Source organism: Callorhinus ursinus, unplaced genomic scaffold (assembly GCF_003265705.2).
Source record: "Callorhinus ursinus isolate GAN/ISIS: 27379988/994484 unplaced genomic scaffold, GSC_fseal_2.0 scaffold61, whole genome shotgun sequence".
Classification (NCBI taxonomy): domain Eukaryota; kingdom Metazoa; phylum Chordata; class Mammalia; order Carnivora; family Otariidae; genus Callorhinus; species Callorhinus ursinus.
Genome location: NW_027397123.1, coordinates 1,520,849 through 1,643,073, shown reverse-complemented (window position 1 = coordinate 1,643,073; position 122,225 = coordinate 1,520,849). Strand labels below are relative to the sequence as shown.

Below are 122,225 nucleotides of genomic sequence, written 5' to 3'. Positions count from 1 at the left end.
AGAGACACAGCAAGAGAGGGAACATAAGCAGGGAGAGTGGGAGAGGGAGAAGCAGGCCTCCCACCGAGCAGGGAGCCCGATGCGGGGCTCGAACCCAGGACCCTGGGATCATGACCTGAGCCAAAGGCAGATGCTTAACAACTGAGCCACCCAGGTGCCCCCAAACTTTAGGTTTTCATACAGTGTCCTTTCATGCTTCCCATGCAGAAGTCATGCTGACTCACTTCTGCCAACACGTGTCCCGTTTGTCTCATGGGTTGGGAGGCCCCGTAGTCCACTCGCTCCTGGCTGATGGACACCGTCGGACCTGTGGCCCCCGCTTGGCTGGCCAGTGGCGTCTCACCGCCATGCTTTTTCAGGGTGTGGGGCTGCTGTTGCAGTCCAGGCAGCCAACTCCTGCCACGCCACTGTGGCCCTCGAAACTAAACTGCCCGTTTGGGACCTTCTGGACCATTTACAGGCTAACAGTGGTGCTTTTGTTGGAAAGACTGCCCAGCAATGGGCCAATAGCCAAAGTATTCAATGGCCATTTCACAGCCTTTGTCATCCTCAGGCTGTCCATATCACTCAGAGGTGGGATGGATTTTTAAAAAAAAATCACCTCAACAAAGACCTGTCACCATCCCCTCCTGCTCCACACACTTCAGTAAGGAGTTTGTTCACTGACTGTGGCTGTCCCTAGAAAAGGGTTACTTCTGGGCCATCTCCTGGGGAAAGATCAGGTCAAAGGGATTGGGAGCTACATAGTCTATTTTGAAACTTGGAATTCTTTTCTCTTCATTTCTGCATATGATGCATCTTTCTTCCCTCTAGCGTCAAGCCCAGGCCTACCTGATTGGTGCACCTTCTGGGTGGCCGGCCGACCAGAGGGGGGCCTTGGGGATGTAGTAAATCCTCAGCTGGAGCGCCCTGTGCCCCAGCATTCTGCGTGGGAAGGAATGAGCCACAGTGTCTCCCCATTGCGCATGAGGGTTGCTTTGGGGCCTTGTAATTGTTGGTAATGACACCAGAGAGCTGCAGGTCAGTCTGAAGTCCCTGGTGTGGGTCCTAATGGGTGAGAGACTAGTCTTCGACTGCATCCTGGCTGGCTGAAGTATGTCCGCTCCTTCACGGCTGGAAAGCTCCAGGACCCTGGACGGCAGGTTGGCCTATCTGCAGGACTCGCTGCTGCTTGGAATCCTGTTCACAGGTCGCTTTAATTAAACACTGTGTGAGAGAAACGGAATGAATTCGCTCTCAGGCTGTTAGATTAATCAGAGTGGCCTATTCGTGTGAAAATTCACCAGGAGGCAGGAGGTGTGGATTGTTGGCAGAGACGGGTCTCCAGCGGGGGTCTGTGTCACGCTGCTACAAGGATTCCTGGGCATGCCGAGAATGTGTGACCCTGACGGCTGTTTACCTGGGCCGTTTCTCAGGTTGGGCCTGCAGCGAGCACCTTGAGGGACGAGGGAATGGCTCCCTCCAGGACAAAGAGACTTGCCCGCTACTTACCGGCAAGTGGCAGGTTCCCCAGCTCACGGGGCGAAGAAAACCAAATGCTGATGCTCCCGGTGCTTGCTGCGAGTAATAAGTCTTTTTGTCTCTGACCCAGGAACCTCCAGGCCTCTGCCAGCATTTTGAAAACAGTTACCGGCTAACTTGTTAGCTTACAAATAGAGTGAAAGCAAATCCCGGACACAACAGTCAGCTGGGTGGTGGCCAAGCTTGGCTTTCCACAGCCAGGCTGTCTGCCCCTTGGCCCATCCCAAAGGGTGGTCCGTCAAGATGTTCTTAGTGTTCCAGAATGTCCAGGGCCAGGGCAGCATTTTGGTCTTGTGGGAAAGGAAACTGAGTCCCTACGTACTGTGTGCTTCAAAGTCACCCATCTCCTAGGATGTGGTTAAGCTCAAAGAAAACATTCCAGTCCAGGGATTATGATGTTTATGGGACCAGGGCACTCCGTTCATGTGTAAACTTCAGGAAAGAGACGAAAGCAGGCCTTGCACAAGTTGCTTTTCCAGGAAGCCATGTCAGGCCTCAGATGTGTAGGAGCGCCGCATCCTGTGGAGGACCGTGTCCCAGTGGCCCACTGCTCGGTCCTACCCTACCTTGGCTTCCCTGGCCACTCGGCATCCAGCAATCTCTTCCTAAATTGCAGGGACTCAGTACAAACTTCAGGGTCAGGGTGAGCCTCCAAAGAGTCCGCTGGTGGAGTGCTAGAGAAAGGGGAAGCTGAGCTAGTAGTGAAGGGCAGCATCACAGGCCAGTTGGGAACACAAGTCCCTTTTTCCTACAAAGAAGGCATTGCTTATACCCTTAGGACCGAGTCATGTTAGGCAGAAATAAGGAGGAAACAAGCAGAGGAGGACAGAGCTGTTAGAGGTCAGGGGTGGGCTGGGCCTGGGGAGGGATGTAAGCTACCGTCCCGGCCCCTAGTAGCTGGCTCGGGGAGTACTGAGGGCAGGGGCTCTTTCCCGAAGAGCAGAAGGCTGGACGTGTTCATCTTATGCCCTCACACATGCTTTTCATCAAGCATTTGGGTTCACCTTCCCAGCTTTAACCTGGCCTCCATTTGTAAGTCTTCTGGGTTAGAGCAAGGGAATGAGGGTATATTCACTGCCACCAAGAGGGAGTAGTGACCGACAGGCTCCCATGTCCATTTTCCCTTCCTTGCAGTAAAGAAGTCCCCAGGTTTTCGCTGGGCATGCGGCCGCCCAGCTCGGAGCTGTATTCTCCTAGCCTCCCCTGCTGCTAGATGTGACCGTGTGTCTGACCTGGCCAGAGGGACAGGTGCTGCTTCCAGGTGCAGTCCTTAAAAGGAATTGGTGTGCCCTCTCCTCGCCCTTTCCCTTTCCGCAAATCCGATGGTGGAGGCCACCTTCCCTCTATGTTCAGGACAACACCCGGGAAGGATGCAGAGCAACCAGTTAGGAGCAACCCCAAAATTTCCCTGGGTGACTTTAGGGGAGAAAAAAGTGGAGCTATCTTGTTAAGGCTCTTTCTGGTCTCTGTGAAAGTGGCCACATCCTAACTGTGATACAGGAGTGAATAGAGGGGAATTTGGAGGATCAGGCCGCGCTCTTCCCCGGGCCCATTCACCACCCCCACAATCTTAGCCAAGTAGTAAAGAGCTACTTCCTCTTGGGTCTGGAAGGCATCTCACTACCGATCTGCAACCTACTAGCTCAGTGTCCTTGGGCGCGAAACCATCTTTTTGAGGCTCAACTCCCTCATATACAACATGGGATCTTAACTGCCAGGTTCACAAGTAAGCATATGAGATCGTGTTCGTGAATAATAAAAACTTACATTTGCTGAGCATCTATTTACCTTGTGCCAGGCAGGCTCCAGACACAACTGTCACTTTATGAGGTAAGTCTTCCACTTTATAGAGGACAAAACTGCAGTGCAGGCTGGTTGACTTATTTACCCACAGAGCAGTAAGAGGTAGAGTGAGGATTCACCTGCGAGCAGACTGACCTCCACAACCCAAACTCTTAGCCACTCTGTGCTTGCTCTAACCTGACGTTACATTAGCAGAGGGCCTGGCACCAGGTCACCTCACTAACTCACCAGATGATAGTGAGCACCAAATTCTGAGTCACACTGTTCTGGGTGCTGAGCAAAGCAGATGAGGTCCCTAACCCTCATGGAATTTGTTTTGCTTGGAAAAACATTTTTCTCACATCCTGCATCCACTTGTGGGTAAAGCCACAATCATCATTCGCCACCTCTTCTTACTCGGAGTAAAGATCAAAAGTCTTTGATGTACAAATCCTCCACCCCTCCACCCCTCCCATCCTTCCTCCTGTCTCCCTCCATTCTCACTGCCACTCTGAAGTTCTTGCAGTTCTTCATCACTCAGGTACATTCTTGCCTCAGGACCTTTGCACTTGGTATTCCCACTGCCTAGAACACTTCCTCCATGTGTTTGCATGGTTTATCTCCTCATCTTCAGATTTTTTAAAGAGAATTTTTTTTTTTTAAAGACTGTATTTATTTGAGAGAGAGAGCACAAGGGGAGAGCGGCAGAGCTGGAGAGGGAGAAGCGGACTCCCTGCTGAACAGGGAGCCTGATGTGGGGCCGGATCCCAGGACCCTGGGATCACGACCCAAGTCGAAGGCAGTCGCTTAACCAACTGAGCCACCCCGGCGCCCCTCATCTTCAGATCTTTATTCAAAAAAGACTTGCGTGAAGCTTTCCCTGGTAACTCTTACCTAAAATCCAACCTCTCCCCAACATACCATGTAGTTATTACCTAGCCCCCTTTCTTGCTCTCTCTCTTCTTAGCACATACTTTTTAAAACCAGCTTTTATTGAGGCATAAGTTACATAAAAGCCATTTAAAACATACACTTCAGGGGTTTCTAATCTAAAAAGATTTATTTTTAGAGAGATGGGGGAGGGGCAAAGGGACAGGGAGAGAGAATTTTTTTTTAATTTTTTTTAGATTTTATTTATTTATTAGAGAGAGAGAATGAGAGAGAGAGAGCACGAGAGGGAAGAGGGTCAGAGGGAGAAGCAGACTCCCCGCCGAGCAGGGAGCCCAATGTGGGACTCGATCCCGGGACTCCAGGACCATGACCTGAGCCGAAGGCAGTGGCTTAACCGACTGAGCCACCCAGGCGCCTGGGAGGGAGAATCTTAAGCAGACTCCTTGCTGAGCGTGGAGCCCAACACGGGGCTCGGTCCCACCACACAGAGGTCACAACCTGAGCCGAAAACAAGGGTAGGATACTTAACTGCACTACCCAGGCGCCCCAGTTCTTAATAATTTTTACCAGGTGGTACAATTTTCAGCATAAATCAGTTCGCACGTGTTTTCATCCCCCACAATTAGATCTCGTGCTCATTTACGGTTAATCCCCATTCCCCACACAGCTCCCAGCACCCCCTAGCCTGCTGTCTCAATAACTCTTCTCTGAGCACTTGATATGAACGCTGTCCTACAGCATGCAGGCTTTTGGGTCTGGCTTCCTTCACCTAGCAAGGTGTTTTTGAGGTTCGTGCACGATGCAGTAAATGTCCGTTCCTTTGTACGGCAGAGTAACGTCCCGTTATATATTCACATTTTGTCTATCCACTTTACCAACTCACGGGGCATCTTCACTTCCAGTTGTTTTCTAATATTCTGTACATTTTACACCTCGTTTCCCCCACTAGAATGTCAGTCCCGTGAGGCCGGGATTTTGCTGGTTTTGTTAACCTCTGTATGCCCATCACCTGAACTGTGCCGGGCACATAGTAGGTACTCAGCAAATGTAGGCCGAAGGAACTGACGATGAAGATAACTTTTTACTATCTTTAAGGGCTAAGCTGCTCATCAAGCAGGGGAAGGAGGGTTGCCAGGATGGGCTGTGGGGAGCCAGCAGTCAGGGCAGGCACCTCTGAGGAATGCGCTTTGGAGCAGAGACCTGAGGGCACGCGTTCATCACCACCCCCAAGCCCCAGCCACCACTCCTGCCTGCCTGCTTCTGCAAGTGTGGTGGCCCAGCTGCTGGTGGCAGGGCTGGCCGGGGATGGATTTGCAAGGACACTTGGCCACACAGCAAGGGGAGCAGATGGCTCAGCGCCCCCCCCCCCCCCCCAGCAGCCTGACTGGCCCAGCCAGGCATGGGGAGCCCCTTCCCCTGAGCACCCTCCAGGGAGAGCCAGAGGGGCCAGGGCCTTGGACTTGAGCCACACTGAGTGTGAATCCCAGCTCTAGCCATTCATACTACATTGGCCCCTCAGCATCTTACTTGTTTGGTCCCTCAGTGTTCTCATCTTTAAAATAGGGATGATAGCAATACATATCTTCTAATTAAAAAGCCAAACATTATCTTACAAGCACTTAGTCTGTGCCAGGCACAGTTCTAGAAACTAATCCATGACAACAGCCCCATATGGAGGCTGCCACGTACAGATGAAGAAACAGGCATAGAGGCAGAGTGACTTTCCTGAGCTCACCCCACTACTGAGTGGGTCTTCAACTTCAGGAGGCTGATCCCAAGCTCTTCACCCCTTCAGACACTGCTTCTCACGCAGCCGTCCAGGGTTTAAAGCGAGCTAATGTGCGTGAAGACCTTTGGAACAGCGCCTGGCCCGCAGTAAGTACACGGAGTGTTGGCATTATGATGGTGCATAGGGCACGGAGACACCCTCTCATTTCTTCAAAAGCAGGCATCTGACCCTTTTGTGGGAAGCAGATGACAGCTCCAGCCCTCCCCCCAGAAACCTACAGCTGCCCACACAGTGCCCCCTCACTTGCCAAGGCTCACGGGGTGGAAATTTAGCAATCAACTGTCCACCCACCTCATTTCCCAAGAAGAAAAGTTGGGTGGTGCTGGGGAGGGGCTATGAGTCAAGGCTAAGGACTCTGAGCCAGGTTGGGTGGGGCTCCTCCGAAGTCCTTGGGCAGCCGGTTCTCACTGCCCCTCCCCCTGCCCTCGGGGCTCTTGCGGTCCTCCCCACAGACCATCTCTCACCACCATGGAGTTGGACCTGGCCGCAGGTGCGATCCTGGGAAGTGGGGCTCTTGAGGCGCAGGGGACCAGGCTAAAACCCAGAAGCCTCCTCCCAAGGGCGCACGCGCTGCACCTGCACCAACCCACCCAACTTCTCTCCACAGCCCTCGACTCCAAGGAGCCCCAAGGGACAGGCCAGGTGGGAGACCACAAACACAGCCCCCCCAAAGTTCCGGGCGCGTCAGAGGCGGGGGCGGCTGATAAACCGAGGGTAAGTCACCTCAGGACCCCGCGCATCCCTCCCGGTATCGGGTCGGGGGGTGGGGGGTAGGCCTTTGAACCCAAGGCCCCGCCGAGCCTGGGGCTTCCAACTTGCGGGCAGGGGCTGGGTCAGGGGTCCGGGCCTCACTGCCTGCCTCCAACGAGCAGGGCGGCGGTCACCGCAGCTCCTCGGACTCCAGCAGCGACAGCTCCAGCGACTCGGACATGGAAGCAAAGGTAAGAGGCTCCCCGCAAGCAGGCGCCCCAGGTGAGGGGTCAGTCCCGGACAATCGTCTCAGCGGCCGACCCCTCGCTCTCCCCTCCCCTCCGGCCTCGGCCCCACAGCCTCCAGCTGCCGCCTCCGAAGGGCACAAGAGCACGCCGGCCAAGGTCAAGAAGCCGAAGGCGAAAAAGAAGGAGAAGAAAGGGAAGGCGAAGAAGGAGTTTCCTCACTGACGGGCCCGGCCGAGTCTCATTAAACCTTCTTTCGACTCTCTGGTCGCCTTCGGGTCGCGAAGTGGGGCACCGGCCCCGCCCCTCCCCGCCCCGCCCCGCCCATCCCCCTTCTCGGGCCGGGCCTGCCCCCTGCCGGGCGGCCGCACCAAGGACAGGCTGCCCACGCCGTGCCCATCTCGGTTTATTGTTTCCGTAACAGCGACCGCTCTGCGGGGCGGCCGGTGCAGCTGAAGATCTCGGCACCTCGGCCCGGAGGGGGTGGGGGTGGGGTCTCGGGATCGGGGCGGCGGCGGTGTCCCCGCGGGCGGGCGGGCGGAGGGGCGGCGGCAGCCGCGCGGAGCAGCAGCTGGGGGCGTGGGCCGGGCCGCCCTCACCGCACCAGGTGGAAGGTGAGCCAGTACATGAGCAGGGGCTGCGCCGCCGCCACGGCCATGGTCAGGTACATGCGCAGCTGGTTCCGGGCCCCGCGCACCGGGACGCCCTCGGCCGCTGCCTCCGCCAGGATCTTCAGCCGCAGCGTCCGGATCTGGGGCGGGAGGGGGTTCACCCTTGAGTCCCGGGCTGGGCGCGGGTGCCTGGATGTACTTCCAAGCCCTGCCTCTCTCCCTCCTCCGGGGCAGCTAGGCTCGAGTCTCTCTGCTCAAGGGGAGCCTAGGTTCCCCCCACATCTCCTCTAACAGATGGTGAGGACTTGCTCCTCCCCAAGGCTTGGGAGCAAACGTGAGGGTTTGCAAGCTCATGCAGCAGGCGAGGCCCCTGAGTGAGATGAGATGTGGAGCTTCATACCCTGCCTGCGGAGGGTGCCTGGGGAGGGTGGCCTGAGGAGGGTGGCAGGCTCAGCCGGGCCGCTGTCACCCCGCTTATGTGGGCCGGATGACAGTTTTCAACACAAGCCAGAAAGGCTTTTTTTTTTTTTTTTAACTTTTAAATAACATCTATGTCAAAGTATATCTGAGGGTCCGATCTGGCCAACCGGTTTTTGCCCTCTGCTCCTCACATATGCTCACACTGCCTCCGCCCAGGGCCCTGAGGTGCGTTTATCATCATCCCCCTTTTTTACAAAAGGGGAAGCAGGTTTAAAGAGAGGAAGGGATTTGCTGGGGACCCAGAGAAGCTACTTCCAAGGGTACCGAAACTTTTTTCATCCTAACAAATTCTGGCAGGAAAGCCCACCATGGAAGAGTGGAGTGAGGGTGAGAGCCTACCCCAACAGCCCAGCTAGCTCCTTCTCTTCCTTCCGGCCCCAGCTTAGACACCCCCTCTTCCAGGAAGCCCTCCTGACCCCCAGGCTGGGACAGCCACTTTAAGCCTCCTCAGTTCAGCGACGTGGCTCTCGTCTCAACTCCTCCCCTGACATCCTCTGTTTGGATGCCTCCAGGGGACCCCGACTCTGAGGGCTTGTGCCCTCAAGCCTCATCCTCCCCTGAGCCCCAGCTCACCATGAACACAAAGATAGACACGCAGCACCAGCCCAGCACCAGGTAGTAGCCAATCTTCCCAAAGAGCAGGCCCATAAGGACCCCACCAATCATCCTGGGAAGAGAGGGGAAGGCTGGTCTGAGGGAGAGGCCTCGGGGCTGGGGCTGGAGGAGGGGGGAAAGGAATGGGGTACTCACCCAACATATTTGTAGCCCAAGAAGGCCACCAGATCAATAGTGGTGAGGTCAGTGTTGACAGTGACCAGGTAGAGACTGAGCAGGATGGCCAGCACCTCCAAGGTCAGCCAGGCCAACGCAGAGCTTGCCTGCAGCCCGAGGAGGTCTGGGGAGAACCTGCCGGCACCAAGCTGTCACTCCGATGGCCGGCTCACACCCTCCCAGAGCATCCACCTGGGGACACCTGTGTTGGGTGCAGCTAGAGACTCCACAGTGACCAAGATGGATCTGGACCCTGTCCTCATGGAAATCTCATGCCAGGGAAGGCAGACCTGTCCTCAGTGACGGCCCTGAGGGGTCAGGGCTGGGATGAGGGGAGTGCAGGGCAGGGGAGGTGCCTGACCCAGTCGGGAGAAGGTGTCAGAGAGGGCTCTTCAGAGAGGACATCTGAGCTGAGGCCTGAAGGAATAAGGAGCTGACTTGCAAAGAAGGACCACAGCCTCTGCCATATCCCCAGTGCCCCAGTGATGAACGGATTCTCATGACAAGCGTTTTCGATGCCACAAAAGAAAGAGACTGGAGCCTAGGAGCAAGACGTGGGGGGCCTGACCCAGTTGGGGGGTGGGAAGGCTTCCCTGAGTAAGTGACACCAGGGTGGAGACATCACAGGTGAGCAGGTGCTCGGCAGGTGATACAGGGGAGGAACATACTCCTGAGCAAAGGGCACTGGATGTGCAAAGGCCCTGGGGTGGCGGCAGGTGGCACCAAGCCCTCTGGAGGATGGAAAGAGGCCTAGTGTGGCGAAGCAGAGTGAGGAGGAGAGGCAGAGAGAGGCTGCACGGAGGCAGTGTGGTGCGCGAGACTAAGGAGCCAGGGCTGGATCTGGGGACGGGAGAGCTCTGGGCAGCTTCTAGCAGAGTGGACATGGCCAGACCCACATCTCAGATCAGATCTTCCTGGCTGCTGTTGGGAGTCAGGGTGCAGAGGGTATGTGGGCAAGGCAGCTGGTTAGGAGGCAGTGAGGATGGGCCGGATCTGGTGGTGGAGGCGAAGATGAAGGATGGAGTTAGAGTCACCCGCCACAGGTGTGGTGATGGGCTGCACGTGGGTGGAGAGCAAGGGAAGAGGTGAGGGTGACGCTGACCATGACCCCAAGGGCTCTGTCCTGGGCCAACTGGGAGCACGGTGGGGCTGCTCCGAGGCAGGAGATCCAAGAGACCTTCCTGACGGCCCCTCCACCCCCCAAACCTCACCCCACTCTGCCTACTCCAGGCCTCCCTTACCTATCCTGGGTCCCCAGCGCCAGGCCAGCCACCAAGACATAAGTGATGAAAGCCATAGCTGTGGGAGGCAGACACACAGACACTGGTCAGAGGAAGACGGACCATCCTGGGCCACTAGGCACCTAAACCTCTGCCCTAGACGTGCCCCCCCCAGAGGGAGCAGGGGGCGGGGCGGTGACGGGGAGGGGGAGACCTGGAATGTAGAGGTCGGGAGCGTTGATGTCAAAGCGGGGGGCCACCGGTGTGTCCTGCTGGTACTGCACTTCCCAGTCCTGTGGGGAGAGTGAGGGGAGCAGGCGGGACCCCCAGAGTGGGCTTCTCCCGCACTGCTTCCAGGCCCTCTCTTGGGGCAAACCCACCCTCCCCCGGCCCCTGCCCGGCTTCTGACTCACCCTCTATCCCCACCCCTCCACCCGCCCCCCCCACACTTTGCCCCTCCTCAGACAGTGCTCCCCTTTGTGGGCGCAGTGCTGACCTGGTGCAGGTAGGGGAAGAAGAGCAGGCCCAGCTTTTTGCCCACATACATGGTGTCCACGGCAAAGTAGTACTTGAGCTTGGTGACGGGGACGAAGCGGTCAATCTGGGGGGGAGGCAGAGCCCAGGCCTGAAGCCCTGGTCTCACATTCCCCCCCCCCACACACACACCCAGCCACCCCACCCACTCACGTTCTTATCTACCAGCTCCTTGCCCTGGGCTGCCAGGCTGCTCCCGTAGGCCATGGCCATGTTGGACACAGGATCCGCCAGGAAGGCAGCCTGGGGCGAGGCGGAAGGCGCAGGGTAGCCCAGGCCGCCGGGTGCCCGCTGGGCCCCGTAGCCCCGGCTCTGGGCCGAACTCGTGTCATCGAAGAGCTGGTGGGGGTCGGCCATGCCCGGCTGGGACACCGGGGTCCTCCGCTTGGATGCTGCAAGGGGAAGGGGATGGGGAGCCTCGTTCAGGCTGCAGGGCTCTCCTCCCGCTGCAGCGAAGCACTGGTTTGGAGGTCAGATGGGCGCCGAGGCAGGGGCGCGCCCGGCTCTGTCGGCCTGGCATCTCTCCGTCCAATCACCGCAATGATGTCGAGAGCTACAATGTGCTGGGCCTGCTGTGCACAGGATCCCGTCCTGAGCCTTTTACAAACACAGTCTCTGTCAGGCTCTTCATGCTCCCCTCACTGGTTGGCTCCAGCCACGTTGGGCTTCAACGTTCAGCAAACACACCAAGCACATTCCCACCTCAGGGCCTTTGTACTGGCTGTTCTCTGTCCGAATCCTTCCCCTGTCCCACGGCTGCCCCCCCGCCTCGAGGTCTTGGCTCTACGGTACCTTCCCTACCGCTGTCTATCAGCACACAGTCCTCCGCGGCACTCCCCACCCCCGTTCCCTGCCGCACTTATGTCCAGAACTCTGCACCAGCTGACAGACTGGTTGCTTTCTTTATTTTGTTCACTGTCTCCCCACTAAAATGGGAGCCCCCCCAGGTGGGGAGCTTGGTCTTGTTCATGCCTGGATCCCCAGCCCCTGCCAGAGGGCTAGAGTAGGGGGCTGATGAAACTCTGAGAAATGAGGGCCCACCCCATGTTACAGAGGTGGTGACCAAGGGTCGGGACAGGGGAAATGACCTGTGCGCAGGGCTCTAGCCCAGGTGCCTGCTCGATGGTGGGGGGTGGGGGGGGCAGGAAGAGGGGAGCAGGGAGGGAGCTGCTCCAGGGATGGGGGAGAAACAGGGATGCAGGGGAGGGACAGGGCCTGCTGGAGGCGTGCTCAGTGGGGGTAGGGTAAGGACAAGGGAAGAGAAGGGGAATGTGGAAAGGACAGATTGGAGCCCAGCACCCTGGCTCTGGGGCCTCTGCTCCTAACACCACAGCAGACAGTTACCGAGCTCCTCCTGTGTCCCAGGCGCCACTGTGCGCCCAGGGAACGGGAGGCAGGGTCACAAACGGGTGGGGGAGAGGAACCAAATAATCCGCGTCCTGACTCTGTCCGCATCTCACTTCTCTCTTCTGTGGAACAGTTCATGGCCCAAGGCCAAGTGACGTTCATACATTCCTCAGCCCCTGGCCTGTCGATGCCTGTCACCTACTGTAAATGACTAGTCCCTGGACTGTTCCTCTCAGTTATTTGTCGCCTGAAAACAGACCTAGGCGTGCGCAATCCCAAAGGCAGTGGCACTGCCCCGGCCCCCTTAGCCCCAAGGCTCACTTGCCTTTCCCCTCTCCCACTTCTGGGAGCTTTGGTGCAAGCCCTTCCTTCCTCCCTGTTGCCCCCCCCCGTCAGCCCTCGATATTTGGGGTTCTGCCCCCCACTGGCCTCCTAAACGCCCCTCTACAATGCCAGTCTGAGGCCGTTAGCCACTGTCATCCGACTCAAGCAGCATGTGATGCCCCTGTCCCCAATGCCAGCCTCCAGCTCTCTGCTCTCTTGGCTTCGAGACACTGCTCCTACCTCCTCCTCTTTCCAGAGCCCCACAAACAACCTCTTGAGCACCCCTGTGTGTTAGGCTCTGCTGCAGGCGTGGTAGATATAGCAACAATCAAAAAGACAAAAACTCCTGCCTTGGGACGCCTGGCTGGTTCAGTTGGTTAAGCAACTGCCTTCAGCTCAGGTCACAATCCCAGGGTCCTGGGATCAAGTCCCGCATCGGGCTCCCTGCTCAGTGGGGAGTCTGCTTCTCCCCCTCCCTCTGCCTGCCGCTCCCCCTGCTTGTGCTCGCACGGCTCTCTCTCTCTCTCTCTCTCTCTGACAAATAAATAAAACCACCCACCTTAAAAAAAAAAAAAAGACAAAAACTCCTGCCTTTACGGAGCTGACAGTGTCCAATTGGTCCCTCTCCACCCATGATTTTTTTTCAGCTCCCTGAAACATGTGGCCCAATTTCCCACACTTCTGGCTTTGCCTCTCACCTAGAGCAATCTCACCCGCCCACAGCTTTCCCAGCCCTGGGCAGTGGGCCCTGTCTCCAGCTGCCACTTCTCTCCCCACACCCAGGTCTGGCCCGCTCCCGCCGGTGCCCCCACCCCAGTGTCCAAGTCCCTGACTCTCCTTCCTTCGGGCACCCAACCAACTAATTGCCAGTTCTTACCCACTATGTCTCCATGTTTACCCTCCCCTTTCGGACTCTCTGGTCTTGAACCTGACTTTAATGTCCTCCAACCCTTTGTCCAGTCAGCAGCCAGGGTGATCTTTTTTAAATGCACAAGAGAACATTTCCTGGCCCCTGCCTATGATCAGTACCCACAGTGCTGGGAATAAAATCCACAAGGCCCTGCAAGACCCCAGCCCTGCCAACCACCCTCATTCACTACCTCTCTTGGGGCTCACTGCACCCAGTCACACACTGGCCTCTTGGGCCCTGACTCTGCGAAGCTCCTAGTCCACACAGGCTTCTGAACATGCACTGCTATCACTCCGGAACATCTTTCCATCATTAACACCTGCCAGCATAGCACTGAGGCCTCTGCTCAAGAGTTTCCTCCTCAGAGACATTCCTCACCCCTCAGTAGAAAGCACTAGCCCCACCTTGTTCTTTCTCATAATATCCAGTTGTTCCTTTTTCCCTTCTGTGCACTTACCACATTTGCTAGATAGTCACTTGTCCATTTGTTTGTTTGGCACAAGCCTCTCACCACAAATCCCCTTCTCTGAGCAAATTCCTCATCATTAGATGTACCTCTTCCAAGAAGCTTCACCGACACGCCCAGGCTGCGTCACACGCCTAATCCGGGCTGCCACAATCCCTGCGTCCCGGTCCTGATCCCTTCGCCTGTGCTTCCCACATCAGGCCACCATCGCTCTAGACTGCTCCTGTCTTCTGCTCTGTACTGGTAGCTCCCTGAGGACAGGAACGAGGGCGGTAGCCCCAGCATCACCCACCACGGGCCAGCCAGGCACCTTATTAATGGCCGAAGGCAGGAATGAGCACATCAGGCCTCTGAACCTCCCCGGCATCTGGGATTTCTCCCTTTACAGCCCTCACTACTCCCCAGATTTTCTCGCTGACTTGCTTGTTCCGAGTTTAGTGTCTGTCTCACCGCTAAACTCTTGAGTTGTAAGTTACCAAGGACTAGTGCTAGGCTGGTTACTACCAGGTACCCAAATTCCAGCACAGGGCCTGCCTGGCCCAACGGGAGCCGAGGCAGAATACGCTCAATGAATAAATGAGATGCACGCACACTCGCGGAGACGAAGAGGAACTTAGAGATACAAATTAACAGAGACGGGAAAAGGGGGTGAAGAGTGTAAGATATATAGGTTCAAATCTTAAATGAGAGGTAAACACGGCCCTCTCAGCTCACGAAGGGCTCTGAACGCTGTCCTGCGGGGCGTGGGCGACAGCCCGAGGCCACCGAAGGGTGGGGAGAAGGCTGATCGCTAACTGCAAATGAATGAAAGTCCCGTTCTCCTGCACATCACACAATATCCTGCCCAAAGTTGTTTTCTTCCAAAGGAATTTCCTAAAGAGAAGAAGGCTCGACCCCAACGCGCCCCCTACCCGGACCTGGCATCCCAGCGCTGTGCACGCCCCGAAGCTCCAGCTTCCTGACCCCGTGACCTCCGACCCGCAACGACCTCGCCAACTGCCGCGGCGGCCCCGCCACGCCCCCGCCAGCCACCCCCCCCGCCCCCGCCCCGATCTCCTTGACAGGCCACGTACGCCACTTACGCTGCCGGGGCGTCCCCGCCGCCGCCAAGCCTGCCGGGTGCATCCTTCACCGTCGCAGCCACCGCCGCCGCCGCCGCCGCCGCCCCAGCCACGGTTCGAAATGTGCCCGCCCGGCTCCCGTAGGCACGGCCCACCGACGAAGCGACAGCCAATGGGCGTCACGATCGCTCAGGGGCCACGCCCCCCGCGGAGGCCTGTACGAGTTGGCAGTGGGCAAGAGGCGGGGACTGGAGGCCGGTGGCGGAAGGCGAGAGTCAGCACTATTGGGGCAGGAGGGCGGGGCCGAGAACAATGCTAGGAGCAGGCGTTATCGTGCATGATGGGAAATGTAGGCATCGAGTGATGAGACTGATGGGCAATGGAGTTCCCTATAGGCGCTCGATTTGGGTGGCTGAGGGCACTGGGGAGCCAGGGAAGGGTGTGGAGCGGGGGGAAGAGAGATCCGTTTGTGTTCTCGAGGGGGCTAAACGGAGTTGTGCGGACTCTAACGCTTATACAATTTCGGCAGACCTTAGGTATTAAAGTGAATATTTAGAGTGAGAAAAGGACACCCAATAAGTTAGGTAGGAAGAACCAGGTGTCATAAAAATGCTCTTGCGTTGCTTCCTGGCTCGCCCCGTCTGCCGAAACCACTCTGCAACCTCCGGCCACACAGAGCACACACAGGTACACTTGCAAGTGAGGAGCCCTAAAAACGAAGTTTCCTTGGTCTCTCTCTGTCCCTCAGTGTCCCCCTTTCTCTCCCCCTTCTCTGTCCCTCAGTCCCCTCTTCTTATCTCAGGCAAAAATAATGGTAGAAGCGACTTCTGGGCAGTGATAGCACTCCGGAAGGATGTCAGCAAGTGACCCTGTCACTGTGGCTTTCCCTTTCCTCCTCCGAGATGTTGCCTTTTCTAGAGACCTTGAGGACTGTTCTGGTCTCTTAGTTATGAGTCCTGGCTCAGTCGCGGTCCTTTTTTCATGACTGAGGTACCCCTATTCCTCCTCTGCACCCCTGGCTTAGCATCCATCCCTTGGGCTCCACCACCATTTTTTCATCCTCAGCTCTCCCTAAGTTCTTCCGTGAATATATTTTGTAACATTCACAGCATTTTATTAATAAAGCAAGCGTTTTGGCTTCCTGCTGGCCTCATATTTACTCCTTACCAGTTGTGTGACTGGACCCTTTTTCAGCCCTAAATGTTCTCATCTGTTTAATGGGAACCATGTAGGAGAGCTTGAGGATTCGAACAGTGCCGCTGTGTCTACAGGGCCTGACATATTGTAAGCCTTTGATCACTGGCAGCTGCCGTTGCTGTTTGTATTATCAAGTGTCTCTTCCTGTGGGTTGTCAGCCTCAAGTTGGGCTTTGCCCCTAGAACTGTCGCAGCTTCATAAATAGAACCAGCTGGGGTGTGTCTGAGCTGGGCCCCAAGCCCCACTCCTCTGCCATTCTGATGTGGTTGGGATTCCTGGCTGCCCTCCAATGGCCGTTAGAGTGTTGAGTTACCGCTGGAGGGGTATATGGAGAAAAACAGGGAACAGGGAGGACCCCCCCCAAATAGAGGTGTGTACTGTGGTTCTGCTAGGAAGAGAGACCCCGGCTCACTCCTATTCTCCCTTAATGTCTCAGCTCAGACATCGCTTTCCTCAGGAAGCTCTCTTGACCTCCCGAAGCTGGATCAATTATCTCCTCTGCGTTCCTGGGGGCTCCATCCACAGTCCTTTTGGTGTGCCCCATCCCAGCTCCAGTCACTCTGTCTGTGCTTCCCTCATCTCACCCCTGACCCTCTGGGCTGCCACTCTGGGTGTCCCCCCCACCGTCCCCTGTGGCCAAGGTCTAGAACTTGAAGTGCTGGGAGTCCCCCATGGGCTAGGTCTAGAACTGTCTGGGTCACAGCTGTGTCCCCACCAAAGGGCCAGACACAAACTGGGCGCTGAGCAGACACTGGAGCTAAGGATTCCCACTCTGTCCGTGAGGGACAGAGGACACCTGACTCTGTGGTGTCCCTTGTTGTGAATTATTATCATTACTATTTTTATTTAAATTCAAGTTAGTTAACATACAGTGTATTATGAATTTAGGGGTAGAACTTAGTAATTCCCAGTGCTCATTCCATCAAGTGCCCTCCTTAACACCCATCACCCAGTTACCCCATCCCTTCACCCACCTCCCCTCCAGCAACCTTCACTTTGTTCTGTAGAGTTAAGAGTAGTCTCTGAATGATTTTTTTTTTTTTAAAGATGTATTTATTTTAGAAAGAGAGAATGTGTGCGCCTGTGAGTAGGGGGAAGGGCGGGGGGAGAAAGTCTTCAAGCGGACTCCGGCTGAGTGGAGTCCAACCCAGGTGGATCCCACAACCCACGAGATCACTTGAGCGCAAACCAAGAGTCCTGCGCGCCCAACCCACTGAGCCACCCAGGCGCCCCCCTCCTTGTGAATTATACAGGCGTCCCCTCCGGGCGGGAGCAACCCCACTCCAGAACGCAGGACTGGGCGAACGGAGCAAGGACCGGATTTCAGTTTGTCCCCTTGTCCGCCCCCGCCACGCGCCCCGATGCAGTGCACAATCGTCGTGATGGCCCCGGGGAGTTGGGGAGCGACTTCTCGGTCTGCCAGAGGACAAGAGTTCAGATTTTCTCTAACATAGGGAGCCGAGACTCCTGGGAGGACCAGAGGGAAGGAATGGAAGGAATGGAGGAACTCCCCACCCCTTCCATCCTCTTTGGTGTCCCGGGTCCGTGACCGCGGGGCTCCGCCCTCCCCGCACTCAATACCTGGCGCGGGGGCGTGCCTCAGTTTACCGGAGGCGGGGCGTTCGCCCCCTCCCCGCCCCTCCCCCTTCCCCTCTTCCTCTTCGGGGCGCTGGCAGCAGCACCTCGAGCACTGCCGGAACTGAGCTTGGGCTCCGGGCGGCCGGGAGGCGGGGGCCACGTCAGCGGGGCGGCGGGGGCGGTGGAGAGCAGGTCGCGGCGGGCGCCATGCGGCCGGGGGCACTCCTGGCGGGCGCCCTGGCCGCGTACGCCGTCTACCTGGTGCTGGGCGCGCTGCTGGTGGCGCGGCTGGAGCGGCCGCACGAAGCTCGCCTCCGGGCCGAGCTGGAGACGCTGCGCGAGGAGCTGCTGCGGCGCAGCCCGTGCGTGGCCGCCCCCGCCCTGGACGCCTTCGTGGAGCGGGTGCTGGCTGCCGGACGGCTGGGGCGCGCCGCGCTCGCCAACGCTTCGGGGCCCGCCAACGCCTCGGACCCCGCCTGGGACTTTGCCTCGGCGCTCTTCTTCGCCAGCACGCTGGTCACCACCGTGGGTACGTGAGCGCCGCCCCACCTGGGGACCCCGGAGTCATCGCGAAACACTCTTATCCCGGCGGACCGCCCCCCAGGCCGCTCTGGGTCTAGGATCTGCTGGAAAACCCCCAACGAGTACCGGCCCCCCTTTGGGGAACCCCCCCATCCAAGCCCTTCCTCCCAGCAGGAATGCCCCAACCCGGTTCCCTCCGGGACTAGGGCGCCCTCAGAGTACCTTCCAGGGAGCGTTTGGGACCCCATTCCTCTGCCTGAACCCCCTTGGAGACCTGTGCCCGTCCAGTCCCCTCCGGGCCTTAGACTACTTTCAGAGACCTCCCGCGAAGACCTGGGACGCCCCCTCCGGAGACCCTCGCCCCCTCTGGACCCGGACCTCAGGCAGGCAGGGACCTCTGCCCTTCTCTCTGGGCTGAGACCGCCATTCCCTCCAGAAGGTCTCCTGAGTCTCCAGATATGTCCTGCGGGGATGCCCCTTGGGAAGTCCTACCCCCCCCCCCCCCCCCCCCCCCCCGCCTCCTCCTGACCCTGGTGCCCCAGTGAGGACACTGAATCTCCACACTCTCTCAGGGCACCATCACTAAAGACTTTACTGCCAGTACAGATCCCTCAGCAAGGACCTGGGGCCCCGATGGGTGACTTCCACCCCTCTGGACCTAGACCACTGCCCAGCAAGGGCCCCCCATCCTCTTCCAGACCAAGGACCAACCAAGAACCACCCTTCATCCTCATATTCCGAAGCAGGTAGCCCCATACTCCCCAGCACGTAGCCCTGACTGCAGACACAGAACCCCTCCATCTTGACATCTCCCCTGTAATGGGAGCCTTCAAGACAGGAGGTTCCTCCCAAAAGGACCACCCCCATTCCCTCTGAACCTGGGGCTTCCAAGTCAGCAGCTCCCAACGGTGGATGTGTGAGAGGGACCCACCGTGGAGGCAGCTAGAGCACCCTCCAGGAAGGACCACTGATTTTTCTACCAGAAGCCCCTCAGCCGGGACTTCCACCTCTCCAGTCCCAGAACCAGCTCCAGCAAAACTTCTAGCACGTTCCACAAACCAGGGACTTCTCCATGGAGGCCTCTTTGAACCCAAGAACCCCTAGATGAGACTCTCACCACTCTCTGGACCCAGGCACCCCTCAGTAGGAGCCCCAGAACCACCTGGACCTTCTATTAGAAGGGACCCCAGCACCCTCCGCACACACACTGTCGATGAGAGCGGAATCCCGCTTCACACCCCCCACCCCACAGGATGCCAGCCCAGAGACTCTGCTCTCTGCACCCGCTACCCCTGTCGTGAGACCCCCTGCCCACCCTGGATTTCCTACGAATGGGAATCTCCTGGGGCCTGACACCCCTCCTATCTTCTCCAGACCCACAAGTGGGGCCTCCATCTCCACCCCAACACTATTCCCCTTGGCTTTGGACCCGAAATTCTCCCCTCTGTCAAGGACACTCCAGACCCTCAGCACCCTGGAACCCTTCCCAGTACCCACTCGTGACCGCTTTCCACCCTTCACACTCTCAGCCAGGACCAGGGACACCTGCCCCCTCCCATCATCCCTTTAGCATTATCTACCCCCATCACATCCCCTCAAGCATCCGTGGGCTCAGAAGCCCCCTTGCCTGAGGATTCCCCTCCCAATCCCATTCATGCATCCACAAGATGCCCCCCACCCATGCCTGTCTCCTCCTTCCTCGGGACTCAGGACCTCAGCCCCAAACCAGGATCCATTTCGAACCAGGACACTGGCCTCCGATTTCAGATTACTGACTCCCCTTCTCTGAACAACCCCCTCCACCAAGTGGAACTGACCCCTCCCCCAAGCCCAACCCTGAAAGTCCCTTCCTGCTTCAGCGCCCAGACCTGGAAAAATTCCTTTGTCATCATGTTCTGCTGGTCCTCCCACTGCCCTTCCCAAGCCCCCAAACTTCCTCTTCACCTCTACTGGGGATTTGGACTGCGGGAAGAGGCTGGGACCGGCCCCGACTCTTAACTCCCCCTCCTGCCAGAAGTAGCAGGTGGCCACCGAGCTTTCAGTGCCCCATTATGTGGACAGGCAGCAGGGGGCTGGATGCTTCTCGCAGACTCTGTTCTACCCAGCTGGCCCGGCCGGCCCGACCTGCTCCTGGGCTTCAATGGGTCACGTCAGTGTCTCCCTCTGCCTCCTTCCAGATCCTGGCTTCTGAGAAGTCATCCCAGCCAGGACAGGTGCAGAAGCCAAACTCAAGGCAGGCACGTCCTGGGTTTGGCTTTCTGCTCAGCTGCTACTCCTCTGGGCCTCGGAGTCCTCCCTCATCTGGAAACGGAGATCGGAAGAGTCCCCACATCACAATAACAATGAAACCTGTAGAGGACTTAGCGCCTACGGCCTTTAACTTGGTCAGCACACTGGCCTTTCAAGGCAGGAGCCATTCACGGCCCTGTTTTTTCAGCAACAGACACCGAAGCCCAGAGAGGTTGGACCATTTGCCCAAGACCACACAGCTAGGGAGGTGTAGAGGCCTCAGAGTACCGTGCTTTTAACCAGTACCCCATGCTAGGCTTGCACAAAGAAGGGTGATACGCATGTGTAGTGTGGAAGAAAAGTTTATTCTGACGCTTGTTAAAAATGATAAGTTCTTACAGTAGGGGAGAGAGACCGACCTCAACTCCGAATATAGCGAAGGCGGCTGGAGATTTAGAGCCGAGGGTGGCGTGAGGGGTCACTGGATAGAAAGATGACTAAGAGGTGACACCAAGGGGAGGGGGATTCTTACCGTAGTGGCTTAGGACCCCTGCTAAAACTGGGCCTGGTCAAGACAAGAGCGCAGAGGAACCCAACTGACGTTTGGTCAAGGAGGGAGTCCTTGTCGGTGGAAAGTGCTGGTAATAACAGGTTTACGGAGACTGGGTTGTCATTATTGTTGGTGAAGCTGGGAGCCCTGAGTGTATCGAGAGAAGCAGAAACCCAGACGTGATTCAGAGAGACCTCTCCCACAGCGTCCCTGGTTTTGTCATAGGCCCACGTCTTCTGAGGAAGACCTGGGGCCCAGACTCCATCCCGGCAGCCGTGCTGCAGATGAGGCCTTGGTGGAGGGGTTGGCCCACCCGGAACCGGGAACCCGGAGAGGGGAAGTGAGCATTAGAGTCACGCTAACTCTTTCCATGCCGTTGCTCGGTGCTATACCCTGTCCCAACCAGGGAGGGTTACTGCAGTCGTACTTGAGAAAGGGGTTTTCATGAGCCCAGTTGTCAGTACTTGGGGCAAACTGAGGCTCAGAGAGGAGAAGGCACGCAGCCAAGGTCATGCAGGGAATCCATGGCAAAGCCCTGACCGGGACTCAGCTCTTAGAGGTAGTCAGTGAAGGCTCACAGCCTCCGTTCTATGCGAACTCTGTGGTTTTCCGTTTATAAGGTTTTCATGTCGTTTGCAAACCTGTCATTTCAGCTGGGCTGCCGGAGTTTCTCCATCCAAATCCCTGTGATTAATGAGGGCTGGAGCCATAAGTGATAAATCTCACAGAACAGTTGCTTAAATTGATGAAAGTTTATTTCTTGCTCACATTCAAGAGCAAGACCAGAATGGTGCTGCATGGTCAGAGACCCTTTTGCTCCTCTGTGCAATTTCCATTCACAAGGTCACCTCATGGTCCAAGGTGGCTGCTCAAGTCCAGCCTTCATGTTTGTGTTCCAGCCAGCAGGAGGAGGGAGGAAAGAAAGGGGATAGATCCTCATCTTTCTTTTTAGATTTCATTTACTTGAGAGAGAGAGAGAATGAGCGGGGGGAGAGGGGGAGAGGGGCAGAGGAAGAGAGAGAGAAGCAGACTCCCCGCTGAGCAGGGAGCCCAACTTGGGGCTCTATGCGGGGCTCAATCCCAGGACTCCGAGATCATGATCTGAGCTGAAGGCAGATGCCCAACCAACTGAGCCACCCAGGCACCCTGGCATCCTCCTCTTTTTAAGGAAAATTTCTAGAAGTTGCTTGCTTCTATCATGTATAACTCATTGACCAGAAATTATTCCAGAGTCATGCCTAGCTGCAAGGGAGGAGGGAATATCTTTATTCTAGGTATCCAGCAAAACCCAGAGGATTCTTTTTTACCCCAATTTTTAAAAATTGTAGTAACATATACATAACAAAATTTACCATCTTAACCATTTTTGTGTGTACAGTTTAGTGGTATTAAGTACATTCATACTGTTATACAACCATCACCACCATCCATCTCCAGAACTCTTTTCATCTTTCAAAACTGAAACTATAGGGGTGCCTGGCTCATTCGGTGAAGCGTGCGATTCTTTCTCTCAGGGTTGTGAGTTCAAGCTCCACCTTGGGCGTAGAGCTTCCTTAAATAAAGAAAAAAAAAATGGGGCGTCTGGGTGGTTCAGTCGGTTAAGCATCAGACTCTTTTTTTTTTAAAGATTTTATTTATTTATTTGAGAGAGAGAGAGAGAATGAGAGATAGAGAGCACGAGAGGGAAGAGGGTCAGAGGGAGAAGCAGACCCCCTGCTGAGCAGGGAGCCTGATGCGGGCCTGGATCCCGGGACTCCAGGATCATGACCTGAGCCGAAGGCAGTCACTTAACCAACTGAGCCACCCAGGCGCCCAGCATCAGACTCTTGATTTTGGCTCAGGTCATGATCTCAGGGTCATGAGGTCGAGCCCTGTGTCTGGCTCCACTGGGCTTGGAGTCTGCTTGGGATTTTGTCTCTCCCTCTGCCCCTCCTCCCCCCAGTCATGTGTGCACTCTATCTCTAAAAAAAGTGAGAGCGAGAAAGAAAAATCTGAAACTATACCCATCAAACAGTATCTCCCCATTCCCCACTCTCCGCACGCAGCCCCTGATAACCACCATTCTACTTTTCTACTTCCTGTTTCTATTTCTATGAACTTGCCTACTCTAAGTACCTCAGACACGTGGAATCATGCAATATTTGTCTTTCTGTGACTAGCTTGTTTCACTCAGCATAATGCCCTCAGGATTCATGCGTGCTGTAGCATGTGTCAGAATTTGCTTTTTCCGGCTAAATAATATCCCACTATATGTATATCCTGCCTTCGGTTTACCAGTCTTCTGCTGACGGACACTTGGGTGGCTTCCATCTTTTGCCTCTTGTGAACAATGCTACCATGAACATGGGTATCTCTTCAAGCCCTGGCTTCTAGTTCTTTTAAGACCCTCACAGGTGAATGCCTGCTCGTGTGTGCAGTTTCTACATTTTCTTATTGATCACAGGGCTGAACCCGTGGTCATTTTGGCATGACATTTTACTGTCAACATAAACCAGGGCCCTTACCACTCCACTTATATCTCTGACCCTTTGGTTTAATTTATTTGTGGGGGAAAAAAAGGAGAGAGATTTTAAATTACACATTGCCAAAACAGGCCACCCCCGTGTCCCCAACACCTGAACTCCCCTGTATTCTCATTCTGTTTGCAGTGTCCACACCCACACCGACCTTCCCTGCGTTCCTGCAGTCCACCAGGAGCCCAGTGGGGCTTGTCACACCCATTTTAGAGAAAGGGACACGGAGGCTGTGAGCTAAGTGGAGAGCCGGCACCCTTCATTCATTATTTTGACTATCGATCAAGTGCCCACTCTGGGCCAGATGCTGGGGCTACAGCAGTGACCCAAACAGACAGAAGCCTCTCCCATCCTGCAGCTGTACCCTAGTCAGGAGAGGGACACCGACCAAATAAGTAAACCACATGGTTTACCAGAAGGGGTTGAAGTGCTATGAAAACAAACAAACAAAAAAGACAGCTGGGTCAGAGGGTGTAACAATTTAATAAGGGAGTGAGGGAAGTCCCCACTGAAAAACTGACATTTGGGCAGGGAACCAGCCCTGGGGGGAGAGCTTTCCGGGAGGGAAGGAACCGTCCGTGCAAAGGTCCTGAGGTGAGAGCACGCTGCCCTGTTGGATCGCGCAGGGCCTTGTGGGTCATGATGAGGACTTTGAATGGGATGGAGCCACAAAGGGGCTCGAACTGTGGGAGGATCATGACCTTACTCAGGTGTCCGTAGGGTCCCTCTGGCTGTGTGCAGGGGTGAGGCGGGGGGCAGAGTGGAGTGGGGGAAAAGGGAGACCGGTGAGGGAGGAGGCTCCTGCGTTAGATAGGCCCGGGGTGGGGCCGTGGGGCTGGGGTGGGGTGAAGGGAGCGGCTTTAGGAGCTACATGAACTTCAAGCCAACAGGATTCACTGGCAGGCGGAACGCGGGCGTGAGTCACGGATGACAAGGCTCGCGGCCTGCGCGGTGGAGGGACGGAGGTGTCATCCCTGAAGATGAGAGGCTGTGGGACGGGCAGGTTCCAGGGTGCAATTAACTGTCGTTTAGGGTGGCCACAGACACCCCCCCCCGCGCGCCCCAGGGGAGGTGCCAGGCGGCCGCGGCAGGACCTCCCCTTGCTCCTGCAGGCTACGGGTACACAACGCCGCTGACCGATGCAGGCAAGGCCTTTTCCATTGCCTTTGCGCTCCTGGGCGTGCCGGCCACCATGCTGCTGCTGACCTCTGCGGCCCAGCGCCTGTCGCTGCTGCTGACGCACGCTCCCCTCTCCTGGCTGACCTCGCGCTGGGGCTGGGACCTCCGGCGGGCGGCTCGCTGGCACCTGGTGGCCCTGCTGGGCGGCGTCGTGACCGTCTGCTTCCTGGTGCCGGCTGCCGTCTTTGCCCACCTGGAGGAGGCCTGGAGCTTCCTGGATGCCTTCTACTTCTGCTTCATCTCCCTGTCCACCATCGGCCTGGGGGACTATGTGCCCGGAGAGGCCCCCGGCCAGCCCTACCGGGCCCTCTACAAGGTGCTGGTCACAGGTGAGCGGGGTGGTGGCCGGCCGGGGACCAACGGCGGGGCGGGCACAGCCTTGCCCTGGAGGGTCTCGGGGTGTGTGTGTGTCCGAGCTCACCCATCGCCCCTCCACCGTCCTCCGCAGCCTACCTCTTCCTGGGCCTGGTCGTCGTGATGCTCGTGCTGCAGAGTTTCCGCCGCGTGTCTGACCTTCACGGCCTCACGGAGCTCATCCTGTTGCCCAATCCGTGTCCTGCCAGCTTCAGCGAGGCTGACGATGATCGGGTGGACATTGTGGGCCCCCAGCCAGAACCGCACCAGCAGCTTGCCGCTGACTCCCCCCCCGACTACGCCTCCATCCCCAGGTAGCTGGGGCGGGTGCCCTGAGGCCGGCGGGAGCTGGCCTGCCTCTGAGGGGCCCCCGTGACTGGAGCTGCGATCCTGGACCGTCCTCGAGCACAGGCCCGTGTTTGCGGGGTTCGCGAGGCATTGCCACCCGCTGTCCGTCCTTTGTTGTACCTGTCCCAGGCCGTGCCACTGCCCTGTTCTTCCCCCCCCATGCCCCATCTCTCACTCCCCCCACTCTGGGCTCTCTGGCTTTCCCTCTCTCTCTGCGTCTCCTTCTTTCACTGACTCCATCTGCCTTTCCCTCAGCCTCTCCACCCGCCCATTCTAGCAGGCTCTGGGCTCAGAGCTCATTTCCGGCAGCCGGAAATGGGTCACTATACTTTGGGCAAGTGGCTGCCCCTGGCTGGGCTTTGATCTCCTCATCTGTCAAATGGAGAGAATATACTCACTCATCCAAAACTCCCTCCTTGCGCCGGCCTCAGGCTGGGCAGCGCAAGGGACACAGTGGTGGTTGAGGTGGCCCTGGGCCCGGCTCTCGTGGGTTCCCGCTCCAGCGAGGAGGACAGACCTGTCCCCACACAGCAGCAGCCCAGGATAGACAGCACTTTAGGGGAGGAGGCAGAGAGGTCAGTGGTGTGTTCGAGAAAGCACAGGCAGAGGGGGCAGGGCTGAGGTGGAGGGGGCACAGGTGCAGGACTGTGCCCAGTCCAGCCTGCAAGGTCAGGGAGGGCTTCCTGGACGAAGGGACAACAACTCAGGGGAAGAAGGTGGACCTGACTTGTTTTTCTCAAGTGTCTCTAGGGAGCGAGATCCGCATGGAGAGCCCGGGGCATAGGCCTGTGGGACAGAACCCTCTGCAGCAGCCTGGCAGGCAGGAAGCTGAGACAGGACCCAGCCTGGATCCGGATGGCACGGATGGCCCTGTCCTGAGCCGGGACACCATTGTAACAGCTGTCCCCATTTCCCGAGGACTAATTGCATAAGGTACGCTGGACTCTGGAGCCAGCCTGCTTGGGCTTAGATCCTAGCTCAGCTGCGTCCTGCCTCTGTCCTCGGGCAGTCACTTCACCTCTGTGATTCTGAGTTTCGTCATCTGTAAAATGGCCATAATAACAGTAGTTACTTCAAAGATGATGTCACAGAGCCGGCCGTGTTATTCTGCGATGCTTTCTTTGGCCAGGGCCAGGTCCTGTTCTGGGTAGTTTACATAAAAGGAGGATAACATCCTCACCCTTTTTCACAGATGAGGAAACTGGGGCACGAGATCTCAGACACAGAGCTAGGAGGTGACTGGTTTTCTGCTTACTCCCCCCCCCCCCCGATTTGCCTCCTCCCCAGATGGTACGTCAGAAATAGCGCTTGCTGCCACGGGCCCTGTGGAAGTTACAGAAGGGATGGGGCATTTGAGGCGGACCTTGATAACACTGAGGAAGAAAGGGCGCAGGAGGCACTCCAGGCAGAAGGAACTGTGTGTGCCTGGAGGTAGGAAAGCCTGTCGATGTCAGCTTCTGGCAAGGGGTTTATTGTGATTGGAATATTGGGGTGAAGGGGGGAAGGAAGGTGGAGCGGTGGACATGGGTGCATCTTAAGTGTCCTTAAATGACCAGTTGGGGAACTTGGCCTCTTTCTTGAAGGCACCAGAGAGCCATGGAAGGATTTTGAGCAGGAGACGGCTGTGGTCAGGTTTGGGCTTTAGCTGCTGTGTGGAGGTAGACCAGAGGGGGGTCTGTGTGGAGGTAGACCAGAGGGGAGGTAGACCAGAGGCTGGGTGCACAGGGGAGGCTGGTGCAGGAACAGAACAGGAGATGATGGGGCTGGGCAGGGCCGAGGGAACGGAAGAGGGACAGTGGAGGTCATGCTCAGGAGGCCAAGTGGACAGGCCCTGTGTAGGCCTTACACTCTTGGGAGAGACAAGGCTGGGGAAAGGCACAAGGATGGTTGGCTGCCCTTGAGACAGGGACCTGGGAGGAACAAACAGGTCTGAGGGGAGACACTGAGGCTTGTTTGGAACACGGTGGGTGTGAGGGGCTAAAGGGATATCCAGAAGAAGGCGTCAGAAGGTCTCAGGGTGTGGTTGAGGCTGGAGAGAGGAGGGGGAACCAAGGCCACATGAGTAGGTGTGGCAGCCCTGGGTTGGAGGAAGAGAGAACACCAGCCTTGAGAAGTCAGCTTTTTTAAAAATTTAATTTAATTTTATTATGTTATGTTATGTTAATCACCATACATTACATCATTAGTTTTTGATGTAGTGTTCCCTGATTCATTGTTGAGAAGTCAGCTTTAGGGCATTTATATATCTATACAGTAAGGAAACACTTGTGATGAGCACTGGGTGTTATGTGGAAGTGATGAATCACTAAATTCTACTCCTGAAACTAATATTACACTATATGTTAACTGACTAAAATTTAAATAAAAATTTAAATAAAAACTTGAAACATTAAAAAAATAATAAGGAAAGATTTGGGCTGCAAGTAACAAGATCCTGAGTGGCGCTGGCTGAAACAATATGATTGTGTATTGCCCGTCACCCGAGTTGGGGAGAGCTCTGGGCAAGAGACAATCCACAGCTCCAGGAGGGTCTTGTGGCCTGAGGTCCCCAATCTCTTTATTCTGCCACCTTCAGCTGAAGGCTTGGCTCCACATGGGCTCTCCTCATGGCCCCAAAGTGACTGCCACAGGACCAGGCATCACAACCAGACATGATCATTTTCAGTGCGAGAAGGAGGGGGGCATCTCTTCCCATATTGTCTCTTTGGAAGCAAGGAAATCTTTCCCCTTCCTTCCTCCTCCATCTCATTGGGCAAAATTGGCTCACATGTCCATCCTGAACCAATCCTTGGCCAGAGTGATGGAGCCATCATGATTAACTTGGATTCCTCAGAATTCCCCCTGCCACCTGGAATTGAGGCTGAGACTGAGATTTTGGTTTGGAGGCTGGTGAATGTGTGAACAAAACTGGACTTCTATTAGAAAGTCAGGAGAGGGAGAATGGACAGACATTGATTAGCTAAGCAGTTAGGGTCATCATGTAGTTGTGCAGGTCAGGAACTACATAGGGGGATGTCTGGCCGGCAGGGTGGAAACAAACAAGGGCTGAAGTTCAAGGCTGAAAATGACCCAAAGGGGCTTCTTTTTCTAGTTAACATAAAGGCTCCATATGGCAAGCAGTGACCTTTCAACCGGTGTCCTCATACCAGAGAGAAGAGCTTACAAAGGAGACAGAAAAGGAGTTCCATAGAGGAGTAGGAAAACCAAGAGGGTAGGGAGAATCAGTAAGAGATGAGAGAATGTTAAGGAGAATTCACCATTGTCAAATCATGCTAAAAAGCCACACAAGATTGTTTTAATAACAGTGATAAAAAACACTTACATAGGATTTACTATGTGCCAGACACTGTTCCAAGCTCTCGATAGGTAATTTATTTGACCCTCTCAGCAACTCTATTAAGTACCTTTTCTATAGTTTACAGTTGAGGAAAGGCCCAGAGAGGTTAAATAACTTGCCCAAGGTCACAGAGGAGGTGCAGAACTGAGATCTGAGATCTGAGCAAAGTTTTCTTTGGTCACCTTGTCCCACAGAAGCTCAGAAACTGCTGTCTAGCTCTTTGTTAGCCTCCCAGCCTTCCTGGCTCCTCATGGTCAACCTCGCTGGCTGGGGGAGACGGTCGCTCCTCACCTTGCAGGAGGTGCCTGTGTGATCTGGCTTCTGCTCCTCACTGCTCTTTCCAGATTCTTCCGGAAAAAGAAACCAAGCCCTGTTTAATTCATGGTGGTGGGGGCGGGGAGTGAAGGCTAAAAATTCAAAAGGTACAGAAGAGTGTACAGTGGAAAGTCCAGCACTCAGCCTGTGACTGATTTCTCAGGTCTTCCAGGCAAATATCAGCACTATGTGTGTGCATATTTGTGTCATTTATTTTTTCCTTCACTCTGCTCGAGTGCTATCAAGTATGGCAAGGTGGTTACAATCACAGACACTAGAGGCCAAGTCCCTGGGTGTAAGTTTGAACTCTGTCACTCCCAAGCTCTGTGGCTTTGGGCAAGTGACTTCACCTCCCTGTGCCTGAGTTTGCTTATCTGTAAAATGGGTTGATTACAGCACCTACCTCGTGGACTTGTTCGAGAATTTAGCAACTTAACATCTGTAAAACTCTTAGACCAATGTCTGGTACTCAATAAATTGTTGACTGATTATTTCTGTACCTTGCTTTTTAATATTATATAAGATATATGAAGATATACAACTTTTTAAAAAGATTTTTTTATTCATTTGAGGGAGAGAGAGTGGGGGAGCATGACCTGGGGGAGGGTCAGAGGGAGAGGGAGAAGCAGACTCCCAGCTGAGCAGGGAGCCCAACGTGGGGCTCGATCCCAGGACCCTGGGATCGTGATCTGAGCCAAAGACAGACGCTTGACCGACTGAGCCACCCAGGCGCCCCTGGATATATAATTTTTATATACTTTTTCTAGTACTATTCTCATTTCTGCACCTTGCTTTTATCACCACCCGGTAAAATTAGGAGATCATTCCAGAGACACACAAGTAGGTCTCATAACCTTTTTATGCCCGCCATGCCTCTTGTAGGACACACATCCCATAAATTATTTCAGCGTCTCACTAATGGGCACGTGGGTGGTTGCCAGTCTTTTGCTGGTGTAAATGCTGCTGCAAGGTATGCCTTGAACATCAAGATCTAACCGAGAAACCCCCTGCCCCCCCATCCCCGTAGGGCTGAATTCCTGGCGGGGGGGCTGCCATGAGGACACCGAAGTCTCTCTGACTCTGTTCTTGAGTCTAGAAGGGCTCAGGTACATAGCTGGTGAGTTTCTTCCCTCATATGAAGTCACCCCTCCATGGCCTGTGGGGCTGGACCGGGCTGGGAGGGGGGCGGGGGGCATAGACTTCCATCAACCCACTTACATAGAATATCTGCTCTGTGCTGTGTTGGACAGAGTTGGGAACAGTGATGGAGAAAGCTCTAGGCCTTGCCCTCATGGAGCCTGTGATTCAGTGGGAAGCAGTCACAGTCTAGTGTGTTCAGAGGAGGGATGGGACTGGTCATATCTTACAGACAAGACCCCAGGTAAGGAAAGTGGTCAGCCAGTGACAAAGTAGGGAGTAGTGTTCCAAAGGGTGTTACTGCATGGACACAGTGTGGAGGAGAGAGGGAACAATCCTGATCAAGGGTATGCAAGTCCCTCCGTGAGACTGGGCTGTAGACTACACAGGTCTATAGGGAGAAAGGAGATGAGCTGGATAGGAATGGCACCGGGAGGAGATTAGGCAGGACTCTGGGAACCAGCTGGGTATTTCCCTGAGGTCCTGGGGGCTAGCTACACAGAGGGCTTGCTTTAGCGCACTGGTTCTCCAGGTGTGGTCCCCAGACCATCAGTATCCGCATCACCTGAAAACTTGCCAGAAATACAACTTCTCCAGCCCCACCTCAGAGCTACTGAATCAAACTCTGGGCGGTGGAGCCCGACAACGTGTTTAACAAGCTCTTCCGGTGAGTCTAATGCACGCTAAAGTATGAAAATCATGGATTTAGGCTAAAGTCAGCTTTGCAGTTCATCGAAAAGCCATGGTCTGAATCCTTAACTGTGGGGCATCAGAATACAAATGAAAATTATTACTCTATTGAGTATTTCCGCCAGGCATTCTTCACGTGTTATCTTATAGGCTCCCCACAACTCTATGAGATGGTTTGCTTGTGCCCCTGCTGTGTAGAGCAGGGTGTTAAGCCGCAGTCAGATTAATTCCCACAAGGAGACCAAACGTTTTTTAAGAGATTTTTTTAGATAGGGCGCCTGGGTGGCTCAGTTGGTTAAGCGACTGCCTTCGGCTCAGGTCATGATCCTGGAGTCCCGGGATCGAGTCCCACGTCGGGCTCCCTGCTCAGCAGGGAGTCTGCTTCTCCCTCTGGCCCTCTTGCCTCTCGTGCTCTCTATCTCTCATTCTCTCTCTCTCAAATAAATAAATAAAATCTTAAAAAAAAAAAAAGAGATTTTTTTTAGATATAAAAGCCTGATGGCGGCAGAGGACGAGTGAGGGCTTCCAGAACAACCGGTAGGAACTCCCTGAAGACCCTCCAATCACAAACTCTTGTCTCCAGCACCCTCAGCCCGCCAGGCCCCGGGCGCCAGGGTGTCGAGCACCGCTTTCACCACGCCGCCAAGTCGCAGGCGCCGTTTGGGACGAGCGTTACCGTGGAGACGGGCGCGCGGGGCGGACGGGCCTCGGGACAGGCGGAAATCGGTTGTGGAAGTGTGGGCGGCCATTTTGAAACCGGGCAAGAGGGGCGGGACTGGAGCGGCCAAGCGACGGTTGACCGGTTTCAACTAAGTGACTGGTACCGCGGGGCGGGGGAGAAGAGGGAGGTGCCTGGGGCCACCCCAGGGAGGGATGCGGGGGGCGGGGGGCGGAGAGAAGGGGAAGGAGGAGGGGGAGGCGAGAAGGGGAGAAGCAGGAGAGAGGGAGGGGAGTGGAGGGACCGAGCAAAGGAGGGGAGGGGTGGAGAAAGGGCGGGGCGACGAGCAAGTACAGGCTAAGAGAAGAAGCGAGGAGATGAGTAGGGGCGGGGCTATAAGAGGCGGGACGTGGAGCCGGTAGCTGTGCAGGGTATGGAAAAGGGTGGAAAGGGAGAGTGGGACCAAAAGATGTCGCGGTTCGGGGGAAAGGTGAGGACCGAGAAGACGCTGGCCGACAAGATAGCGCCCGCGTGGAACGAGAAAAAGGGGCAGGGAGAGGAGAAGGCGCGGAGCGAGGGGAAGGCCAGTGGCGAGGAGAGATCCCGAGGCAGAGAGAGGGCATCTAAGGAGAATGGGCGTGGTTCTACGAGGGGGCGGGGTGAGGGGCAGGCTCAAGAAGGACCGCTCTCCAAAGACCGGGGGAAAAGGCGAATCGATAAGGGGCGGGTCGAAGAACAGGGACAGCTACAGGAACGGGGGCGGGGCAAGGAAGGGAAGCCGACCCAGGAGCAAGCTCCAGGAGAGAAACAGGGGCGGGGACAGGGAAAGGGGCGGGGCGTAGAGAAAGTCTGGGCCCAGGAACCGGAGAAGGGAGAGGCTAGATACAGGACCCGGTACCAGGGTAGGGCCCGGGTCAGGAGAAAGCGGAGATGCGAAGAGAAGTGGGGGGACGGGGCAAGAGGTGGGGGCGGAGCCAGGTGCAGGTGCAAGTGCAAGTGCACAACCAGAGAGAGTAGCAGGACTGGGGAAAATAGATGCGGCACAGCCAAAGCCAGAAACAGAAACCGAGACCCGGTGAAGAGTAGGGGCGGGATGCAGAGCAGAGGCGGAGCAGAGAACAAGTATGGGGCAAGGTTAAGGGGTGAGGCGAGGAGGCGGGGTGAAACTAGGAGCAGGGGCGTGTCCAGGAGCCAGAGTAGAGGAGGGACCTGGAGTAAAAATAGAGGTGGGATCCAGAATAGGAGCAGGTGCAGCATCTGGGTCAAGGGCGAAATCTGGAGCAGAAGCGGAACCAGGAGCAAGAGCAGGGGCGGGGCCAGAAGCAAGAGCGGGGGCGGGGCCAGGAGCCAGTGCAGAGGCGGGGCCAGGAGCAAGTGCAGGGGCGGGGCCAGGAGCAAGTGCAGGGGCGGGGCCAGGAGCAAGAGTAAGAGCAAGGGTGGGGCCAGAAGTCTGAGTAGAGGTGGGGCCAGGAGCAGGGGCTGGGCGAAGCGCAGGAACTTGGTAGGATCTCGGAAGGTGGCTCTCGGGCGCAGTCTGGCTGGCAGGTGTTGACCCCCTTCTCCAGGTTCGAGTCACGTTGCACGCTGCCCCCCGCGATGTACCCTGCTGGCCCTGCGTGGCCGAAACTCCGAGTCCTGCGGGCGCTGTGGGCACTACTGGCGGTGCTATTGGCATCGTGGAGGCTGTGGGCGATCCAGGATGTCCAGGAGTGCACCTGGCAGGTTGTCCTGAACAAGTTCGAGACGGTAGGCAAAAATGGCATGAGCGACCGCTTCTTCGATCAAGAGCCCCTGGAGACAGTGGACAATGTGTTCAGCCCGCTGGTGGATGTACCCACCGACCAGGGCGAGGTGAGGGGACTGGGGTCAGGTGAATGGGAGAGGTCATAGATCTGCACCCTACTGGGCTCTGGACATTTGCCCAACCTTTTCTTGCAGAAATACCTGAGCTTCCCATACTACCTGAAGATCAACTACTCCTGCAATGGAGAGGTAAGTGAGTGCAGCGGGGGTGAGCTCATTCTGTGTGGCCCTCAGCTTCCCCAATCTCTAACATTTTAATAGTGGTGGCACCACCAGACCTTGGGGACCCTAAGGATTCAAGAGGATTCCCAGTATCCCACCAGGCACATAGTAGGTGCTCAAGTAAGCTTTTTTTTTTGCCATTAAAAAAATCGAGATGGGGTGCCTGGGTGGCGCAGTAGGTTGAGCGTCTGACTCTTGGTTTTGACTTGGTACTGAGACTCGCCTCTGCTCCACTCTCAGGGTAGAGTCGGATTGGGGCTCTCTCTCCCTCTCATCCTCTTCCTCCCCTTTCCCCTCTCTCTTTCTCTCCAAAATAAATAGATAAATCTTTTTAAAAGATTGAGATGTAACTCATATATCATAAAATTCTCCATTTAAAGTGAACAGTTTAATAGTTTTTAGTATATTAACAAAGTTGTGCAACCATTACCACTAATTACAGACCACATTCATCACCCTATAAAGAAACCCAGTACCCCCATCCTTCAGTCTCTGGAGACTACTGATCTACTTTCTGTTCCTATGAATTTACTTATTCAGGACATTTCATATAAATGGAGTTATCCAAGAGGTAATGCCTTTTGTGCCTGGCTTCTTTCACTCAACACATTTTCAAGGCTTGCCTATGCTGTAGCATGTATCAGCGTTTCCCTTTTATTTATTTATTTATCTATCTATCTATCTATCTATTTATTTATTTATTAAGATTTTATTTATTTGACAGAGCAAGAGAGCGAGAGCAGGAACAAAAGCAGGGGGAGTGGGAGAGGGAGAAGCAGGCCTCCTGTGGAGCAGGATGCCCAATGCGGGGCTTGATCCCAGGACCCTGGGATCATGACCTGAGCGAAAGGTAGATGCTTAACAACGGAGCCACCCAGGCGCCCTGAGTGTTTCCCTTTTTTTTTTTTTTAAAGATTTTATTTATTTATTTGAGAGAAAGAGAATGAGAGATAGAGAGCACGAGAGGGAAGAGGGTCAGAGGGAGAAGCAGACTCCCTGCCGAGCTGGGAGCCTGATGCGGGACTCGATCCTGGGATTCCAGGATCATGACCTGAGCCGAAGGCAGTCGCTTAACCAACTGAGCCACCCAGGCGCCTGAGTGTTTCCCTTTTAATGACTGAATAATATTAAATTGTAAGGATGTGCTACATTTCATTTATCCATTCATTAATTGATGGAGATTTGAGTTTTTCCATTTTGTGGGAGTGGCTATTATGGACAATGCTGTTATAAATGTGTGCACAAGTTTTTCTGTGGACATATGTTTTCAGTTCTCTTAGGTAAATGCCTACAAATGGAATTGCTGGGTCTTAATGTTAACTCTGTTTCACTTCCGAGGAACTGCCTGATTGCTCTCCAAAGCAATTGGATCATTTTCCATTCCCATCAGCAATGTATGAGGGATGGTACTAGTTTCTCTGTATCTTCACCAACACTTGTTCATCTTTTGGTTATAGCCAAAAGATGAGGGTGTGAGGTGGTATCTCATTGTGGTTTTGAGTTACATTTCCCTCATGACTCCTGATGTTAAACATATGCTCACTCTTAACTTATTTATCTTCTTTGGAGAAATATCTATCCAAATCCTTTGCCAAATTGGGTTGTCTTTCTATTGTTGCATTGTAAAATTTCCTTATATATTCTGGATACTAGTTGCTTATCAGATGTATGATTTGTAAATATTTTGACACATTCTATGGGTTGTCTTTTCATTTTCTTGATGGTGTCCTTTAAAGCACAAAGGTTTTATGTTTACTGAAGTGTAATTCACAGACCATGAAATAGCACCAATGTTTTTAACCTTGATGAAGTCCAATTTATCAGTTTTTTTCTTTTGTTGCTTCTGCTTTTGGTGTTGTCTAAGAAGGCTGTGCCTGGGTCATGAAGATTGACTTCCATGTTTTCTTCTGAGAGTTTTTTAGTTTTAGCTCTTATGTTTAGGTCTTTGATCCATTTTGAGTTATTTTTTGTGTGTGTGGTGTGAGGTAGGGGTCCAACTTTGCATGTGAATATCCTGTTATCCCATTACCATGTGTATAAATGAATTGTCTTGGCACTCTTGTCAGAAATCAATTGACCAGGCCTCCTGGGTGGCTCAGTCGGTGAAGCATCTGCCTTTGGCTCAGGTCATGATCTTCAGGTCCTGGCTTCGAGCCCACATCAGGCTTCCTGCTCAGCAGGGAGTCTGCTTCTCTCTCTTTCCCTCTGCCCCTCCTTACTGCTCATTCTCTCTCTCTCAAATAAATAAATAAATAAATAAATAAATAAAATCTTAAAAACAACAACAACAACAACAGAAATCAATTGACCATAACTGTAAAGGTTTATTTCTGGGTATAATTCCATTCCATTGCTCTATGTGTCTGCCCATATACCAGTATCACATAGTCTTGATTCCTCTGGATGTAGTAAGTTTTCAAGTCAGGAAGTCTGAGTCCTCCAACTTTGTTGTTCTTTTCCAAGATTGTTTTGGCTCAAGTAAGCTTTTGAGGACCGTAGAATGTTGTAGTCTAGAACTGAAGTTCTGGAGGCAGCAGACCTGGGTTTGAATCTGCCACTGACTAACATTTACTTGGAGGAAGTGTGGCATGATAGTTGATAGTTTGGGCTCTGAAGCTAGGCTGCCTGGGTTCAAATCCCAGCTCTGCTACATAATAACTGTGTGATCTCTGGAAAATTACTTAACGTCTCTGTATCAAAGTTTCCTCATCCTTATCAAGGTTTCAATAGTGATCATACCTGCTTCACAAAATTATTAAACATGTGTGAAGCACTTAGCAAGTGTCTGGTTCATAGAAAGAGCTCGAGTGAGGGGCGCCTGGGTGGCTCAGTCGTTAAGCGTCTGCCTTCGGCTCAGGTCATGATCCCAGGGCCCTGGGATCGAGCCCCGCATTGGGCTCCCTGCTCGGCGGGAAGCCTGCTTCTCCCTCTCCCACTCCCCCTGCTTGTGTTCCCTCTCTCGCTGTGTCTCTCTCTGTCAAATAAATAAATAAAATCTTTAAAAAAAAAAAAAAAAGAAAGAGCTCGAGTGAATGCTAACAACAAGTTTGTAGAGTATGACCCTGAGCAGACAGTTTTACCCCATGAACCTTCTCTCCTCATCTGTAAAAATGTGATAATAATACCTTTATCTGGCCATTCAACACCTACAATGAGTCAGATCTCCCCCCCGCCTTTTTTTTTTTTTTTTACAACATGGGCTATATAATGATTAACAGCATGGCTTTGGCTCAGGTCATGATCTTCTGGTCCTGGGATGGAGCCCCACATCAGGCTTCCTGCTCAGCAGGGCAGGTTTTTCTTATGGATTCAGGCCACCAGGGAAGCAATCAGCAAGTAAATACATAAAATACATAAAATAATTTCTGAAAACTAATCAGTGCAAAGAAGAAAATAAAATATTTTATATATTAGAAAAGAAGGTGTTACAGGATGGTTGGGGAAGGTCTCTGAAGAGGCTTGAGCAGAGACCTGAGTGATGAAAAGGGACGACTGAGGAGGCTGGGGGAAGCACCCCAGGCCACAGGAGAGGCTGGCACAAAGAGCGCAGTGGTCCTGAAGTAGGACAGAGGCTGCTGTGTGTAAGGAGCCATGAGTGAGGGCACAGTGGGAGGAGGCAGGGCAGGGAAGTGACCCCAGGCAGAGCGAGGACTCGGCCCCCGCTCTGAGTGAGCTGGAACCACGAGAAGCTTCTGAGCAAAGGAGCGCCTAATCTGATTCAGGTGTTCCCAGGCTCCTTCCTGCTGGGGGAGGGGGGGCAGGGAGACAGTGAGGAGGCTGTCCGGTGGTCTAGGCAGGAGTTGAGGGTGGACAGGACCAGGGCCACTTTGGCACCAGCGGGAGAGCCCCGCCTCACTGACACCTGCAGCTGTGTGGTTGAAAAACCCAAGGGGCTCCTGGGTGGCTCAGTCTGTTAAGCATCTGACTCTTGATCGCGGCTCAGGTCTTGATCTCAGGGTTGTGAGTTCAAGCCCCCTCTTGGACTCCATGCTGGGCGTGGGGCCTACTTAAAAAAAAAAAGAAAAACCCAGAAGTAGGGCTGGGACAGGTGCTGTTGGCAGGGTTGAAAGAGCCCTGGCTGAGCCGATGAAGGCCTGTGCAAAGGTGGTTGGGCCCATTATTTTTTCTAAAGATTTTATTTATTAATTTGAGACATACACATAAAGGTGTGCGCACGCATACACGCGCCAGTGGGGGGAGGGGCAGAGAGAGAGGGAGATTTCCCACTGAGCAGGGAGCCTGATGTGGAGCTCCATCTGAGGACCCTGACTACGGGATCATGACCTGAGCTGAAGGCAGATGCTCAACCGACTGAGTCAGCCAGGCACCCCTGGTTGAACCCATTAAATCTCTCTCCCTGGTCTCACAGCCTACCCCCCACCCAAGAGGGCTGCTTGAGTGCAGCCTTCTCTTGGAGATGGCTCTAAGCCTTTGCGTATGCTGTTCCGTACACCTGGTACACCCTTCTCCTTCCCTCCTTTCTTCTCAACTGTAAGCCCTGCCTCTCTTTCTCCACCCAGCCAGGACTCTGGAATCTCTGGGAGGCTGTCCCTGGCTATCTCCTCTTGCTGCTTACCTGTTCCTTTCTGTGTAACTGCCCTATCCCACCCTCACCCACAGGCTCCAGCTCCAAAACCTGGCTATCCTCTGACCGGGGGGGTGGGGGGGTGGGAGGGGAAGGGTGGTAGAGAGTCAAATTTCTGCAGAGAGGATGGAAACCTCAAGAGTGGGACTGGGAACCCCTGAAGTGAGGGAAGAGGCTCCTCGTAGCTCTGGGTGCCAGATTCATCCCCACCTGCCCACGTTTGCTTATCCCATGCTATTCCCTGTGCATTCCCTCCACCCAAATCCTGTCTGAAGACCCTGGCTCTGGCCTTACCTCCTCCTGTGACTCCCTCACAGCACCTAGCCCCTCTGCCTGTCTCCTAGCCTGACCTGTCCCCACCCCAACCCCAAACCTAGACCGTGTTCTCTGACCTTCCCGTGGTGGAGAGTCTGTTCTCCCACCTAGTCTAAGAAGATGGGCTCAAGGCAGGGGTACCCAGAGCCTCTCCTAAGTACACACCTGTGGGGCCATCTTGCCCTCAGTCCTCTGAGGCCCAGGTCCGCAAGGGCCACCTGACGGGGCTGAAGCCCGTGGTGCTGGTGACCTTCCAGTCCCCAGTCAACTTCCATCAGTGGAAGATAGAGCAGCTGCAGATCCAGATGGAGGCAGCCCCCTTCCGCAGCAAAGGTGGGCTTGGGGGGCACCTGGAGGGGCCATAGCCTGGCAAGGTTTGTGGGGAGCTTGCTGGGGGCCTTAGCAGAGTCCATGACCTTGAGGGGGAGGCTGACATCCTCAGAGGAGCCCATGGCCTGGCGGGGTTGTGGGAGTTTTGGGGATGCCACAGGGGGGTCTGTGACCTGGAAGGGGGCACAGGGAGGCCTCAGCAGGGTCCGTGGCCTAGATAGGGCCACACAAAGGCCCCAGTGGGGTCCATGGCCTAGAGGGGGCCTGGGGAGGTGCAGGGAGATCCCAGGGGACTGTGGCCTGGAAGGCACCCTTGGGAGGCCCCAGTAACCTCAGTGCCCACTGTCTACCAGCAGAGCAGTGCACTGCAGAGGAGGTGTGTGTCATGAGCTGGTACACTCCCATGCCCATCAAGAATGGCAGCGTGGTCATGCGTGTGGATGTCAGCAGCAATGGCCTGGGGCCCTTCATTCCCAATAAAAGGTGCCCTTTCCCAAGCCTGGGGCAGGGGGTAGACTCTGGGAGGGACTTCCTAATCTCCAGATCCCCCAAGAAGCCAGGAGGAGACCAAAGGGAAGGAAGAGGGTAAGGAGGTGATTGTGAGCTATGGTAGGAGCTCCCGACACTGGAACCCTCGCCTGTGCTTGTCCACACCTCTTCCCAGATTTCAGGTGAACATCAACGGCTTCTTGCAGAGACAGCAAGACAACACACTCCATTTCACTGTGGGAAATGAGGTAAGGGGCCCAGATAGTAGAGAAACATGGTAGAAAACGTGGGTTAAAGACAGTGGGCTGGGGCCCCAATGACTTCCCAGTTAAGTGGCAGGCCCCACTTCCAGAGTGCTCCCCTTGCACCAGGCCCCAGGTGAAGCGCTCCACTAAATGTGCAACCACGTTCAGTCCTCACAATGACCCTGTGAGGGAAGACACTCACACAAACCCATTTTCAGGAGGAGAACACTGAGGCCCCCAAGGGATGGAGCCATTTGCCCCCAGTCTCCCAGCATGCAGCTATGGAACGAGACTTGAAACAATGTCAGCCTGACTCCTGCACCCATAGTCTCCTTTGTCATGGTGCATGCATGCATTCAGCAGGCACTTAACTGAACACACAGTGTGGCCATGAGGTGGCGCCATGGGGGGGGCAGGGGGAATGTTGAGCAGCCCTCCTTCCATCCCCACTTGCCCCCTCCTCCCCCCGCCCCACCAGATCTTCAATCTGATACCCCGGTACTTCATGAATGTCCCATCGAGGGCCCTGTGGCACACTGTGGACCAGGCACCTGTGCTCATCCTGGGTGGCATTCCTGATGAGAAGTCCGTCCTGCTGACAGACACCAGCTTCACCGACTTCTTTCTTGTGGAGGTGAGTGGTGCAGGGCAGGTGGTGGGTGGGCTGGGGTTTCTTGAAGGGTGCTGGGCCTCAGCCTCTAAAATAAGGTGGGGTCTGGGGCTATGGAAAGAGTCCCTAAAGACATAGCAGCCCCCATGAGAGGCAGCCAGCAGGAAGGGAAGATGTAAGACTGCAGCCAGACGCTCTGGCTTCAGAGCCAGGTTCAGCCACTCCTGGCTATGTGACCCTGGGCCAAGTCATTTCACCTACCCGGGCCTCAGATTCCCCATTTGTCCCATCTGGAAAATGCAAATAATCTTTATATTCACCTCATAGAATCATCGTGAGTTTGGTATAAGTTAACATCAGCCAGACACAGAATGAGTACTCGACAAAAACAAAACCACAATGCAGTTGTGATACCCAGCAAAAGTAGCTAGAACCCTTTCATATCATCTAACAGGGCCAGAGTCAGTATTCCCCAATTATCTAAAAATGTCTTAAATCTTTTTTTTTTATTTGGGGGCGCCTAGGTGGCTCAGTCGGTTAAGCATCTGCCATCAGCTCAGGTCATGATCTCAGGGTCCTGGGATTGAGCCCCACATCCAGCTCCTTGCTCAGCAGGGAGCCTGCTTCTCCCTCTTCCCTGCATGTTCTCTCTCTCTTGCTCACTCTCTCTCTCTTTCAAATACATAAATGAAATCTTTTAAAATTTTTTTAAAAATTAAAAGAAATTTTTTTATTTGAATATAGTTGACACAATGTTACATTAGTATCAAATGTACAACATAGTGATTCAGCAAGTTTATACATTGTGTAGCTACCATCTGTCCCCATACAGCACTATTACAGTACCATTGACTGTGTTCCCTGTGCTCTACCTTTTATTCCTGTAACTCATTCATTCCCTGACTGGAAGCCTGTATCTCCCACTCCCCTTCGCCCATTTTGCTCATCCTCCTAACCCTGCCCTCTGGCAACCATCAGTTTGTTCTCTGTATTTATGGATCTGATTCTGCTTTCTGTTTGTTTGTTTGTTTATTCATTTGTTTTTGTTTTTTTTTTAGATTCCACATATAAGTGAAATCATATGGTATTTGTCTTCTTCTGTCCAAACTTATTTCACTTAAAATAACACCCTGTAGGTCCATCCATATTGTCACAAATGGCAAGATCTCATTTTTTATGGCTGAGTAATATTCCATTGCAATATATATACCAATCTTCTTTATCCATTCATCAGTCGATGGACATTTGGGCTGCTTCTATATCTTGGCTATTATGAATAATGCTCAGTAAACATAAGGGTGCGTATATCTTTTCAAATTAGTGTTTTCCTGTTCTTTGGGGAAATACCCAATAGTGAAATTATACTGGATCATATGGTAATTCTACTTTTAATTTTTTGAGGAACCTCCATACTGTTTTCCACACTGGCTGCACCAGTGTGCATTACCACCAACAGTGCATGAGGGGTCCTCTTTTTTTTTTTAAGATTTTATTTTTAAGTAATCTCTACACCCAACATGGGGCTTGAACTCACAACCCCAATATCAAGAGTTGCTTGCTCTACTGACTGAGTGAGCCGGGCACCCCAGAGGGTTCTTTTTTCTCCACATCCTCCCCAACACTTGTTGTTTCTTGTGTTGTTGATTTTAGCCATTCTGACAGTTGTGAGGTGATATCTTCCTGTGGTTTTGATTTGCATTTTCCTGATGATGAGTGATGTTGAGCATCTTCTCATGTGTCTGTTGGCCATTGTATGTCTTCTAAAAATGTCTTTTAAAGTTGGTTTGAATCAGGATCAACACATTGCGTTTAGTTAGGTCTCTTAATACTCTTCTCACCTGTAAGTCTGCTCCCCACTCCACCTCCTTCCCCTCATCTACCACCTTTTCTCAGGCAATTGGAGAAACCAGGCCTTTTGTCCTATAGAATTTAGCTGCTTGCTTCTTCATGGAATTGGTTAACTTGTTCCTCTGACCCTATGTAGTAGTCTGCTCAGGCTGCCATAACAAAATACCACAGACTGTGTGTCTGAAACAAACATGTATCGTCTCACAGTTCTGAGGCTGGAAGTCCAAGATCAAGTTGTCAGGAGGGTGGTTTCTGGGGAGGCCTCTCCTCAGCTTGCAAGTGTCTTCTCAGTTTGTGCCTTTTCTGTGCTCATCTGTGGAGAGAGAGAGATCTCTGGTGTTTCTTCCTCTTCTCATAAGGACACCAGTCCAATAGGATTAGGGACCCATCTTTATGACCTCAGTGGACCTTAATTTTCTCCTTAATGGCAGGGTTAGGGATTCAACATATAAAGTGGGGGTGGGGACACAATTTGGTACATAACACCCCATGGAATTATTGCCTATAAACTGGTACTGAGCTCTAGAAGCTTGATTAAATTTAGATTCTTTTAGTCAAGAATCCTCCATTAATGGTGCTTCCCCACTGTTAGTCTATGATATCGCCAGTGTTAGTGATTGGTCAGTGAGTTCAGAGCGTGTCAGCCTGACAGCCAGTTGTGTCCAAGGTAAAATAGGGTGGTTGGGCCAAACATGAGACCTTTGGGATCTGACTCTGGCCTGGGGAACAGAGATTGATGTGTGCTGTTGAGTATGCTGTGCACTGCCAAACTCTAGGGAGCACACAAAGTCCCAACTGCCTCTGGCTTGGGTCACCTGCCTCCCTGACCCATGTTGGGGAAGTGTGGCCACAAGGTACTACTTCATGGCGAGCAGGGAAGGTGCCCTGGGGGCAGCTGCCTGTGTCCATCCCAAGCAGTTGTCAGAGCAGGTGTCCCTCTTCCCAAGGCAGGATGTGGGGGCTGAAGCCAAGGTGAACCTGCTCACCACTGACTCTGCTCTCCTGCAGTTGAACATTGACAGTTGCTGGGTAGGCTCCTTCTACTGCCCTCAGGCCAGTTTTACTGCCACCATCTATGATGCCATTGCCACCGAGAGCACTCTCTTCATTCGGCAGAACCAGCTTGTCTACTATTTTACGGGCACCTATCTCACCCTCCACGAGAGCAACCGCGGCAGTGGTGAGGGGTCCCTGGCATCTCGGGGAAGGGTTCCTGCCTGTGGGAGCCCCAGGGAGGGCACCCCAGTGAACCTGTCCACTGGAAACGCCCGGGATTGGAATTTCCATGGGTGGGAGGGGTGTGTTAGAGGGACTTTCTGAGGTCCTTGATCATCCCCACCCACCCTAAATGGCCTTCTCCTACCCTCTATATGCTGGGGTAAGGCTTTCCTCTGGACCTATGAACCAGCAGAGGGGAGAGGGAGGCGTGAGAGGGAAGGGGGGGAGAGAGAGATAGAGAGAGAGAGAAAGAGAGAGAGAGAGGCAGGCGCGCATGCGCACACACACGCACACACACACACAGAGTCAGAAAGACAGAGGAAGACAGGCTAAGAGACATGCATAGCAAAGGAGCAGTTTGGGGGGTGGGAGAGAGGTATGGAGAGTCAGAGAGAAAGGCAGAGAAAGTGGGATGAGCAGTTGGAGAGGAAAAGCCTCACCTCACGAAGGTGACTGATCACAGAGGAAAAAGAGACTTTTGATTTAACCTTATCTTTTAAATGATACCCAAACCCTCCTGGTCCTTAGCTCCCCCCCCATAAATGAGAAATTTCATTTTATAGGGTCACAGAAACTTGTATTATAACCTATATTTCATTAAGGCTTATTCCCAACAGCTTCATTTTCGTCCCTTTCTTACTTAGAACATTTCACAGTAGGAGGAACCAAATTAAAATGGACTTAAGTCAAAGAAAGGGTTTAGATAGATGAAAAGCCCAGGAGCAGTTGGTTTCAGGTACAGTTGGATCTAGGCGCTCACTGAAGCTTAGGCCTCTCCTCGTGGCAGCCATGGTGATTCCCCCCTCCATCTAGCATCTATGGACTTTTATCCTCTCAGGGGCCCCAGGGAAGAGCATCTCTTCATTAGTAGTGGCAAGCTGGTACTGTCTCTGATTGGTCTAGCTTGGTCACATGCCCAGCTGAACCCTTTACTCTGACCAGGGGAATACAAGGGTAGGGTTAGCCCAATCTGTACCTCACCGACAGAGTATGAGCAAGGGGAGATTTTCCCAAAGGCAGCTGGGCCCTATGCCAATGGCCCCTCAGACACCACACTGAATAGCCATATGGATGGGGGTCAGGTCCCAGGTCTATAGACCTGGGTCTGAGGTTCCATGCTGGCCCCCACAGGGAGCTGGGTTCGTGTCCTGGCCAATGAGTGCATCAAGAGGCTGTGCCCTGTGCATTTCCATAGCAATGGCTCAGAGTACATCATGGCCCTCACGACTGGCAAGCGGGAAGGCTATGTCCATTTTGGGACCATCACAGGTAAGGACGGGGGCCTCTGGCAGTCCAAGAGACCCCTCTATGGCCTCATGCCTCCAAGAATTCCAGCCTCTGGCCCTCATCCCTCACCAGATGCCTTCAGGAGGTGTCCCAGGCTGGAGGTTGTCCCTGTGAGTAGGGGTGGGTTTTGCATTTGTGGAGTAGGACTTGAGTGTGTTATATATCTTTCATGATCTGTTTGGTTTCAAAGGACAGAAGCCTAATTCAAAAATCATTTAGGCATATTTGTGGACTTGATAAATGAGAAGACCAGAGTCCAACTTCAGGCATGGCCAGATCCAGGGGCCCACTGGTTATATCATTAGGACTCTGTCTATATCTTGGCAAGGTAGTATAGCATAGTAATTATAGCAAAGAGAGAGATTGCTTGAACACACCCAACCCAAGTCACCTGTGGTTTTGGACAGGTGATTTAACCTCTCTTTTTGGTCTCGTTTTCCTCATTTGCAAAATGGGGTTAATGATAATACCAGTACCTGCCTCTTTGGGTTGATATAAAGATTAAGTAAATTGGCATGTGTGAAGGTCTTAGGACAGTGCTAGGGACACAGTGGATGCTCTAAAAGGGTTTTTATTATGAACCCTGAGATTTGGCTTCATTTTCAGGTAGATACTCCTCTCTTGGGGGTTGAAGATGGTCCAGGAAGTTGGGGCTCACATCTCCAACCAGTTTGAGTTACCCCAAAAGAATGAAAGCAGCCTCTTCCATTAGCTCTAGCATGAACCCTGGTTGTACTCTGATTGGCCCATTCTGGGTCAGTGCCTAGACCTGAACAAATTACTGTGACCAGAGAGACCCATAGTGGAAGGCCAGGTGTGAGTGACTGTCAGGTTGGGGGTGAGACTCGTCCCCGGAAGTCCCACAACTAAGGGGGCGGGAGGCACGGGCACCACACCCTTGTCGACTGGAGACCTGGTGTGGTGGGATGCCAGACAGACTGGGAAGGGCCTGAGCATGGACCTGCCTTGCTCCACAGATGGTCGTGTGTCCTTCAAGTTGCTGCCCAAGCAGCGGTCTGTGTGCGAAGGGATACAAGGTACCTAGATCCCAGAGGGGTCTGTGGCAGGCAGGTGGGGGGATCAAGAGTGTGGGAGAGCAGGGAAGGGTGGGAGAGGTCATGGGAAAGAACAGTGGTGTCTTGGGAGGGGTGGAGAGTCACAGGGATAGGTTACAAGAGACATGGAGAGGGGTGAGTCCAGGGCTGCTCTGGACCTCCCTCTTCCTGTCCAGTTGCCAACTGCTCCATAACCTGGGCCGTATTCATTGCTGGTGACTACATATTAATGATGCTGGTGGAGATCCAAGACCCCACCACCAGGAAGTATTTCCAGGTGGTCAGCTACGACTTGGGTAATTGGGATATTGTGGGGGGCTGCATGGGAAGGGGCAGGAGCCCAGATTGTGGACTTCGTGCCTGTCTGCGGGATCTGTGCTCAACAGACAGGGGGAGGGAAATGTTGTTCACATCACTCCTGGGTAAGAGGTAGTGGTAGAGAATGGGCTTGGTGGGATGGAGGAACAGAAGAAAAAATATAATTGGAACAGAGGGGGAATGGGGAGGGAGGGAGATTGGAGAGGTGGGCAGAAGCCAAATCTGGAAGGACCCTGTGGCTCACAATAAGGAGATTTTATTTTATTTTATTTTATTTTAATTTTATTTATTTTAACTGAACAGAGAATAGGGCTGCTATGTACAGTTGTATAGGCTGTGCACTGTACTCTCCAGCCAAGAAGTCAGAGGAGGCAAGTCCTGTGCCCTACCATATTCATATAAAGAAACTCTAAGGGCTAACAGGCCCAAATTCGAGGGTTTTTTGGAGGGCTTGGGGAGCTGGTGACTTGCCCAGTTTCAGGTTTTGAAAGCTCAGAGCCTCAGAAGATTTTGCTGTGTTCTCCCCGGCTGTAGTCAGTGATAACCTGGTCATCGTCTACACCATCCCAGAATTCATCCCTGATGGTAGGAAGGGAAGGCAGAGGGGGTCTCAAAGGTGGATGAGGGCCAGGAGAGGTCCAGATGACCCTTCCCTCACTGCTGTGTCCACTCTGCCTGTGTCCCAGCCAGCTCGAGGCCTGGAGTTTCTGATGATTCTAGGGACAGAGTCTTACACCAACTTCCCAATGGTACCCAAGGGCATGTTCTACAACCCGTATAACAACCTGCTGTTCATCTGGGGCAATTTCCTCCTGCAGAGGTATGGGGCTGGGCCTATTCTGCCCCTCCTGGTCCCATCAGGTGGGGGCCCTTTCTGAAGTCATCAGGTTTTCAGAGCATGCGCAAGTCCAGAAGTTCTCAGGATTGTGATGGGGAAAACACGAGCTGTGGTGGTCAGGGCTGGGATGGGGAAGCTGACGTTTTAAAGTTCTGGGAGGCCTTTCTTAAATGAAACCTGATGTCAGGGCCCAACCTATGTGAAGGGCATTGTCAGGGGGAAAGGTTAGGACACTTTGCACCCCTCAGGAACTTTGGGGCCCCTGAGTCAGCTCCATGGGCTGTTGGCAAAGCGCTCCGTTGGCCAAATGTTCCTGTTGACAGGTGGGCAGGTCACCCAGGCTTCCAGGTATATTCTCACAAGGTTAGCAGAAAGCGGAGTAAATGGGTCTTGGGTCCTGCTAGGCCTGGAGTTGAGGGAAGCTGATATCCTGCAGGAGCCTCACCTGGGTGTCCCTGGCTCCGATCTCTGCCCTTTGCAGCTACAACAATGAAAACTTCATCTACCTGGTGGATTTCCCCAAGGAGCAGTCCATTAAGTACCTGGTCAACTCGTTCCACGGGGACATGGCTATTGTCACAGAGACTGAGGAGGTGGGCTACTCTGCTCCTCTCGCCAAACCCCAGGGGTCTCCCTTCTTCCCCTGTCCCAGGTAAAGGGGTTCAGGGGAGGAGATGCCCTCAGGGATTCCAGAGAAGGGCAGCAGAAGCTCCATTTATAGCTGAGAACCCTGCAACTCAAAGAGAAAGTCATTTTTTCCCCCCAGTCTTTCAGCAGAGTGAAAGACTCAGAGTCATGATCTGATTTCTAGAGGGGACCCTCTTTCATTCCATCATGTGGTTCACTTCATAAACATTGAGCACTTACTGTATACCTGACCCAGTGCTGGGGGTACAGTGGTGACTGAGTCAGCCCTGGACCTTGTCCTCACAGAGTCCCCGTCCGACCACAGTTCAGAGTAGTTGGGGCTGCAGGGAGGAAGACAGTACCTATGGAAGTTCAGAAATGGGGGTGCCGCTGAATTTCCAGTTCAGTCTGGGGGTGTGTATGTGTGTGTGGGTCAGGGAGGGCTTCATAGAGGAGGCCACACGGAGGAGGGGCATCCTCAAGGCTGCAGGAGATCCTCCAGGTTGAGTCTCAGAAGGGACTGAGGTCCAGAGTCAAATGTGTGGTGGGGTGGGTATCCGTGCAGAGATGGGAAACTGAGGCCAGGGGGATGGTGAGACCCTGGAGGGTGCAAAGAGTGAGGAGAAGATAGGGCTCACCCCTGGGAACCCTGGAGGGGTATAACTATTAGGAATGCTTCAGTTTCAAGTAATAGTCACTCAAGCCGGCTGGAACACTGAAGACATTTATCGTAGCAAGTGGGGCCTGGAAGCAGAGGGGTTCGGGCTCTGGGGGGTAGAAATGGCATCACACAGAGAAGGTGTGTGAGCTCACCTGGCCCCGGCTAGAAGTGAGCTCTCAAGCCTCACCCTCAAGGAACAGGGGCCATCATGCTGCGCAGAGGGAGAGGTGGGGTCAGAGGTCCCCATGGCCCTCACACACACACACATCTGGCTGTTGCACCCCCAGATCTGGTACCTCCTGGAGGGCAGCTACCGGATGTACAAACTGTTCCCATCCAAAGCCTGGGAGGTGTACGTCAGCCTACAGGTGATGCACCAGTCCTCTTTCTACACCCCCAGTGAGACCATGGTCACCCTCTTCTACGAAGACCGCAAACTGTACCAGGTGCCAGGTGGGGGGTCATGGGGAGCCGTGGGGGAGCCGCAGGGTGGCTAGCTGACAGCAACTTACCTGGCCCCGCCTCCCCACGGCAGCTGGTGTACCTTATGAACAACAAGCAGGGCCGGCTTGTCAAGAGGCTTGTGCCCGTGGAGCAGCTCCTGATGTACCAGCAGCTCGGCAACCACTACCTCTTGCAGCGGCGGGGGTAGGAAGACCCTGGACCGCAGCAGTAGTCAGGGAGCCCTCCCTGCTGCCCACACAAAGCCCCTATTGCAGGAGGGAGAGCAAGTCATCCCCAATGGCAATCCTCAGGGCTGGGATGGGCCAGCTTAGCGCCCATGGAAGTTCAAAGGAGGGGCCTGACTGAGACTGGGGGAGGCGGGTGCCATCAGGGAGAACTTCAAAGAAGAAGAGGTGCAAGAGCCACTGTGAGCTGAAGGGGGAGGGAGATTTAGCCAGGTGATAAGATGGAGAAGGGGTTCCAGGCAGGGGAAGCCACATGTGCAAAGGCCTTGAGGAGGAAAGGAAATTGGGTGTTCAAGACTGAGAGAAGTGTACAGCGCAGACAGAGTGCAGTGCTGGGGGCAGGGTGGACAAGGTGAGCCTGGTGATCATAGGGAGGAACTTGGACTTCATCTTGAGGGTCCTGGGGAGCCATGATGGGACTAAGAGGAGGGACTGCATGGCCAGATTTTACTGCGCTCAATAATGATCCTTCTGGTCACCTGCCGAAGAGCCTGGGAGGAGCTGGGAGGAGCTGGGAGAGGGGGCGAGGAGAAAAGGGAGGTGGAAGAAGGCTTAAGAAGTTGCGGGGGGGAGGGGCGGGTGTCTAGGATGAGGTCCAGAACTCTGGTCTGAGGGACCCAGGGACGTCCAGGGGGATTTGTCCAGGGGCACCAGGGGCTGAGACTGAGGAGGAAGGTCAGGGCTGGATTAGATTTGGAGATTCAGCAGCGCAGAGGTGGGAGGAAGGCCTGATGAGTAGGGGGGAGGTTCACGGTGCGCCAGGCGCCGAAGAGTCAGCCGCTCTTCCCCCACTGCCGCGGCCCAGGAACCACCTGACGCTCTCCTTCACCAACTTCTGCCCCTTCACCGTGATGCGCCTGCGGGACCTGCCCAACCCGCAGATCTACACGCGCCAGGAGCGCTACCAGGCGCACCCGCCGCGCGTGCTGGAGCCCTCGGGCTTCCACGACGAGAACTCGCTCGCCGTCTACCAGGGCCTCGTCTACTACCTGCTTTGTCTGCACTCCAAATACCACAAGGTGGGCTCCTGGCGGGGGCCCGGTCTGATCTGAGACCGGACTGAGGAGAAAGCAAGGCCCGCGAAGCTGGAACGCAGCGGAGCTGCCTGGGAGAGTCCGAGTCTAAGGGGTTCCCGGGGAGCCGGCAAGCAGAGCTTTGGAGAGATGGCTTTGGGAGGGTGGCTGTTGAGCTGGAAGTAGGGCTGGGGGGTGGGGGGCGGGCCAGGGTCTGGTAGCTTTGGCTTTGGGTTAGGGGCTGGGCATGCCACCTGCCTGGGGCCGTCTCCGCACCACCCCCGCCCCCAGCTCACGGTGCCGGCCGTCCCCCCAGCCATACGCGGACCCGGTGCACGACTCCACCTGGCGCTGGTGGAAGAACAAGAAACTGGACCAGGTGCGTGGACAGGGTTGGGGGTCGGGGGAGAGGCGGCGTCAGGACACCCCTCCCCGTCCCCACCCCGGGTCTGACTCTGCCCCGCATCCCATCCCCCAGGATTACTACTTCTATCTGGCTAGCAACTTGCAGAGCGCAAGTAACGTGTACATTGACATGGCCAGCTACGAGAAGATCTACGACCTCAAGGCCAAGCACGAGCTGCCCGAGCGCATCTTTCTGGACAAGGGCACCAGCTACCGCTTCTCGGTTTTCCTGACGGTCCGCGGGCACTCGTTCCAGTTCCAGCCGGAGCGCGGTCTGTGGGCGAGGCTGGAGTGGAGTCCCCGGGGGCGGGGCGAGGGCTGCGGCCTGGGGCTTGTCGGCCAGTCCTGGGGGCGGGGCACCGCCCCACGCGCGCGGCCTTGACCCCTCCCACCCCTCCCTGTGCTTGTAGTGCTCACCACCATAGAGCTGAGCAGCAAAGTGCAACTCGGCGTGGTGCTGGCCGACCCGGGCTGCATCGAGGCGGTGGTGAAGCAGAAGGTCCTCATTAATCGCAACTCGGTGCTTTTCTGGGTGAGATAAAGCGGGGAGGGGGTGTCGAGGTGGGGGCAGAGCTCCCAGGGCAGGGCACTATTAGAACTGTCCACGGGTCCTCAGGCAGGCCTGTTGACGCCTTCATTTCTGCCCCCAACCCCAGGTTACGCTCAATGATAAAAGGTCTTGCTTTGATCAGGGCCTTAGTGGACATCATCTCATGAAGACCTCCATGTTGGTCAAGGTTCGGTCTAAGACTGGAGGGGAGGGGACACGGGAGGAGGAGAAAGACTGAGCCCACGGGACCCACCATCATCACCTGCTTCTACCCACAGGTGGTGGGCGCGGTCGGGCACTGCTTCCAGAACACACACCAGGGGCCCCGCATGCAAGTATTGGACCTTGGGGTATGGGGCCCTGTGCCAGGAGGGAGGAGATTGGGTTGAGTCTCAACAGGGCTGATTCTGAGTGCTCCCCCTGGGAATCCCACTAGTGCATTCATAATTTCTTCCTTTTGGCTCATTCACCCACACACCCACCCACCCACTCCTTTCATCCTTCGTATTTGCAGAAAGGGCTGCCTTTATGGTTGTGTACGTTGCACCCAGGCTTGTATGTATAATATTTCTCTGCACGGAAGAGTAAGGCATCTGCGACACAGGCCTTTTTGTTCCCAGTTGGCACAAAGGAAGTCATGTGGGCTAACTGGGCCCTTCTTTCACATGTTGCTCTTCATTTGCCTGCTCACATGTGCTTTGTTCACTCCAGTGGGTCCTTAGTTCTTCACTTGCTTACCCATGCAACAGCCCTTTTGTACAGAGGCAGACGCTGAGGCTCAGAGAGGTGCAGACATCTGCTCAGAGTAACCCAAGGAGCTAATAAGTGGTAAAGGAGGGACTTGACCGAGGTGTCTTGTTCTCACCCACTTCCTTGCCCACTCACCAGCAGACAGGCCCTGCTATCCTCCCTCCTGGCTTGGTATAACCCAGGAAAATAAAAATTAAAAAAAAAAAGAAAGGAGAGGGTTGTAATAGCCCCCAACTCATTGTGGGGAGAAGGAGAGCAGGGAGGAGTGGCTGACTCAGCCACTCCAGTAAGTATTTCCTGCTAGCCTTGGTGATATGCATTATTTTCCTTCTAATGATAACCAAAGTTATCAAAGTTAATACCTCATTTTTGACCCAAAGGATCCATTCTAGGAGTCTAATCTGCAACACCCTGTTACAGCAAAATGTTGGAAACAACCTAAATGTCTGTTAATAGGGGAGTGGTTAAATAAATCATGGTACATCCATGCAATGGAAAACTATGCAGTTGTAAAAAAAAAAAAAAAGGGAAAGAAGATCTCCACATACTGATATGGAATAGTTTCCAAAGTGTATTTTATTTTGTTTTTAAGAGCTATTTATTTATTTAAGAGAGAGGGAGGGAGCATGAGCAGGGGGAAGGGGCAGAGAGAGAAACTCAAGCAGACTCCACACTGAGCGTGGAGCCTGATGCAGGGCTCAATCCCATGACCCTGAGATCAGACCTGAGCTGAAACCGAGAGTCGGATGCCAAACTGACTGTACCACTCAGATACCTCCAAAGTGTATTTTATTCTTAAGAGAAAAAACCTGGGTGCAGAACAGTATGTATAAAACATTAGCATGAAGGGGGCTAATTGAGAACATATATTCATGTTGGCTTTTATTTGCATGAAGAAACTAGGAAGATAAGTGCAGAAGTCCTTATAGTGAACTGCTGCTCTGGGCTGGAGGAGAGGCAGGAACAGGAATGGGAATGGGGATGGATGTGAAACTTGTCACAGTGTGTGCCCAGAGGAAAGTGGAGGGAGATGAGATGAAGTAAGGGGGCAGGTCACGTGAGGCCTAGGGGGCCATGGTGCCCCAGGAGCCAAGGAGGGACTCAGGCGTTCACAGGCTGCATGCAGGGGATAGACTGGGGAGAGGGGCAGGAGCAGGAAGACCAGGGAGGAAACAAGGTTGGGCGAGACAAGGCGCGGGGGGGGAGGGCAAGAGAGTTGAGGGGTTTGGGGAGGAGATGGCTCTGTTTTGAAGTCTAGACAACAGGATGTCTAGATGGACTGACTGTGGGTATGAGAGAGAGAGGTTTCCAGGACAAGGCTTTTAGCCTGAACATGGAGGCATGAGGTGCCATTAGCCAAGATGAGTTGTGGATAGACTGAATCTGAGCTGCCCACTGGACCTCCCAGTGCATGAGTGGCTGATAGGTGTCAAATCTTGGGCCCAGGCCTAGCATGGGGAGTGCTTGCTTAATCTGTGGACACCAACCCCTCTCCCCAGTCCCTGTGAAGCCCATGCCACAGTCTTTGCATGTCCCTGTCCCTTTGACAATTGGATGAAACCTTTGGACCCTACCCCCGAAATGGGCCAAAGGCTGTTCATTTTGAAGATGATGTCATGGGACTTCCCTAACCTCTGACCCCCATCCTGAGCTTCACTTCCCTCCTATACCCCAGGTTCCTCCCCAATCTATTATTATTTGAGAATTCAGGCCCAACCTGAGCCCCATGCAGTACACCTACAAGTTGGCTCCCCCATAGGTGTGGGTGATAGTGATGTGTGTCTTTTTCTGGAGGCAGCTGGAGCCAATGTCTCAGTTCCAATTCCAGCTCTACCCACTCCAGGTGGGGCTTTGGGTAATTAACGAATGGCTTGACCTCCCTGTGCCTCACATTCGCCATCTCTGTCATGGGATGTGAATAGTCTCTACCGTACAAGGCTTGTTTTTTTTGAGGATTCAACTTGAGCTTGAAGCACTTAGAACATCAACCCATGCCTTGCACACAGTAAGAACGACATAAATAGTTTGCACTTTTTAGAGTATTGTCTTAATGGTAATAATGGTCGTATGGCAGTGGTGAGGATGAGCCTGGCAGGAAGGGGCGAGGTGTGTGGGAGGAGGGGTGTCTGCCGCGCGCCCCAGTGCAAGGCTTTTCTCCTCCCACCTAGGGCAACTTGATGGTGCCAGTGCTCATCGGCTGCCCCCCAGGCAAGCGGCTGGCCTTCGACATCACCTACACACTAGAGTACAACCGCCTGCAAAACAAGCACTACTTCGACTGTGTGCACATTGACCCCGAGATGCCCTGCTTCCTCTTCCGCGATAGTGCGTGTCCAGTCCCCTTGCCCCATTCCTTCACAGTCCTCTGTCCCCACCACTGGGCCCGCCTTCCCTCACTGCCCGTTCACTTCCTCACTCACCCTCTGCTCTTCCCCTCGGTCTTCTCATCTCTCCTTCCTCCCCTTCTCCACCCTCCACTTCTCGGGCCAAGCTAATTTTTTCTCCTGGCCTCCCTCCCACCCCACAGTCTTCTACCCTTTCTTCTTGATCCAAGACTTGGTGACGGGAGATTCAGGCAGTTTTCAGGGCAGGTAAAGATGTGGCCAAACCAGTGGCTGACGGGAGTTTGGGGGGGGTGGGAATGGATAGGGGAGAGTGTGCGGAGTGGGTGGTAGAGCTGATGCAGGATTCTGGACCCTGAAGCCAGTGCACATGCACCTCTGCACCCGGCAGCTACGTGCTCAAGGTGGTAGGCGGTGGGCCCACAATGGACACCATCAAGGAATACAGCGAGGAGGAGATTTACCGCTTCAACAGCCCCTTGGACAAGTAATGCCTGCAGGACCCTGCCCAAAATCCACCCTCTTTCCTCTGCAGGCCTCTCCTGCTTCCCAGCCACAGACCTCACCCTCGCTGCAAGCACCACTCACCTGGTATCTCAAGGCTCCTAGGATGGCACAAATGCTTGCCCGCCCTTGCTGCCAGGCCCCGCCCTCCTAAGGCTCCCCCTGCCCCGTCCTTCCACTGCTCATACTGCTGGCCTCTCTCTGCACCTGCAGCAGTGCCCTCCCCCCCCGCCTCCCACTGAGGTTACATGGTCCTGCACAGGACTAACAGCCTCATCTGGACCACCAAGAACACAACGACCACCAAGGACTCGGCCTTCAACATCATGACCCATCAGAGTTTGGGCATCGAGTGAGTGCATGGCCTGACTGCGGGTCCCCTTATCCACAGTCTGTCTGGGCTGTTGTCCCTTCTGCCTCTGGGAGACCTCTTTTTTTTTTTTTTTAAAGATTTTATTTATTTATTTGAGAGAGAGAGAATGAAAGATAGAGAGCACGAGAGGGAAGAGGGTCAGAGGGAGAAGCAGACTCCCTGCCGAGCAGGGAGCCTGATGCGGGACTCGATCCCGGGACTCCAGGATCATGACCTGAGCCGAAGGCAGTGGCTTAACCAACTGAGCCACCCAGGCGCCCTCTGGGAGACCTCTTGATCTTCAGGCCAGACTGACTGCCTTCGTGTTCCTCAAATGGGGCTGACTCCTTGTCTGCAGTGCTGGTCCCTCTTATTCTTTCTTCAGGCCTTAGTTCAGATGCCCCTTCATCCAGGGGACTTTTCTCACCGCCCTAAATGGGACCTGGGTTCCCACGTCCTCCTGTGCTTTGCCTCTTCTCACCCTCACCTCTCTGTGCCTCCGCCATCCCAACCTCCCCCCACCCTGGGCTGTCACTGTCTCTTGTCGGTTCTGTCCCCCTTATAGGCCCAGGTCCTGATAGACTAAACATAGTATTTGTTGACTGAGACAGTGAAGGAATTCATTCATTCATTCATGGTAGGCATTTATTGACATTTGAATGGAGGTCCTTGATGAATGAATAAAACAATGGAGGAACAAATTAATGTATAGGGGCTCAATAAATATTTTTGAGTCAGTGAAAGGACGGAAATGATACCATGAGCAAATGAAGGAAGTGAATGAATGAATGGAGCAACCACCTTGTACCTAGTCAGTAGTCAACCTATATTTATTGAATAAATGAATAAAGGAAAGCATAAATGAATGGAGATGTGACTTTGTACCTAGTAGGTACTCAAGGTATATTTGTGGGCTGAAGGAATGAAGGCAGCAAGGAATAAATGAGGAGCTGGCACATGATAGATCTACACTCCATGATCTAGATGATTGCACTGTAATGGAGGAATTGACAGATGGAGATGTTAAGGCAACAGGACGTGAATGAGTAAACAGCCCATCACAGGGTAGGCGTGGAGTCAGGCTTATTGGATGAATGAATGAAGGAGTGAATCAGGGAAGAAGGGACGAGATTACATCTAGTTGGTGCTCACCCAGAGTTTGTGGGCTGGAGGGAGAGATCAGAGGTTGGCACATGCTAGGCATGATTTGTAGCACGTTGCCTGAACTTGGGTCCCCAGGTGGCTGTGTCTGGAGAACTCCCCATGCCATGACACCATTCCCCATACCATCTTCGCCCCCGAATTCTTCTTCAAGGTGTTGGTGAGCAACAGGTGAGCCAGGCATGTAGCCCAGGTAGAGTTGGGGGCTTCCTATGGGGTGCCCGACTCCTCCCCCAATGCTGAACCCCATCCTTCCCCCCAGAGGTGTGGACAAGAGCACATACTGTGACCACCAGCTCATCTTCCTGTTGCATATCCATGGGCTCCCACTCAGTGCCAAGCGGGCCCTCTTAATCCTCATGGTGAGTGGCTGCCGAGGAGCTGCCCTGTTAGGAGAATGGGGCTCTCAGGCTGCCCACCCATGTCTGTTGTGTGGCGTCTGCAGGTGTCATCCAGTGTGTTTATCGGTCTGGTGATCCTCTACATCATCTTCTGCCTCCTGTTGCCTGTTATGGTGAAGGCCTGCAACATCCTCCGCTGGAAGATCAACAACATCCTCACATCAGAATCCTACTGCACCTACACGTCCTCTTCTAGAGTCTTTAGCGGGACGTCTGGGACCAAATCCAGGGGCAGCTCCAGCGTCAGCTCCAGTGTCAGTTCCAAAGTGGCAGAGGGGAACCAGGAGGCCCCTGAGGAAACCTCAAAGAAGCAGTCTATTACCTGAGCCTCTTGCCTGCCCCAACCCCCACCAGCGTGCCCCCTCACTTCCTGAGCCATCTTGGAAAAGCAATTATCACTCTTGTCCCAGGCTTTTTTGTTTTGTTTTGTTTTGCTTCAATATTCACTGCTCCTTCAGACCTAAATCCTTATTTCGGGACCAGCTGTGGGCCCTTGTAAGGGCTCACGTTCAGTTAGTTTGTACCACACGGCCATACAGGTTATTAAAGTCAAAATCCTTCTGTGCTAACTGGTAAATAGCAGCTTCTCTGTGTGCCTAACAACTCCGCCCCTCCCCAGGCTGCCCCCAACCTCCCCTCAGTTCAGCAAGGTCTTCCATGACCCAGGCCCGTCTCTGTGGCCTGCAGTACATTCTGATTGTTCAGTGCCCAGGTTTAGTACCAATCATTAAATATTTTGAATTTCAATACCTATCTAGTGTCTAGCTTAAGGAGGGGACTCTGGAGAGGTTAGGATTTTTGTTTTAGTTGCAAGTAACAAAAATTTCACTTAAATGGCCTACATAGAAATGGTAATTTATGGGCTTTAATTGGGCTTCAGGTACAGTTTGATCCAGAAGTCTTCAATGTCTATAGGGGTCTGGCTCCATTTCTCTGTAGCTTTTCCTGACCTGACCTCCTCTGAGTGTGGTCTCTAACCTCAGGCCAGCCCCCTTCACAGTCTGAGGTCCACATAACTTATTGTCCAGAGAAAGAAGGGGCTAGAGTCGAACATTCCCAAGCAAGTCCTAGCGGTGACTCTGATTGGATGGGGATGGGTCCTGAGCTCACCATTTTACTACTCACAATGCCAGAGGTTTAAGCGAATTGAGCCCACCCCTGGAGCTGAGGAAAGGAAAATGTGCTGTCAAGAAGGGAAAAATCTGAAAGGCAAAAACAAAACAAAATACCCACCCCCTCAACACACAAACACACCTTGTACTCTACCCACTCTCCACCTAATAAGCTCAACACCAGTCCCTCACCAGAGATCTTGGGTGAAGTGACTATGGAGGTTCTGTGACCACTCTCTTCTACTCCCCTACTCTGGGAGTAGAGGCCCAGGGGACACATACTCTGAGGGGACATCAGGGTAGACAGTTGGACCAGCTTGTCCATGATGAGATAGCATAGCTCCAGAGCAGGCAAGGGCGGGCGCTGAGGTCATGTTTTGGAGCTTGGAAATTATCAGAAGAGTACTCAGAGCTGAGAGGCCAAAGGACATGGTTAGATGTAGAAAGGTGCTCCTGAGGAGGACAGCTCAGGACTGGAGGCAGAGATCCCAGGGAGGCAGTAGGCCAGAGATCTGGACAGAAGAGAATGGGGCTAGACCAAAGCCTGCTGTAGGGAGGGGAGGAGGCAGCAGGTGGGAGAGATACTCAGGAGGCCTAGTGAACAGACCATGGGGCTGGAGGGCCATGAGGGGAATGGGAGCAAAGGAGGCATTTAGGAAAAGGTCCAGGGCTGGGGTGCCTGGGTGGGTCAGTTGGTTGAGCATCCAACTCTTGATCTCAGCCCAGGTCTTGATCTCATGGTCATGAGTTTGAACCCTGCATTGGGCTCCATGCTGGGCATGGAGCCTACTTAGAAAAGAAAATGTCCAGGGCTCTGCCGTGAAGACTGAGGGACAAAGAGGCTGTCCCTAAGATGACCAGGAAGAAGGAGAAGGTTTTGGGGACAGACTGAGGCCTTTGGGGTCATGGCAGGTGTGGGAAATCTGAGAGACTTCTGGAGGAGGCCATCCAAGAGGCTGCAGGAATGTCAGATCTGGGCCTCAGGAGGGAGGTCAGGGACGGTCAAGCCATATGGCACAATAATCAGCAGTAAAGACTCATCAACAATATTAACTGCACTGATGCAAATAAGGAAAATGTGATAATATCCTGTTTTGTCCTTAGTCCGTTCAGGCTGCCCCGATCTATCTCTTCTTTATGGAAATAAAAATGAATATAAGAGCTTGTTATGAACAACTGTACAGCAACAAATGGAATAACCTAGATGAAATGAAAAATTTCTAAAAAATATAAAAACTACCAAAACTGACTCAAGAAGAAATAGAAAGGGACACCTGGGTGGTTCAGTTGGTTAAACATCTGCCTTTGGCTCAGGTCATGATCCCAGGGTCCTGGGATTGAGCCCCACATCAGGCTCCCTGCTCAGCGGGAAGCCTGCTTCTCCCTCTCCCTCTGCCGCTCCCCCTGCTTGTGCTCTCTCTCTCTCTCTCTCTGTGTCAAATAAATAAATAAAATCTTTAAAAAAAAGAAAAAAAAACAGATGAAAATCTTGACCTTTGATTTGGCAATGATTTCTTAAGTATGATACTAAAAGTCCACGCAACAAAAGAAAAAGCAGACAAATTGAACCTCATCAAAATCAAAAACTTTTCTTTTTAAAATTTTTTATTGTTATGTTAATCACCATACATTACATCATTAGTTCTCGATGTAGGGTTCCATGATTCATTGTTTGTGCATAACACCCAGTGCTCCACGCAGAATATGCCCTCTTTAATACCCATCACCAGACTAACCCATCCCCCCACCCTCCAAAATTAAAAACTTTTCTGAATCAAAGAGAGTGAAAAGACAACCCATAGAAGGGGAGAAAATATTTGTAAATTGTATGTCTGATAAAGACTAATATCTAGGGGCACCTGGGTGGCTCAGTCGTTAGGCATCTGCCTTTGGCTCAGGTCATGATCCCAGGGTCCTGGGATCGAGCCCCGCATCGGGCTCCCTGCTCCGTGGGAAGCCTGCTTCTCCCTCTCCCACTCCCCCTGCTGTGTTCCCTCTCTCGCTGTGTGTTCCTCTGTCAAATAAATAAAATCTTAAAAAAAAAAAAAAAAGACATATCTAGAGGGATGCCCAGGTGGTTCAGCTGGTTAAGCGTCTCTTGATTTCAGCTCAGGTCATGATCTCAGGGTTGTGAGATCGAGCTCAGTGTCTGGCTCCATGCTCAGAGCAGAGTCTGCTTGAGATTCTCTCTCCCTCTCCCTCTGCCCCTTCCGCTCATGATCTCTTTCTCTCTCAAATAAATAAATATTTTTTAAAAAGACTAATATCTAGAATAAAAAGAACTTCTACAACTCAACAACAAAAATACCACAAACAACCCATTTTAAAAATGAGCAGAAGACTTGAATGGACGTTTCTCTGAAGATATATAAATGGCCAATAGGCACATGAAAAGATATCCAACATCATTAGTTATCAGGGAAATGCATATCAAAACCACAGTGAGAGTTGGGGTACCTGGCTGGCTCAGTGGGTACTCTACCCACATGTGACTCTTGATTTCGGGGTCACAAGTTCAAGCCCCATGTTGGGTGTGGAGCCTACTTAAAAATAAAATCTTAAGGGGCACCTGGGCGGCGCAGTCAGTTGAGTGTATGACTCTTGGTTTTGGCTCAGGTCATGATCTCAGGGTCATGGGATGAAGCCCCCAGTAGGGCTCTGCACTCAGGGTGGTGTCTGCTTGACACTTTCTGTCCTCTCCCTCTGCCCCTCTCTCACCTCTCTGTCTCTCTCTCTAAAATAAATCTTTAAAATAAATAAATAAATATTAAAAAAAACCATAGTGATAGATCTCATCATACCTATTAGGATGTCTATGTTAATTTAAATAACAACAGATAGAACAAGTGTTGGCAACGATGTGGAGAAATTGGAACACGTTATGTTGCTAGTTGGAAAGTAAAATGGTTCAGCTGCGGTGGAAAATAGTTTGCTGGTTCCTCAAAAAGTTAAACATAGAATTACCATATCCAGCATTTCCATTGCTAGGTTTATTACCCAAAAGAATTGAAAACATGTTCTCAAACATGTTTGGTTTTTTTTCCCAAGATTTTATTTATTTATTTGAGAGACACAGTGAGAGAGGGAATACCAGCAGGCAGTGGGAGAGGGAGAAGTAGGCCTCCTGCGGAACAGGGAGCCCGATGTGGGGCTCAATGTGGGGCTCAATCTCAGGATCCTGGGGTCATGACCCCAGCCAAAGGCAGAGGCTTGAGGACTGAGCCACCCAGGGGCCCCAAACATGTTTGCTTTTTAAAAAAATATGTGTAGCACGATTCAGTTTTTGTTTTAAAACTTTTAAAAATAACACTATTAACTAATTGGAATTGAAATAAAAACTTTAAAAAAAACTTTTTAAAGACACAGGTGATTTTACATATCCATTCATTCACTCATTCAACAAATATTCATTGACTGTGTACCACATGCTGGGAATACATAAATAAAGAACACCGATAAATATTCCTGCTTTTGTGGAGCTGACCTTCTAAAGAAGACAGAAGAGTTGGCTTTGAGAAAGGGGGAGATGTTGAATAGGCAGGTGTGATATATACGGAGGAATCAGGAGTGGGGATAAAACAATGGGAATCCTCCGCGTATATGTGGTATTTAAGGCATAAGACTGGATGATTTTTGTAAAGTTTGTGCATATTTTTATAAGCTTGGAGAAAATGTAGAGGATGCACTGACAGACTAGAGAGAAAGACCTCGGTTCAAATCTCAGCGCTTAGTCTCTGGGAAGGTTACGCAGCCTTTCAAAGGCTGTTTATAAAATGGAAATAATGGCACAGCTCCACTACCGCCCCCTCTTGGCTTAAAGAAGCTTCTGTGAAGGTGGAACCTCGAAGACAGAAATGTAGCGTCACGAACGCGGGAGCTGAAGCCATGGCAGCCATATTGGTTACGGGAGGCGGGGAAGCGTTGCGATCACTGCCATTTTCAGTTGGGGCAGGAGGGGACTTCCGGTCACCATCTTGAATGACAGCAGAGGCGGAGCTCTGACTGACATGTTCATTAAGGGCCGGACTCCAAGGGCACCTCCCCGAGAGCGGCTGAACGCGAACCGCGGCGGGCGGAGGTCGGCAGCCGTAGCCGCGCCCCCGGCGTTGGGCTCCACCTCCCGGCCCCACTTCCGCCGGGTGAGCGTCTGTAGGCGACGCTGCCGTAAATCGGGCCGGAGGTTTGCCGCATCACGGAAGATGGCGGCCACGGCGGTGAACGGGGCGCCGGGCACTTCGAACTCGGGCCCTGCGGCGGCCTCGGGTGCAGTCCTGCAGGTCGCAGCCGGCATGTACGAGCAACTTAAGGGCGAATGGAACCGTAAAAGCCCCAATCTTAGCAAGTGCGGTGAAGAGCTGGGCCGTCTCAAGGTAGGGTTCGGCGGGGGCCGCTATGAGGGGTCTGGACCTAGCCGAGTTCCCCGCCACGGGCGACACCAGGACGGGTTGGGGTATCCAGTAGGGTGAAGGATTCGGAACTGCCAAAGTGCGAGCTTAGAGGGGTGAAGAAGAGGTTTGGAACGGATCAAACACGGCCCCACATTGGGGGTGGGGGAGGCAGTGATGGAAATGTTCAGGCACAACTAAGTGAGGGGTTCAAGTTTTGGTATTCGGAGGCCTAGCTGGCTGGAGCGGCAGGATGGCAGTATTGGAGTTTTTCTGATGGTGGGTTCTTGACGAGAGCAAGGGGGAATGAGGACTGGACAGGGTGATGAAAGAAGGCTGAGACGAAGGGTTGTGTGGTTAGACCAGACCCAAGTAAGGGTCTGAGAGATCTGGGACTTAGGGACGCATCTGGGGAGAGGTAGGGCAGCTGAGTTTTGAGGACAGGACTGAATCTAGAAAAAATGTTCTTATAGGAGAGGACCAGAATGGTGCTCAGGGTGCTTCAGACCGAGCGTGTTTGGGAAAGAGTACAAGTATCGTGGGCCGAGCTAAGTCTCTGAATGGGGCATGTCTGATAAGTGATGTGTGGGCTAGACGATGGGGGATGTTAGCTCCCTTCCCTCCCAGGTGTGGATTTGGGGGTGGATGGGAGGTATAGCTGGGCCCAACCCAATGGATTGTGGAAAAGGTCTGCCAAGAACTGAAGGTGCTAGCGTCCCCCCATCCCCTTGATTCCCTTGAGTCAGGCATGGGGGGTGTTTCCTGTTTCCCCAGTGGGGCTATTAATTGTAACATGAGGTCATCCTAAATGGGCACTCAGTGTGCCCAGGCCCTATTCTGAGTGCTTTCTGAGGATTGACTCCTTTAAAACTCACAACAGCCTTGAGTCAGGGATGATGATTAGTTCTGTTTCCTAGGTGAGAAAACTAAGGCTTAGCAAAAGTAAGTAACCTGTACTTGAGGTCCCATCTTTCTTTCCTTCCTTCTCTGCTCTCCTTGTCAGCTGGTTCTGCTGGAGCTCAACTTCTTGCCAACCACAGGGACCAAACTGACCAAACAGCAGCTCATTCTGGCCCGTGAGTGTCTTTGGGGCAGGTGGGAGTGATGGGCTGAGGGTGATTGGAGGAATGGCAGGAGTGGTGGTCAGGAGAGGGACTCAGGCACCTCCTGAGAACCTGCCCTGTCACCCACAGGTGACATTCTGGAGATTGGGGCCCAGTGGAGCATCCTGCGCAAGGACATCCCCTCCTTCGAGCGCTACATGGCCCAGCTCAAATGCTACTACTTCGATTACAAGTGAGGATGGGTTCTGCCCCTGATTGGGTGGGGGCAGGCGGTTATATGGTTGCCTTTTTTTTTTTTTTAATCACTGGTTCTCCAGCCGCTCAGATCATCTTCATTCACCTGGAAACTCCTTGTTTGTCTAGCTCTGTCCCCAGAGCTTCGGGGTGGGGGTGCTGTTGCCCTGGAGGTCCTTATCCTGGGATTGTACTGGGTTCATCCCCCATGGCAGCCAGTAGAATCTTTGTGACACTAAAATTTGACCCAATGTCAATACCCTGATTGGAACCTGTCATGACTCTCCATAGCTCTCAGGCTCTAGACCAGACTTTCCTGCAGCCTCCAATGCTATATCAGCCATGACCCCTCTGACTCTGCCTCCCCTATCCCAGCCCAGTCTCTCCCACTGAACTCCTAAAGTCAGAGGCGTCTTGGTCACGGCTGCATTCCAGTACTGCCTAGCATGAGGCTGGGCCCAGAGCAGGGATTCACTGAATATGTGTTGAATATAAAACTTAATGTTTTTTAACTCAGTAGTGCCTGCATGGATTAATGATTAAGAATTTGACATCAGAAGTCAGACAAACCTGAGTTTTTGTTTTTGTTTTTTTAAAGATTTTTTAATTTATTTTTTGACAGAGAGAGAGAGATAGCGAGAGAGGGAACACAAGCAGGGGGAGTGAGAGAGGGAGAAGCAGGCTCCCCGCGGAGCAGGGAGCCCAATGCGGGGCTCGATCCCAGGACCCTGGGACCATGACCTGAGCCGAAGGCAGACACCCAATGACTGAGCCACCCAGGCGCCCCCAAACCTGAGTGTGAAACTAATTTTGCCACTTCCTGATTATGTGGTCTTGGGCAAATGACTTCACCTCCCTATGCCTCAGTTTCCCTCTTAAAGTAAGGGTGATAACTCTTAATATCATAATCATAGCTAACGCAGAATATTTATTTGAGTCAAGTACTGTTCCGATCACTGTACCTGGGTTAAGTCATTTAATTCACTTAACCCTTATTCACTTGACCTACCTTCTATGAGATGGACGCTGTGGTAGTACTCATTTTACATCTGGGGAAACTGAGGCTGGGTCCCTTTACTGAAGTGAGGTCACCTGCTTGGACCCATATGACTTGTGACTTCTTCATACCTCTCTGGGCTTCAGTTTCATTTGAAAACCCAAGACCCGATACTTCTGCAAGGGGACAGCACAGGGCAGTCATCAGGGAGTGGGGAGTGGAGCCTGGAGTGGGGGGCTCGTAGGTACTTAAGCCCTCCTTACGTTGGTTCTCCCACCCTGGTCCACAGGGAGCAGCTCCCCGAGTCAGCCTACATGCACCAGCTCTTGGGCCTCAACCTCCTCTTCCTGCTCTCTCAGAACCGGGTGGCTGAGTTCCACACAGAGTTGGAGCGGCTGCCTGCCAAAGACATCCAGACCAATGTATACATCAAGCATCCTGTGTCCCTGGAGCAAGTGAGGCTGGGGAAGGGGGTGGGGGGATCTGAAGGGGGTGGTGCAGGTACAGACATTAGGGAAGATTTCCTGGAGGAGTGGGCAGGAGTCACCTTTTAGCCCAGGCACTCATTTGCTCATTTGTCCAACAGCTGTTGAGCCCCAGCCATGTGCCATGTGGTTGGTTTTCAGACTGTACTGCAAACAAAACAGATTAAAATCCAGGATCTGGTGGGCATGACATTCAGATGAGGAAGTAGACAGTAAACTAAAAGATTAATCTGTGTGGTTTGTGGTCTGTCAGAAGTTAAGTGCTATGGAGTAAAACAAAGGTAAGGAGGGTAGAGAGTCGGGGCAGGGGTGAATTTTTTTGTAGGGTGGTCAGGGAAGGCCTTGCTGAAAAGGTGAGATTTGAGAAAGATTGGAAAGAGGTGATGAACCCAACCATGTGGACATCTGGGGGGAAGTGAACTGAGGAGAGGGAGCCGCCAGTCCAAGGTCCCAAGGCAGAAACCTGCCTGGGGTGGCTGAGGGTAAGTAAAGACAACAGTGTTTCTAGAACAAGGTGAGCGTGGTCAGGGAAGAACTTTAGTACTGAAGGTTAGGAAGTAGTCCCTAGAGCTGACGTCTCCTGGGAGGATTTTGCTGTGACGAGAAGATGGGAGAGAGCAGTTACAGCCAGCAGCAAAACTCAAGCAAGGGAGTAGAGGCGTGAGCCCGGGGTGGATCGGCTCTGTCTCCCTCCTGTCTCCCTCCTGTGATCGGAGAATAGATAAGATAATTAGCTATCAGCCCAGAGCAGTTTGGAGAAAGAATGTGCATGAGTGCGTGTATGTGTACACACCAGGGAGGGCTTCCTGGAAGAGAAGGTGCTCAGTCGGCCTGGGGAATGCGTGACTGTACACTAAGGGTGTTCTAGCAGAGGGGATTATGGAGGCACTGGGAACGTGGTGAGGCCTCAGCTGATAGGCCCCTGTGCTACCTGCTCCCCACCCTCTTTTCCTCCCCACCCCTGGCCTCTGCAGTACCTGATGGAGGGCAGCTATAACAAGGTGTTCCTGGCCAAAGGCAACATCCCTGCTGAGAGCTATACCTTCTTCATTGACATCCTGCTTGACACTATCAGGTGTGTGTGTGTGGGGGGGATGGGCAGGGTCCTGTGGGGTTCAGAAAGAGCTTGGACTCTGGAGTCAGACAGCCCTGAGTTGAATCGCATTCTGGCCACTTGAGGTCTGGAGAGGTTGGGCACATCAGTTCTCCTTTTCTATGAACTGGAACTTGTCATGAGATTGTGGAAAACAGGCCACATCTCACTGTGGGCTGCTTATCTGTGTGCGCATACGATCCGGGCTTGGGCTTGGCACCCAGACAGTGCTCAGGAGGCAAGACCCAAGTTGCCTGGCTTAGGAGTGCTCCAGTCCATGAGGCATGTGACCTCACCTCAGGTCTCCTAAACTGTGGAACTCTGTTTCCTCTTCCTTAGAATGGGGCCATTAAGTCCCGCTCAGGGGTTGCTCCATGCACTAGTGACATGACATGGGCAGGTGGGCATGACATTTACACATCCCTTGAAGAATAAAAGGGTCCAGGTGGTGGCAGAGCCAGTTCATGGAGGCAAAGTACCAGACTGAGATGGGTTTCCATTTCTTGGATGGCAAAGCCAAGCTCAGAGTTGTGGTGGAAGTGAAGAGAGGTGGCTTAGTGAGTTTAGGTTATTTTTAAGTGAGAAATATTTGGCTATCTAAAATGAACAGGGAATAATATATAACGAATGTCTGTATACCTGCCACTTGGTCTAAGAGATAAAATACATCAGAAATGGGTGCACGCTCCCTGTCACTAACTTTTCCCTGGAGCTAACTCCTTCATTTTCAGTGACTTGATCCTTTGATGTTTTTCTACTTCATTATTGATCTTGATGCCTCTTAACGGGTGGCAAGGAACCCTCCCAAGATCAGATCTAGAAATGGGGCACAGCATCCTTGTGTGTGTGGGGAGGGGGGCGTCTGTAAAGAGATTCCCTCGTGTGAATCCTAGGCTGGGTTTCAGACAGCCTGAAGTCCTCATGGCTGGGAGTGGGATTCAGAGTTTGAGCCCAGGAGTCTCAGAGATCTGGACCCTGCTGTTGCCCTGGCTTTGCAACTCTGGTCAAGCTCCTCCCCCTCTCCAAGCCTGGATGAAACAGGGCAGGAAGCATGTTCCAGCCGTCAGTGCTGAACTGTCAGAGCTCACACGTGTCAGGCCTGGGAGGACAAGGCCTGAAGAGTTGTCTGTGCTCAGTAATGAGAGCCTTGTCTTTCCTCAGGGATGAGATTGCTGGGTGCATCGAGAAGGCCTATGAGAAAATCCTTTTCACTGAGGCCACCCGGATCCTCTTCTTCAACACACCCAAAAAGATGACCGACTACGCCAAGAAGGTGGCTGGGGCGCAGGGCGAGGGGCTGTGGGGCCAGGGGTGCACTCATAGTAGGATTTTCTGGAGGGACTCTGGAGCAAAACTGCACATGTTTAAATCCAGGTGTGTGACCACAGGCAGGTTGCTGAACTTCTCTGAGCTTCAGTTTCCCGATCTGTAGAATGGGGCTAGAATTTAACATGTGGGATGAGCTCAGCTTAGCATGAGCACCTGGCAGGAGGTGGAGATGGACACTGACGCTCAGTACCTGTTGAGCTCTTGTCCCTAACAGGATTCCTTAGAGTTTTTCTCCGCGAGCCTTTGCCTCATTTGGCCTGGGCTGTTTATGCAGGAGTCGTGCCCTTGGAGACATTGGGGCATGGGGTGTAGGGACCCCGGTAACCAAGGAGGGTCAAGACCAGACTGGAAGAGGTGAAATTGAACTTGAGCTATGGTGACAGCTGACATTTAGTGATCATTTACATGGCCAAACACTTCTCAGCAACTTTAGAGGTGTTGATTCACTGAATTCTCATAGCAGACCCAGAGAGGTGTGTGATAAGAGTCCTTGTCTCAAACACGGAGAAACGGGGGCACAGAGAGGTGAAGTTACTGGTCTAGAGTTGTGTGGGTAGAGTAGGGGTGGCGAGGAACAGGAGCCAGGGCCCACATAGGCACGTGCTGGCTCTGTGGGGTGGTGGGGGGTAGCCTGTGCGATCACCCCACCCATCTGTCACCCTTCCCTTCCTGCAGCGAGGGTGGGTTCTGGGCCTCAACAACTACTACAGCTTTGCCAGCCAGCAGCAGAAGCCAGAAGATACCACCATCCCCTCCACGGAACTGGCCAAGCAGGTCATCGAGTATGCCCGGCAGCTGGAGATGATCGTCTGAGCCTGCCCGGTGCCGGGCTGGGGCCGGGCTTGCCGTATTTAAAGCAGTGGCAGGGCAGGGCTTCCTCCAATAAAGGTGGATTGACATTCTCTCTTCTAGGCCCTTGTCTCCCCGGGTGGAATGGTGGGGAGACAAGTTCCTTATCTCGGGAGAACTTAGAAGTCTGGGGGCCCTTTGGGAGCTGAGATAACCCTCTGTTGGGTCAGCCTCTGTCCAGCGGCCATGGCTGAAGCTGTCCAATGGCAGCGCATCATAGGGGCCCAGTGGCAGGGGAGCCCAGGTTCCAGGTAGAGGGCTTGCAGCCAGCTGTGGACCCACAGGAATGCCAGGCCAAGGCACGAGTTTTTCAGCGAAGGGGGTGACGCGTCACAATTTTTAAAATGTTTGCAATTAAACCAGTTTGTTCAATGACGTGCGAAATGGAACCTGTCTGTGGGCTACCAGTTTGAGACCTCTGTGGAACAATAGGTGTGGGCGCCGGCATGGGCTTGCCCTGTCCCATCCTTCCTGAGCCAGTGCTGTAACTTAGGACCTTCTGAACCACCCCCAGCCTGTGTTTCCTGCCTTGAAGTTCTTGAGAAGGTATTTAAGGCAGAGTCCAAATCTGGCTGAGCCATCTGTGGGATGTGGGATTTTCAACAAAGTCTCCCAGAGTCCGTTTCCACATCTGTATAAAGGGAGTGAGAACTCCTGCTTTCCAAAGGGATTTGTGCTGAACATCTCAGCTTGCAATCAGACTGGCTCAGAAATGGGGTTGATGGTATCAAGGGTAATGAAACTGTCTCAGCCCTGGGCCCATCAGTCCAGGTGCTGGATGCCTGGAACCTCCGTCACTGCTGTTCTGGGTCCAGTCTCCTTAACTGTTTCTAAGATGTGCTTTCATGGAGGCCTCTGCCCTAGCCCATTCCATCCCTTCAACCCTAAGCAAGTGACTGACAGGTAGCTAGACATCTGGATGGTTATTTTATTGTCAAGGAGTGGGAGGCAGAGGGCACTGAGCAGACTGCACTCAGTTGGAATGGGTGGCCTGCAAGTCGTAGTGCTCTAGCCCGGCCACCAGCGAGCCAGCCAGCTTGATGGTGGCAACCCAGGGTGGCTCACTCAGGTGGTTGGTGGGCGTGCTCAGCCTAGAGGGAGGGTAGAATCAGCAGGGCATGGTCAGGTGGCCAAGCCCTTTCCCCTTCTAGGTTTCACTTTGCGCATCTCTATGAGGGGCCATGTATGAGTATCACAAAGGCAGTCTAGGGCAGGGCTGTTTTCACTTAAATTTAGGAAAGGGGGCTAAGGGTTGGTGATAGTGTCTGTGTCCTGTACTCCCCTCTCCCCCACCTGGCCCATCCCTGCTGAACCCCCAAGGAGTCCAGAGCAGAGGGTCTCTCAGTGATTCAGAATCTTTGGGAGCTAAGGTCCTATAAACCCTGGTGACCAGATTTGTGTGTGTGTGTGTGTGTGTAGAGGGAGGGTGTAACTGAAAGGTATGTCCTCTGGGTCTGAGGACTCAGGTATATACTCTGCAGTACAGGGACTGGGACATCAGTGTCCTCTGGCTGCCAAAGTCTTGGGACCCAGAGTCAGGAGAAGTTGCCAAAGGCTGGGAGGGGTCAGGGACTTCTTTGGAGGTATGCATTCATCTCCGCTCCTGTCCCTGAAAAGCTTGAGACATGGTCCTTCTTGGTGCCCTTGGATAGGGTTAAGGCTGTGAATAGGGTCAGTCCCACTGGCACCAGCTTTCCTCCCTGATGACTCCAGAAAGTCACAGGGCCAACAGTCAGCTTGGAGATCTGTATACCAAGAGTCTGGACCAAAGTGTTCCCTGTCCCTGGTCAGGGGTCAGTATGGTGTCAAGTTTTCTCTTAGTCTTGAAGGATTGGAGCTCAGCTGGGTTTGAGATACAGCCAAGGAAGGAGTCAGGGGTCAGCTGGGGTCAGGACTCCAAAGGGCTGAATGGGACTCAATCCCGGAAGGTCGGGTTCAGGACTTCAAGGGGTATACCCTCCCCTCCCCACTCCCTGACGACCTTCCCTCACCAGGCAGACACGTTGCGTGGTAGACGGCGATGACGCGGCTGGTGGCGGCAGTAACACTTGCAGGGACAAGAGTTAAGCACCTGGAAGGGCGGCCAGTGGCGTGTGGTGCCCGTGTTAGCCATTCCCGCTGGAGGCGTCCCGCCGCCACCACCCGCTCCACCACCACTGTCCGTCACGGTAGCTGCAGTACGTTCACGAGGACCATCTCCGGGTGCACCATCCTCACGGGACGCGCCTCGGGCTGCGCGGGAACCCTTGCTCCTGCGCGTGCGGGCCTTGATGGGCGCGGGCGCAGGCAGCATTGGCTCCGCTATGGTGGGAGCCGGGGCCGGGGCCGGGGCCGGGGCCGGGGCCGGGACCGGGGCCGGGGTCGGGACCGGGGCCGGGGTCGGGGCCGGGGCCGGGGTCGGGGCCGGGGCCGGGGCCTGGTCGGCAGCCAAGGCGAGGGGCAGAGTGGGAGCCGGGGCGGGAGCCAGAGGCGCCGCCTCCAAGTGGCCCGGGCGTGGGGTGGGAGGGCGGGCCACGGGCAGCGGCGTTAGCTGGAGCACGGGCGGCTGTGGTGTCGGCGGCGGCGCGGGAGGCGGCGTGGGTGGTGGCGTGGGCGGCGGCGGCGGTGGTGGCACCTCCTGTGGGCCTCCCGGCCCTGGGCTCACAGGCTCGCCATTGGTGGGCGCCGGGAAGATGAACATAGGCGGCGCCAGCAGGGCCGGTGCAGGCCTCCGGGGCCCGGGAGCTGGGTGCGTCTGCCCTGGCGGAGGCGGTGGGGAGCCCCAGGGCCCTGAGAGCGCGGCCGCCCGCCGTCGGGGCACCCCGACACCGCCGCCGGCTCCATTGAAACGGAAGTGGCGTTCGGGGCCGTCGGGAGGGCTCACCCAGTCAAATTTGGGCTTCGAGCCTGGAAAGGTGGTGTACGGTGGCGGCGGAAGGGTCCTGGCGTGGGACACAGGCGCCGAGGGGGGTCCAGAACACCCCTCGCGGTCTCCATCACCGCCTTCTGCTTCCTGAGTCCCCCGAGGGACCTCTCCCGAGGGTCGAGCGGCCCGAGGGGCCAGGGGCCCCTGCTTCAGGACCTCAGCGTAAGAGATGGAACCCGAGGCGGCAGCGAAGAGTTCTCCGCCTCCGCCGCCCCTGAGCGAGGCTTTGGCCGCTAAGGAACTCGAGGCTGCCGGAGGGGCCAAAGTGGGCCCCGACTTGAAGGTGACTTTACACAGCAGACTCAAGCCGGACTCGGAGACCGTAGGCCGGGCCATTTCGCCCTCGCCCGCTTGGGGAGGCGCCCCTCTGCGGGCTCCAACGGCCGTCTGGCCCTCGCTGCCGTACCCGACCTGGCTTTCTGTGGGGGGTCTGGCGGGTGTGGCCAGAGCAGGAATGATTCTGTGGTCCGGGGGCTGCCGGTCGGAAGGTGGCGGTGGTGGCAGCTTCCGCGGCTCCAAGGGCGGCTGAGTAGGGGATGGGGCCCTCGGGATAGAGCTGGGGTCCTCTCCAGTTAGTTGCCGGGGCGGCGGCGGCAGCGGACGGAGGCTCGGAGGATCGCCCTGGCCGCGATGGCTCGCCTCCAGCAGACCGCGGATCCGGGGCACCGGAGTGCCTGTGGGTTTTCGCCACTTAGACGGCGCGGGCAGCAGGGTCCCCACGGGGGGCGGGGGTGGTGTGGAGACCGCGGCCGCAGCCGCCTCCTCTGAAAGGGGCGTCACTGGCGAGGGCAGTTGTAAGGTCAGGGGTAGGGGCGAGGTTGAGGCCTGGGGCTCCGGGGGTACCAGGATTCCCGGGGGCGCGGAGCTGCCAGGGAACCAGACGCCCAGCCCGCGAGCCAGGCGCATGGCTGGGGAGGAGGGGGTCACCTCGGGCTCCACCAGGGACGTCCGGCGGGAGTCAGAGGAGCGGTCCGAGGCTTGCTCTTTTCGGGAGCCCCCGCCCGCGGACGGCTCCGACTGCACGTTCCCCATTTCTGACGGAGGTCGGGGACTGTGGTCAGAAAAAGTTCCGCCAGTCAGTTTGCTAAAACTGTGGGGACTCCAAGAGGCTGGCTGTATTTGGTCCTACCGGTCCACCCCAGACCCGCCCCTGTGTTCCAAGATCCACCCAGGCACCAGTCGCTACCCGCATTCCTGTTACCTGACTCTCGAAGCTCGAGCGTTCTTCCCCATAGCCCCAATCAACTACCGTCATGCCTTCTTCCTCATGGCCCCATTCAGCTGCTGTTCAGACACTTAGGCTCCATTCTCTTAGTGTACTAAGGTTCTGTCCCTGTCCCCTCACCCTACCCCAACTTGTCCCTCAGGGCACATCCCTACACTTTGACCAGGTTCCCGGCCTCTAGGCTCCAAGACGCAGGTCTTGCCCGCTTTCCTGTCAGTCACTCAGGCCACATCACTCATGATGATTGTGCTCAGGAGCCTGCCTGTAAGGCCTGCAAGGAGTTCAAACCTCTCCCAGTCTTCTAACCTGGCTCCGGAGGCCCAGGCCCCGCCCCTGCTCTCTGGTCCCGCCCCCGATTGTCGGTATCGGGCCTCAGCACCCGCCCCAGGTCTGGCCCCGCCTCCGCGGTATTCTTGTCTTGCTAACCCCTTCGTCCTCACCTCTAACCCTCCGACCCCTGTCTCTGTGTCGATCATTTGAGTCTCGCCCTCTTCCCTGGCAGCGTCAGATCTTCAGGCCTCACTACTAAACTTTTCCGGCTCCTGGTCTACCAGCCGTCTTCAACACTCAGGCCTCACCCCTTTCTCCAACTCCGCCCTGGCCCCGCCTTCGCCCAGAGGTTCCCACTCACCGACTCCTCCAACCGACCAAAGTTCAGACCGCGGCCCCCTGGGCCCAGGGCAGGACGGGGAACGGCCGTAGCAGAAAATAACCGAAAAGAACGGGAATGAAGCGGGTGATGGCAAGTGGGCGAGACAGCGAGGGCGGAACCCGAGATCTAGGCCCCGCCCCCGGGCTCGAGGCCCCGCCCTCCGGTGAACCGGCTAAAGGCCGGCCCCTTACGAACCTGGATCTTCCTTTGAAATATTCCGACGTCTTCTTCCCCGCCCCCAGGCCTTGAAGTCCTAGGCCCCACCCCTTTAGAATATTATCCTTAGCTCCTCCCCTTTGTAAGTGCTCCGCCCCTCACCCTTAGTCCCTCCCTCGAAGCTCCGCCCATTACGAACACTGCTACGTAGCTCCTCCCTTTCAGCTCTCTCATGGGCCCCGCCCATAAGACAATTTACTTCTAAACTCCACCCTTTTAAGACCCCACAACATCTCTTCTCAAGGCCCTCTTCTTCCTCGGGCCTGCCTAGAAGGCCCTTCCACCGTGGAGCCGCCCCTTCCATGACGCAAGCGCTTTTCCGCGCCCTCGGCTTCCTCACCGACTCTCCTTCCCAAGGCCCTCCGACCCCGCCCCCTTGCGAAGGCTCCCTTCTCGCCCCACCCCTTTTCGAACCCTATCAGGTACTCAGCTCCTCCCATTTAGAACCCAAAGCGAAGACCCTCACCTCTTTAGAACCCTGAGACCAGGCCATGTCCCGGACCCTTCCCCACATCCTCAGGGATCAATGGCGCGGATGGATGGGAAAGTGGGGGATCCTTTCTGGATCCTGAGAAAATGGGGGCTGGGGGGCTGTTCTCTGGAGCCAGTGACGGGCTCTAGGACCCAGCGGGCAAGTACGCCCGCCTCGCGCTTACCCCTCCCCCAAGTCGCCCCCTCCCCCTCACCCATCTTCCAGGTTCCCCCTCCCTCCCCGGTCGCCCCGGCTCCCGGTGCCCGTCTCTAGCGCCGCCGGAGCCAGCGAGGGAGCCGGAGCGAACAGGAGGAGGAGGAGGAGGAGGAGGCCAAGTCGCCGCCGCTCGGAGCCCGGCCGGAGCCTCCCAGGCAGGTGCCAAGGGGGGCGAGGGGGCGGGGGCTGACAGACCGCCTGTCCCGGTGAGGGGGCGGCCTGGACCGCGCTGCGCCTCCTGCCCACCGGGGCGCCCCCAAGACCGCGGCTGGAAGGACAAGGGGTTGGGGGCTCCTAAACTGCGCGGCAGCCATTTAGGGTACCAGTCTCCATTTGGGGGCCTGGACTTCTCCGAGGACGCCCCATTCATAAAATTCCGAACTGGACCCCCACCATTGAGGAACTCTGGGGACCACTCCCCCAGGGAAACAGATGTGTGGGGAGCATAGGGCATTCAGAAATCCCGGCGTCCCATCCCAGCTAGGCCCTGGGGGACCCCTGCCCTCTTTCTCTGCTTCACCTGTTGTCGGGGGAGGCGGGCGGACAAAGGAAGCAGTATCACGTGACTGCTCATTCACAAAATCCCATCCCATTGAGAAAAGGGGGCTGGGGGCGCTGCGACCGCCCCTTCCCCTCCCGAAGGGCCGGGGAAAACCGGCAGCCTGCAGGTGGGGGAAGGGGCTAGAGCTCGTCGCCTGGGTCCCTAAGGTTGAGACGCCAGGGTTCCCTGCGCTAGGTGGTAGTGAGGGGCTGGACGCTGATCCGGATTACTGGGCGGAGGGCTACGTCCCCTGAGCTGGGGGGCGGGGTAAGATGGTTCTGAAGGATGCTGGGGCGGGGAGGGGGAGGAGGAGGGATCAATTCTCCACCTCCCCTCAATGTCTCCCCCTTGCCTTCCTTCGGCTGGGACCTGAGGGAGCAGGCTTGGTTTTTGTGAATGAAATGCACTCTGGTTGTGTCTCGGTCGCCCGTTTCTGGCTTCTTCTGCCTCCATCTCCCTTTCGGCCTCTCTCTGGCCATTTCTGGTTCTCTCCCTGCTCCCTGCCCATCTCCCGTTGCTGGGTGACTCAGTGAGCTTTGCATCCGGTCTCATTCATAAATCCGGGAAGGTGGGGGGGGGGGGGAAGAGAGCCTGGGTTTCTCACCCAGCCAGTGGCCTGGGCGGCAGAGTGTGGAGGCAGTGTAGGGGGATCTGGAGCTGAGTTGATGGGCTCTAAGAAAATACATATGCGCAGGCACCCAGCTGTGAGGGGGAACGATGGGTGGGGCTGTGGGAATGTGCTGAGGGAAGAGAAGGAGACTGGGTTGATAGGGGAAGAGCCGGAGGGGGAAGGGAGGTGGAAAACCGAGGCTATGGGGGTCAGGATGGGGCCGATGGGGAAAGGGACAAAGGTGGGTATGGAGAGGAAAAGTAGATGTGGAGAAGCTAAGCCTGGGAGAAAAGAGACGGCATGAGGAAGAAAGAAGCCATGCTGGAAGAAGGTGGGCATGGGGCGGGGGGTGGGAAGAAGGCAGGGATGTCAGAGAAAGTGAAAATCGGTGCGTGAGGGGGCAGCGGATCCAGATGTGAGGGACGAAGAGGGGGGGATGAGGGTTGGGGGAACTCTGAATGGGAGAGCAGCCCTGCAGCCCACTGACTGTGTTGCCCCCGCCTCCCCACGCCCTCCAGGTACATGGTTCCGGTCCGAGCCGTGGTGATGGCCCGAGATGACTCCAGTGGGGGCTGGCTGCCTGTGGGGGGCGGGGGCCTCAGCCAGGTGAGCGTTTGTCGGGTCCGAGGGGCCAGGCCCGAGGGGGGGGCCCGCCAGGGGCACTACGTCATCCACGGGGAGCGCCTTCGGGACCAGAAAGTGAGCCACCCTGGGGCGTGGGGGTAGGGTGGGGACGCGGGGGAAGGAAGGGGATGGGGCTGGGAGTGCAGAGATGAGGTCAGGTCATCTCCCAGCCCAGAAGCAACCCCCGGGGCGTGGGATGTAGTTGGAACTGAGTATCTGTCTTTCGGAGAACAACTGGGAGTTTTGAGAATATCTGGGGTTTCGAGCAGGTCCTGTCCACTGCCATTGCCCAATGGGCCATCACAGCAGCCTCCTCCCCGTTCTTGCCCTGCTCCTGCTCCGTCCCCCAACCTCGGTCTGTTCCACAGGGGCCCTGCTAACACCTGACTCAGATCATGTCCTCCCCTCTGCTCAGAACTCTCCTGGGCCTCCATCTTGCTCAGAGATCCTTACCAGGAGGCCCCACACCACTGGCCGCTGTCTGCTCTAAGTATATGGAGGCATTTGGTGGGGGACCATCCGGACGTGTCAAATAGGGTTTACAATCCTATATGTGGGTTCAGCAGGAATATTCTGGGCTGCTTGGCATGATTTGGAAGGCCAACGGTTGAAGTTTCAGCTGGGGGTGTAGTAGAAAGACTTGGATTGTTTGAAAAGGCTTGGGGGATGGCTTGCATTTCAGAGCAGGGGTCAGAAGGAACAACGTAGGGGGATTTGAACTGGTGTGATTTGAATATGGTGATTTTGGGCAAGGATGTGAGGAAACGTCAGTTGGTGTTGGCCAGCATCTGAGGGGAAAGCTATGGGAGTTTGATAAGAATTTTGGGAGATTGTTGGGGCATCAGAAGGAGATGAACAGTAATATTTTGAGCTGCTCAGTAAAGTTTGGGGAGTATTATTGAGTCAGAAGGAGGGACATGGGGTTATCAGAAGGGGGTATGAGGAAAATATAGGGATCAAGGGGCTTGGGGGAAATATTGGGGTATCAGAGGTGTGCTCAATAAAATTGGGAAGTGGTATTGAGGTGTTGATCAGGGTTCAGGGGTACACCTAGGATTGACAAATGAAGTTTGTGGGATGCTGAGGGATGCAGATAGGCGGAGGGTTGAGAGGAAGTCACAGGCATGGTTGGAAGGGGGTGTCTGACCTGCCCCCCTCCTGCCCCCTCAGACCACCTTGGAGTGTACCCTGAGGCCAGGCTTGGTTTACAACAAAGTGAACCCCATCTTCCATCACTGGAGCCTGGGTGACTGCAAGTTTGGACTGACGTTCCAGAGTCCCGCAGAGGCTGATGAGTTCCAGAAGAGCCTGCTGGCTGCACTGGCTGCGCTGGGTCGAGGTAAGTGGCACAGGTGGTGGGCACTGGAGGATGGGGTGGGAGGACTGGGAGAAGCTGGGGCCCAGGGCATTCACTGTCTGCCTCTCTCCCTGCCCCAGGCTCGCTTACCCCCTCTTCCTCCTCCTCTTCCTCCTCCCCTTCCCAGGACACCGCAGAGACTCCCTGCCCTCTGACGGTGAGTCTCCAGGATGCCGCTCTGCTGGGAGGGCAGGGGTTTATTTCTATTCTCTAAACATTCTTGAGCATCTCTTGTGTATCAGGCAGCGTGCCACACGCTGGGGACACAAATTTGGGCCCAAACTATTAGTGTCAACTTAATGCCTGTTATCCTAATTTTCCTATTCTATTGTGAGTCACATATTCATTCAAGAGTATTTATTGAGCACCTGCAAATAAGTAGTGTTTTAGGCACTGGGGATACATCAGTGAACAAAAACAAAGTCCCTTTCCTCATGGAGCTTCTATTCTAGTGTGGAAAGGCAGAAAATTAAAAAAAAAAAAAAAGGATAAGCGATAGTTTTTTTTTTTTTTAACATTTTATTTATTTATTTGAGAGAGAGAATGAGAGCCAGAGAGCACGAGAGGGAAGAGGGTCAGAGGGAGAAGCAGACTCCCCGCTGAGCAGGGAGCCCGATGTGGGACTTGATTCCTGGACTCCAGGACCATGACCTGAGCCGAAGGCAGTGGCTTAACCAACTGAGCCACCCAGGCGCCCGATAAGCCATACTTTTTATAGTGAACAAATTAATGACAAATCCCATTCTTCTAGTTACTCAGGGTACCAACTTTGAAGTCATCCTTGACTTTTGTCATTTTTTATGCTCCTCATCTAATCTGTCATCAAATATTGGCTTCATCTTCAAATTGATTAGCATCTGCCTCCAGCCTGGTGCTGTCCAACCTCATCTGCCAACCGGAGCATCTCACCACCTTCTTATTGTCAACTGCCCCCCTCCTATTCCCTACTGTCTGGAAGTTCCCCACACACAGCCAGAGGGACCCTATCGACATCTAAGATTGTGGCCATCCCTCCACTCAGAACTCTTCCGGGGGTCCATCTCACTCAGGGTAAAGGACAAAGCATATAAGATCCCATACCATTTGGCCCCCTATTCTCCCTTTTGCTCACTCCGCTCCAGCCACACTAGCCTCCTCACTGTTACTCCAACATGGCAGGCACATTCCTGTCTCAGGGCCTTTGCACTAGCTGTTCCTTCTGTCTTGGAATACTCTTCTCCAAATTTCCACGTGGCTCATCCCCCTACTTCCTTCAGGGTTTTATACACATTTCGCTTTCTTTGTGAGGCCCTTCCTGAGTAAGCTGTTCAAAACTGTGATGTCCTGATGCTCCCTATCCTGTTCTGATTTTTTCCCATCTTCTAAGATATTTTCCTTATTTCCTTCCTATATAGACAGTTTTCTTTTTTTTTTTTTTTAAAAAAAAACTTTATTTGAGAGAGAGATAGCAAGAGAGAGCATGAGCAGGGGGGCAGGTGGGGAGAGGGAGAAGCAGGCTCCTCACAGAGCAGGGAGCCTGACTTGGGTCTCAATCCCAGGACCCCAGGACCATGACCTGAGCCAAAGGCAGCCACTTAACCGACTGAGCCACCCAGGCGCCCCAGTATAGACAGTTTTCTTATCTGTTAGTCTATTGCCTGTCTCCTGTGCTAGAATGCCAGCTCCAGGAGGGCAAAGGATCATTTGTTGCTTTCTTGCTGCATCTCCGAGACCTAAAACAGTGCCTGGTATACAGTAAGTGTTCAGTAAATATGTGTTGAATACATTTATTGAATGAATAAATGCACATGATGTCAGATGCGATTTGGCATTTGCTGGGAACAGTGGGAGTTGCTGAGACTTCGAAGAACAAAATTGGTTCCCTGGGCAGAAAAGTGGGAATTTATATGCAGGGTCGTGGGGGAGGTGGGTGGGGCTACAGAAATCACGCAGACAGGTCCCACGTATTTGGTGCTTTTTCAAGAAAGAAGCCGACTTCCCATGCTCCATCTTACGTTCTTGCAACGGACTTGCGTGAGCCTGGCACGCTGTGGGTGCTCAATGAATGTTTCCTGAAGATAGCAAATGGATGAAGTCAGAATGACCCCCCAGGTTACAGAAAAGAAACTGAGGGTCTGAGAAGTGACTTTTCGGTTTGTAAAGGACAGGTGGTTTGGAAGGAACACCTTCCCGGTGGGTGGAGCTGCCCCAGTCAAGGTGTGGGGGTGGGAATGAGTCAGGAAGGTGGCTGACTGGCCAAGGGAGAAGGGTTCTGAGAAGGGAGAAAGATATTTGGATGTTCAGTAGGTCAGCAAGCTGAGTGGATAAAGAAGAGGGGGTCCAATTATAAAAACAGTAACCATTTCTAGCTCTTCCTGTAACTTCAGGCATGTGTTATACCCTTTACAGTGGGTCCTAACCACATCCTTATGAATAGACACTATTATGATCCCCGTTTTACAGAGAAGGAAACTGAGGCTCAAAGAGATGAGCTCACTTGCCGGAGGTCACACGACCAGTCAGTAGCAGAGCCGGGGCTAGCACCCAGGCCTGTCTGGCTGCAGAGCCCTCGCTCGCCATGGGAGGGGGTCTATGTGAGGGCATCGGCTGTGCCGGGGGTCCGGCTCTGAGGCCGCCACTCTCCCCCAGTCCCATGTGGACAGCGAGTCCTCCTCCAGTCACAGCCGCCAGGAGACGCCTCCCACCGCCCCGGCGGCCACTATCATTACCGTGGAGTCAGCTTCTGGCTTCGGGCCGGCTTCGTCACCCCAGCGCCGCCGCTCCTCTGCTCAGGTGCGACCTCCCACCTCCCGCGGAAGTCTGGGGCTGGGGGGAGGGGTGGGAAGTGGGGTAGGGTGACGGGGTCCAGAAGGAGGTGGGAGCTGAGACCCCAGAAGGGCAAGAGACCACAAACAGATTCTAGGGCATAGTTGGCTTGAATTCGTGGCACTGATGGTGGGGAGGGTGCTTGGGGACGGAGGTTCCCTGGAGGGTCGGTGAGGGCTTTCCCCGAGTCTTGGAGATTTTGGAAAGTTCTGAGTTCTGAATTCAGAGGGGCATGGGGGACGACTTGGACAATTCCTCGAGTATATTAGGGAGTTTTTCGTACTTGTGGAAGGAGTTGTTTAGACTGCTTAATTCATTGGGAGGGGCATGGGCTCCAAGGGGGTTAACGCTCCTTGGGGACTGGATTTCTGCCTCCTGAAGGACTGGCTGGGGTCCCGAGTTCCCAGACCTGGAAGTGGAGGGGATTGGGTGCTGGGACTTCCTGGATCTTGAGAGAGGACAGGGCTGAGAGTCTGGATCACCGGGGCTTTAAGGTGTGGGCTTGGTGCCTGGATTCTTTGGTCTGTTCTTGGATTTGAGAGGATTGGGCTGGGGCCTTGGAAGTCTGAGTGCCGCAGCTAGGCGGCACTCAGGATCCCAGGACAGCTTCCTAGGACGAATGAGGCCTGAAGGCTGGGTCTTTGGATTCTTGTTCTTGAGACTGGGATGGATTGTGGTGGAGCGTGGGGGGATCACAGACCCTGCTAACCTGTTCTATCCCTTCGTTCCACAGAGCTACCCTCCGCTCCTACCATTCACGGGGATTCCGGAGGCCTCAGAGCCCCTGGCCGGGGCAGGGGGCCCGGGCTGGGGCGGCCGTGGCTATGAGGATTACCGGCGCGCCGGGCCGCCCGCGCCCCTCGCCCTGTCCACCTGCGTCGTGCGCTTCGCCAAGACCGGCGCGCTGAGGGGCGCAGCCCTGGGGCCGTCCGCCGCACTACCGGTCCCTCTCGCCGAGGCTGCGCCCCCAGCGCCCCCCGCTCGCCCACCCCCGGGCCCCGGCCCTGCCCCCGCGCCCGCCAAAGCCTCCCCCGAGGCGGAGGAGGCGGCGCGCTGCGTGCACTGCCGGGCTCTCTTCCGCCGCCGCGCGGACGGGCGCGGTGGTCGCTGCGCGGAAGCCCCGGACCCGGGTCGCCTGCTGGTGCGTCGGCTCAGTTGCCTGTGGTGCGCCGAGAGCTTGCTCTACCACTGCCTGTCGGACGCCGAGGGCGACTTCTCGGACCCGTGCGCCTGCGAGCCGGGCCACCCGCGCCCCGCGGCGCGCTGGGCCGCGCTGGCCGCCCTCTCCCTGGCCGTGCCCTGCCTCTGCTGCTATGCGCCCCTGCGTGCGTGCCACTGGGTCGCGGCGCGATGCGGCTGCGCCGGCTGCGGGGGTCGCCACGAGGAGGCGGCGCGGTGAGGACGGCCTGGTGGGTCCGGTAGCTGCACCGAGGACCCCAAATTGAGGGTCCAGGACCCTGGACTCCGTTCGGACCCCCACACCCAAACCTAGGCACACCCGGAACTTGGAGCTTGAGTTTGGATTGAGAGACCCCAGACCTGGAACCTGGACCCCAAATCTAGGACTGAGAGACCCCAGACCCAGCTTCATTGGGATGTCTGTCCAAGAGGTCCCAGGCATCCTGAGTTCTGGCGTCCCCGTCCTGCCACCAACCCCCTCCCTGACCTAGACTGAGGAGACTCCAGGCATCCCCAAACTCTTCACCTCAGGCAGGCTGGGGAGCACATGTATCCCTGAGAGACGCAGGGTCCGAACCCTGACTCCCTGTTCAAATAACCAACCCAGACCCCATCATGCCTGACCCTCAGATTACAGTGAGTCAGGAGTTGCCAATACCTGACCCTGCCTGCATATAATTACTCCCAGATTTTGAGACCATAGAACCCAGATTCACCCCAAATGATCCTTGAATGCTCACCTAAAACTTGGGGCACGCATATCTGAGATATTCTTGTAGCCCCCAGGACCCTGGAGGCACCAAACCCTCTTAAGATGCCCTGAGTCCATAGGTATGCCCAAACAGATGTTCTCTGACCAAAATGACATGTGAGACCCATCTCCGAGTCTCCCCCTATCCTCCCCACCCAAGATCTAGATGTCAGACTCCAGGATGTTCTGGGAACCAAGGATCAAAGACCTCTGTAGACCCACTCACCACAAGCCAGTGTTCCCAGAGCTTTGGATCTCATATATAGGACTCTGAGGTGCCTGGTACTCCCAGATGTAGTACTGAAGACCACCAACACCTTAGGGCCCAAGGCACTGGTCTCAAGTCCTCAGATAACCCTCTTTCAAAATCCCTTAGACTTGGATTTCAAGCCCCAGAATGGCCTGGAATCTTTGGCTGCTTTGTACCCACAGATCCCCAATCCCCTCAAGGCTGGAAGCTCAGCTCCCAGATGTTGGGATGTTCATGGCAACCCAGACCTCTCACCCCTTGGCCCCCAGCTCCTGAATGACCCCGAGGTGCTTTGGGAGCACTGGTTCCAAGACCCCAAGGTGCCATTGGTCCCCCAAATTCAGGGCTTAAGCCTACACAACATTGGGATTGTCCCTGACTCAAGACCTTGGTCCCTCCGTACCAGAGACAACTGACGTGCTCCAGGACCAAAGCACCGTCAGATCCCAGATTTCTTTGGACCCAGACCTCTTAAGCCTGATATTCCCTGAGACCTGCTGCCCTTGAATTCTGCTGTCCATAAGTCCCTGAAACCCCAAGGTCCCAGACCTCTGATTTCAAGCCCCAAGGGCCCCAGCCCAAGCCCCCAGCATCTCACAGAACTACTCCTTTACTAGGGTAAAAAACAAAACCAAAAAACCCATCATCTTGAGCTCATGTTCCTGGATTCCAGGAGCACCCCAGAGCGCCCCACACCCATCTCTAGGACCTAGCATTGTCATAGATGATTGTGCAGGCTGTTCACTAAGCAAAGACACAAGTCGAGGTAGGGGTGTGGCTGGAATTCACACCACACTCTGCTGGCTGCACTGTGCACAGAGTCACTTTTTAGGCTAGCTACAGCTCTACACACACACACACACACACACACACACACACACACTCTCTCTCTCTCTCTCTCTCTCTCTCTCTCTCTCCCTTTGCACTCTGTCCCAAGCCCAACCTTAAGCCCCAGCCCTAGTCCAAGTTTTTTATGTTTTGCCCTGTTAACTCCTTCCCCTTCATCTCAGAGTTGGGGGTTGCTTTGTAAAGTTTGAAAGCCGCTTTCATGGCCCTCTGTGATGCCACAGTCTCTTCCCTGAGTGGAACGGGACTTTTGGGGTACCTCAGGTCTGATGGCCTGAAGCAGAGGACTAAGGTCTTGGAGCAAGACAATCTCAATGCTATATGGGCTTGGGACCCGCATGTGGTCCCAAGCATCTGGAAATGTGCACTTACCTTTCTTCATTACCCAGACTTGGATGGCCTTGTAGGGGTTCAAGGGATAGGTCAAGGGGGTCAGAGGGCTAGATCCTTCTGTCACTTCCTTTAAATTATTAACTATTTATTACATCCGGAACCTGTGAGATTCCGCTCTCCCAACCAGACCCTGGGATGGGTGAGAGAAAAGGGGGATGTCCCTCCCATCCCCACTCTGCCCAGCTCTCGTCACTGTCAGACCCACCAGAGCTGAGGGCGGAGGGACCGGGGGGCTGGGGCGGCCTGGGTCCCCATCCCCCTCTCTGTGCCTCGGTCTCCTCCCTTCCGTGGTCGGCGGGGGGAAGCTCCATTCTTAACCTACCTCGTTTTGGGGAGGGGTGGGACGGGGACCAGAGTGCTGTAAGGTGCTGTGGGATCTGCGGATGAAGCAGTGGGAGCTGGGGAAGGTTCCCCCAGCCCCCACCTCCCAGCACCGCCTCTCCCAGGTCTCCCAGTCCTGCTCCCTGCTGATACCCACCTCTGATCCATGATTACTCTTCATCACCCCCAAATCAGGGGTGCATGGAGGGCTGACCCTGGGAGCCAGGAAGACCTCAGACCCTGGAGCCCCCAGGCCCAATTTCCCAGCTGCTTGCCCCTCAGATTGGATGCTTGGCCCCCAGACTTGGGGGAGGCACCCCGACATTTATCTTCCTGATCTTGATTCCAAGCCAGTCTGTGACCTCAATATTGTTATCGTCAGTGCAGGCTGCCGTGGCGGGGGAGGATGGGGGCCAAAGACCCAGCCTTGTCATTGGGGGAGGGGGCATGAGATATTCGCTCCAAGAAATGTCTGTGACAAAGTCTCAGCCTGTGTCCTTTATTTGCGTTGATGCACCCCATCCAGTCACCTTCCTGAACCACCAAACCAGTCTCCTACCCAATTTGTCCTTTCTCCTTCACATCCTTTAGTCCCAAGCAGACCCTCCAGCTGAGTTTTATACATTCAGTCACTCAAGTACACTCTCTAAACCCCCATCATATGCCAGGCCCTGTGCTCAGCACTGAGGATAACGTAGCGAACAGAGCAGACAAAATCCTTCCCCACGAGCAGCTTATGAACTTTACAACGAAGGAGACAATAAATGACATGTTAGAAATTATATGCCCTATAGAGAAAAGTAAAGTGGAGATGGGGGGATACAGTCATTTTCAGCCAGGGTCCTCAGGGAGGCCTCACTGAGGAGGCGGCATTTGAATAAAGCCTTGAAGGAGGTGAGGGAGTCCTGTGGAAGTCTGCAGGAAGAACATTCTAGGTAAAGGGGAACTGTCCATGCAAGTCCCCGAGGGAAGAGCATGTCTAGGTAAGTTTGAGGGACATCAAGGGAGTGAGTGTCTGGAGGGGAGGAAGCAGGGAGGAAGGTATTTGGGGGATGAGGGCAAAGAGGTGACAAGGCAGATCTGTGGGTCCTTGAGAGCCATTGCATGGATTTTGCTGGTCACCCTGAGTGAGCTAGAGATACGGGAAGGCTCCAAGCACGGGCCGCGCTGTGACCTGACTCAGGTGTTTACACGTTACCTCTGGCTGCCTGTAGGGAACAGACACTGGGGGTGGCTGGGTAGGGAGCAGGGAGGAGGCTGCGGTGATGGTCCAGGGGGAGACAAGAGTACAGAAGATGAGGGTGAGAACAGTGGAGGCAGGGAGAAGTGAGCAAGATAATGGATCTACTTTGAAGCTAGAATCCACAAATTTATTTATTTATTTATTTATTTTAAAGATTTTATTTATTTACTTGACAGACAGCGAGAGAGGGAACACAAGCAGGGGGAGCGGGAGAGAAGCAGGCTTCCCGCTGAGCAGGGAGCCTGATCCCAGGGCCCTGAGATGATGACCTGAGCCAAGGGAGACGCTTAACGACTGAGCCACCCAGGCACCCCTAGAATCCACAAATTTAGATAAAGAGTTTACAAAGAAGAAAGAAATCAAGGCTGGGATTCCAAGGTTTTGACTTGAGCAATTTTAATGTTTTATTAAGGTCAACAAATGGTCCCGAGTGCCCAGGCTTGGGGAGGCAGCACTATGGAGGATTATCTTAACAACAGCAACCAAAACAGTAGCAGTACTAACAGTGGTAATAGGTTAAGTGATTAAAAGCATCGACTTTGGAATCATGTGAATTTGAGTCCTGGCCCCACCACACATTCACTCTGACTTATCCTGTCTGAACCTCCGTTTCTCCTCCCTAAACCGGATCTAAGATACTTAGCCTAGTAGCACACACAAAATGATCAATATATATTAACTGAGTACCCCTATATGTCTACTAAACACTTACAGGACTCAACCTCACAGCTCTTAAAAAGTACGTTTTATCCCCATTATACAGATACGAAGCAATTTGGCAGGGACACAGAGGTGGTGAGTGGTGGAGTCAAGTCCTAACCCTTGTTTGTCTAACGCCCACGGTGCACTCTCTTAATCACGACAGTGTATTGCACCTGCTCCCTCTCCAAGGCCTAGGGGGAAAGAGGGGTGAAGGCCCAACTGGTGCGTTGCGATCAATGAGGACTGGTGTGTGTAAGGGGGCGAGCCGGGCTTCCTGAGGCCCTGACGTAATTCCAACGCTATGCTGGAAAGGAGGAAGTAAGTTTCTGCATTTGGAGCGGAGTTGGGAGAACAACACTTGGTCTAGGGTGCTTCAAGAGCGAAGGGCATCTGAGGGAGGCTGAGACAAAGAAAACCCAGTTTCTAAGTCGCAGCAATAGCGACACCCGCTGGCCTGTCGCGACAGCTAGGATCCTGAACGCACGCGCCGGATTCACAGAGCCGGGGCTTTTCCCCGGTCTGGACCGGGTTATGCGAACCGCAGCGCTCTAGCTCTCCGCGCCGGAGGACCTGGGGGCGGGTTCTGCTGCCTCCTGCACCAATCGGGGCGCCGAAGTTCCTTAGGGGCTGATTGGTCGCCGCCGCCGCAGGGCGCCGACCGCGCACGCCGCTCCTGGGGCGGGGCCTCCCGCCGGCCGGCAGGGGGCGCGCGCCGGGAGAAGAGACGACACTTTCATGGAGGGGGCGGAGGCGGAAGCGCGGGAGGGGGCCGCTGTGGCCCGGGACCTGCTGGCCTTGGGGTAAGGGGAACGGGGTGTGGCTGGGGGAGGGGGCGGGGGTGCAGGAAGGGACAGGTTTGCCCTCAGAAATTGCTATTGGCCTTCCCAACCCCCTCCCGCTGCCTCGGCCCCGCCACAGGTATGAGGGCTTCTCGGGGGCGCCGTCGCTGGGCACCTCGTGTCCAGACTTCAGGGCGCTGTGCGCGCGGCTGGCGGCGGAGCTGGCGACTCTGGGCGCCCTGGAGCGGGAGCGAGGGGAGAGCGCGGAGGCTCTGAGAGCCGACGACGGTACGTGTGGAGCGGGCGGCCCGGAGGGGTGGGGCCGCGGGGGTCGCCGCCGCGCCCTGACTTCTCCGGCCTTCTGCAGGCCCCGGCGCCGAGGAAGAATTCCTGCGACAGTTGGCCGGCCTGCTGCAGGAGTTGCACTGCCCAGACCGCGCGCTCTGCGGCGGCGATGGCGCGGCGGCGCTGCGGGAGCCCGGCGCGTGCCTGCTCCTGCTGCGTGAGCCCGGGATACGGAAGTGGGCGAGGCTACGGCCTCCAGAGGGGCGGGCTCAGCATATTTAAGTGGCGCCAGGGTTCGCCCCCCCGGGGGCGTGGTCAGAATTGAGGCGCGCGAGAGGGTTCGAGGTGGGTGGGGTTCGAATTTGGACGTGTCTTGAAGTTCAGGTGGGTTGGATTTGATGTAGCCGGACAGGTGGTCCCTATTAGGTGGGGTTCGAAGTCCGAGCAGGGGACTGGGTCTCAAAGTGGGTGGAGCTTATCCTGGAGGTAGAGCCACGGTTCTAGGTGGGCGGAACTAGAAGGCCGGAGTATTGGAAGCCTGGAGGTTTTGAAGCCGATGGAGCTTTTTGACCCGGGTGGGTGGGGTGGCCGCCCTCCTTGATTGCAACGCTCCCTTTCCCTTATAGGCTTTCTCTGCTCGGAGCTCCAGGCTGCCCGCCTCCTCCGTTTGTACCCCCGGCTGGATCCCAGCCCCGCACCGCCCTGCGGAGAAGGGGCAGAGGAGGGAGCTGGCATGGTCCAGGAACTGATCCTTACCCTCCAAGCTCTGGGGCTGCCCAGACCCACGCCTGGGACCGCCGCCAGCCGGCTGCTGTGGGAGTTGCATGACAAGGTAGAGAGCTGGAGTCGTTTCCGCACCGGGGCCACCCCACTTTCCTTGTAGGGAGAGAGTCCTTTTTTTTTTTCTTTCAAAGATTTTATTTATTTATTTGACAGAAAGAGAGAGCACAAGTAGGCAGAGAGGCAGGCAGAGGGAGAGGGAGAAGCAGGCTCCCCGCTGAGCAGGGAGCCTGACGCGGGGCTCGATCCCAGGACTCTGGGATCATGACCTGAGCCCCCAAGACCCTGGGATCATGACCTGAGCCGAAAGCAGCCGCTTAACCAACTGAGCCACCCAGGCGCCCCAGGGGGAGAGTCCATTCTCCAAAAGCGGCTCTGGCCCGAGTGCCCCAGGCACGGGGATGTTGTTCTAGAGCTGTGACCACCATTCTTGATTCCGAGGCCTGGGTCCTCAGGGCCATGGGGGAACTGGAATCCACGGAGAGTACATCTGGTTTCTGCCCGGTCAACCTCAGACTCCCTTCTCCCGTCAGATCTCTGAGCTGCTGCCTTCCCTGCCCCCAGGGTTCCTACAGCCCCTCCTCAGCTTCCCGCTGGACGCACCCAGATGGGTAAGACTATGTATGACTGTTGGCGAACAGCATCCTCCCCGGAGATGGGAGTGAGGGGGACCCCTGGCATGACTGAGACCTTTTCCCCAGGAGGCATTGGACTCTCTGTGCCAAAGGCTGGGAGATCAGTACTGCTGCCGCCGCTGCCTGCTCCTGAAACGCCTGGACCTCACAACATCTTCTTTCCACTGGAGTGATCGGGCGGAGGTGTGGGAAAAGGACTTGGGCAGGAGCAGGGAGGCCCAGTTGTGGGGGTTACCACTACAGGAAGGAACAACGAGGGCAAGGAATATGACCTTACAGCAGATTCTTAGAATCTTGTAAGGTTTGGGGTTCTAGAATTTCAGGGCCTCGAGGGCATTCTAGAATCTAGAGGTCCAGGGCATTCTAGAATTCCTAGCTCTGAGCTGGGAGTCTCTCCAGAGCTATACCTCTTATTTAGAGATGCGGGAGGTGAGGCCCTAAGTGGAGAGAGATGCTTCAAGAGGACAGATCCCACCTGGAGGGCTCTTGGCCACCTTCTCCATGCCCCTCTCCCCAGGCCCAAGGAGAAGCCATGAAGGCAGTGCTGATCCCAATTCGAGAGGCTCTGACCCCAGAATCAGATGTCTCTGTTGCACACGTCCTGGCTGCCCGAGCAGACCTGTCTCGTCTTGTCCCAGCCACCAGCAAGGCTGCCCGCCGAGGGACCTGCTGTGCCATCAACAAGGTGGGCGCCTGGGAGTGGGGAAGGGCCCCTACATCCTTGGCCTTCAAACTTGGCTCTCTGGTCCCCTTGTTCATTTTTCTTCCTGACACGCAAGTCTGATCAACTCTCAGGTGCTTATGGGCAACGTGCCAGACCGGGGGGGCCGTCCAAATGAGCTGGAGGCTCCCATGCCCAGCTGGCAGAGCAGAAGAGAGGATGGAGGTGGGCGGAAGGCAGGCCGCCAGAACTGGGGTCGCAAGAAGAAGAAGAAGTAAAGGGGGACTGGTGGTTTGGGGGGGTCCTCTGTGATATGCTAATGCCATTGGTAATCCTTGGGGAGTCACTGTGGGTTTCTCTTGGTATCTGGCTCCCAGGCCCCACATCCCCTGCTCCTAAGGTCCCAAATGTCCTCCCGCCATCCACCACTCAACAGCAAGGACCATGTTCTCTGGAAAATAAATTTAATTTATGACAGCTATAGGACCTATCTCTGGGGGGGGGGGCAGGTCAGGGGTGCTCAGGTTTGTGGAGGGGTAAGGGTGTCTTTGTCCCCTGGGTCTCAACAGACCCCTGTTGCTCTGACCCTCATAGTCCTCTGCTCTTTAGCAACACATCTTTCCCTTCCTGTGGGCACAGGGAAGGAGACATGCAGGCATTGGACAAAGAGTTCTCAGGTACCCACCATGTGCTAGCCCTGTTCTTGGCACTAGGGATACAGCAGTGAAAACATATAGCTCATAAAACTCCTGCTCTGCTGGAGTTGACAGTTTCTGGTGAGGAGGCGCAGACATTCAACAAGATAAATAGATAAAAAGTATAGTTTGTTAGATGGGTAAATGACTTTGGAGGAAAACAAGGCAGAGCAGGACTAGGGGGTGGATTGCAACTTTGAGTATGGTCAGAGGGGCCTCCCTGAGAAGGTGACATTAGACCTAAGTCCCAAAGAGGGAGACATGTGGGCCTCTGGAAGAGCATTCTGGGCAGAGGGAACTGCCAGTGCAAAGGCCCTGAGGTAAGCAATATTTTTGGCATGTTCAGGGACCATAGAGGCCAGTGTAGCTGAAGCAGGATGAGTAAGGGGGTGAGTGGTGGTAGGTGAGGTCAGAGAGGTGACGGAAACAGATTGTGGGAGGTGGGCCGCAGTGAGGATTCTGGCTTTTCCCCTAGGTGAGAGGGAGGCATAGAAGGGCCCTGAGCAGGGGAGAGACTCAGGTATTCACAGGCTCCCTGTTCCACCCCTACTCTAGCCTTCTGTCCTGTCTCTGGAACCCCAGAGTTAGGAACATAAGTGCCCAGCCTATCCCCTCCCCGGCCTGACCCGTGCTGTCAGTGTAGCGTACTAGTGAGGAGCTTCCATCTCAGAGGCAGACAGAGGGCCTTGGACTTGAGTCCTGCCTCCAACACTTAGGGGCTCTGCCACCTTGGAGAGCAGCTTAACCTCCCTGGGCCTCAGCTTCCTCGTCTGTGAAATGGGGATGTAAGGAGTTGGTGGGATGATACTTAAGTCTAGACATATCCAACGTGAAATCGCACAGATAACGAAGTTCGGGGAAATGGGAGTACAGGTTGTGGCCACTCTGAGGCAAAGGAAGAAAATAACTTTCCGAGTAAGAGATGATGAACTCTTCACCGAAGGCGGTGTGGATGGGAAGGCGGAGGTGCCTTTGGGGGTCCTGCTGGAGGCCGAATCACAGGACTTGGGACTGACTCTGGGGGAGGTGAGAGACAACAGACCAAGCAGGGTCTAGGAATTCAGCTTGGAGGACTGGGCGGGCGGTGAGGCCGTCGTTGGGAGGGGCACCTGGAAGGAAGAAGACACTGGGTCACGTGGGGAGGATGTGGCGTCTAGGAGTCCGGGCACTGCCAGGGGCAGAGCCTCACCCAGACTTTGTTTAGTAGATGAATGAAAATGCCTCTGGATGTTCTGGTTTTTTAATTCAATCCAAAGGTCTCTACCTTTGAACAGTAAAATTTACTCCACTGACACCAGTTACAGCTCCTGATGTATTTGGTCTCGTCCTTGCCATTTTCTTCTTTTTCCTTTTTTCTCCTTAAAATTCCTTTTCTGTTCTACTATTGGCTACCCCCCTTCCCACTCCAGTGTATTGAAAATTTTATTTTTCTATCAATGTTACAAACTAACCAGGGTCTGTACCCTCCTGCCCACACAATTGAGGACTCTTGCACCTTTTTACTTTCCTATGCTTTCCCAAATCTGCCCGGGTTCCCCCAAGCAAATGGCCTGGACTCCCCTGTATCCAGTTGATGGTGGGGGGCCGTTCGCCTTACCGTCTCTGGTTCCCAGGAAGGGTGTGGGGGCTCTGTCTGGGTCCAAGCATGGCAAAGGTGGCACCCTGTCTCAGGTTCCAGGGATAGTGTATAGGAGAGATTGTCTTCCAAGCCTGTTTGTAGGGTGATAGATGAGAGGGATGTGGGTATGATGGAAAGGGCCTCATGACCTTGGACTTTTATCCCCATCCATCAGGCCCCCTTCCCAGGACTGCCACACCCTGGGTCTTACCACAGCTGGTGTGGGGAACCGGTATGGGTGGGACAGGGGCTCCGGGGGGGCTCATGTCGCCCTTGGCCCCTGGCCTCTTTTTACACTCCACCTTCACACGGTCCCTGCAGTGTTTGTGGCAACACAGCCCACAGTCTAGGAGAAGGTCAGCAGTTAGTGGTCAGAGGCCCAGCCTGCGCCCCGCCTTCATCCGGCCTGTAGGTGCTGGACTCCCTCCCTACCACCAAGGCCTCACTCACCCCGACAGCGGTAGCCTTGCTTGGTGACACCCCAGAGCTGGGAAGAGAAAGCAGAATTGGTGACGTAGGCTAGGGGAGAGAAGGCTGTGGATGGGGCTGGGGTTGGTCTCCGGGAGTGTAGAAACCATCTGGTTTGGGAAATCCTCAAGGCTGGAGGCTTAAGTGGGAACTAAAGGAGTTTGGGGTTATTGTAAGTTTGGGGAATCACCTAGGATGTTAGAATTAGACACAATCTGGAATTAATGAACTATAAATTCTATGGGCAGGGATTGTATCCGTTGTGCGTTCTGCTGTGTGCCCCTCTCGCCAGCCCTCAAGTCTAGAACAACCTGGCGCACTGGAGGTATTCTTTGAATAGGAAGTGAATGAAAAAGTGGGTTTGGGAAGTGATCCAAGGTTCGTGAATTAGTCTTGGTTTGGAGATTGAGAGATCTGTCCATTATCCAGAGTTTGAGGATGCCTTGAATTTGAAAAGTATCCAGGGTTTGAATTATCTGGAGTCTAAAGACTTGGAAATGGATTCTGTTTGGAGATAATCCACCCAGCTTTGTAGATTAGGGTTTTGGATATCCATAGTTTGGCAGTGATCCAGGATGCAGATCATCTGGGATTTGGGCACTATCTAGATTCTGGGCATAGCCAGTGTTTCGGGTTTATATGGGATGTGGGGATGATTTGAGACTAGGGGATTTTCTGGAATTTGGTGATCATCTGGGGCTTGGGGACTGGGAGCCCTCCAGGGCAGGGCTGGCCTTCTGAACCCAGGCTGTGAGGAGTCAGGACTCGGGACTCTCCAGGGGAGATGGGCCCTGATAGAGGGGCAGGGTGCTCACAAAACCACTGCAGCTGTCACAGAAGGTGGGCTTGCGGAAGGTGACCTCCTGGAAGTTGTGCAGGAAGGCCAGGCCCAGCTTGGAGCAGATGGCACTGGCCTGGAGCAGGTAGCCCGTCAGCTCTTCTCGGCTGTAGGAGCCATTCCTAGGGGCAGAGATTACACCTTAGTGTGAATGGCCCCTTTCTCCCAGGAGTCCTGGCAGCCCCAGCATCCTCCCATCCTCCTCTTTGGGGGACCTAGAAGTCAGGAGTACTTACCCCTGGTGGGGGGGTGGGTGAAGCCCATGGCAGGCGAAGGGGAAGTTGCCTGAGAGTCGCTCAAAGTCCTCCTGAGAGATGGTTCCTCGGCCTTCAGGGTCATAATTCTTGAACACAGACTTCAGAGGAGTATGGGAAGGAGAGAGTAAGGCCAAACCATGATCATCAAGGTCTTAGATCTCCTCTGGGTCAGGACTGTACAGATACATTCCTTCCTGGCCCCCCCAGTGGCCAGGCCACAGTCCCCTCCTTACCTCCACCAGCAGCTCCACGTGCCGACCCAGGGTGGCCCTGTCGGGCTTGGGTGTCACGCCAGGGGCCCACTCCACCACCAGGGGTGCTTTGAAGGGGGAGGGTGGCTGGGGCAGGGACAGAGGGGCACAGTTAGTGCATGGGCTTGGGCTGGTGGGCAGGGGTCAGGGGTCAGTTCTCACCAGACTCTTGGGACAGCGGGGCTCGCGGGCGTAAGAAAGCTCATAGATCTCATCCTCCGTGTAGAAGAGATCCAGGGAAAGCTGGGGGGTGGGGGGGAGGGCGTTACAGATTCTCACCTCCATCCTCCTGCCTACAGCCTGCGCCCTCCCCACTTTCATCCTCTTTCCAAAGCCCCTCTTCTCTGGGGACTCCTAGGCTCCTCTCTCCCACCGAGCCACCATTCCGTCTCCACACCCCCGTTCCCTAGTCCAGAAATGCCATCTTCTCACGGAGGCTTTTTTTTTTTTTTTTTGGGTCCTGTTTAAAATGGTAAACCCCTATTACTTTCCTTGCTGGTTTCTACTTTAGTTTTCACTATTAGCACTTATCCTCCAAGAGACCATATGATTTATTCATTTACTTTGTTTTATTGGCTGTCTCCCCTACTGGGAAGTCAGCCCCACAAGAACAGCAGTTTTTTTTTTTTCCTGACGCGCTGACTGCTGTGAGCCTAAGTGCCTAAAGTAGTGTCTGGCTCACAGCAGGTGCTCGATAAATATTTGGGCTCGATGGCCTTCTAGAATCAGCAAAGCACAGAGCCTTGGGCACCAATCATCTTAGGGCAAGGCCAGCTTCACAGGCAGGCCCCACACTTGGAAGGGCCCTACTTCATTTAATGCCCTGCTGTCACCGTCTTGAAATTATGAAGAATTTTGAACAAGGAGCCCCACATTTTCATTTTGCACGGGGCACTGTGAATTATGTAGCTGGTCCTGTCTTGGGGTCCAAAAATCAGTCTTAGACTCCATGGCCTTTAGAATCCCAGTCTCTCTCAATTTCTAGCTCCATGGGCAGGGCAGGAGGATACATATATAAAATTATATTATATAAATAGCATACAGCCAGAACCCCACACTCCCAGTGTGAGGATGTAGTGTGGTGGTTAACATATGTTAACACACAGGTTCTGAGGCTGACCTGCTTGGGTTCAAATCTGGGTTTTATTGCCGTGGGACAGCAGACCAGTGACTTCACCTTGTGGGCCTCAGTTTCCCAATCTGTAGAATGGGCACGACAAGGATGCGGATCCCCCAGCACCCAGGACCCCAAATCTCTACAGCCTGCAGGTTCAGTCCCTGGGCACCCCGGGCAGGGCGGCTCACCGTGAGCAGGTGCAGCAGGTCCTCGCTGGCGCTGCACGGCGGGTGCTGCCTTTGGAGGGCCGCCAGCTCCTGCAGCCGCAGGTAGAGGCTGTTGAGTTTGGGTAGGTGCAGGCGGCCATCAGGCAACCTGTCGGGCTGTGCCTCGTGCAGGGACACCAGGTCTTTGAGGTGCACGCCCAGTACGGGCAGCCGGAAGCCCGTGCATTCAGCCCAGGTGCGGCGGTAGCGCGCGTAGTTGTTATGGGCAGCAAGCAGCTCAGACAGCTCTAGCAGGGCCTGTGCGTGAGGGCATATTATGGGGAGTGGGGAATGTTATGGGGGAGGCCATGTCTGCTCCCTTAGTCTCCTGGAGGGGGTATCCTGGCAGCCTCCCATTTGGGTTCCGGACTCCCAGGGGCCCAGTGGCATTTTGGACATCGACCTAAGCCCCTCCATGCCCCACATTGGCCTCAGCATCCCCCCCACACTGCTCTTCCTTTTGGGTCCCCATCTCAGGAAAGCTCCATATCCCCCATTCCCCAGGCTAGAGTGATTTTTTTCCAAAACTGAAATCTGATTATGGGTGCTGGCATCATTACCAACCCTTTCCTAGCTCCCCATTGCCCTTTGGATAAAGCCCAGACACCTTAGTTCGGCCTGCAAGTCTCAACAGGATCTTCCCTTGGGCATCTCCAGCCTAATTTCCAGCCAGATTCTGACTTCACACACTGGACTCATGAATAACTCACTCTCCCCATACACTTCCCGGGACAGTCCTAACCTATGCTCTTCCCATGGGTGGCCTAAATTTGGTGTCCTTAGGGGCATCATTTCAGTCCCCACCTGGTTCTCTGCTACCATCTCTCTGATCTATCTCCCTCCAGTCCTGCTCAGGACTGGAAACAGAGAGGGGAGAGGGGTCAGCATGATGCGTGCATGGTTGAAGAGGCAGGAAGAAAGGCAGAGGACAGTCTGGGGTTCTGTCCCATTTGGAGGAGCAAGGTCTCCAGGTGGCTCCAGGGCCCCTGGGTAGGAATGGAGGGGATGGGGAAAAAGTGTGTGGGGGGGTTCAGGATAATTGACTGCTGGAACTTTGGGGAGAATAGTGGGGGTTCACCTTGGTGCTGTCAGGGCTCAGGTGGGCATGGGAGTCCTTGAGTCTGGAGATGGCACTGTGACACAGGCCCCCCGTGACGGCCATCAATGTGTTGAAATTCTGGAGCTGGTGGAGCCTCTAGGAAGGGAGGGTGATACAGAGATGGTGGTTATCACATGCAGGATAGGCAAAATGGGGTTCCCACGACTGCATCCCAGTTGAATTGTGGTGTCAGGCATGTGTGGGTATGGGCCACTGTGAGCATCAGGTGAGAGGTGTCAGGCAGGAGTGGGTGTGTCAGGAAGGAGTGGGCTGCAAGCAGGTATATGGACATTACATGGGGGTGTCAGGCAGGTGATAGACTGATGTGAGGTCAGAAAAAAGGCCGGGGGGGGCGTAGTCAGGCGAGTGTGAGGAGTTAGGTTTGGGGACTAGACAGGTGTGGGGGATTCAGACAGATGTCAGGTGACAGGCACCTGGGGGTCAGACTGCTCTGAGAGTCAGGTGAAGGGAGACGGCCTGGGCTCTGGGCCGGAGTTAGGAGCCGGGCAGAGGTGAATGGGGCCAGAGGGAAATGGAAGGGTTGGCAGGACAAGAGAGACAAGTGTGGGGTCAGCAGGGCATTGGGGGCAACTGCCTCATCCTCCCCTTTTTCAAGTTTGCCGGGCAGAGGTTGCTGTGGGGAGGGGGAGGAGCCAGAGAGGAATGGGAGACACTCTGACCGGGAGACCCCTGGGCAGACACTGGAACTTTTAAGTCCGCGAGGGCCGCACAGGCTACGAGAGGAAGGGCGTGGCCTGCGAGGAAGTACGCAAAGGGGCGTGGCCACGGCGGGGGAAGGAGGCTCCCTTTTCTCCAGAAAGGAGGGAAGGTATCTGTTTAGGGAAGGGGAAGAGAGAGGTTGTGACACAGTGGGGCTGGGCCAGGGAGAGACCTGACGTGATGGGGAGGGAGGCATGCAGTCTGTCCCGAAGGGACGGCTGGGGCCTAGAGACTGAGGTAGAGGGTGATGCAAACGTGGGGGCCTGCCAGAGACGCTTTCGCCGTCCTGTGAACAGAATATTCGGGCTTAGGGCTTGGGAGACGGGTCAAGAGGGGACGTCGTCAACAGCTACGTCTAGGACCAATTGGAGGGCCAGGGCGGGTTCAGCGTGGTAGTATCAAGGCCAAGGAAGAAGTGCAGTCGCAGTCCTGGGTTAAAACCTCTGGACCAGGACCTCGGGGGCGAAGTCGGGGTGGGCGTGATGCGAAGGGGGCGGGCCCAGGGTGTGGATGACGTCACCGCCGGGGCTGGTCAGCTGTGGCGAGGGCCTGGCAGCTGGACCGGGTTGGGGGTGGGGGTCAGATAGCTGCGCGCGGCGGTTCCCTCAGCCCCTCGGGGCGGGCCTCACCTGTGCCACCTGGATGAACTTGTCCAGAACCTGCGCGCGCTGTGCCGGCCCGGGACGGCTCAGCACCATGACCTGCACCCAGCGGGACACGCTGTTGCTGAGCCCTACGGATCCCTCCAGGGCCGGGCAGCCCCGCACGGAGCCCTGCAAAACGTAGCCCCGCAGGTCCTGGGGCTGGGGGTGAGGTGGGCGTCAGGGTGGGCAGTGGCGCTTCTGCCTTGCCCTCACACGCCCATCCCCCTAGCAGTTGTGACCTCTGAGGCCCTAGTCTGGCTGTCACATGTCCTTGACGTCACCGTGGCCCTCTCCCTCTGAAGAGAAATATTTAAATAAAGTCAGGCGCTGTTCTGAGCCCTCTGTCCTATTAACCAGTTTAATCCTCACATCAACTCTACTGAGTGAATACCATACTATATTATTCGCATTTTAGAGATGAGGCCGTTGAGGCACAGAGAGGATAATTTGCCCAGGGTCACACAGGTGTGAACCCAGTCTATTGCTCATAACTGTATACCTGACTGGTATACAGTCAGCAAAAGGAAGGATGGCAAAGAAGGCATGAAAGCAGTTTCTCTTTGTTCTGCTCAAGGGGTCAACATTCCATACCTACACGTACTGCACCTTGTGTGCGTGTGTGAACAATCAGCAAATTTTCACACTAAGGAACCAGATCACTGCCTTCCCTTGAAGTGGTGGTGGCAATAGCTAATACTTATATATAGGTTGAAGCATATGAAATTATCATTTGGGTAGGTAAAATATGGCAATTTCAAGTCCTTCTACCAGGTAGCATTCACTCTGGAGCTGACACTGAACCTATAAGGCAGGAAATGTTAAATTCCCCTTTTTACAGATAATGGAACTGAGACACAGTGAACTTAAATGCTTCTTGAATAAATGAATAATTAATAAAATATTTTGAGCGCTTACTATGTGCCAGACACTGTGACAAGCATTTCTTTTTTTAAAGTAGGCTCCACACCCAATGTGGGGCTCGAACTCACGACCCTGATATCAAGACCTGAGATCAAGAGTCAGATGTTCAACCGACTGAGCCACCCAGGTGCCCCCTGACAAGTATTTTTAAGTGGGCATATTAATTTAATTCTCCCAACCATCTAATGAAGTATTATGACCTCCATTTTATAAATGAGAAATCTGAGTCCCAGAGAGGTTGAGAATCTAATTCAAAGTTACACAGATAAGGAAGGGCTGATGGATTTGAACCCAGGGGTTCTGTCCTCAGCCAGCTTAACTCATTTTCCCGAGCTTTCTAGGACCCACGTTTGAGAGTTTGAGATCCCTGCCTAATGTAGGGGTCATCTGAGTCTTGCCAGGCTCCACCCCACTCCCAGCCATTCCCAGCTGGGGGAAGGGAGTCCTCACCGTGATGGCCTGGAAGGACCGGAACTCCAGATAAGTGAGATGCTGAGCCAGCTCCCCCGTCTCCAGGTGGTCGAAAAGCAAGGACACTTTGCGCTTTTTGCCTAGGCCTGGGCTGTTCATGGGGGGTGGGGGGCCAGGGCCACCTGGGCTCAGCCTGGGGGCAAAGAGGGGCAGGGTATTGGAGGGGTACAGGGTGGAGGATGTGGGGGTGAGGAGGGGGATGGGAGAATGGGGGTGGAGAGTGACTGACTCACAGGTTGGAGGAGTCTCCCAGGCTCCTCTGGGCAGAGTTGCCCTCCTGCTCCACAGTGGCCCAGAAGCGACCTATAACCTCTTCTAACTGAGGCTCTTGGTGTACCGTCTCAGGGTGTTGGGTCAGCCAGTATCTGAGGGTGGTTTAGAGATGGTGGGATGAGGCTGGGGGTGGGGAAGTTCTCTAAAAGGGGTCTCTTGGGCTGAGGAATCTCTAGGTACTGAACTAGGGGTCTTTGAAAGGTCAGGGTTGGAGAGGCACCAGCCTGGGGCTCTCTCTAGGAATAGAACTGGGGGCCTCTAACCACAGGCTGGGGAATCAATGGGAGATAAACTGGGGGGATCTCTTGGAGGTAGAATTGCTAGGAAGCAGGATAGTGGGGGGCGGGTCTCAAGAACTAAGCTGGGGCCTCTGAAGGGTGAGACGTTTGGGCAACAAGGTGAGGGGGATCTTAAAAGTAAGGCCAGGGCATGTGGGGGGCTGGGGAATCAGAGCTGGAGGTCTCTGAGCATCAGCTAGGAGAGGGTCTCTAGGATCTGGTCATGGATCTCTAAGAGGTAAGGGTTCTAAGGAGCAGAACTGGGAGGGTCCTGGGAACCAAACCAAAACCAAGGCTGTCTCAGAAGTGGTATTTGGGGGAGCAGGGCTTGGTGGGCCTGTGAGGAATGAGTCTGGGGAATCTCTGGGAGGTGTTTTTTGGGGGTAGGGAATAGGATGGGGGTCTTGGGTCATGGGAGTAGAGGTCTGGGCCCAGCCCTACCTGACCAGGTGACAGATCTGCAGCCGCCTCTGCTCTTGTGTGTTCCCTGTGGCCTCCTGGTACTTGAGTTCTGGTCAAGGCTCTGATATCCAGCATGCCAGACCTGCCTGTTCACCCTGTCCCCATTTCCCAGACTCTCACGTCTCTGCCCTCTACCCTCCACCCCCTGCTCATGGCCCTGGGAGGATATAAGGTCAGCAGACGGGCAGCGAGGTGGGCAGAAGGCAGCACCCAGCTGTGCATGGCCAGTACCATGTTGAGAATGTGGTCCCCACGGCGCAGGCTGCCAGCTGAGTCTGGGGGGTGGGAGAAGGGGACTCTGTGTCGGAATGGCTCCCGGGCAAGAGACTGCACGGTCTCCAGAGCCCGTTGGATTGGCTGGTTCAAACTCCAGCTCTACCTGTTTCTCCCTGCATGAACTAGGGCAAGCAACTTGGTCTCCTGAGGGTGTCTCGGTTTCCTTGTCTGTACTGGGCATAGACCACAGCACCTGGCAAGTCATGGTGTAGATGGAAATAGCATCACACCTCCTCCCCCTCCGCATCTCAGGAAAAAGAAATGCACATGTTTCTCTTATCCTGAATGTCCCATGATTGAGATTCATTCCACACAGCCTTGCTACCATTTTATACGCCCCACCCCCAAACAGGCCTAGAGAGAGGTGGCTGCTTTACCACCTTAGGACTAGGGAGGCTGGTCAGGGAAAGGGACACTCACCGAAGGACTGAATGCATTTCTCCAGCAGTTCGTCTTCACTGCAGTCGCCCTCGTTCAGCATGCCCAAAGCCATGGAAGCCATGACCTTGCTGATTTCCCGGGGGCTGGGGCACGTCTTGTGGCGCCGGGCCTGTCGGGGCCGGCTCCGGCCCCCTGTCTTTCCTGGGCATTCCTGGTGGGACTTCCTATGGGCACACCCCCCAGGGAATCATGGGAACCCCGTCCTTCGGACAGACCCCCAGAATTCTTGACTCCAAAACCCCAAGGCATCATGGAAGAAAACCCCTGGAGTATTTCAGATCATGGGAACCTTCTCCTACAGGTAAACTCAAAGCGTTACTCCTGCCCCCTTCAGGAATCAGGGGAAAAGACTCTTAAGACCACCCTGAACCCCCAGAAAATCATGGAGAAGAAGACCCCCAGGATTACTAAGGACCCTCCAGGGAATCATAAGAACTCCTTCCTCCAGGCATTGACCCCAAACTCCCCTTGCCTGTAAAGTCCCAAGGCATTATGGAGAGACTTTCTGTCGGCAGAACCCTGGGGTGACTCTTGACCTCCCAGGGAATCAAGGGAGAAGACCACTGCGCCCCCATCCCTCCTACTCCTGCTCCCCCAGTCATTCCTGTCCTCCTCAGGTTCTGCCTTCAGGGAGATTCCTCAGAATTCCCCCTCTGCCCTCCAGTGCTGGTCCTTTCTTCCCCCAGCCCTCATGAAAGCAGCAGACTGCTGAGATTCTATCTGTCCCTCCTCCCTGAGCTGGACCCCCTACTACAGTGACAGGCCCCTCCCCCAAGCCAGTATTTTGGCAGGACCTGAGTCTTAGCCACCAGCCTGGGCCCCTAGGTTTGGAGAGAAGATATGGGTGCAAAGTGGCCTCACCAGGGCTCTTCAGAGCTGGGCAGGGTCCCTGGGGTGAGGCAGCTTCAAGGAAAGTTTAAAAATAACCCTCGCTCTGCCTTGTGCCTCCCTGAGGCTCGTGGTCCAGTTGGGGAAAAGGGTAATGGAGAGACAGGGATGGTGGAGGAAGGAGAGAGCTGAATGCGCTTGGCTTCCACAAGGGTGGAAATGGGATTAGAGAAATTTCTGTTGGCTGTGTGACTTTGTGCTAGTCACTTAATGTCTCTGGGCTTCAGTTTCCCCACATGAAAAATGAGAATCATCCTTAGACCTTCCCTAGGAATTTATTATGAACAGTCAGTGCCTTGCTCTTCAAAAGTGCTAAATAAAGGACTTAGTTTGGGGTGCCTGGGTGGCTTAGTCAGTTAAGCATCTGCCTTTGGGCTCAGGTCATGATCTCAGGGTCCTGGGATCGAGCCCCACATGGAGCCTGCTCAGTGGGGAGTCTGCTTCTCCCTCTCCTTTTGCCCCTTCACCCACTCATGCATGCACTCTCTCTCTGTCTCAAATAAATAAATAAAATCTTTAAAAAAATAAATAAGGGACTTAGTTTGCTCAGGCTGTTCAGTGGCCAGAGAAGGGAAAGTTGAACTTGGGATACAGAGAAAGTGATGGGGCAAACTAGAAGCCAGGCCTGGGGTACGGAGTGAAAGCAGAAGTGGGGAGACCCTCATCACAAGGGCACTGCCATGTCCTGGCGCATCCTAAGGATTCAGGGGATCAGTCCTGAGTGTTCTTGAGCTGGCATTTACTGAGTACTGAATATATGCTGGGCAGAGGCCTGAGCACCTGTCTAGTTCAGTGGTTTTCAAAGCATGGTCCAACTGATACCACCAGCATCACCTGGAAACTCAATAGAAATACAAATTCTCAGGTCCCACCAGAGACCTACAGAATCAGAAACTTTGGAGGTGGGGCCCAGCCATCTGTGTGTGTGTGTTTTAAGATTTTTTACTTTTAAGTAATCTCTGTCCCCATCGTGGGGCTCGAACTCACAACCCTGAGATCAAGAGTCTCCTGCTCCACCTACTGAGCCAGCCAGGCGCCCCGACAATCTGGGTTTTACAAGCCCTCCAGGTGGTTCCGATGCATGCTCAAGCTTAAGAACCACTGGTCTAGACTGTCTCACTGAGGACTTCCTGGCCCCTCTGAGGAGGGGCTATGATTATTCTATTAACAGAGGAAGAAACTGGGGCACAGAGCAATTAAGTAACTTACCTAAGGTCACACAGCCAGAAAAATGAGGCAGCCAGGTCTCCACCACTAAACTGCTGGGTATTATGGGGAGGGGACCCCTTTGCCCATCAGAGACATGCCAGAGGAGGCTGGAGGAGCGACCCAGGCTAGGGACCCAGCCACCATCGCCCCGGTGAGGACAGGAAAGCAAGCTGGTCCAGGTCATGGGAAGCCTGTTCCAGAAGCTGCGAGGCCCTTACCTGTGGACCATCTGCTTTCCGTAGTGCCTGGAGCGGCCAGGAGGGGTTTAAGAAGCAGGAGAGCTGCCCTGCCCTGCGTCACACTCCCCTCCCCCGGGGCAGGGCCCTGCAGGAGCCTGGAGTTTCCAGTCCAGGGGCAGGGGGCAGCAAGGGAGCGACCGTGATGGGACACCAGGAGGAGCCCAGGGAGGACAGAGACACCCAATCTAGGGAGCAAGGAGAAGTGGGGGCGGGGCAGAAGGGGATACAGAGCAGCTGAAACTCCAGACAGTGAGGATGAGCCCCAGATGCTCAAACACACAGCCCCAGCCCTAGCAGCTCTGGACTCCCTGAAGTACCGTTCATCTGGAGCCCCCTGCTCCTGCCCTTGGAACCCAACCCTCTGCTGGCAGCCTTAGTACTCCCCAGCCTTCCCACGCAGCCAGAGGCCCAGGGGCTTAGGGCGCTGCCGGTCTCCTTGGGGAGGGTCCTCTCACCTCTTGCTGTCTTTCCTGTTCATGTTTCCTGGTGGGGGGAGGGGGTCTTGCAAGAGTCTGGCTCAGTTCTTCCCCCCCACCAAGTGTCCAGCTTCTTAGCCCCTTGGGAGCTTGGGCCTCCTCTGTGCTTGGGAAGGAAAGAGGAACTGCCCCTCCCCACCCAGCCCCAGGCCAGGGGGAAGGAAGAGGCTGGGGAGAGACCAAAGGTCCCCCCTCCCCCACATGGGGATCCCTTCAGGCTGAGGTTTCCGGTGCTGCAGGCCCCCACCCCCAGTCGCCCAGCGGGCTCTCTATCTCCCCGATCTTTCGGTCTCTAGACCCGTGATTCTCTGTTCTGTCACTGCTGTACTTCAACAAGAGCAGGTTTTGTTTGTTTTTTTTTTAATATGCCTATTATGACACATTTATGTAAAAACGTACTCAGAAAGTCTATATTTCTATAAGGATATATTCATGTATCTAATACACAGAGGTTTGAATGGAAAGTCACAAGACATAATACTTTGTATATTTCTTCTTATTATTTCTTTTATTCCTGGTTTCATTTTAAGAATAACCATTTGTATCCCAGAAAACATTTTCATTTTATTATATTTGTTGTAACAAACCCTTACGTAGTGCTTACTGTATACCACACAGTGTTCTAAGAGCTTTTAAAATATTAACTCATTTCATCATCACACAATCGTAAAGACTGTTCTCTTATTATGAAAAACATCATAGATGGAGGTAAACTCTCTGGGGGCCCCTTTCCCCCTTAGGCAGGGGTGACCAATATCACATATTGTTGGGTTTCATTTGATCTGTAGGCTGTGCGTTTGTTTAGGTACATAAATACATGCTCAAAGAAATGCAGACTTTTCTTTTGAGTTTGTGTGCTTTTTTTTCTTTTCCTTAAATGTGTCATGCTTGTCATTTGTAAATTGATGACCAAAAACACAAATCCTAAGTGTTTAGGTTGATGAGTTGTGATAAACTGAGCGTATCTCCGCGTCAGTGACAAAATCGAGAAACGTTTCCATCCTACCCAAACTCCCCTGCACAAGCCCCATCCCAGTCCTGCCTCCCAAAAGTTGCCCCTAGCCTGATTTCTTTTTATTTTTTTAAAAAGATTTTATTTATTTATATGAGACAGAATGAGAGAGAGAGCACATGAGAGGGGGGAGGGTCAGAGGGAGAAGCAGACCCCCTGCTGAGCAGGGAGCCCGATGCGGGACTCGATGCGGGACTCCAGGATCATGACCCGAGCCGAAGGCAGTCGCCTAACCAACTGAGCCACCCAGGCACCCCAGCCACTATCCTGATTTCTATCAGGGTAGTTTTGCCCAGGGTTTGAGTGGCTTATAAATGGAATAATTTATTGTGTCTGACTTCTTCCCCTTAATAATCATGTTTTCGTGATTCTTGCATGTTATACTTGGTTGTAGTTATCCTTTCGGTTCCCGCACTGCGTGACTATTCCACACTTTATTGAGCAATTTTCCTGTAATGGACAGGTGAGTTGCTTCCAGTGTGGGGCTATTGTGAAGAAGGCTGCCTGTGAACCTTCTAGCACCTGGTCTTTGGCTGAACGTTTAAGTGTGCAGTCCTGTAGGTAGATACCAGGAGTGGAACAAATGGGTCATAGTAATTAATATGCCTCTGCCAAACCTAGGGTGTTAGTCAATTCAACCCAAGCTCTCATAGAAGTATATTTTTACTCCTTTCTTCTTTTCACTAAAAGAAGTCACCATGGATTTTTTTTTTCCATGCCAGAACATTTAGACAAGCACAGAGCTCATGCTGTGTAACTTTTCCATGACATGACCTACCGTATAGTCTCAGGCCCTCTCTCTCTCTTCCTCTCCCTGACTCTTTACCCGTCCCTCCCCCGCACCAAGTCTCTGGTGGTGCTGTCCATGATGTGCCGTCTGTCTGTCTCTCAGCCCATCTCCCCAGCACCTGCATTTCACAAGGTGATGTAACACCACTGGCTGAGCCCAAGCTTGTGGTGTCTCCTCTCCCCCCACCTCCCCACCCCCACCCCCAGGACCCAGAGAAGCCTCAGGAAGGGAGGTCAGTACATGCGCCCCCCTGCAGGCCTGCAGGGATGGTTACTACTCCCAGTAACACCATCAACCACAAAGGAAAAGGCTTCTGAAGCAAACTACAAAAACTTACAAGGCATGTGCATTTGTTAATATCAGAATAAAGATTTCTCTCAATGAGGACACCATGGGACAAATAGATGAGATGACAGAATGGGAACAGGGATTTACAATGTCTAAAATCAACGAGAAATTAATCTTTAGAAGGGTGACAGGCACAACTGCAAATCAGCCAGAAAAAGAGACACCAATCCTGATAGAAAAATGGGCCAAGAGTGTGAGCAAATGACCAGGAAACCCCAAGACTCTGATAGGTACCTGAGAGGATGCTGGACATTCTTGGTAACTGATCAAGGAAGTGCAAATTAAAACACCAGTGAGTCATCCCTTTGGTCTGGCAAAGGTTGGAAGTTGGAAAATGTCAAGTGGAGGTCGGGGATGTGGGGCCCTGGGAACTCTGATTCCCAAGGGCCACTTGGCACGACTTAGTCAAATTCAGTTAGCTGCTGGGTGTGTGTACCTGGACATTCGCTCCCAGTCCCGTAAAGGGACATATAAGGATCCTTCTATGAACTGCAGGCAGCCTGGGTGTCACCCCAAGAGGAGAGTAGCCAGGAAGTCCTGCAAAGCCCCCACAAGCCCAGAACAGGTGTCCATAGAGCAACATGGATAGGTCTTAAAACACATCATGATGACTGATCAAAAAAAAAAAAGAAAAAGAAATGCTATTAATATCTTATGATATAATGCACAATGACACAGAATAATTGTTATACATAAAATTCCAAGGAAAAATGTAATATTTAATATGCAAGCATGTATGATATGTTGTATATAGATAAACATAGTTACATTGTATTGTGTGATTATATTAGCCTAAATATATAATTATGCATTATAAAATTCAAGAATATGGTACAAACTCATATGTTGTATATGACAGTTGTATCAATATATCAGTATTTAAGTATATGACACATACCAACCTATTATACATTTGACATTTTTTAAGAAAAGATTTACTTGTTTATTTTAGAGAGAGAGTGAGCGAGCACAGGGAGGGGCAGAGGGAGAGAGAAACTTTAGCGGACTCCGCACTAAGTACAGAGCCTGACATGGGGCTCCATCTCATGACCCTAAGATCATGACCTGAGCTGAAACCAAGAGCTGGAGGCTTAACTGACTGCACTACTCAGGCGCCCCTATACATTTAACATTTGATGTATAATTTTATTGGACTGCAAGATATTGTTTTATATAACTTAAGAGATACCATTACATGTTAATAATTTTAATATTATCAGTAAGTTACCTGTATCAATAAATTACCATATCATAGGCTCTAAAAGGTTTCCTCGTGACCCCTACCTCCAGCCCCATGTAGGGACTATTCTAAATTAGCCCAAATGACAGATGAGGAAACTGAGGCCCAGAGACACAAAGTTGTATGACTGGCAGGAGGCCCAGGTATGTTTGGTGTCCTGCACTGGGCCTCCAAGCCTCACAGCGGCCTGTTTTAGGGAACTGCAGAGGCCTGTTGTCCAAGCTTCACAGCCATGCTCCCCAGAGCCGGTGGGGGACCCCGGGGAGCCAGTGTGCCTTCAGGCCATGGAGGGCCCTAAGCAAGAAAGCAAGAAGGAGCTGCTTACCCCTCTCAGGTGTCTCCTGTTGACAAAACTCATGGAGCTTATCTGCATAAAGGGGTGGCCCAGCTAGTGGCCTTCAGTGGCTCAGGCAATCCCTGGGGAGAAGGAGGGTTAGAACTCTGGTGGTGGGGCCGGGGGGGGGGGGCAGGGAGGAAGGTGGCCCTTAGGAATTGGGTTTTTGTTATAATTAGATTTTATTATATATCAAGACAATGAAGTGGAATGGGTAAGAACCTTAGCACTGGGTTCAGATCCCTTGCTCAGCCTCTGTGTGACCCCGGGCAAGTCACTCTACCTCACTGTCCTCAGCTTTCCTCATCTGTAAAATGGGCACCATAAATCTACTGATTTCACAAGATTGTTGTGAGAACTACATCATTCATTCCGGTCCTTAAAATTAAACATGGTAAGGACCATGCATTTTTATTTCCTCCTCTAAATAATGTGAATAATAGCAGGATTGTCCTGACAACTAAATGAGATGCAGTAAAAATATCTTTCTTTGGGGACTCAAATACAACAGGCACACAAAAGACGTCTGCTATGGCTATTATTCCTGCCTGAAAAGATATGATGATGATGATGATGATGATGATGATAACGATGATGTAAGCAACACTTAATAATAACATTTACTGAGTGCCTGGGTGGCTCAGTTGGTTAAGCGACTGCCTTCAGCTCAGGTCATGATCCTGGAGTCCCGGGATCGAGTCCCACATCGGGGTCCCTGCTCGGTGGGGAGTCTGCTTCTCCCTCTGACCCTCCCCCCTCTCGTGCTCTCTCTCTCAAATAAATAAATAAAATCTTTAAAAAAAATAACATTTACTATGCATTGGTACTCTTTAAGTGCTGTAAATAAATTATCTCATTTAATCCTTGCAAAGGTCCTATGAGGTAGGTATTATTAATTTCTCCTTACCAGTTGGGGAAACTGAGGCACAGAGCGGGGATGTGACTTGTCCAAGGACACATAGGGAGTGGCAAGCCTGGGATTCAGATCCAGACTATCTGGCTCAGAGTCCTTGCTTTTAATCACTAAGTATGGTGCTTTTTAAATTCGGGAGACCTTGATGTGCATCCCAGCTCCACTGTATGGCATCAAGCACAGGCTTCCCAGCTCAGAGCCTCAGTCTGCTCTCTGAAATGGGCTTCCTTACCCTGGAGGTGCAGAGGGGGCAGCTACCTTCCAGACGCTACCCCTACAACCTCCCACGCCACCTACGCGTACCTCCGGCCAAGGTTTGGGGTTTGAGGGTGGGGCTCCGGTTAGGGGGCGTGGCCTTGGATGTCCTGGCCCAATGGGAACCGGGGGGGGCGGGGACCTCCTTCCACCTCTGTCCAGCACGCGAATCCTCCTCGCAGTTCCATCTACCTCCCGGGTGCCCCAGAGGTCTCCGACCCCAGCCCACCCGCCCAGCCTGCAGCCCCCTCCTCCTATTCCCCGACCTCAGCCCGCGCCCCTCGGGCCTCGACATCATGGGTGACGGAGGAGAGGGTGAGGATGAGGTCCAGTTTCTGCGCACGGTGCGTATCTCTGTGTTAGGGGGTCTCTGGGGCTATCTCTCGGGTCCCTCTGAGTGTCTCCTTGTCTCCGGATGTCTCTGTACTGATCCCTGTTGGTCTTTGAGTCTCAGGGTCTATTCCTCTGTCCCTTTGGGTCACTGTCACTCTATCTTTCTCCTTTTTTGTCTCTCAGTCTCGCTCACCTTTCTCACCATAGAGAATTAGAAGACTTTGGGACTGCAGAATGGGAAGGGGGATTTCGGCCACCCTCCCCTTCTGACATTAGCTATTTGTCCCAGAGAAGAGGGGTTAGCTGAAGGAGCACCCCCCTCCCACCACCCTGGAAGCCGGCACTTGGGGAAGGTGGTTCTAATTCCTGAGCTTAATTTAGCTGTTCTCCCTGCCCCCCGCCCCCACACACCACCTAGCCTAATTCTCTTTTGCTCCAGATTCTGACCTAATTTAAATTTTGGGAACGGGGCTGGGGTGGTCTGGAGGACCTAACTTCTTTGAATTTCCAGCCCTTGAGGGTCTCCTGAGGGGACCCTCAGGTTCTGGGTCTTCTTTCATCCCTCCCCTCTTTTGGGTAGGAGGGCCAAATATGGCTGCTAAAGGTCTCTGGGTAGTGTCTCTCCCTAGCCATCTCTTTGGGTTGTCTCTGTCTTGCTGCCTCTCCATCTCTGTCTCTCCCTGTCTCTGTCTTTGTTCTTTGGCTTTAGGCCTTCTGCATTTTGTTCTGCCTCTCTAGCTCTGTCTCTCCTGGCATCTCTGATCCCCTATTGGGGGGCAGGGATGAGAATTGGAACAACAGGTGTCCCTCCCAGAATAGCCAGCTTTTCTGGGGCCTGGGCAGGGGACAGGGAGAGGGTGTGGGGGGGGAGGGGCTGCCCATCTCAGAGTCCTTCCCACTGTTCCCTGCCAGTGGCTGAGTGTATAGGAGGGGATGTTCTCTCTTCTGGGCCAGGTCTGCTGACCCTGCGATAGCCCCTCCCCTCCTCCTCCCAGGCCCTGGGAAATGCTGACACAGCATTCCAGGGCCCCAGAATAGGACCCTGGTGTGCTGGGTCCGGTTTCCTGGGAGGGAGGAACAAACAGCTGGGGCTGATAGTGAAGGATAGGGACAGCTGGTCATTCAGCCACAGGAGGAGGCCTAGCTTCACCCTAGACTCTTGCCCCAGCTCCAGCCCCTTAGCAGACACCATGGGTTGGGCTCTCCCCTCCTCCCCGGCCCTAATAAGACCATGGCCATGGTATTAGCCTTGAGCAGCCGCTCTACGTCAGGCCCCATGCCCAGGGCCTCGGTCTCCCGAGACATCTAATTATATCCTTGCCTGCCCTATCTTCTGAGGTAGGGCCCTATCTTTATCTCCCTGGGAGATTTGAGGGAAACCAAGGCCTGAGTGGTAGAGTCATTTGCCCAAGGTCAAGGCCAGAAAGTGTCATCTCTGGATGCCCCTGGGACCCAGCCCTCCTGCTTTCACAAGAGGAGAACTGACCTCAGATTTGCCAGGTTAACCTGTGCTGGGGTCTACAGCTCTGGCCCTGGCATCTCTTGGCCCCAGACTAGGTCTGTTTTCCTGCACTTTATTGGAGATGGTGTAGTATTTTTCTCACACTTTTTGGACCTCATCCCACCTGTCAGAAATACATTTTATCTTGCAACCCAGTGCATGCAAATACACACATATATTATTTTTAAAACCCAACTTTATTGAGGAATAATTGACATGCAATACATTGTACCCATTTTAGGTGTCCTAGTTCAGTGCGTTTCGAAAAACTTTGCACATGCATGAAACCACCATCATAAGCAAGACGTAGAACATTTCCTTTACCCCAGAAAGTTCTCCCTTGCTCTTTGCAGCACTCACCCTGTCTGTCTGCTGTATGTCACTGGTTTCCACTAGGCACTTTGAGGGTTTCATATATAGTATATGCTCCTTTGCCTTGCTTCCTTTGCTCAGCCTATTTTTGACATTTATCCACATAGCATGTGTCAAGAGTTTCTTTTTGTTGCCGAGTGGTACCCGCACTGTGTCAATGTGCCACAATTTGTTTCTCAGTTCACCTGCTGATGGACATTTGGGTCGCCTCCCAATTCGTGCGATTATAGACAAATTGGGTGCATTCACACACATCTATTTTTTCCTGGAAACAGGTTTCATAAAATGTAGGGAGCCCTTAGAACTGGGGGGGGCAAGTTGCTATGTTCTGCTCTACTTCATTTCAGTTTTTAAGCATGGTGGCCGTGCTCCCCCCACCCAAAACGAATTCATTTCCGTTTGATGGGTGGTGACCTCTAGCCCTGCCTAGGCTGGGGTTGCTCAAAGCATGGCCCACGTCAGAGCCTCCTGGATGCTGGTAATGGTCCAGATTCCCTTACCCCAGAGCCACTGAGTCATGCCCTTGGTGTTGGGTGGGAAACTAAGGCAGCAAGGGACCTGCATTTGTAACCAGGCCACCTCCGTTCATGCTGCTGCAGGAGGAAGTTAGAGGATCTTGATGTAGTGATTAGGCCTCCAGTCTCGGTTGATATCCTGGTTTGCCATTTGCTTGCTTCCTAACTTTGGGCAAGTGATATGAAGTTTTCTCTCTGAGCCTCAGTTTCCTAATCTGGAAAATGGGGGCAAAAATAGGTACCATAAGGATTCAATGGGCTCCCTGCAAACTCTCTCTGAGCTCATCTCCTTCCGCTTTCTCACTCCTTCTGCCACTGCCTTCTGCTATTCCTCAGCACCCACGTTGGTTCCCTCTGGCCACAGGCCTCGGCACAGCCTGCCCGGCTTCCAGAACGTTCTTCTCCCAGAGATGAGCCGGCCAGATCCCCTTCTTGTTAGTCGGACAAGGTGCAGCTCAAATGTCACCTCCTTGGAGAGGCTGCCACTTCACCCCCTCACTGATGTCATCCCTACCCCCAAAGCCACTCTATTACATCAGCCTGGGTTGTTTCATAACACTGGTCACTGACGTGAAAATAATGAACCTATCCCTTTGAGTATTGAGTGTGTCCTCAACGAGGATGGCAGCCCCATGAGGACAGGGACTTTGTCTGCTTTATTTGCTGCTCTATATCCGGTGCCTAAATCAGAGCCTGGCTGTAGCCGCCACCCAATAGCTATCCGCTGAAGGAACGTAAAGCCCTGAGTGTAAAGCTGGGCAGAGAGTAAGTGCTTAATACACGTAAGCTGTCTAGCCCTCTGAACACACAAGTGCCCAGAGTATGCTGGGAGGTCGGGGTTGGAGGTTACAGGGCAGATCAGACCTCTCCTTCCTCCCTGGCTGAGCAGCCGATGGGAGGCTGCCCGTGTGCCCGGGAGTCCGGGACTGGAGTGAGTTTGTGTGATATGCTGGATGGAGGGGCTGGAGGCCGTGGGACCTCAGGCGGGATACCAAACTTCCTTGAGCCTGTTTTCTCAGCTGTGGAAGGAAATAACCACTACTTTACTCAATGGTTAAGAGCTGGGGTCTCTATCACTTCTGACTGATGTCAAAGTGTTGGGCATTCCCCCATGCACATGTATATTAGTTATAACTGTAGATATGGGCTACTTTACTAATGTATGAAGAGGTGGTCTAGTGTTCTAAGAGTGTGGCATATAGAGCCACGGCATGGGGATCAAATCCCAGCTCAGCTGCAGGACAGCTGTGTGACCTCAAGCAGGTTACTTGACCTCTCTGGGTCTCAGTTTCCACAGGTTCACATCATAGAACTTACGTCAGAGGATTCAGTAGTGAGTTCATACGTGTTAAGTTCTTGGAATGGGACCCAGCACATAGAAAACACTCTATTTCACTTAAAACTTTAGCTTATAACCTTGAAATCATTTCCAGCTTAGAGCAGAGTTGCAAGGTTACTTCGAAGAACTCCCACATGGCCGTAAGTCATTTCCCCCACTTGTTAAGATTTGGCACATTTGCTTTATCTCTCTCCCCCGCCCTCCCTCTGTGCACATTTCCCCCCTCAGCTGTTTGAGGGTAAGCTGTGGACTTGATACTTAAGTCCTAAAACACTTCAGTGTCTGTTTCCAAAGGAACAAGGGCAGTCTCTTACAAAACCACAGGACAGTCATCAACGTCAGGAAATGTAGCATTTCTCTGATGCCATTATCTGTCACGGTCCTGGTCTGGCTTTCACCAGCAGTCACCAGGAAGGGGTCCCTTGTGGCCTGTCCAGGATCCAGCCTGGGCCCTGGCATTGCATTCAGGTGTCATTAGAAAGCACTCCTTGGGGTGACTCTTGGTATCAGTTCAGGTCTTGATCTTAGGATCGTGTTTGAGCCCCACGTTGGGCTCCCTGCCCGGTGTGGAGCCTACTTAAATTAAAAAAAAAAGAAAAAAAAGGGACGCCTGGGTGGCTCAGTCGTTAATGGTCTGCCTTCAGCTCAGGTCATGATCCCAGGGTCCTGGGATCGAGCCCCACATCGGGCTCCCTGCTCGGCGGGAAGCCTGCTTCTCCCTCTCCCACTCCCCCTGCTTGTGTTCTCTCTCTCTCTCTCTCTCTCTCTCTCTCTCTCCCCCTCTCTCTCGCTGTCTCTGTCAAATAAATAAATAAAATCTTAAAAAAAAAGAGAAAGTAAGCACTCCTTAATTGATAGCTATTAACGAAACAATACACAAAAGAGAAATTAGAGAAGGCTGAGCTTAAAAGTCATTGAAATTGGGGGTTTATAGTTTCCACCTCCGTGGCTCACCTTGCCGACCCCACTGGAGCCAGTGGGACTGGGGTTCAAATCCCAGCTCCTCCCCTTAGCAGCTGTGTGGCCTTGGACAAGCTATGCCCCCTCCTTGAGCCTCAGGTTCCCCATTTGAAGATGGGGATGACTCTAGTTTCTGTCTCATGGGATGTTAGAAGTGTGTGGAGCCCTCAGCATGGGCCCCCACGTGACACACTGTGAGCCCGTATTATCTCTTTCGTGAGGAGACGGGTGGGATGATGGTCTGCAGTGTCTGCAGGAGCCCTGACCCCGTGGTCTGCACACAGGACGACGAAGTGGTCCTTCAGTGCAGCGCCACCGTGCTCAAGGAGCAGCTCAAGCTCTGCCTGGCCGCTGAGGGCTTTGGCAACCGCCTCTGCTTCCTAGAGCCCACCAGCAATGCCCAGGTCAGTGTGGGAGTGTGTGGGGAGTCTGAAGGGGCAGAGTCTAGGGTCCAAAGAAGAGGGGTCTGGGTCTGAAGAGGGGGTGCTGACGGGAGAGCAAACAGAGAGGGGCTAAGAAGGAAAGGGGGCTGGAGGTCCGAGGCAGGTGGGAGTGGAGGTCTGAGAAGGGAGAGCAGGGGACCTGGGGAGGGGGGTAGTCTGAGGGGATGGAAGGTCTTGAGTTCAAAGAAGAGGGGATCTGGAGGTGGCTGCTGATGGGAGAGAAAGTGGGGAGTTGAAAAGAAGGGGGCTAGAGGTCTGAGGTAGGTAGGGGTGGAGGTCTGTGGAGGAAGGGGCAGAGGCTCGGGAGTCTCAGGAGGCAGCTGTTTAAGGGGGCAGAGGGCCTTGGATCCAAAGCAAAAGGGCCTGCAGGATTGGGGGATGCTAGCGGGGTGGGGGCTTGCTGACTGGGGAGGGAGTTAGAAGCTGAGAGTGGAGGGAGCCCAGGTCTGAGGGTGAGGTGGACTCAGGGTCTGAGAGTGGAGGTGACCTGGGGGCTGGGAAAGGGAGGGGACGTGGAGTCAGATGGTGGAGGAGGCCGAGGGTCTGAGGGAGTCAGAGAGTCTTGGGTCCAAGGGGGAGGATGCTCCAGAGTCTGAGGTGACTGGGTAGGAGACTGAGGAGGAAGGCACAAGGTTGGACCCTGCTGTGAGATTTGGAAGCAGTGTTCAGTGTCTGAGGGAGGAGGCAGGAATTGGGGCTATCTGATGGTGAATGCAGGGGTGGCGCTTCATGGGGGGTCGCAGAGGTTTGGGTTATATGCAGGGGAAGGCATGGCGTTGGAGCAGGTGCAGGAGGGGGATGAGGCTCACTCTGACGTTAGGTGGGCTGTGGGGTACTCAGGCGGGGAGGGTGGTATGGAAGCTTCTGTGAGGTTCGGGTGGGGTTTAGGTGTTTGAGGGAGGAGGCATGTTTCCTGTGACGTTGGCATGGATTCGGGGTATCTGAAGGGGAGGCAGAGCGCAGTGGCTTCTTGGGGGGTTGGGGTCAGGTCTGGGTCTGTAAGGGGTGTGGGTATTTAGACCAGCGCTCAGGGGCCTTCAGGCCCCCCCTCACATCTTCCCACCCCCAGAATGTGCCCCCCGATCTGGCCATCTGTTGCTTCGTCCTGGAGCAGTCCCTGTCGGTCCGAGCCCTGCAGGAAATGCTGGCCAACACCGTGGAGGCTGGCGTGGAGGTGAGGCTCCTGGCCCAGGTGGGGGCAGGGCCAGGGCGGGGTGGGAAGACCTGGGGCTTGTTCACCATCTGCTCTTCTTCCTCTCTCCGCCCTGCCCCCCACAGGCCCTCAATTTGGATAAGTGGGTAGGTCTGGCCTTGGGTGTCACCTTGTTCTTCCCACCTCTCCTGACCCCAGGCCCGCCTCCTGGGCACACATCCTGCACACAGGGGCTGGGGGCCTCCCCCACCCCAGTTGTCAGGGGCTGTGGAGCCCACACAGGCCAGGCAGGAAGGACGGAAGGGCGTGGGGGCTTCTGAGCCCCCCGTGCCCCCGCCTGCTCCTTTCTCCTCTTTCCCACCCTTTCCTCCAACCCTGATCCCAGCTCTTCTCTGCATGGGACCTCCCCTCTTGCGTCCCCCTGTCCCAAGTGTGGGTTCCCTCCACTCCAGGAGTAGGTCGGCCATGTGATCATGGGGCCCCATCACATGGCCCCCTCAGAGCATGGGCATGTGAGAGCCAGGATGGGAGGCATGATGCCATCGAGAGACCGGGTGACCCCCTCCCCCCGGGAGGGGCAGAGTCTCCTTGTGCTTGGGGGTGGTGGTGTGTGGCAGCACAGGGCGGGTCCCTGTGGGGAGGTTCGAAGATTTAACGACTGGTAGGCCTACACTGGTGCATACCGGCTGCAGCTCAGCTGTGTTAGGACAGGTTACAGCAAAAGGGGCCAAGGCCCATGGTATATGAGGTATTGGGGCTTCCCTGGGAGTCTCCAGGCAACTGGAACAGGGGTTAGACTCCCTGAAGGACTTTGGGGCCTGGTTAACAAGATGAAGGGGGCAGGGAGGACAGAGTGGGCTTTGGGAAATATAAAATGTCCTATCCACAGGCTTCTCAGAGACACAGCCTCTACTTCCATGAATGGGGCAACTGAGGCAAAGAATCTGTTGAGGGTCTGAGCTAAGGCTTCCTTGTGTCCAGGCCTGAGCATGGTATTTTATGGGGAGCATATTGCCACCTGGGATAGGCCAGATGCCTGGGGGGTTCTGTACTCACTCTGTGCCCCCTCTCCCCCGTCCTCCCCACTGCAGTCGTCCCAGGGCGGGGGCCACAGGACACTCCTGTACGGCCATGCCATCCTGCTCCGGCACACACACAGCGGCATGGTGAGTGCCAGAGCGAGGGCGCATGGGCAGGGGCAGGGGACTCAGGGCCCGCCTGGAGGAGGCTGACTCCCCTCTACAACCCTAGTACTTGAGCTGCCTAACCACCTCCCGCTCCATGACTGACAAACTGGCCTTCGACGTGGGACTGCAGGAAGATGCCACAGGTGCGGTCCTGGAGTGGGGAGGGTAGGGATGGGGAGACTGCAGGCAGGGGCCGGGGTGCAGGAGGTGCAGGACTGGGGGGTCAGGGATGCGGGGGACAAGGGCAACTTGGGCCAGCATGGGGGAACCCTAGGCAGAGGGCCTGAGGGCAGGAATGGAGGACGTGAGGCAAAGAGTAGGTAATAGGAGATGATAGGAGAATTTGGGACAGAGGGCTGGGGAGGCTCCATGGCTGGGAAGCCCTTGGGGAAGGGCATTCTGGGTAGCTCTCATTCTGACAGCTCGCCCCCCACCCCAGGAGAGGCCTGTTGGTGGACGATGCACCCGGCCTCCAAGCAGAGGTCGGAGGGAGAGAAGGTCCGCGTTGGGGATGACCTCATCCTCGTTAGTGTCTCCTCAGAGCGCTACCTGGTGAGCAATCCCACCCCCAGTCCAGCTACTGCTGCCCCAGGGCTGGGGGGCCCTCCGGGACTGCCCATCTCCTCATCCTCCGTTTCTGGGCTCTCTGGCCCCCACGTCCCGACTCCCGATTCCAAGTTTCCTGACCTCTGGCATCCACTTCTGGCCTTTGGTGCCCCATGCCCCAGTTGGATCTTGGTTTCCTGATCTGTGCTCTCTGATTTTCTGTCTCCTGTCTGCTGCTTTCCCGGCTTCCACCTTTGGTTTCTGGCCTCTGACTCTGGAACTATTGCTCACCCCACCATCGTCTCTCACTGCCACATCTTGGCTGCACCCAGCACCTGTCCACGGCCAGTGGGGAGCTCCAGGTTGATGCCTCCTTCATGCAGACACTGTGGAACATGAACCCCATCTGCTCTGGCTGCGAAGAGGGTGAGGGTCCCATACCTCATGCCCCTAGATTAAGACCCCCAAAACAGTCTTCCCACATTGCCCCTCAAACATGTCCATACTGAGCCTTGGAACCTCAGACCCCAAACCTAGATCTCCAAATTATGACCCAAATTATGACATACTTAGATGTCCAACTGACCCCAAATCCAGAACACTGGAGCTCAGACCCCAAACCCCAAACTCAGTATCAGCCACCCAAATCCAGACCCCAAAGCTCATATGCCAAACTCAGGCACTGGAGGTCAGTCAGACCCTTAAACCCAGATCCAAAGCTGAAAATATCACATTTGGAGCTTATCCCTCAGACGCCCAAGGCTCAGATGACAAGCACAGATGGAGACCACAGCTCCCAACACTCAGACCCCCAAATTCAAACCCAGATACCCAAATACTCAAACCAAGACCTCTAATTCAGACCCCAAACCTCAGTCAACTGACCTCAGACTTCTAAGTTTTAACCTCAAATATCTAAAATCATCTTCCAAATTCAGACCCTCATGTTAGGACCCCACAGCATGACCCCAAAACTTTGACCCCAACTCTCACACCCAAACCTCACACCCAAGCTGAGACTCAGACCACAGATCCTGAAACTCAGGCCTTAATCTCAAACGCACCAGCTTCTGACTCCAAAGCTCAGATCTAACTTCAGACCCTAAACCTCAGAATACCAGCCTCGGACCTCCAAAATCAACACTCAAAGTCCATACCCTAGCCTCAGACTCAACCGTCACACCTCTGACCCCAGACCCCAAATCAAGCCTTGGAACTCAGAGCCCAGTATCTGGGAACATTAGACTCTAAACCTCTGACTCCAACCTCAAAAATCCAAACTGAGGCCCACAAACCCCCCAACCTCAGCCCTGTACACTCAGACCCCCAAACTTAGATTCCCCACCTTAGACCCTAAATCTCATACCCCCACTTCAGGCCTCAAACTTAGCCCAAATCTCAGACTGCCACTTGGGGTCCTGAAACTCAGATCTCTAACTGCAGACCCCCCCAAAACCCAGCCCCAGCCTCCCACAGGGGAAAAGCAGGACCCTTGGACTCCACTTCGGCTCCTGGGCCCCTCCAGGGCTCCAGCCCCGCAGTGACCTCTTTCCCTTGCTCCTCAACAGGCTATGTGACCGGGGGCCACGTCCTCCGCCTTTTTCACGGACACATGGATGAATGTCTGACCATTTCCCCCGCTGACAGTGAGGACCAGCGCAGGTCTGGGCTGGGGACAAGAGGCCCTGGGGTGTTGGGGCAGGAGGGGGGAGCACAGAGGTAGTCCGGGGGGAGAGCACCCTGTGGGCAGGGTTGGGGATCACATTCTGGGGGGCTGGTGACTGAACCCCTGACCTCACTCTCTCTCGTGCCCCCAGACTTGTCCACTACGAGGGGGGAGCTGTGTGCACCCACGCCCGCTCCCTCTGGAGACTGGAGCCGCTGAGAATCAGGTGGGGGGTTTGGGGCTGAGAGCTCCTGGGGGGCCTGGGAGGGGAGAGAGGGTCTTGAAGATCTGAGAAGGAAACTGGAGTGTTTTGAGGGAAAATCTGAGGAGCCCAAGAAGGTGAGGAGGGTCTTCAGGGTCCTCGAATCCTGGAGGAAAAGGACTTAGGGGAGCGTGGGCATTCCCGAGGGAGAGATTGGGGGTCCCCAGTAAAAATGTGAGGAGATGCCCCCCCCCGCAGGAAGACTGGGGGCTTGATGAGGTTTGGACCAAGACTGTGGTGTCCATGGGAGGGCCGGGGGAGTCCTCTGACCCTCAGCGCCCCCACCCTTCGCAGCTGGAGTGGAAGCCACCTGCGCTGGGGCCAGCCACTCCGTATCCGGCATGTCACCACGGGGCGGTACCTGGCGCTCACCGAGGACCAGGGCCTGGTGGTGGTTGATGCAAGCAAGGCCCACACCAAGGCCACCTCCTTCTGCTTCCGTATCTCCAAGGTTGGTGGGGTCAGGGTGCCCTCCCTCACTTGGAGCCCCGAATCTGCCCCAGCCCCCACCCCACAGGCTCTTGGGGGGGGCTCCCTGAATAAATGCACAGGCAGAGGAGGCTGACCTCTGTCCCCTGCCCCTGCAGGAGAAGCTGGATATGGCCCCCAAGAGGGATGTGGATGGCATGGGTCCCCCTGAGATCAAGTATGGGGAGTCACTGTGCTTCGTGCAGCACGTGGCCTCGGGCCTGTGGCTCACCTATGCCGCCCCAGACCCCAAGGCCCTGCGGCTTGGTGTGCTCAAGAAGAAGGTAGGTGCCTGGCGAGGGGAAGGGGTGGGGGTGTCGGCAGGGGGGTCAGGAAGGGGACTGGGTGGTGGTCGTGCTTGAGCCTTTGGGAGTTTGAGGGCAGGACTGAGAGAGAAACTGAGGTTGAGAGAGACAGGAAAGAAGAAAGAGGGATAGACAGAGGGAGAGAGAGGTGGAGAAGGAGAGAGATACAGAGACAGAGAAAGGCAGAGACAAAAAGACATGGAAACAGGGACGCATACGTGGTTCAGTTGGCTAAGCGTCTGCCTTCGGCTCAGGTCATGATCCCAGGGTCCTGGGATCAAGACCTGCTTCAGGCTCCCTGCTCAGCAGGGAGTCTGCTTCTCCCTCTCCCTCTGTGTGCACGCTCTCTCTCTCAAATAAATGAATAAATCTTAAAAAAAAAAGATATGGAAACAGAAAAACAGAGAAAGACAAAGACAGAGAAGGAGAGATGGAAAAGACAGAGAGAGACAGAGACAGTGACAAAAAGACCAAGAATAACATTCGGCAAATTATTGAGTACCCCAGTTGTTCTGGATGTGTGTGTGGAAAAGTAGGTGAGACATGGTGAATAAACTGCCTTTAATGAAGTACATAGCCACTCTGGACCGAGGGCACAGCATGTGCAAAGGCCCTGAGGTTGGAATGAGATTGGTTTGTTGCAGTACCAGAAAGAAGATCCAGGTTGGCTGGAGCACAGAGATTGAGGGATGAGTCTTGGAAGGACAGAGAAGAGATGCGAGCCAATCATATGGGGCCTTGTGGGCCATGGGGAGGGTCCCAGCTTTTACCCTTAGTGAGATGGAGCCCCAAGAGCGTTTTGAGCAGGCCAGCGAGGTGACCTGACTCAGGTTCACATGGTTCCTTAGCTGCTTGTAGGGTGGGGGTGAGGAGCAGAGCTGGAGTAGGGAGTCCAGGGAGGTGACTGCTGCCATGGTCAGGTGGGACAAAACAGTGGCAGGACCAGGGTGGGGACTGTGGAGTAGGGAAGGTGGCAGATTCTGGTTGTACTATGAGGGTGGAGCCAACAGGATTTTCTGACAGACTGGATATCGAGGTGAGAGGGACAGGGGTTGAGGATGATGCCATGATTTTTGCCCTGAGCAACTGGAAGGATGGAAGTGCCATTAACTGAGTCGGGGACAGTCAAGTGTCCGCTCAGGATGACAGGGATCCAGGGTCTAGAACAGAGCCCCTGGATAAAGAGTGAATGAATTGGAAAAGTAGGGAGACACCCATTTGCAGAAACGAGGCTTGTAGTCGGTTACCTGATGGGAGGATGTAGAGACGGGCCCAAGGGGAACTGTGGGAGCTGTCAGCAGCGGTGGTATTCACAGCCAGTGGGACTGGATGGGGCCCTGGGGAGGTCGGCTCAGGTGAAAGCTGGAAGCCGAGATGGTCTCATCTTACGGAAAGGTGGTCAGGCACTCAGTCTGGGACATGTTAAGTTAGGGGGTGCCATTAGAGCTTTCTGGTGGGAGAATGTTAAGTCAGTAGTAGGAACAGGTGGAGAGGGTCTTGCCTGGAGATAGACAAGACAGTAAGAGAGAGGCAAACACAGAGTCAGAGGGGGATACAGACAGAGAGAAAGGAAGAGACAGAGACAGAGAGAGACAGAGACTGAGACAGAGGAGAGGCGGCGGCAGGGGTGGGGGAGAGAATGGAAGAGGAAGAGTCGGGTGAAGAGGGATACAAGGCGGTGTCCTGCAGAGAGACTCAGTGGAGGACAGGGGGCAGCTCTGGGGCTAGTCTGGATGGAGGTCTGCGGGCGTCGCCCTTGGTGGCCCTGCCCACTCCTCACCTCTCTGTCCTCCCACTGCCAGGCCATGCTGCACCAGGAAGGCCACATGGACGACACATTGTCACTGACCCGCTGCCAGCAGGAGGAGTCCCAGGCTGCCCGCATGATTTACAGCACTGCTGGCCTGTACAACCAATTCATCAAGTGAGCCACCTGCCCACTCTGCCCCCGGGTGCCAGGCCCCACCTTGACCCCCAAGCTCCTGGTGGTCAAACACCTGACCGCCTTAATCTCTACCACTGACTTCCACACCCTAACATACACAGGATCCCTAACCTCTTAAGCCTCTGACTTCTATACATTGACCCCTGATCTGACCTTGATAACCATGATTTTGACCTCACATCCCTAATCACTGCTGACACCCAGACACTTGATCCTGGAGCTCCCCAGCCTAACACCTGCTTCCACGAGCCCCTGTGCTTACACAGGCGTGAGTCCCTGTCTTGGCCCTGTCCTTGGCCACTGTGTGACCTCAGGCCAATGTCAGTCTCAGTCTCCCCCTCTGTGAAACAGGAGTGTCCGTGAGAGTTCTCCGGGGGCCTGGGGGTAGGCCTCGCGAGCGCCGCAGGATAGCGCTCGGGGCTCAGTGCTGACGAGTGCGCCGTCCCCACAGGGGCCTGGACAGCTTCAGCGGGAAGCCGCGGGGCTCGGGGCCGCCAGCTGGCACAGCGCTGCCCATCGAGGGTGTCATCCTGAGCCTCCAGGACCTCATCGGCTACTTCGAGCCGCCCTCCGAGGAGCTGCAGCACGAGGAGAAGCAGAGCAAACTGCGCAGCCTGCGCAACCGCCAGAGCCTCTTCCAGGAGGAGGTGAGGCCGCGGCGGGGGGCGGGGCCCGGGGGCGGGGGCGGGCGGGGGGGGGCGGCGGCGCGGGGCGGGGCGGGGCGGAGCCTGAGGGACCGGGGAAGTACGTAGTGGTCTGAGAGCCTGCCGGGCGGGTTGCAGGCCGCGGGGGACAAGTGAGGGGGTGGGGCCTTGAGTTGGTGGGCGGAGCCTTGAGGGAGGGGCAGGGCGTTTGGCAGAGCAGGGGCGGAGAGCGAGACGCAACCAGAGCGCAGGGGCGGGGCAGGCCTTGTTCCTTCACCCGGGGGAGGGGGGGCGGGGCCTAAGTGAAGCCTTGTGCAGAGAGGCTTGGCCTGTGGAGGCTGTCAGGACGGGAAGAAGTCAGTGGATGAGGCAGTGGGAGTCAGGAGGCTGTGTCTGTGGGGGCTCGGCCTGCGGTTGGGGGGACCGAACCAGAGTGGGGCATGGGGGTAGGGGCAGGGCCAGAGGTGGCTCTTTGAGCATCAGTGACCTCAGTGCAGGGAGGGTCCTCAGTTGCAGTCAGGGGCTGAGGGTCCGTGTGTTTCGAGAGCACGAAGGGAAGACATGTGGAGGGGCCTCCGTTCAGCACCGGGTCTGAGTGAGGGAGACCGAGCCGGGTGGGAAGAGGGGACTGGACAAAGGTCTGAAGGTCTGATGGCTCCACAGGGTGATGGGGGAGCATGTTCACTTAAATGCTAAGGACCTGGCCCTCCTCCCCTCCAGGGACTCCCAATCTGATCCAGAAATGATAATAGTAACAATAACAAAACTTACTTACGGAGTGGAATTAGTATATGCCAAGGCTGGTGCTAGCACAGAGCGGGTGCTATATAAGTGTTAGTGGTTATTATTACCTTGAATTTAGGCTTTATTATGTGCTAAGGGTGCTATATACATGACATCCTCCTGATAACCCCATGGGAGTTTTAATTCCCATATTACAGATGGGTCACTGAAGCTCAGAGAGATGAGATAACAGCTGTCTACCCTGTGGTGTTTTTTTGTTGTTGTTGATTTCACCGTTTCAAGTGGCCCCCAGGTTTAGTGCTGGGGGGCTGCCTAGTGTTCCTGAGTGCAAGATACTGTGATGTGCCTTACAGAGAAGATGTTAGATAAGCTTCATTTAGGCATGAGTTATAGTGCTGTTGGCCGTGACTTTTTTAAAAATATTTTATTTATTTATTTATTTGATAGAGACACAGCGAGAGAGGGAACACAAGCAGGGGGAGTGGGAGAGGGAGAAGCAGGCTTCCCGCTGAGCTGGGAGCCCGACGTGGGGTTCGATCCCAGGACCCCGGGATCATGACCTGAGCCGAAGGCAGATGCTTAACGACTGAGCCACCCAGCCACCCATACACAACAATATGTATTAAACCGGTGTCTTTATTTTTTTTATTTTTTAAAGATTTTTTATTTCTTCATTTGAGAGAGAGAATGAGATAGAGAGAGACAGCATGAGAGGGGGGAGGGTCAGAGGGAGAAGCAGACTCCCCGCTGAGCAGGGAGCCCGACACGGGACTCGATCCAGGGACTCCAGGATCATGACCTGAGCCGAAGGCAGTCGCCCAACCAACTGAGCCACCTAGGCGCCCTAAACCAGTGTCTTTAAACAGACACACATATAAAGCAAGAGGATGTATTGATTGTCTGACAAAAATGTTGTGACTCAGCGAAACTCCCTGTTTGGTTCAGTATTTGCTAACTGTTCGTGGTGATTTTAAAGAACCTAATTAGCACGAATAACAAGAACTGACTGTATATGTTTTATATGCCTTTCTGTATGTCTGTTATAATTCACGATAAAAGAAGACAAAGATGAACATGTAAAATGCAAAAAAATCTCTCTGATGGTTGGTGTGGAGAGTGAGCTGGGTCACACAGGACCCGAGTGGGGTGCTTGAAAGTGGGTGGGATGGAAAGACAACTTCAGGAAGGAAAAGCACAAAGTCAGTCCTGATGTTAATAAGGATGTATTATGTTGGGGACA

At 54.2% G+C, this 122,225-nt stretch overlaps 10 protein-coding genes across 31 annotated transcripts in view; 7 read left to right on the top strand and 3 right to left on the bottom strand.

The window, feature by feature from the left end:
* Positions 1-6,339: 6,339 nt before the first annotated feature.
* On the top strand, positions 6,340-7,183 carry CUNH19orf33 (chromosome unknown C19orf33 homolog). Its single transcript, XM_025854387.2, has 4 exons — positions 6,340-6,473; positions 6,591-6,697; positions 6,856-6,924; positions 7,033-7,183. Exons 1-4 carry the CDS (start codon positions 6,452-6,454, stop codon positions 7,141-7,143), a joined length of 309 nt encoding a protein of 102 aa, XP_025710172.1. The 5' UTR covers positions 6,340-6,451; the 3' UTR covers positions 7,144-7,183.
* Positions 7,184-7,308: 125 nt separating this feature from the next.
* Positions 7,309-14,803, bottom strand: YIF1B (Yip1 interacting factor homolog B, membrane trafficking protein). 3 transcript variants are annotated; one of them, XM_025854385.2, is made up of 8 exons: positions 14,664-14,803; positions 10,688-10,926; positions 10,497-10,601; positions 10,215-10,293; positions 10,022-10,079; positions 8,760-8,915; positions 8,583-8,676; positions 7,309-7,669 (listed from the first exon to the last, which is right to left on the bottom strand). In XM_025854385.2, exons 1-8 carry the CDS (start codon positions 14,704-14,706, stop codon positions 7,514-7,516), a joined length of 930 nt encoding a protein of 309 aa, XP_025710170.1. In that variant the 5' UTR covers positions 14,707-14,803; the 3' UTR covers positions 7,309-7,513. The 3 variants fall into 3 exon arrangements, with proteins under 3 accessions (XP_025710170.1, XP_025710169.1, XP_025710171.1); XM_025854384.2 differs by having other exon boundaries at positions 14,655-14,778; XM_025854386.2 differs by lacking the exon at positions 14,664-14,803 and adding an exon at positions 14,499-14,613.
* A 2,557-nt stretch (positions 14,804-17,360) lies between these two features.
* KCNK6 (potassium two pore domain channel subfamily K member 6) lies at positions 17,361-29,253 on the top strand. Its single transcript, XM_073885090.1, has 4 exons — positions 17,361-17,946; positions 24,344-24,739; positions 24,859-26,791; positions 26,823-29,253. Exons 1-3 carry the CDS (start codon positions 17,625-17,627, stop codon positions 25,080-25,082), a joined length of 942 nt encoding a protein of 313 aa, XP_073741191.1. The 5' UTR covers positions 17,361-17,624; the 3' UTR covers positions 25,083-26,791; positions 26,823-29,253.
* A 2,321-nt stretch (positions 29,254-31,574) lies between these two features.
* CATSPERG (cation channel sperm associated auxiliary subunit gamma) lies at positions 31,575-56,432 on the top strand. 3 transcript variants are annotated; one of them, XM_073885430.1, is made up of 30 exons: positions 31,575-32,371; positions 32,815-33,100; positions 33,188-33,241; positions 33,314-33,382; positions 38,363-38,507; positions 38,858-38,987; positions 39,169-39,241; positions 39,717-39,872; positions 42,705-42,876; positions 44,046-44,183; positions 45,179-45,238; positions 45,433-45,552; positions 46,109-46,159; positions 46,265-46,394; positions 46,894-47,005; positions 47,988-48,146; positions 48,236-48,348; positions 49,195-49,408; positions 49,719-49,781; positions 49,881-50,079; positions 50,218-50,339; positions 50,464-50,544; positions 50,636-50,692; positions 53,276-53,432; positions 53,635-53,698; positions 53,811-53,936; positions 54,216-54,305; positions 55,545-55,637; positions 55,729-55,828; positions 55,912-56,432. In XM_073885430.1, exons 1-30 carry the CDS (start codon positions 31,683-31,685, stop codon positions 56,191-56,193), a joined length of 4,305 nt encoding a protein of 1,434 aa, XP_073741531.1. In that variant the 5' UTR covers positions 31,575-31,682; the 3' UTR covers positions 56,194-56,432. The 3 variants fall into 3 exon arrangements, with proteins under 3 accessions (XP_073741531.1, XP_073741529.1, XP_073741530.1); XM_073885428.1 differs by lacking the exon at positions 31,575-32,371 and having other exon boundaries at positions 32,710-33,100; positions 50,636-50,707; XM_073885429.1 differs by lacking the exons at positions 31,575-32,371; positions 33,314-33,382 and having other exon boundaries at positions 32,710-33,100; positions 50,636-50,707.
* A 4,539-nt stretch (positions 56,433-60,971) lies between these two features.
* Positions 60,972-67,790, top strand: PSMD8 (proteasome 26S subunit, non-ATPase 8). Its single transcript, XM_025854360.2, has 7 exons — positions 60,972-61,349; positions 62,368-62,440; positions 62,558-62,660; positions 63,949-64,114; positions 65,119-65,219; positions 66,399-66,510; positions 67,242-67,790. The coding sequence occupies exons 1-7, from the start codon at positions 60,987-60,989 to the stop codon at positions 67,377-67,379; spliced, it is 1,056 nt and encodes a 351-aa protein (XP_025710145.1). The 5' UTR covers positions 60,972-60,986; the 3' UTR covers positions 67,380-67,790.
* A 533-nt stretch (positions 67,791-68,323) lies between these two features.
* On the bottom strand, positions 68,324-72,323 carry GGN (gametogenetin). 4 transcript variants are annotated; one of them, XM_073885400.1, is made up of 4 exons: positions 72,177-72,225; positions 71,522-71,604; positions 69,407-71,371; positions 68,324-68,506 (listed from the first exon to the last, which is right to left on the bottom strand). In XM_073885400.1, the coding sequence occupies exons 2-4, from the start codon at positions 71,551-71,553 to the stop codon at positions 68,389-68,391; spliced, it is 2,115 nt and encodes a 704-aa protein (XP_073741501.1). In that variant the 5' UTR covers positions 71,554-71,604; positions 72,177-72,225; the 3' UTR covers positions 68,324-68,388. The 4 variants fall into 4 exon arrangements, with proteins under 4 accessions (XP_073741501.1, XP_073741500.1, XP_025710458.1 ...); XM_073885399.1 differs by lacking the exon at positions 72,177-72,225 and adding an exon at positions 71,986-72,157; XM_025854673.2 differs by lacking the exon at positions 71,522-71,604 and having other exon boundaries at positions 72,177-72,323.
* A 45-nt stretch (positions 72,324-72,368) lies between these two features.
* SPRED3 (sprouty related EVH1 domain containing 3) lies at positions 72,369-83,249 on the top strand. Of its 12 annotated transcripts, none has more exons than XM_073885405.1 (7): positions 72,369-72,835; positions 73,111-73,256; positions 74,771-74,951; positions 76,047-76,215; positions 76,314-76,390; positions 78,862-79,005; positions 79,772-83,249. In XM_073885405.1, the coding sequence occupies exons 3-7, from the start codon at positions 74,775-74,777 to the stop codon at positions 80,435-80,437; spliced, it is 1,233 nt and encodes a 410-aa protein (XP_073741506.1). In that variant the 5' UTR covers positions 72,369-72,835; positions 73,111-73,256; positions 74,771-74,774; the 3' UTR covers positions 80,438-83,249. The 12 variants fall into 12 exon arrangements, with proteins under 12 accessions (XP_073741506.1, XP_073741507.1, XP_073741512.1 ...); XM_073885403.1 differs by lacking the exons at positions 72,369-72,835; positions 73,111-73,256 and adding exons at positions 73,988-74,379; positions 74,422-74,583 and having other exon boundaries at positions 74,771-74,858; XM_073885402.1 differs by lacking the exons at positions 72,369-72,835; positions 73,111-73,256 and adding exons at positions 73,988-74,379; positions 74,422-74,583.
* Positions 83,250-85,389: 2,140 nt separating this feature from the next.
* On the top strand, positions 85,390-88,340 carry FAM98C (family with sequence similarity 98 member C). 2 transcript variants are annotated; one of them, XM_025854235.2, is made up of 8 exons: positions 85,390-85,523; positions 85,642-85,790; positions 85,870-86,004; positions 86,414-86,619; positions 87,101-87,178; positions 87,269-87,385; positions 87,720-87,887; positions 87,998-88,340. In XM_025854235.2, exons 1-8 carry the CDS (start codon positions 85,459-85,461, stop codon positions 88,139-88,141), a joined length of 1,062 nt encoding a protein of 353 aa, XP_025710020.1. In that variant the 5' UTR covers positions 85,390-85,458; the 3' UTR covers positions 88,142-88,340. The 2 variants fall into 2 exon arrangements, with proteins under 2 accessions (XP_025710020.1, XP_025710019.1); XM_025854234.2 differs by having other exon boundaries at positions 87,023-87,178.
* On the bottom strand, positions 88,311-101,845 carry RASGRP4 (RAS guanyl releasing protein 4). 3 transcript variants are annotated; one of them, XM_025854231.2, is made up of 17 exons: positions 101,690-101,845; positions 98,878-99,062; positions 98,351-98,456; positions 98,161-98,223; positions 97,402-97,533; positions 97,148-97,301; positions 95,762-95,935; positions 94,392-94,508; positions 93,296-93,571; positions 92,153-92,233; positions 91,973-92,077; positions 91,719-91,837; positions 91,460-91,604; positions 90,627-90,663; positions 90,388-90,522; positions 90,156-90,268; positions 88,311-89,667 (listed from the first exon to the last, which is right to left on the bottom strand). In XM_025854231.2, the coding sequence occupies exons 1-17, from the start codon at positions 101,710-101,712 to the stop codon at positions 89,611-89,613; spliced, it is 2,022 nt and encodes a 673-aa protein (XP_025710016.1). In that variant the 5' UTR covers positions 101,713-101,845; the 3' UTR covers positions 88,311-89,610. The 3 variants fall into 3 exon arrangements, with proteins under 3 accessions (XP_025710016.1, XP_025710017.1, XP_073741502.1); XM_025854232.2 differs by lacking the exon at positions 92,153-92,233; XM_073885401.1 differs by lacking the exons at positions 98,161-98,223; positions 98,351-98,456; positions 101,690-101,845 and having other exon boundaries at positions 98,878-99,027.
* Positions 101,846-106,843: 4,998 nt separating this feature from the next.
* Positions 106,844-122,225, top strand: part of RYR1 (ryanodine receptor 1) — a 107,439-nt gene continuing 92,057 nt past the window's right edge. Inside the window, exons 1-14 of the mRNA XM_073885139.1 lie at positions 106,844-106,946; positions 111,907-112,026; positions 113,135-113,239; positions 113,344-113,364; positions 114,310-114,384; positions 114,470-114,548; positions 114,845-114,957; positions 115,284-115,377; positions 116,520-116,613; positions 116,769-116,843; positions 117,174-117,330; positions 117,467-117,631; positions 119,455-119,576; positions 120,049-120,244. Coding sequence (XP_073741240.1) covers positions 106,899-106,946; positions 111,907-112,026; positions 113,135-113,239; positions 113,344-113,364; positions 114,310-114,384; positions 114,470-114,548; positions 114,845-114,957; positions 115,284-115,377; positions 116,520-116,613; positions 116,769-116,843; positions 117,174-117,330; positions 117,467-117,631; positions 119,455-119,576; positions 120,049-120,244 — 1,464 coding nt within the window. The 5' untranslated portion in view covers positions 106,844-106,898. The remainder of the gene's footprint in view (positions 106,947-111,906; positions 112,027-113,134; positions 113,240-113,343; positions 113,365-114,309; positions 114,385-114,469; positions 114,549-114,844; positions 114,958-115,283; positions 115,378-116,519; positions 116,614-116,768; positions 116,844-117,173; positions 117,331-117,466; positions 117,632-119,454; positions 119,577-120,048; positions 120,245-122,225) is intronic.

Bases quoted from the DNA above. Each gene is read 5' to 3' on its own strand.
- CATSPERG (XM_073885430.1), top strand. From the start codon at position 31,683: ATGGAAAAGGGTGGAAAGGGAGAGTGGGACCAAAAGATGTCGCGGTTC. The intron at 32,372-32,814 runs GTATGGGGCAAG...CCCCTTCTCCAG, and splicing joins AGAGGCGGAGCAGAGAACAA to GTTCGAGTCACGTTGCACGC. The intron at 46,395-46,893 runs GTATGGGGCTGG...TGCCCTTTGCAG, and splicing joins GGCAATTTCCTCCTGCAGAG to CTACAACAATGAAAACTTCA.
- SPRED3 (XM_073885402.1), top strand. From the start codon at position 74,360: ATGGGTGGGGCTGTGGGAAT. The intron at 74,952-76,046 runs GTGAGCCACCCT...CTGCCCCCTCAG, and splicing joins AGCGCCTTCGGGACCAGAAA to ACCACCTTGGAGTGTACCCT. The intron at 79,006-79,771 runs GTGCGACCTCCC...TTCGTTCCACAG, and splicing joins GCCGCCGCTCCTCTGCTCAG to AGCTACCCTCCGCTCCTACC.
- PSMD8 (XM_025854360.2), top strand. From the start codon at position 60,987: ATGTTCATTAAGGGCCGGACTCCAAGGGCACCTCCCCGAGAGCGGCTG. The intron at 61,350-62,367 runs GTAGGGTTCGGC...TCTCCTTGTCAG, and splicing joins AAGAGCTGGGCCGTCTCAAG to CTGGTTCTGCTGGAGCTCAA. The intron at 62,441-62,557 runs GTGAGTGTCTTT...TGTCACCCACAG, and splicing joins ACAGCAGCTCATTCTGGCCC to GTGACATTCTGGAGATTGGG.
- YIF1B (XM_025854384.2), bottom strand. From the start codon at position 14,706: ATGCACCCGGCAGGCTTGGCGGCGGCGGGGACGCCCCGGCAGCGTAAG. The intron at 10,927-14,654 runs GTACGTGGCCTG...TTCCCCTTGCAG, and splicing joins GCCCCGGCAGCGTAAGTGGC to CATCCAAGCGGAGGACCCCG. The intron at 7,670-8,582 runs GTGAGCTGGGGC...CTCCCGCCCCAG, and splicing joins TGTCTATCTTTGTGTTCATG to ATCCGGACGCTGCGGCTGAA.
- KCNK6 (XM_073885090.1), top strand. From the start codon at position 17,625: ATGCGGCCGGGGGCACTCCTGGCGGGCGCCCTGGCCGCGTACGCCGTC. The intron at 17,947-24,343 runs GTACGTGAGCGC...TTGCTCCTGCAG, and splicing joins CACGCTGGTCACCACCGTGG to GCTACGGGTACACAACGCCG. The intron at 24,740-24,858 runs GTGAGCGGGGTG...CGTCCTCCGCAG, and splicing joins CTACAAGGTGCTGGTCACAG to CCTACCTCTTCCTGGGCCTG.
- CUNH19orf33 (XM_025854387.2), top strand. From the start codon at position 6,452: ATGGAGTTGGACCTGGCCGCAG. The intron at 6,698-6,855 runs GTAAGTCACCTC...TCCAACGAGCAG, and splicing joins GGGCGGCTGATAAACCGAGG to GGCGGCGGTCACCGCAGCTC. The intron at 6,925-7,032 runs GTAAGAGGCTCC...TCGGCCCCACAG, and splicing joins ACTCGGACATGGAAGCAAAG to CCTCCAGCTGCCGCCTCCGA.
- RASGRP4 (XM_025854231.2), bottom strand. From the start codon at position 101,712: ATGAACAGGAAAGACAGCAAGAG. The intron at 94,509-95,761 runs GTGAGGCCCGCC...CTCCCTTCCTAG, and splicing joins AGTTCATCCAGGTGGCACAG to AGGCTCCACCAGCTCCAGAA. The intron at 92,234-93,295 runs GTGAGCCGCCCT...CCCACCCCCCAG, and splicing joins ACCTGCTGCACCTGCTCACG to CTTTCCCTGGATCTCTTCTA.
- GGN (XM_073885400.1), bottom strand. From the start codon at position 71,553: ATGGGGAAGAACGCTCGAGCTTCGAGAGTCAG. The intron at 71,372-71,521 runs GTAACAGGAATG...TTCTGACCACAG, and splicing joins GCTCGAGCTTCGAGAGTCAG to TCCCCGACCTCCGTCAGAAA. The intron at 68,507-69,406 runs GTGAGGGAAGGT...CCCTCCCTCTAG, and splicing joins CCACGCAACGTGTCTGCCTG to GCTGAGCACGCCCACCAACC.
- FAM98C (XM_025854234.2), top strand. From the start codon at position 85,459: ATGGAGGGGGCGGAGGCGGAAGCGCGGGAGGGGGCCGCTGTGGCCCGG. The intron at 85,791-85,869 runs GTACGTGTGGAG...GGCCTTCTGCAG, and splicing joins GGCTCTGAGAGCCGACGACG to GCCCCGGCGCCGAGGAAGAA. The intron at 86,005-86,413 runs GTGAGCCCGGGA...TTTCCCTTATAG, and splicing joins CGCGTGCCTGCTCCTGCTGC to GCTTTCTCTGCTCGGAGCTC.